Genomic DNA, 121446 nt, shown 5'->3' on the forward strand with positions numbered 1-121446 from the left:
GGGGCCTGAACTCTGGGCCTGGGCGCTATCCCTCAGCTCTTCACCTCAAAGCTAGCGCTCTACCACTTGAGCCATAGTGCCACTTCCAGCTTTTTGTTTTTGCTTATGTGGTGCTGAGGAATTGAACCCAGGGCCTCAGGCATGCAAGGCAAGTGCTTTACCACTGAGCCACCTTCCCAGCCCTCAACTTTTTTTTAAAAAAAGCATATTTTTCTCATATTTTCAGAGGCTTCAGCCTGTGGTTGGTGGGTGCCTTTGCAGTTGGTGCTGTGGAAAAGTGGTGCATCATGGTGGGAACAAACAGAGTAGGAAGTTATTTCCCCCATGTTGGCCAGGAAGCAAGATCCTACACTCCTTTTTGAAGGACTGCCTCCAGAAACCTAACTTCCTCTCGCTAGGCCCAACCCTTCTAAGATCCCATCACTTCAGGAGAGCACCAAACTGAAGACCAAACCTTTATTACACAGTTCTTTGAGGACATTCCAGATCCAAAGTATACTAGAAATTAATCTACAAAGACTACATACTGTATATCTTCAAGCAAATGACTTTCTGGGAAAGAAGAAACTTTGGAGACAGTAAAACAATCCGCAGCTGCCAGGAATGAGGGAGAAGGGAATGATGAACTGATGATACCATAATGCATTCTGAATGATACTATAATGTATTATACTTTTGTATAATGAATGAGCAACAGTTATAGTGTAAACTATGGATTTTAGGTACTGATGTGTCAGTGTAGATTCGTAGACTAGAGCAAACGTGGCAGGGTGATGTTCATAGTAGGGGAGGGGGGGGTGATGGCTGTCAATGGCAGAGGAGACTGTGCAGATGAGGGCAGGAGGCATAAGGGAAATCCCTGCACCTTCTGCTCAAATTTTCAGACCCTAAAACTTCTCTAACAATTAAAGTCTATGTAAACTAACCATTGATTTTCAATATCACTTAGGCATAAAGCTAACAAAAGATGAACAGGGTGGGTGCAAAATTACAAAACACTGATAAAAGGAGTCTGGGTACTGATGCCCATGCTTGTAATCCTAACTACTGTGGAGGCTGAGATTTTGAGGCTAGCAGTTTGAAAGCCAGCACAGACAGGAACAGACAGGAAAGTCTATAAGACTCTTATCATCTCCAATTAAACACACACATAAGTGTGGAGCTGTGGCTCAAGTGATAGAGTGCTAGCCTTGAGCAAAAAAGCTCAAGGACAGCATCTAGGCCTTTATCTGGAACCCCAACACCAGCACACACACACATACACACACACACACAAAGAAGAAAGAATAATAATAATAATAAGAAGAAGAAGCAGCAACAGCAACAGCAGCAGCGAAAAGATTATGAAAGGAGGCCTAAATAAATGGAAAAACATCCTTGTTCATGGATCAGAAGACCCAACATTAAGAAATGCCAGTTATTTCTCAGTTGATCAATAGGATTGAGTTCCAATCAAAATTTCAACAAGCTTTTCTGTCAATACTTACAAACTGATTCTTAAGTTTACATGGAGAAGCAAAATTTATATGGAGAAGTGAAAGGCCTTGAATAACAAACAGTACTGAAAAAGGAGATAAAGTTGGAAGACTCACTACATAATGCTGCATAATGAAAACAGTGTTGCGTTGGTAAAAGGAAGAAGGGAAGCTAGGCTGGAGATATGGTTCAAGTGCCAACTGAGCAGGCAAGCCCTGTAAATGTGAGGCCATGAATTCAAATCCCAGTACTGAATAAAAAGAAAAAAAAGAATAAATATTGCAAATGAGAGCAAAACACAATTGTGAAGCCAGAACAAAATATAATATAGCCATCTTAGGTATAGATTCCATCCTGTTAAGCAACTATAACTGAAATTCCAGGAACTGTATCAGAAACTCCCAAATTCCAGGAACAACCCCTTTTATGATAAATTCCACTAACTACAGCTAAGTTCCTAATGTTCCTGCAAGATAAAGACCACTTTGATCATATGCTTTAGCCAATCATTTCGAAGAGCATCAGTACCATGAACCAGCCAACCCCCAGTCCCTGGTTAAACTAATCATCTTTTAGTATTATTTTGTGAATTTCCCGCGGTGTGATATGATTTGCTAAGTGATGTTATGGTGTATAGAATGCCCCTGAAGCCCTATAAAAACCCTGCTGAAGGAAGGGTCATGGCTCTCAACTCTGATCCGCTGCGTTGGTGATGGTGGTGAGTCCAGGCTCCAGCTTGCAATATACGACTCTCGCGTGCTTACATCGGAATCGGCTCCTTGGTGGAGCCGATTATCATAAAGAAGATATCATAAAGAAGATATGATACTGCAAAAATAAAAATTAACATAATCAAAACATTCAAACTACATAGATGAATATAAAATTGAAAGAAAACCTCCCCCCCTTTCATAGTCCTTTTTTTTTTGGTCAATGATAGAGTTTGAGATTGGAGCCTGGGCGCTCTCCCTGAGCTCTTTTGTCTAAGGCTAGTGCTCTACCACTTTGAGGCATAGCTCTACTTCTGGTTTTCTGGTGGCTAATTGGAGAGAAGAGTCTCAAGCACTTTCCTGCTTGGGATGGCTTTGAGCTGTGATCTTTAGATCTCAGCCTCTATGGAGCTAGGATTATAGGTGTGAGCCACCAGCACCCAGCTCATATTCCTTTCATTTAAAAATATTTTTATCCAGCCGGGTGCTGATGGCTCACACCTGTAATCCTAGCTACTCAGGGGGCTGAGATCTGAGGATCGAGCTTCAAGCCAGCCCGGGCAGGAAAGTCTGTGAGACTCTTATCTCCAATAAACCATTAGAAAACTAAAAGTGGCTCTGTGGCTCAAGCAGGAGAGCGCTTGTCTTGAGCTGAAGAGTGGAGGGACAGTGTCTAGGCCCAGAGTTCAAGCCCCACGACCAATGGGGGGGGGGGAAAATATATATATATATATATATATATATATATATATATATATATATCCAGCATTTCCAGGTGTTTTGTGGCAATGGAGTTTAAAAAATTATCCAATCCTGTTTTCAACCTTTTGTTTTAAAGGCCACTGACTTTATTGATCTAAAAAACTTTACAAGGACAGTGACTTCTCCCATAAAAGGGGCCACATGGCATTCCATAGACCAGAGGGGAGGGGCTGCTTTGTGCTGGCACCACATGTGTCCTTCAGCCATTCCCAGAAGAGGTCTTCATCTTTCTTTAGCACCAGAAATTGGCCAAGGACCACATAGGACTTGTCAAGGCCCCTTTCCTCCAGCCTCTTGCCCAGGACTTCACCAATCCCGGTCAGGCTCCCCACTGGCTTTTCTCCCATGCTTTTCGGAGGTGGTCATCTTCATCGGGCTTAATCCCGCAGCTCTGGCTCCAGTAACGGCTCCTCCCTCAACCTTTTCAATATTGACAAATTTCTTTATCTTATCTTCATCTATTGACTCCTATGATGAATTTGAGACCAAGTGGTCAGCCAATTTTGTTGTATAATAATTACTTTGGACCCTATAATTTCTGATTTCTGATTCTATTTGGTTGGTAAGCTATGTTTGACCTACAAATCACATTTCTGCCTTTATCAGCCAGTGAGGTTTCAAGAAACACATGTATACTTAGTACCTTTCCTTGTGGTAGGCCCTAGTTAGAAAAAAGGGAGATTCTTAGTGTCTTCTTTCTTTAATCAACTAGAACATGTATTAATTGGCCTTTTTTTTTTGGTCATGGGGCTTGAACTCTGGGCCTGGGCGCTGTCCCTCAGCTCTTCAGCTCAAGGCTTGCCCTCTACCACTTAAGCCACAGCTCTACTTCTGGTTTTCTGGTGGTTAATTGGAGATAACAGTCTCACAGACATTCCTGCTGGGCTGGCTTTGAACCATAATCCTCTCAGATCTCAGCCTTCTGAGTAGCTAGGATTAGAGGCAGGAACCAACTGTGCCTGGCTCTCAATTGGCCTATTTGTAACCTGATAATTCTTTATTGATCCTTAATCTTCACCCTTCTACCCACAGGCTCTGATTCACTCCAATGTCTATATATAGATGTTTTGAACCTATGGTACTCCCTTGCAATATTCCCAAGGCCAATCAGCTTCAATTTGCAAATATCCTTCTCCCCAGAGATAGGCTATGTAGATAGGTAGCCCCTACTGAGGCTTTGTGTTCAGCCTCAGAATACCTTAATTTTTTTTTCCCTTGTAGCACCTTGATACCATCCTGCCCAATGCTTTTAGCTATACTAGCAACAGTATTACCCAACTCCTGTAATCCAAGCTACTAAAGAAGCTGAGATATCTGAGGACTGTGGTTCAAAGCCAGTCTGGACAGTCTGTGAGACTCTTATCTCTAATAAACTATCCCCCCTCCAAAAAAAAAGAGGGCTGGGAAGGTGGCTCAGTGGTAGAGCACTTGCCTTGAATGCCTGAGGCCCTGGGTTCGATTCCTCAGCACCACATAAGCTAAAAGAAAAAAGCCGGAAGTGGCACTGTGGCTCAAGTGGGATAGCGCTAGCCTTGAGCTGGAATGCTGAGGGACAGCGCCCTGGCCCAGAATTCAGGCCCCATGACTGGCCCCCCCCCCCCAAAAAAAAAAAGAGGCCTAAAGTGGAGTTAGGAGTTATGGCTCAAGTGGTAGAGCACTTGCCTTGAGCAAAAAAAAAAAAAAGAAAAGAAAAAGACTGAGGCTCTGAGTTCAAGCCCAGGACAACACTGGGAGGAAAAGTTTTTGCACAGACACACACACACAGAGGGATTGCAAAAATCTCTTCCCCAACCTCTCTCTCTGATCTGCTGTCTGTCTCTCTCTGATCTGCTGTCTGTCTCTCTCTGATCTGCTGTCTGTCTCTCTCTGATCTGCTGTCTGTCTCTCTCTGATCTGCTGTCTGTCTCTCTCTGATCTGCTGTCTGTCTCCATGGGTTACACAGGTTGGTCTCAAACTTCTGTGCTCAAGAGATTCTCTTATTTCAGCTTCCCAAGTAGCTGGAATGTAAACTCAAGTTTTAGGTCTTAGAACCAAACTCCAGGATTCTCACTTGTCAGGTCTGACCACTGACTCCTATATGGTAAGTGAAGAGACACAGAAGGCTACTGGTAGCTCACCCCTATTTTGCTAGCTAATTAGGAGACTGAGATCTCAGGATCTCTGTTTGTAGCAATCCCAGGCAGGAAGTTCTGTGAAACTGTTAGCTCCAATGAACCAGCAAAAAGTTTCACTGGAAGATAGGCTCAAATGGCAGGGCACCAGCCATGAGCCCTGAGTTCAAGTCCTGTTATTGGTAGGGGAAAGAAAAAGAGTGACAAGTTATGGTGAAGGGTAGATAAAAGATACTTTTGGGGGCGGGGGAGGGCTCAGTCATAGAGTGCTTGCCTCGCATGCATGAGGCCTGGGTTCCATTCCTCAGCACCACAGAAAAAAGCAACAGAAAAACAACAACAAAAAAGAAAAACTGGAAGTGGCGCTGTGGCTCAAGTGGTAGAGCGCTAGCCTTGAGCTGAAGAGCTGAGGAACAGCGCCCAGGCCCAGAGTTCAGGCCCCACGACTGACCAAAAATAATTTTTAAAAGAGGTTTATTTCTTGGCTTGGGGCACCTGGCACCTGGTCATATTGTGGGAAGAGGCAAAAAGCAAGCACCTCAATAAATTTAAGACTGTTTAACCAAGGAATTGGGGGCAGGTTGAAACAAACGCATAATGATTAAACGCTCCAGGTCAAAGTGTGGCCACACTGGTGTGTGTGTGTGTGTGTGTGTGTGTGTGGGCACATGGGCCCGCCGGTGCCCGTGCCAGGGCTGGGCCTTGAACTCGAGGGCCAGTGCTCTCGCTTGACTTTTTTTGCTCGAGGTTGGCGCTCTTCCACTTGAGCCACAGTTTCACTTGTGGCTTTTTGGTAGTAAATTGGAGGTCAGAGTCTCATGGACTTTTTGGAGCCGGGTTGACTTTGAACTTGGATCATTACAGGTCTGATTCCTGAGTTGCTAGTACTGACTGCCTTGTTTTCTTTCAGTTGAAGTCCCTCAGCCCCTCTAGCTCAGGTACTGACTGGGCTAAAGTTTAACCGAACGGCCCACTGGACACAAGAGTCGCTCACGTCGCTGCCACGCACGCGCAGACATCCAAACGCGCCGGCCCCAGCTTTGGCCCCACCCTGAGACCGCCTACTCCGCACTGGCCACACCCCCAGAATCCGGCCACACCCCCGGAATCCGGCACCGCCCGCGTCACCGCCCTCAGCCCCGCCCCCGCTGCCGAGGCCCTGTTTCTAGTTCTGAGAGCGCCGGGGGCTCAGTCTCCCGGAAGGCCGCGTCCGCTGTGCACGCGTCCTCTGCCTCCTCCGCGTCCCTGCGCAAATCAAGCCATGCCTTCTCTGGAGTACAAGTCCCCGCACCTGCGCCGGGCGTTTGTGGTGGGGGTTGGCATGACCGAGGTAACAGCCGCGGGCGGCGGGAGCCGGCCCCCTAGCCGCACCAGCCCCCGCGCTGGTGCCCTGAGGCGGCGGGAGATGCTGTCTGTCCTTCCTGCCCGGACAGCCGCCCTCCCAGCGCCGGGGCTTTGATCTGTGGGCCGTTAGGGAGGCGACTCGAGTGGGGCGTGACGGTACTGTCTGTGGGGTCATAATGTTCCGAGCTTGTTCTGCAGCCCGTTCTCTCCCAGGAGAACCCCGGGGCCTGCGCTGCGTGGGGGAGTCAGGTCGTGAACGTCATCACGATCCCCAGTGTGGAGGAGGAAAGTCCAGAGGCTCCCACGGCCTCCTCCACACTCCAGCAGGGCCCAGACGGCTGTAGTTTCTTTTCTCTTATTTGTGCGACACTGGCTTTGTGTCTGTCACTACTGGTACTGTGCAGATCCCACGGAGATAAACCATAGGTATTGACCCACAGGAACAATATGGATATAAGAGCAAACCAACAGAGATCTGAGGAAAATCCTGAAAGGGCTGGGAAGGTGGCTCAGTGGTAGAGCGCTTGCCTTGCATGCATGAGGCCCTAGGTTCGATTCCTCAGCACTACATGCGCAGAAAAAGCTGGAAGTGGTATTGTGGCTCAAGTGGTAGAGTGCTAGCCTTGAGCAAAAGAAGCTCAGGAGCAGTGCCCAGGCCCTGAATTCAAGGCCCAGGACTGGCAAAAGCAAACAAACAAACAACCCCCAAAACAAATCAGATCAACTCTTATGAAGAGTTGAAGAGGTATGCCATCATGACCTGAGGAGAATCAGGAGGCATGGTGCAATGATGCCTGACGTGTGTGTGTGTGTGGGGGGGGGGGGGGTTGTGGTGATGATGGTGGTGGTGGGTGGTGGTGGTGGTGGCCAAATAGGGTCTGGTCAGGGTCAAAGTCACAGCTCCAGAGTTTAGAGTCTTGAGTTCCTGGCGTACCTCTGGGCAGGTCAGGGAACTTTTTGTCCAAGTTGCCACCCTTTCGTCTAGGAATTCAGGCGCCTATCACCTGGGGTTGGAGTAGGATTTCACCTCTAAAAGTTTTGGCAAAGTCCCCATCACCCACCAAGATGCCAAGATGGCACCAGTTAGACCCAGTATCCATCTTGCAATTTGTCATTGTTTACTCATTTACCTCTACTGAAGGAGATTTTGGGTGCTTAGAATAAGGATTCTTAGCAACTATGGATAATGCTGTTAAAGAATTTTGTGGAGATTTTTGTATGGACATAACTTTTCTGCTCCTTTGGGTAAACACCAAAGAGTATGATTAAGTGGGGCACTGGTGGCTCATGCCTGTAATCCTAGCTACTCAGGAGGCTGAGATCTGAGGATCACAGTTCAAAGCCAGCCCAGGCAGGAAAGTCCATGAGACTCTTATCTCCAATAAACAACCAGAAAACTGGAAGTGGCGCTGTGGCTCAAGTGGTAGAGTGCTCCCATGCATGCTAGGCAAGCACTCTACCACTAAGCCACATTCCCAGCCCCCCTGATTTGTTAAGATTGTTTTTTCTGCTCTTTCTTTACTAACCTCATGGTTCAGTTTCCTAACAGTATTAAGTACATTGGAGGCAGCAAGTTTTGGAGGGAACATGTGTCCACTTACAGTTGCTAGCTTTCTAATAAAGCCTTCTGATTTAACCTCTCAAAATGTGGCTTCTCTATATCTCATGATCAAATTCCCATATAACAAAATAAAACTATAGAGTAGGGGCAGGCATGGAGATACATGGAGGTCCCTGAAGAGCCCAGGGACAGTGCCCAGGCCCAGAGTTCAAGTCCTAGGACTGACAAAAAAAAAGAAAAAAAAAAAGAGTATGATTATTAGATCTGTCTTCCAAAGTGGCTGTACCAATTCACATTTCTACCAGCAATGAAAGAAAATTCCTATTTTCCCACATTGATGCTACATCTGGTTTGGTCAGGGTTTTGGATTTTTGTTGTTGTTATTGTTTGTGGGGCTTGAACTCAGGGCCTGGGCACTGTCCCTGAGCTGTTTTGGTCAAGTCTAGTGCTCTACCTCTTGGAGCCACAGTGCCATTTACAGTTTTTCTGGTAGTTAATTGAACCATGATCCTCAGATCTCAGCTTCCTGAGTAGCTAGGATTACAGGCGTGAACCACCAGCACCAGGCTGGATTTTTTTTTTTTTTCCAAGCAGGAAAAGAGTTTATTGGGGGGAGAGAAAACTGTGGGCCTGGAACAGATGGAGGCGTGCAGAGACAGAGGGGAAGGAAGAAGAGAAAAAGAGAGAAAGAGAGCCTGGCTGGATTTTTGACATTTTCATAAATCATATTATCTTATTGTTTTATTCCCATCTCTTAAAAAAATCCATTGTCTCAATTTAATTGTTGTGGTACACATCAGTAATCCCAGTCTGAACAAAAGGTTACCAAGACCCCTTCTCAACACTTGTTTGTAATTCCAGCTATGCAAGTAAGAGAATTGTGGTCTAGGCCCTGCCTAGGCAAAAATTCTAGACTGTCCAAAAAAAAAAAAAAAACTAAATTATAAAAGGCCTAGGAACCTGACTCAAGTGGTAGTGATGGAGTGCCTGCCAAGCAAGTGCAAGGCTCTGAGTTCAAACTTAAGTACCACCAACAAAAAAAATCTATTAAGGAAAAAGCCAGACATTGTAGCAGGACATATAAATTCCCTTTGTGAGCTGCCTTTAGATTGGTGCCTATAATAGTTCCACTACTTAGTAGCTATGTGCCTTTGCAGAGCTTGCTTACTCTCTCTTTGTTCTAGTTTTTTTTTTTCTGTAAAGTGAAGATTAGTGAGTTATATATGATATACTTAGTACAAAGAAGTAAGTATATGATAAATAGCAGGTACTATTTTTTTCCCTAGTCCTGGGCCTTGAACTCTGGGTGTAGACACTGTCTCTAATCTCCTTTTGCTCAAGGCTAGCCTCTACTACTTGATCTACAGCACCACTTCTGGCTTTTTCTGTGTTTGGAAATAAGAATCTCACAGACTTTCCTGCTCAGGCTGGGTTCAAACCACTATCCTCAGATTTCAGCCTCCTGAGTAGCTACAAGTATGTAGCCAGTGCCTAGCTCACAGAAACTATTTTCATTTGGTCCTAAGTTACTTTTCTGTCCTTATCACTTTCTACTCTGTACTTGAAACTTTGATTTATCTAATATTGCAGGTTTTCCACTGAGAAAAATGGTGCCACATTGTCTTCTCTTTCAACTGGCTAGTGCCCACTCATCCTTAAAGATTCCGTTTACATGGCAGTTTCTCTGGTTGGAAGCTCCCTGAGGGCAAGAATATATGTGATTTATTTTCAGACGAGATCGGGCGTGTTCAGGGTGGTATGGCCGTAGACATGTGATTTATTTTCAGAGTCAAGTAACATGACAGATTCTCAATAGTATGTTTTGTTTTTTGTTTTCAAATTTGCGGTATTTATTGCACTTTTTTGAGTGTGTGCATTTTGTTTGAATAGTTGAATTTCTGAGCTGTTCTGTTGGAGAAAAGCATCTAATGGTACTTTTTCTATTTTCTTCTGTATTCTAGTTTACGAAGCCTGGCCATAACTCAAGAGATTACCCTGAGTTGGCAGAAGAAGCAGGTATAGAGAAAATTTAAATCTTTGAACATGCCTAGCTTCTATGTGGCCTGACCTTGTTCCCAAGGTATAGCTACCTTATGAGCATAAAGGAAGCACAGAGCTCACCTGGGGCTTTACTCCTAGCATAGTGGAGAAGCCAAGGGGAAGGCATATTGGTGTCTTAGCAACCATAAAGCCAGAACAGGCAGTGCAGGCTGTAGTAAAGATTTTATGTTTTTTTCGGGTGGTAAAGACGTCTGTGGGAGAGAAGGACACTTGATTTCTAGTGTGAATTCTTAGGAGTAGAACAAAGTCACAAAGTCAATGTCTTCCTTTTTTTTTTTTTTTTGTCGGCCATGGGGCTTGAACTCTGGGCCTGGGCGCTGTCCTTCAGCTCTTCAGCTCAAGGCGAGCGCTCTACCACTTGAGCTACAGCGCCACTTCCGGTTTTCTGGTGGTTTATTGGAGATAGTCTCACGGTCTCTCCTGCCCGGGCTGGCTTTGAACCGGGATCCTCAGATCTCAGCCTCCTGAGTAGCTAGGATTACAGGCGTGAGCCACCAGCGCCCGGCTAATGTCTTCCTTTCTTAAAAAGAAAAAGGATAATCATGTTGGATGCTGGTAATTCATACCTGTAGTCCTAGCTATTCAGGAAGCTGAGATCTGAGAATCAAAGTTCAAAGCCAACCTAGACAGGAAAGTCTGAGATTCTTTATTTCCAATTTATTACCCCCCCAAAAAAAAGCAGCCGTAAGAAGAGCTGTGGTTCAAGAGGTAGAGCACTATCCTTGAGCAAAAGAAAAGCAAAAGCTCAGGGACAGCATCCATGCCCTTGACAAATGTTTGCAGGCTAAGATGGTGAATGACAGCAGCAGAATCCTGAAGTTTTGACAGGGCCAGGGCAGCAGTATGAAGCACAGAGTATTGTGCTTTAGAGGTTAAGCCATATATCTAATTTTTTCTTCTTTGGTGCTGGTACTAGGCTCTAACTCTGGCTTGAATTCCCACTCAGCTTGTTTGCTCAAGGCTAGCTCTCTACCATTTAAACCTCAGCACCACTTCCCATTTTCTGCTGGTTAATTGAGATAGAAGTCTTATAGACTTTTCTGCCTGGGCTGGCCATCTTAAAATCTCAGCCTTCTGAGTAGGATTATAGGTGTAATCCACTGGCACATGTTTTCTTCAGCTTGGATAGTATCCTTAAAGCTCTTCTTCTTCTTCGTCTTCGTCTTCTTTTCTTCTTTTTTTTGGTCAGTTGTGGGGCCTGAACTTTGGGCCTGGGCACTGTCCCTGAGCTCTTCAGCTTAAGGGGGCTGAGATCTGAGGATCGTGGTTCAAAGCCAGCCTAGGCAGGAAAGTCTGTGAAACTCTTATCTCCAATAAACCACTAGAAAACCAGAAGTGACACTGCTCAAGTGGTAGAGCGCTAGCCTTGAGCTCAGCACTCAGGCCCAGAGTTCAAGCCCCACGACCAACAAAAATAAAAGGGCTGGGAAGGTGGCTCAGTGGTAGAGCACTTGCCTTGCATGCATGAGGCCCTGGGTTTGATTCCTCAGCACCACATAAGCAAAAAGAAAAAAGCCGGAAGTGGCACTGTGGCTCAAGTGGTAGAGTGCTAGCCTTGAGCTGAAGAGCTGAGGGACAGCACCCAGGCCCAGAGTTCAGGCCCCACGACCGGACCCAAAAAAAAAAGTAGGGGGGCTGGGAAGGTGGCTCAGTGGTAGAGTGCTTGCCTCGCATGCATGAGGCCCTGAGTTCGATTCCTCAGCACCACTTAAACAGAAAAAGCCGTAAGTGGTACTGTGGCTCTAGAGGTAGAGCCCTAGCCTTGAGCTGAATTGCTGAGGGACAGTGCTCAGACCCAGAGTTCAGGCCCCATGACTGACAAAAAAGAAAAAAAAAAAAAAGAACCTAGGATTTGGGGGCTAGAAAGGTTGCTCAGTGGTAGAGTGGGTGCCTCATATGCATGAGGCCCTGGGTTCAATTCCTCAGTACCCCATAAGCAGGAAAAGCAGGAAGTGGCGCTGTGGCTCAAGTGGTAGAGTATTAACCTTGAGCTGAAGAGCTCCAGGGACAGCACCCAGACCTAGAGTTCAGGCCCCACGACCAGCAAAAAAAAAAAAAAAAAAAAAAAAAAATCTAGTTTTGGTGTATTTATACTTCTTAAGTATGCAGTTAGGACAGATAACACAGGTATCAAAAAGGCAAAGTGATGTAGCAACTTGGGAATGATGAATACTTGTAAAGGTCACAGGTTGGATCAATAGAGATAAATTGACTTAAATTCAGAGTTTTTATACACTTAAAGCAAATACTTGAAGTACATTTTGATAAGTCCTTTTTATTTTATTTTTCTTATAGGCAAGAAGGCTTTAGCTGATGCCAAGATCCCCTACTCTGCAGTAGAACAGGCATGTGTGGGCTACGTTTATGGTATGTGGTAAACTGTATGTTCTAAAATTATACACCTAAAGTTAGCAGCAAGTTTTCAAACACCGCAGAGCCATCAAGACCAATCATCACAATGACAGTAGTATATTCACTGACTGGCCCTTGGTTTTGTGCTAGGTGAAAGTATACTACTAAGCCAGGCGCCAGTGGCTCATGCCTGTAATCTTAGCTACAAGAATGCTGAGATCTGAGGATCATGGTTCAAAGCCAGCCCAGGCAGCAAAGTCCTTGAGACTCTTATCTCCAATAAGCCACTCAGAAAAATGGAAGTGGCACTGTGGCTCAAGTGGTAGAGTGCTGGCCTTGAGCTGAAGAGCTGAGGGACAGTGTTCAGGCCCAGAGTTCATGCCCCATGACCAAAAAAAAAAAAAAATCATAATGTGGTATCATGTTGTATCAGAGCTCTGTAATTGCTGTGTTGTAGGTATTACATTTCTTCGTTGTTTTCCTATCTAGGTGAGTCCACTTCTGGGCAGAGAGCTATCTATCACAGTTTGGGACTGACTGGAATTCCTATCATCAATGTCAACAACAACTGCTCTACTGGCTCTACTGCTCTATTTGCAGCTCGGCAGCTGATTCAGGGTGGTAAGGAATGCTTATGTGTCTACTGTTCTTAAACAAATGTGGTGGTGGTGCCCTCTTGCAAGCGCTTCTCTATGCTACATTTGAAAGGATCTGTCCCAGGGACCATGTGGAGGCAGGCAGGCAGGCACAGGAGAAAGGTTATTACAAATTTTATTAGAGGAACCATATTTCCCCCAAAGAGAGAGCACATGGTGGCCCCCAGTATCTAGGTAGCAGCAGGGTCTGAGGGTAGGAAGTGAGGTAGATGGGAGCTCAGATGGGTCTGAGCAGAGAGAGGGAGGGGCCAGCTCTATGGCTGGAACTCCAGATATGGGAGGGGCTCAGGTCTGGGTGGAGCTGAGCACCAAAGGTGGGCATAATGCTTACAACCTTCAGAGAGGTTGCTTTATAATGCACTGCTTAAGCCAAGTGGTTGCCCATGCCTATAATCCTAGCTACTCTGGAGTCTGAGATCTGAGACTCACAGTTCAAAACTAGCCCGAGCAAGAAACTCCGTGAGACTCTTTTCAGTCATGGGGCTTGAACTCTGGGTTTGGGCTCTATCCTTGCACGCTCCAGTTCAAGGCAAGCGCTCTACTGCTTGAGCCACAGATCCACTTCTGGTTTTCTAGTGGTTTATTGGAGATAATAGTCTCAGGGACTTTCCTGCCCCGGCTGGCTTTGAACTGTGATCCTCAGATCTCAGCCTCCTGAATAGCTAGGATTACAGGCGTGAGCCACCAACTTGTGAGCCACCAACTTGAAGCTTCTTGAGACTCTTATCTCCAATAAACCACCAGAAAAGTGGAAGTGGTGTTGTGGCTCAAGTGGTAGAGTGCTGGCCTTGAGCTGGAGAGCTGAGGACAGAGCCCAGGCAAGAAATAGAATGCACTGCTTAGTAAAGCTTTATTTATTTATTTATTTTGATGCTATTGGGGAGCAACTCTACTACTGAGCAACATCCCGAGAATCCAGCAAAGCTTTATTGAGGCACAATTCCTATATCATAAATTTCATCCTTTTTTTTTTTTTTGGTCAGTCGTGGGGCCTGGGCACTGTCCCTCAGCTCTTCAGCTCAAGGCTAGTGCTCTACCACTTGCTACTTCTGGTTGTTTTTTTTTTTTGGCTTGTGTGGATTACAGTTCAAAAATGTTCTGCCTAGGGCTGGGAAGGTGGCTCAGTGATAGAGTGCTTGCCTTGCATGCCTGAGGCTCTGGGTTAGATTCCTCAGCACCACATAAGCAAAAAGAAAAAAGCCAGAAGTGGCGCTGTGGCTCAAGTGGTAGAGCGCTAGCCTTGAGCTGAAGAGCTGAGGGACAGTGCCCAGGACCAGAGTTCAGGCCCCAGGACTGGACCCCCCCCCAAAAAAAAAAGTTCTGCCTGGTGCCGGCTTTTTCTTTTTATGTGGTGCAAAGGAATCAAACCCAGGGCCTCATGTATGTGAGGCAAGCACTTTACCACTGAGCCACCCTCCCAGCCCAAATTCACCCTTTTGAAGTATACAATTCAGTGTTTGTTAAAGACACAGCACAGAATTGTATAACCATCACTGTTACCTAATTTTAGAGCTTTTTTTTTTTTTTTTTTTTTTTTATCTCTAGGCCTGGGTGCTGTCCCTCAGCTCTTCAGCTCAAGGTTAGCACTCTACCACTTGAGCCACAATGCCACTTCCGGTTTTCTGGTGGTTTATTGGAGATAAGAGTCTCAAGGACTTTCCTGCCTGGGCTGGTTTTGAATCATGATCCTCAGATCTCAGCTTCCTGAGTAACTAAGATCACAGGTGTAAGCCACCGGCACCAGGCAGAATATTTTTTTTAATCACTCAGCAAGAAAGCCTGTACTCATTAGCAGTCACTCCACCTTTTATTCTTCCCATGGCATCTTGTCATCACTCATCTGTGTTCTGTCTATGGACTTAGCATGTAATACTTGACCTTCTGTGGCTTATTTTATTTAGTGTAATATTTTAACAGTTCATTCTTACTGGAGCATTATGGTCAGATAATACTCTTTTGTAAAGTTGTACCACATTTTTTTGTCTGCTCAGCACTTGATGCATATTGTTTCTCAGACTTTTGAGGCCCTACTATTCTGTTCTATTCCACTAATTATTGCTCTACTTTCCAATTTTTTAGCACTTTGTAATCTTCCTGTTTGATAATGCTATCCCCCTTTCCTCTTCCTTATTATTTTTCTTTCATTTTTATAGAAAAATGTTAGCAATTTTGTCATGTTTTGCTTCTCAGTTGAACTTTAACACCATCATTAGATGCCCCCTTCAAATTGGGGCTGGGAAGGTGGCTCAGTGGTAGAGTGCTTGCCTTGCATGCCTGAGGCCCTAGGTTCGATTCCTCAGCACCACATAAGCACAAAGAAAAAATCCAGAAGTGGTGCTGTGGCTCAAGTGGTAGAGCACGAGCTGAAGAGCTGAGGGACAGCGCCCAGGCCCTGAGTTCAGGCCCCACGACCGGACTCCAAAAAAAACAAAACAAAAAAAAACTTGCACAATTTTGTAGAGATTTTGACTGGGGAACCTATTTATTAATTTATTTATTTTAATGCTGCTACTTGGGGCTTGGCCTCAGGGCCTCATGCACTCACTTGTTTCTTTTTTTGCTCAAAGCTGGTCTACCACTGAGCCACAACTCTACTTTAGGCTTTTTGCCTGTTGGAGTCTTAGATTTCCTTCCTGGGCTGGCTTTCAGTGATGATCCCAGTAGTACAGGTGTGTGCCACTGGCACCTGACAACATTGGGAGCCTTTATAATTTTTAGTTAAACTTTGAATTCAGTATAAAAAGGTTTTAAAATTTAGAATACTAGGATGCATTGTACACATAAATTGAAATGTTACATTCTACCTCTTGAGCCATCCCTCCAAGCCTGGTATTTTGTTTGTTAGGTGGAGACGGAGTCTCTTTTTTTTTTTTTGTCAGTCATGGGGCTTGAACTCTGGACCTGGGTGCTGTCCCTCAGCTCTTCCGAGATGGAGTCTCATAGACTTTTCCTGCCTGGGTTGACTTCAACCTCTATCTTTCAGATTTTACTGATGCCCAGCTGTTTTTGTATTTTGTGTAAATTGATACACTTTTTTTTTTTTTGTCACCATGGGGCTTGAACTCAGGGTGGGCACTGTATATAAACTCTTTTGGGGGCTGGGAAGGTGGCTCAGTGGTAGAGCGCTTGCCTTGCATGCATGAGGCCCTGGGTTCGATTCCTCAGTACCACATAAGCAAAAAGAAAAAAGCCGGAAGTGGCGCTGTGACTCAAGTGGTAGAGCGCTAGCCTTGAGCTGAAGAGCTGAGGGACAGTGCCCAGGCCCAGAGTTCAGGCCCCACAACCGGACCCAAAAAAATAAAAATAAAAAAGAGTCTTGGGTCTTTCTTGCCCAGGCTGGCTTCAAACTGCAATCTTCAGATCTCAGCCTCCTGAGTAGCTAGGATTACAGGCATGAGCCACTAGCACCAGGCTTAAATAGAAATATTCAATAGCATTTTATTGGGTGTCTGGAAATTAAAAATTTCAAAATAATTACATTTCCTTTAAGGTTTGGCAGACTGTGTCTTGGCTCTTGGGTTTGAGAAGATGACGAAGGGAGCAATTGAAGTAGACGTAAGTCGTTTATTAATTTGGAGTTGCTATTGTTATATGGGAATTGGAACGCAAGATACAGAGAAGCCACATTTTGAGAGACTGAATTGGGAGTCTTTATTAGAAAGCCAGCAACGGCATGTAATCACATGTTCCCCCCAAAACTTGCAGCCTCTAATACATTTAATACTGAGCTGTGAGGGTGGCAGAGTAAAGAAAGAGCAGAAAAACAATCTCAACAAACATGATCTACTCTAATGGAGAGTTAAAGTGAGATGCCATGGTGATTGGAGGAGACAAGAGGCATGGCACAAACTGGCTAAGGTGGTGGAGCCTGCGTAGGGTCATGGGCAGGGGGTAGGGTCACAGGGAGTTCATGGCACACGATTGACACATCCAGTAACCTATTGTCCCAGTCCCTGTCCCTGCCTCTAGAATTCAAGCATGCCCATCACCTGGGTGTGTGACTTCATCTTCACCCAGCACGAAGCCAAGATGGCACCAGTTAGACCCAATTCCCCATCATCTACTCCATTGCGGAGATGGTGCCAGTTTGACCCAGTAGCCTAACTTCACTATGATAAGAGAACTATGCCATCTGACTATCTTGCATTGTCTGTTAATAAGCAACATAAAACATAATTTTCTATAGTAATTTAGTAAGCTGTATAGTAACACCATTTGGTGTAAGAAATATACTCACCTGCCCAAACTCTCAAAGAATGGTCTTGGAGACAGAGTACAACAAAAGCAAGGCTTCAGTGGTTAATTGCCTGCTTGCAAGACCAGGTGTCTGGTGGGCAAACATACAAAGAGAAGTTATACTAAACAATTTATTCCCTAATTTGAAAGTCCCTCCCCTCAATTGGATAATTTGAACACATGTATTTTTTTTTTGGGGGGGGGGGTCCGGTCGTAGGGCCTGAACGCTGGGCCTGGGTATGAACGCTGGGCCTGGGTGCTGTCCCTCAGCTCTTCAGCTCAAGGCTAGCGGTCTACCACTTGAGCCACAGTGCCACTTCCAGCTTTTTTCTTTTTGCTTATGTGGTGCTCAGGAATTGAACCCAGGGATGCAAGGCAAGCATTCTACCACTGAGCCGCCTTCCCAGCCCCCACATGTATCTTTTGAGGTTGGTTGGATTTTAGAAGAGAGTCTTATCTTCATCTCCCCTGCCTCTTGCTTGGTGTTAATTTATGTAGCAACTTTTTACTCAGGATCAGATGTTTTGTCTTGAAAGTAGATCTCCAAGCCGGGTGCTGGTGGCTCATGCCTGTAATCCTACCTACTCAGAAGGCTGAGATCTGAGGATGCGGTCCAGAGCCAGCCTGGGCAGTAAAGTCCATGAGACTCTTATTTCCAATTAACCACCAGAAAATCGAAAGTGTTGCTGAGGGACAGTGCCCGGGCCGAAAGAGAAAGCCCTACAACCCTGCTCTCCACACACACACAAAGAAAATGGACTACCACTAACTTTATTTTCCACACCAGTATTTTAGAATGGTTAAGAATCTTAGAGTTATTTAAACTCTTTACCACCATGGATGAAACTAGAGTTCAAAAACATCAAATGCTTGAATTAAAAGTTTTTTGTCTATTTAAAATAATCAATTCATTCAACAAATTAATTCCACTCAACAAATTGAAGAAGTGGGAGACATCTGATTTTGAATATGGCAAGCTAAGTAATTTGACACGTCTAAGACATTTGGATAGAATATAGAAAATTAAACAGGTCTTACAAAGAGTCAGCTTTTTGATACTGGAAAGTTCCCACTCTGTGTCCCTACCTGTTTACAAAAATCTGTTATGTTTCTATTTCCCTGATGTTGTACTGTTTCCCTGATGTGATGTACAAATTCCTGCCCCAGTTGTAACAGTCTCATTACACTCCTTCTTGGCATGAGATTTCCTCCCCCACCAATTCCTGTAGCCCATGTAATGTGACCCATGACCACCCACCAAATTTTGTTTGAATTTCATTCACACCTGTCTACCTGCTGCCTCCATTCCTTCTTGGAGCAGCCTGGCAGATCAGTCCCCAGTAAAGCCTTGAGCCCATTTTGGTTGCTTGCCTCTCATTCCTTACAAGGACTATTATTAAGACTTCCTCACTTTCATACAAGTGTCATTAGGGATCTTGTGCTGCCCAGAGAGCCACATGAAGGAATTCTCAAATGTCGCCTTGTACTGAAACCAACAGTATAGATATTAGGACATATTATGTAAAAGGTGGGGTTCTTATCTGCTGCAGCTACTCAGGAGGCTGAGATATGAGGATCATAGTTCAAAGGCAGCCCAGGCAAGAAAGTTCATGAGATTCTTATCTCCAATTAACTACCCAAAAGCTGGAAGTGGAGCTGTGGCTCAAGTGATAAAACACTAGTGTTGACCAAAAAAGTTCAAAGATAGTGCATAGACCCTGAGTTCAAGTACCAGGACTGGTACAAGAATTTTAAAAAGATAGAGGTTCATGTTGATCTTAACAGCAAAATCCAAAGCAGAAATAAACAGTTCTTGAGCCGGGCGCTGGTGGCTCACGCCTGTAATCCTAGCTACTCAGGAGGCTGAGATCTGAGGATCGCGGTTCAAAGCCAGCCCGGGCAGGAGAGACCGTGAGACTCCTATCTCCAATAAAACCACCAGAAAACCGGAAGTGGCGCTGTAGCTCAAGTGGTAGAGTGCTCGCCTTGAGCTGAAGAGCTGAGGGACAGCGCCCAGGCCTAGAGTTCAAGTCCCACGGCTGACAAAAAAAAAAAAAAAAAAAGAAATAAACAGTTCTTAAAGTTAAACCTGCATACAGAGCAAGGAAGTTTCTTTGTTTTTTTTTTTTTTTTTTAATCGGTCGTGGGGCTTGAACTCTGGGCCTGAACGCTGTCTCTGAGCTCTTAAGCTCAAGACTAGTGCTCTACCACTTGAGCTATAGCGCTACTTCCAGAATTTTCTGCTTATGTGTGCTGAGGAATTGAGCCCAGTGGCTCATGCATGCAAAGCAAGCATTCTACCACCAAGCCACCTTCCCAGCCACATGGAGGTTTTATAGGGGAGAATTAAAAAATGATTATATGCCAGGGGCTTGGAAGGTGGCTCAATGGTAGAGTGTTTGCCTTGTATGTGTGAGGCACTGGGTTTGATTCCTCAGCACCACATAAGCAGAAAAAGCTGGAAATGGTGCTGTGGTAGAGCACTAGCCTTGAGCTGAAGAGCTGAGGGACAGCGCCCAGGCCCAGAGTTCAGGCCCCACGACTGACAAAAAAAAAAAAAGATTATATACAAACCTGATACATGGATTGAATGCTTATTTCTCCACAAAATTAATATCCCCTGTATTTTGACTGTATTAGAATCTAGAGTGTTGAAATATGGGTACTGGGTTTAAGTAATGCCATCTTGTCTTTACCACCATCTTGGCATCTTAATGAATGATGACCTTTTACCCAGTTCTGGAAACTCTAGAAGTAAAATAGGTCATTCTTTGAATTGCAGATGTGTCCAGAGAATACTTGCCCTTGATTCCCTTTTACCCAACAGATAACTGGCCCTTGACTGCCCTGATTGTTCCCTTAGGTAGTTTGCTTTGCTCATGTGTAACCCTTGTGTTAGATTTAGTTCCCCACCTCAATCATGAGGTTTTTGCCTTTACAAGCTTTGTGCTAGCTACATTTGGTGCTGCAAGTTTTTCAGGGAACATGAGTCTACTTACAGTGACAGGCTTTGTAGTAAAGACTCCCAACTAGACCTCTCAAAATGTGGTTTCTCTGTATCTTGCTGATCAAATTTTTCCATATAACAAGATCATAGAAAAGAACTTCTCAATGAGACTCATATACTTCTGATACCAGAGAGAGTTTGTCTCTTGACTTTTGTTTGCACATACCAAAAAGACTGCACCTTCTGGTGCATTTGTTGTACAGTACCTTGGATGGTGAGATACAGAGAGGCTGCATTTTGAGAGGTTGAATTGGAAGTCTTTATTGGAAAGCTGGCATCTGCAGGTAGACTTCTGTCTCAAAGATCTGTAGCCACTTGAATACATTTAACACTATTAGAAAACTGAACCATGAGTGTAGGAGAGGAAAGAAAGAGTAGAAAAATAATACCATCATACCAGATCTTCTCTAAGGGAAAGCTGAAGGAGATGCCATGTTGACCAGAAGAGAGCCAGGAGACATGACACACGAGAGACAGGATGCGTAGCATGATAGCACCTGAACTGGTCAGGGGGCAGGGGCACAGGAAACGAGTATATGGAGAGTTCAAAGTATAGGACTGACAGGTCCAGTAACCTATTGTCCAAGTCCCTGCCCCTGCCTCTAGGAATTCAGGCACAGCATTCACCTGGGGGTGGAACATCCCTATTTCTACCATGAAGACAAGATGGTGCCAGTTAGACCTGAAGGATCCCACACATCCATCCCAGGAGACCATGCAGAGGCAGGCAGGCACAGGAGAAAGATTATTATAAGGCTTATTAGAAGAGCCATATTTCCCCCAAGAGGAGGGAGCACTTAGCACCTATTCCTATCCAGGTAGCAGCAGGATCTGGGAGATAGGAAGTGAGGTAGATGGGAGCTCAGGAGGGTCTGGGCAGAGAGAAGGAGGGGCCAGCTGTATGGCAGGAACTCCAGGAATGGGAGGAGCTCAGGTGTGGGTGGAGCTGAGGACCAAAGGTGAGCATAATACTAACAAGACACCCCCATACCACTCCCCCATCCTTATTTCACATTGAAAAAAAATTTTTTCTAAATCGGTCCTGGGGCTTGAATTCTGGGCCTGAGTGCTGTCTCTTAGCTCTTTAGCTCAAGGTGAGTGCTCTACCACTTGAGCCACAGTACAACTTCCAGTTTTCTGGTGGTTTATTGGAGATTAAGAGTCTCATGGATGGGGCTGTGCCACTTCTGACTTTTTCTGTATATGTGGTACTGAGGAATTCAACCAAGGCCTCATGCATGCTAGGCAAGCACTCTACACTAAACAACATTCCCAGCAAATCTTTAGGTTTTAAAGGAAGGAAAGTGGAAGGAAGGAAAATAAAAAGGAAGAAAAAAATAAAGTAAAACTGTTCTCTTCTATGAGATTACTTATATTTTAATTTATTCTCGTCCCCATTGTTTCTTGTCCTCATTTTCTACAAAATAGGTGCCAGATGAACTGAATCTTAGCTGAGTTTTTGACTCCTTTATGGCTTACACTTTGAATAGTTATTTCTGTAAGGTAAAGTAGCTGCTGAAGAAGAGAACGCCACCCAGTATTAAGGCAGGAAGAGAAGTTCATTTACAGAACTGCTGCCCTGTTGTGCTTAAAGGAGAGCACGTGGCTGTAGGGCAGACCCATCCCAGGCCGCACTTATCTTGGCCTGAGGTGAGAAGAGGTGTGGCCACACTGGATCTGGGTATGACCTCAGGTCCTGAGACCCTTCCCTGGTCTGCTGAGAGATGTGACCTGGGGCGGCCCAGGATGTGACCTTAGAGGAGGGGAGGCCAAAGCCCACATGGACTGGGGTAGACCTTAGAATTTCCACACATTAGATGTTGAATAAACATTGCTTATTGATTATTGATTGAACATTGGTTATTTGTCTTTCTCCCTGTTTTTAAATTTTTGTGCCAGAGTGGAGACTTGAACTCGGGGTCTGGGTATCATCCCTTAGATTAATGGTCAAGGCTGGTGCTCTACTACTTGAACCAGTTCTACTTCTGGCTTTTTGGTGGATAATTAATTGGAGATAAGAATCTCAAAGACTTTTCTTCCTGGGATAGTTTTGAACTGTGATCCTCAGATCTCAGCATTCTGGATAGCTAGGATTACAGGTGTGGCTTCTGGCTCCTCCGTCTTTTTGTTTTGTTTTGTTTTGTGTTTGTCAGTGTCAGTTATGGGGCTTGAACTCAGAGTCTGAGCTCTGTCCCTGAGCTTTTTCACTCAAGGCTAGTGCGCTATCACTTTAAGCCACAGTGCCACTTCTGGTTTTCTGGTGGTTAATTGGAGATGAGTCTTAAAGACTTTCTTGCCAGAGCTGGCTTTGAACTGCAATCCTCAGATCTCAGCCTCCTGAGTAGGTAACATTAAAGCCATGAGCCACAGGTGCCTGGCTATTTTCTATGCTTTTATGCCAAATATTTCCTATTTATGCTTGTAGAATAAATGAATGTGTTAGTAATGGTGTAGTAGTTGAAAGAGACACTATGCCAGGTATTCATTAAACTTGTTTTTCCCTTCTCTCTTAGTTAGCAAATGATTGTACCCACCCTGTATATAAACATGTTGAAGTCTTGGCCAATAAGTATGGAGTTTCTGCCCATCCTATTACTGCTCAAATGTTTGTGGGTGCTGGAAAAGAGCACATGGAAAAATACGGTATATTAAAAATTTTTTGGGTATTTCATAAATTTATATACATATATGTATATAGATAAAACATTATTCTCTCACTCTGTGGGACAATAGGGGTTAGGGGAGGAGGGAGGGAAAGATGGAGGGTGAATAATTTCAAAATACAATGCAACCGTGTATACTATGGCATAAGGAACCTCAATGAACGTGGTCAGTCAGTAGGGATCTGGACAAGGAAAGAGAAAGCAGGAGGTCGGGTGATTCAGAGACGAATATAACATGCCTGAAATACCATAGTGATACTCTCTGGTACAATTAATACTAAAAAAGGATAGGAAAATAAAACAGGCTCGAATGGAGAACCTGTGGAAGTAGGGCTAACTGGGGTGAATATTCATCAATATGAATAAAACCAAAACTTAACAAAGAAAAACCTTATTTTAAGCCAGGTGCTGGTAGCTCACACCTGTAATCCTAGCTACTCAGGAGGCTGAGATCTGAGGATCTTGGTTCAAAGGTACCCCAGGCAAGAAAGTCCTGGAGACTCTCCAATAAACCACCAGAAAACTAAAAGTGGTGCTGTGGCTCAAGTGGTAGAGTGCTAGCCTTGAGCTAAAGAACTGAGGGACAGCACCCAGGCCCAGAGTTCAAGCCCCACAACCAAAAATAAATAAATAAATAAATAAAAATAAAAAACCAAAAACCTTATTTTGTATCTTCAGCTCTTTACAAAAGGGATTTTCATTTGAATGGCTAGTTGATGTAGCATAAATAGGATGTCTAAAACCTTTAATTCTTTCATTGAACTGGCTGTTTCTCTGATGTTTTCCCCACTCAATAACTGAGCACTCCATTTTTCTATATTTGATCAAGACTCTGATTCTACTTTGTCTTCAGTATACCAGCAAACTTTCACTCAGTCTGACAGTACCATTTGTCATCACTTTCACTGTGATAAACTGGAGATAGGAGTCTCTTGGACTTGTCTGCCTAGGCTGGCAGATCCTCTGGATCTCAGCTTCCTAAGAAGATAGAATTATAGGCATGAGTTGCCAGCACCGGCAAATTTGGAATCTTTTAACTTCCATTTCCTACATGAGTAACAGTAAATATTCATTTCTTCCTATTTCTCTCTATGCTAACCTTGTTGTAATAAAATAAATTCTTGCTAAAAATAAAATACATTCTTAAAAAAACCTCAAATTTAATTATAAAAATTACTAAAATGGAAAAACTGGGAGTGAAGGAAGGTGTGACATTGTCCAAAAAGAAATGTACTCTTTACCTGACTATATTACTGTAATGCCTCTGTATATCACCTTTATAATAACAATAAGCAATAAAAAATATTAAATAGTATATGTGATATCTATGCAAGAGAGTATATAAAAATATTTAGCAGAAGTTTGGGTATCATTACCATTATTCATAAACATCAGAAAAATATTAACAGATATTTATCTTTCCTACAGGAACAAAAATTGAACACTTTGCAAATATTGGATGGAAAAATCATAAACATTCAGTTAATAACCCGTAAGTATTTCTGAGACAAGAAATGAAAATCTGTTTATTCTACTGTGTAATATGCAACTTTATAGTTAAAAAGAAAATGTAAGATCTCAAAAATACTAACTTGCATGTTATTTTTTTTCTTATAAGAGTCTGTGCCCCAGTCAACTTTTGACTATTTTGCAGTTCATTTTTGACTTATTTATATTTAGAATACTATTAAGGCTTGATGGTATTAAATAAGGATGTGTCTCTTTCTCAAAAACAAGATAAAAAATAAAAAAGTCAAGTGGTGAATGTTTGCATAGCAAACTTGAAACCCTAAGTTCAATCCCTAGAAAAACAAAACAAAAAGATAACAAAAAAGAGGGAGTGTGTGTGTGTGTGTGAGAGAGAGAGAGAGAGAGAGAGAGAGAGAGAGAGAGTGTGTGTGTGTGTGTGTGTGTGTGTGTGTGTGTGTGTGTGTGTGTGTGTGTGTGTGTGTGTCCTGAGGCTTGAACTCAAGGCCTGGGTTCACTCTGAGCTTTTTTGCTCAAGGCTGGCACTCTACAGCTTGAGTCACAGTTTTTCTTCAGGCATTTTTTGGTTGTTAATTGGAGATAAGAGTTTGAATGGTTTTCCTTCTCAGGCTAGCTTTGAATCACAATCCTCACATTTCAGCCTTTGATTATAGGCATAAGCCACTGGCGCTGGCTAATTTTTTAAATTACATAGCAGAGGGTATTTCAAAATTTGAATTTTCTCTTTCAATTCAATCCAGGTGTTCATTTCAAGGTTGAAACTATTCATAAATCTGTTGTTTTGGTTGTAAAAAGAATATTCACACATTATTATTCTATCTCTGGACCAAGACATCTTCAACAAAAATTACAATTACTACTGCACATTTTGTAACTATTTATTTTGTATCTAGGTATTCCCAGTTCAAAGTTGAATACAGTTTAGATGAAATAATGAAATCTCGAAGAGTTTTTGATTTTTTGACTATCTTACAATGTTGGTAAGAAAACATATTTTGACATTTACTAGATAGATATAACTCCTTCCTTCCCTCTCCCTGCCCATCCCTCTGTGGTTAAACTTCAGACTGTGTTATCTAAATGTAGCTTTTACAAAAGTACTACCAATGTGATCCTCACTCCAGGTTATTTCATGAGAATATCCTTTTCTTACTCCTATCCTGAGACAGACTATCTGCTATCTTGAAAAATATGTTTTACTTCTTTCTTCTCTTGTAATTTCTACTTGCTTTGTTTTAATCATACATATTCATTTAAAATATACCTTGAGACCAGAGGAATCAAAAGGTTTTTCCTTGAGCATTTTGTTTTTCCCTAAATAGGCTTCTAATATAGGAAACTTTCTGCTATTAAAATAGTCAAGAATAAAAATAAAACAAGGAAAAAAAAGCATAATGCAAATTACCTGACAGTGAGTTCTGTGTAGTGCCTCCATAAGTCATAATATATCCTTGGCAGAACCCTTCAGATACTGGCTTGGGATTCAGGTAAACAAGTCAGGTTGCATTCAGAGGATTTTCCCCTCTAGAGAGTCTTGCTGAACTCACAGAGGGCTTCTGTCATTTGTAGTCTAGCTTCCCAGGGAACCTAGATTACAACCAGTAGATGCTCTAAGTTTGAAAAGGTCTGCTTTGAGGAGATCTCAGGAGTCTTGCTTTTGGACTTTCTGGTATCCCTCTTGTATATTTCCTCAGTTTCCAAAAGGGTTTCAGGAGTGAGCTGTCTGAGCTAAGCAGAGTTGGAGCTATTTAGGTCTATAGTTGAATTTTTATAGTAGTAGGATATGAAATAACCTTTTGGTTATTTCAGAAAGATATCAGAAATTGCATTATGCACCTGCAAGGGCAAATCCAGATTTTGTGTGATGAGAAGTTTTTGGGAGAGACTAGAAATCAAGAAGTGATGGACAACATTTGAAGTCTTGCTAGAGGTCCAGTTTTTAGTGGGAAGCCTATGTGGTTTCTTACCATAGGTATCACAAGAAAACAGTGCACCAACCAGCAAGTATAATTGGGCCTCCTTCTGCCTTCCATTCTGGAATCGTAGGGTTGAGATGGGTCAGGGGTAAGTCATTGTTTTGCTTCCTCTTAGTCCCACTTCAGATGGTGCTGCTGCAGCAGTTTTGGCTAGTGAAGAATTTGTACACAAGTATGGACTGCAATCCAAAGCTGTAGAAATTGTGGCACAAGAGATGATGACTGATTTGCCAAGCTCATTTGAAGAGAAAAGCGTTATTAAAACGGTATGTCTGAGATTATTTTATTAATCAAATTGAGGAAATGATGTTTAATTAATTAAATTAGTTAGTTCCAGAACTGGGGCTTGAACTGAGAGCCTGGGTGCTGTCCCTGAGCTTTTGTGTTCAAGGCTAATGCTCTATCACTTGAGCCACAGCTTCACTTCCAGCTTTTTGGGGTTAATTAGAAATAAGAGTCTCATGGACTTTCCTGTCTGGTCTGACTTTGAGCCTCCATCCTTGGATCTCAGCCTCCTGAGTAACTAGGATTATAGGCGTGAGCCACTGGCACCTGGTAGAAATGCTATTTAAAATATTAAGATGACATACATTGTTTATCAACAACTCTGGAAGTTATTTACTTGAAAAACATTGGTCTAGAAATTTTAGTATTGTAATCTGTCCTTAAGTATCTGATATGGGAAAACTGACAAAGAGATACTTCTTATGGTTTACCTGTCTAGTCATGCTGGCTATTTATTTATCTATTTATTGATTTTTGCTAGTCCTGGGGCTTGAACTCAAGGCCTTGGCAATGTCCCTGAATGCCACTTGAGCATTTGAGCCACAGTGCCACTTCCGGCTTTTTCTATGTATATGGGACTGAGGAATAGAACCCAGGGTTTCTTGCATGCTAGGCAAGTACTCTACCACTAAGCCACATCCCCAGTCCTTGTTTGTTTGTTTGTTTATTTATTTATTTATTGGGTCCGGTCATGGGGCCTGAACTCTGGGCCTGGGTGCTGTCCCTCAGCTCTTCAGCTCAAGGCTAGCACTCTACCACTTGAGCCACAGCGCCACTTCTGGCTTTTTTTTTTTTTTCTGCTTATGTGGTGCTGAGGAATCGAACCCAGGGCCTCATGAATGCAAGGCAAGCACTCTACCACTGAGTCACCTTCCCAGCCCCCATTAGAGAAGTTTCTTAACCCTCAGAACAAACATCCTGATTTTATACAAAGATTTTATAGGTCTTAAAAAAAATTGAGAAAATTAAAGAAAGAGAAAAGAGAATTCAGACCCAGACCAGTGCTGTGATTTGTACTGAAATGCTTCCCTGATGCTTACATATTGAAGACTTGATCCCAGTGCAGCAATGTTCAGGAGTTATTGGCTTATGAGGACACTGACTTATCAATACATTTATCTGACAATGAGTGCATAGCTGAATGGGTTTTGAGGATGGGTCTTTGTCATAAAAGTGAGTGAGGGGCTGGGAAGGTGCTCAGTGGTAGAGCACTTGCCTTGCATGCATGAGGCCCTGGGTTCGATTCCTCAGCACCACATAAGCAAAAAGAAAAAAACCGGAAGTGGCGCTGTGGCTCAAGTGGTAGAGCGCTAGCCTTGAGCTGAAGAGCTGAGGGACAGCGCCCAGGCCTAGAGTTCAGGCCCCATGACTGGACCCAAAAAAAAAAAAAAAGTGAGTGAGCTCTCTGTCTGCTTTCTTGTCTTCAATGAGTAGTGTTGCTGTTCCATGTGCTTCCTGTCAAGATGTTCTGTCTTTCTATAGGCTCAAAGTTATGGTTCCAATTGAAACCTCTGAAACTACCTACCAAAATAAACCATTTCTAGTTTTCTGATTTTAATTGAGACATTGTCTCACTATATAGCTCAGGCTGAACTGAAATTTCCCTGCCTCAGCCTGATTTCACCATAGTCTGGGGTTATACATAGGATTACACCTCAGCCTGGGATTAACCATTTTCATAACTTTAATTTGTTTTCCACTGGTATTTTGTCACAGTGTTGAGAAACTATCAAAATTAACAAAATTATAGCAGAGGTGGTATTATTATTATTATTACTCTTACTACTCTTACTACTATTATTTTATTGGTTGTTGGGCTTGAATGCAGGACCTGGGTGCAGTCACAGAACTATTTTGCTCAAGGCTATGGCTTTACCTCTTTGAGCCACAACTCCACTTCTAGTTTTCTGGTAGCTAATTGGAGATAGGAGTCTTAAGGCTTTTTTGCCTGGTGATTTTTGAATGGTGATCCTCAGATCTCAGCCTCTTGAGTTGCTAGGATTACAGGTGTGAGCCACCAGTGCCACGCTTCAGTGGTGATATTATGTTTATATTTCTTTTTTTTTTTTGGTCGTGTGGCTTGAACTCTGGGCTTGAGTGCTGTCCCTGTACTCTTCAGCTCAAGATGAGTGCTCTACCGCTTGAGCCACAGAGCCACTTCCGGTTTTCTAGTGGTTTATTGTAGATAAGAGTCTCACAGACTTTCCTGCCTGGGCTGGCTTTGAACCACGATTCTCAGATCTCAGCCTTCTGAGTAGCTAGGATTATAGGCGTGAGCCACTGGTGCTCGGCTATAGTTATATTTCTTATTTTATTTATTTATTTATTTATCCATCTATTTATTTATTTATTTATTTTGTTCCTAGGGTTTGAACTCTGGTTAACACTCTACCACTTGAGCCACAGCACCACTTCTGGCTTTTTTTTTGTAGGTTAGTGGAGTCCCAAGGATTTTGCTGCCCAGGCTGACTTTGAACTGTGAGCCTCAGATCTCAGCCTCCTCATTATCTAGGATTATAGGCATGAGCCACCAGTGCCCTTGCTTCTTAGTTTTTTCTCTTTTCTTTTCTATTCTCTTCTTTTCTTTTCTTCTTCCTTCTTTCCTTCCTTCCTTCCTTCCTTCCTTTTTTCCTTTCTCTCTTTCTCTTTCTCTCTCTTTTCTTTCTCCTTCCTTCCTTCCTTCCTTCCTTCCTTCCTTCCTTTTTTCCTTTCTCTCTTTCTCTTTCTCTCTTTCTTTTCTTTCTCATTCCTTCCTTCCTTCCTTCCTTCCTTTCCTTCCTTCCTTCCTTCCTTCCTTCCTTCCTTCCTTCCTTCCTTCCTTCCTTCCTTCCTTCTCTTTCTTTCTTTCTTTCTTTCTTTCTTTCTTTCTTTCTTTCTTTCTTTCTTTCTTTCTTTCTTTCTTTCTCTAGTCCTGAGGCTTGAACTAAGGACCTGGGCACTGTCCCTCAGCTTCTTTTGTTCAAGGCTAGCACTTAAGCCACAATGCTGCTTGTGGCTTTTTCTGTTTATGGGGTACTGAGGAATTGAACCCAGGGCCTCATGCTTGCTAGGCAAGCACTCTACCACTAAGCCACATTCCTAGCCCCTTAGCTTTTTCTTGATAGCACATTTTCTATTATTTTCAATTTATTTCTTGATGGGAAGTTGAGTTTGCATACTATTATATAAAACCAAAGATGGATTAACAGTTTAGATTTGGTTTTTGCTTGAATTCAAGGCCTCTCATTCTCTAGCAAACTGTTCTGCTCATAGCTAGAGCTGTACAACTTGAGCCACATATCCACTTCTGAGTTTCTACTGATTAGCTGGAAATAAGAATCTCTTTGAGAGCTGGGAAGGCGGCTCAGTGGTAGAGCGCTTGCCTTGCATGCTCAAGGCCCTGGGTTCGATTCCTGAGCACCACATAAGCAAAAAGAAAAAAGCCGGAAGTGGCGCTGTGTGGCTCAAGTGGTAGAGCGCTCACCTTGAGCTGAAGAGCGCAGGGACAGCGCCCAAGCCCAGAGTTCAAGCCCCATGACCGATTAAAAAAAAAAAAAAGATATGTGCTTTCATATAGAAATGTTCCTTCTCTTTCAGTGTATCTGACTCATAATGATGTATGGCAAATCTCTTCAACCAATTTATTTTATTTTATTTTTATTTATTTATTCATTTTTGGGTCTAGTCCTGGGGCCTGAACTCCGGGCCTGGGCACTGTCCCTTAGCTCTTCAGCTCAAGGCTAGCGCACTACGACTTGAGCCATAGCACCACTTCCAGCTTTTTTTTTCTGCTTATGTGGTGCTGAGGACTCGAACCCAGGGCCTCATACATGCAAGGCAAGCGCTCTACCACTGAGCCACCTTCCTAGCCCCTCTTCAACCAATTTAATACAGAATATGTTGGGATTTGATAGTTTTCATAATGTAGCATAAAATAAAATGCGAGGAATTGTAATCCCCCTATATATCTTGATTAGAACTTCTGTTATTTATAGTTCAAAATTTGCATATATATTATGAGTGTATAGAATGTGTGTATGTGTATGTATCTTCTTCCTGGGTATTACTTTATTTAGACTTCCTACATAATACGGATTCAACTCATATTCCTTTATGTCATATATATGTACATATACATGTACATGTATATATATATATATATATATATATAAAATCCTGTCTAAAAGGTCCAGTTTTGGTACCCTAAATTTACTTAAATGTGATTTTGGTTTTAGGTTGGCTATGATATGAGTAAAGAAGCTGCTAGAAAATGCTATGAGAAATCTGGCCTTAGACCAAATGATGTTGATGTAATAGAACTTCATGACTGCTTTTCTATCAATGAACTCCTTACTTATGAAGCATTGGGACTCTGTCCAGAAGGTAATGTATTTGAAGAGGGAAGATTCATTGGGTAGATTTCACTATGAAAGGCTCACTTTCATTATCAAATAAAAGAATTCACTAATTGCCTTTCCCTCCATGTCAGGCTGTTCCACACTGTGCAAAGTGAATGCAAGTGGTTTTGTTACTAGTTTTTAGAATAATGGTCTTTGGACCATGTCAACCCTGATAACAAGGTATTCACATAATTTACATTATATGTGTCAGAGCACTTATAACATGAATTCTTGAAAGCATATAATATTACATATATAATTCCAACTATTTGAAGTATGCTTAGAGACTTACAGAAATGAGAATGAAAAATAGTTGATCAGATTAGAAAGATTTCTTTTTCATTTCTTAAGTATACCATTTTCCTTTAGTGTATGAGACTTTTAGTGCTTTACTTCATTGCCAACACTTTGAATTGCCAACACTTTGAATGATTGGTTTTTAAAGCTTTTCAGCCATGCTAAAACATTATGATTGTATGTGTGTGTGTGTGTGTGTGTGTGTGTGTGTGATCCCTTGGGCTTGAAATCAGGGCCTTGGTACCAGTCTTTTGCTTTTGTGCTCAAGGCTCTACCACTTGAACCATAGCAAGCACTATTCAGGCTTTTTTGGTAATTAATTGGAGATCAGGCTCTCACAAACTTTCCTGCCTGAGCTGAATAAGTAGGACAACAGGTGTGATCCACCAGCACACAACTGTATTTTATTTTAGTTTAAATTTCCATGTTTCTGATTAGCCATACTGAGCATCTTTCCCCATGCTTATTGGTCATTTATAGGTGTGTGTGTGTGTGTGTGTGTGTGTGTGTGTGTGTGTATGTGTGTGTGTGTGTGTGTGTGTATGTGTGTGTGTGTGTCTTTCTGCTGTCTGTCTTGGGATTTGAATAACTATCCTTGAGTTCTCCTAAAAATGTTCTTACTTTTTTTTTCTGCTCTCAGCTATGCTTTACCATTTTGTGTTCCACTTCTAGCTTTTTGCTGGTTAATTGGAGATCAGGCTGTCCTGAACCATGATTCTCAGATCTCAGATTCCTGAGTAGCTAGTATTACAGGTGTGAGTTACTGGCGTATCTTTTTTTTTTTTTTTTTTTTGCTGGTCCCAAGGCTCAAACTCTGGGCTTGGGTGCTGTTTCTGAGCTCCCTTTTTGCTCAAGGTTAGTGCTCTACCACTTGAGCCATAGTGGCATTTCCAGTTTTTTTTTTCTATGATTAATTGGAGATAAGCGTCTCACTGACTTTCCTGCCTGGGCTGGCTTTAAACTACAATCCTCAGATCTCAGCCTCCTGAATAGCTAGGATCCCAGGCGTGAGCCACTGGCACCCAACTCTGTTTAGATTTTTGTGCTATTGTTTTATGGCTCTGTCCAGCAGATGTCACGATGACAGATGAAAGATTGCCCATGCAATGATATATATTTTTTTTCCAGAGCTTCTTTTGCTCAAGGTTAGTGCTCTACCATTTGAGCCACAGCACCACTTCTGGCTTTTCCTATGTATGTAGTACTGAGGAATTGAAACCAGGGCTTCCTGCATGCTCGGCAATCACTCTACCCTGAGCCACATTCTCAATATTTTAATACTCCACAATATTTTAATACTCAATAATACCACCACAGGTGGGGCTAGGGTTGAGTTTTACTAACAGACTTGATTGAACAGTCTAGGATCAGATCTCCTAGAGGCTTGCTTGAGGCAATTTAAGTATCAGACTAAAGGGCACATTGCCACGGGCACATAGAAGGATATCAGGAAGAACAGTAAGATCAGTTCATAGAACACTCTCAAGTTTAATAAGATTACTTCAGAAGGTCAAACACTCAGAATCCTGTCTTTATTCAGACCTAGGATGAGCAATCAGATAACCAGATTTTTCTGCTGGCATCAGGCATTCTCCATGCAATCATACTTCCTACGCCGAGTCATAATCCCCACAGGGCTCTAGGGTTCCCACACTGTTTTTTAGTTGTCTTCATTGTGTTGTAAGAGTATTCTCATACAGTTTATTTCTCTGGTACATGTGCATTGTAAATGTAAATATAGTCTGTGAAGATAGTCTCTTGATTTATTGATGGTAGTAAGTTTTATTACCTGTTTTGATGCCTTTGTTCCTCCGTTCTTCTTCTCCTGTCTTCTTTTACATTATTTGAATATTTATGTAAACATGTCGTGTTTTTGGCTCTGTCTCTTTCTTTTCTGGTGGTTGCTGTAGGACCAGGTTTCTTAACCTTGGTGTTGTTTATATTTGTGCTCATTTTTCTTGTGGTGAGGCTTGTAAATTGTAAGATATTCAACAGCATTCTTGCTCTTTTACCACAAAATGTCAGCAACACCTCCACCAACAGGTAGGTGTGATAACCAAGTGGCTCTACACATTGCCAAAGGTCTCTTTAGGGCAAAATTTCTTCCAGTTAAGTTCTGCTGCATGAGTTATTATATGTGAACTCACCTTTCATGGTCTCCTTTTAGACTGTACCACTTCATATCATCATATATGTTATAGTTATCATATGCATTTAGTGATACTGAAAAACAGAACACATAATGATAGAATTTCTGCTTTTAATTTGTCATAAATATTTTAAAGATATTAAGATAAAAAGTCTTCTATTCATCTAAGTATTTATAATTTCTGTTGTTCTTTCTTCATTCTCAAAGACTCTAGTTTTTCCTCTTAATCATTTCCTTTAGTTTGAAGGCCTTCTTTTAGTATGTCTTATAGGGAAGATCTCTTGGAGATGGATCCTTTCATTTTCTTACGACACTATCTTTACCTAAGCTAAATTTCTAAAGGTAACCTTTGTTGGACCTTGAATTTTGGGATGACAAGGTATTTTCTTTCAGCATGGAAAACATGTTGAGTCTTCTGATCTCTGATTCTAAGGAGGAGTCTATGGTCACTGAAATTGTTCCCCGTTTTGTTCCTACTTCTTTCCTCTCTTACTACCTCCCTTCCTTTCTCCTTTTTGAGGCAGGGTTTCAATACATAACCTAGGCTGACTGGAACTTTGAATTGTCTTGTCTTAGTCTTCTGAGTGTTGGGATTACAAACATGCTGTGGTGGTGAGTTTCTAATTACTCTGTGCCAATCTCTTTTTTCTTACTTTATGAGATGACAATGATGCAGATATTTGGTTGATATTATCCCATAGGTACCTGAAACTGTGTGTGAGTGTAGTAGTAGTAATAGTAGTAGAGATCAAACCCAAGGCAATGTACAGCTTTTCTATTTATTTTTAATTTTTTCCTTTTCTCTTTATTTGATTAAATGATTAGATAATTTACATGGTTGTATCTTTATATTTATTTATTTATTTATTTTTATGCCAGTACTGGAGCTTGAACTCTGGACTTGCTCCCTGCCCCCTCCTTAAGGTTGGCATTCTACCACTTAAGCCACACCTCCACTTCTGGCTTTTTGCTAGTTAATTGGAGAAATCTCATAGACTTTTCTGTCTGGGCTGTGATCCTCAGACTTTACCCTTCTGAGTAGTTAGGATTATAAATGTGAGCCACCAACACCCAACTTTGATTTTGATGTATCTTTCAATTGATTGATTCTTATTTATCCTCACTCTGCTCTTGAACCTAGTAAGGGTTTTCTTTTTTCTTTTTCTGTGGTACTGCCTGCTATGCAGGCACTATACTCCTTGAGCCATCCCTCCAGCCCTTGTAGTGAGATTTTTTTTATTTCCAATACTTCAGTTTTAGTTCTAAAATTTCCATTTGCTTCATTTTCTAGTTTCTTTCTTTTTCTTTTTTTTTTTTTGGGTCCGGTCGTGGGGCCTGAACTCTGGGCCTGGGAACTGTCCCTCAGCTCTTCAGCTCAAGGCTAGCGCTCTACCACTTGAGCCACAGCACCATTTCTGGCTTTTTTTTCCTTTTTGCTTATGTGGTGCTGAGGAATCGAACCCAGGACCTCATGCATGCAAGGCAAGCGCTCTACCACCTTCCTAGTCCCTCTAGTTTCTTTTGCTCTGCTGAGAACACACATTTTGTGTCATTTCTAGTGTGGTTTGAAAAGAACTACCTACCTGTAGTTCTGATGCATGTTTTTCTTGTCAATTGTGGGACTTGAACTTTGGACCTGGGCACTGTTCCTGAGCTTCTTTTGCTGAAGGCTAGTGCTCTACCACTTGAGCCACAGCACCACTTCCAGCTTTATCTGTTTATGTGGTACTGAGGAATTGAACCCAGAGCTTCATGCATGCTAGGCAAGCACACTTACCACTAAGCCACATTCCCAGCCCTCATAATCATCTCAAACCAGATTCAGAATTGACTCTCAATATTTTTCATATTTCTTCCTCTCACAGATCTTCTCTATCTTCTAATTGGTCAAACTAGATTTACTCATAAGTCTCTTTCCCTATCAAGTTTAAGGCTCTGAACTCAAACACCAATACTGCCAAAATTAATTCATTAATTAAGCCTTCTCTTTCACAGCCCCAACTGAGCCCACCTATAATTCCTGTCAGATATGGATTTAACCTTTGAAATAAATCTAGCCTGTGATCTTGCCACTTTAGTCATTTATCAGAATTCTTGCTTCAATGGTTGTACTCTCACAGCTGGTCCTCTAGATCTGCCTTATTTCTCTACCATCTCTTTTTTTTTGGGTCTGGTCATGGGGCCTGAACTCGGCCTGGGCACTGTCCCTCAGCTCTTCAGCTCAAGGCTAGCACTCTACCACTTGAGCCACAGCGCCACTGGCTTTTTTCTTACGTGCTCTACCACTTGAGCCACAGTGCTACTTTCAGTTTCTGGTGGTTTACTGGAGATTAGAGTCTCTTGGACTTTCCTGCCCAGGCTGGCTTTGAACTGGGTCCTCAGATCTTAGCCTCCTGAGTAGCTAGGATTACAGGCGTGAGCCACCTGTGCCCGGCAGTGACTAAGACTGATCGAAATGTTGAAGCACAATGCATGTGAATACTTTTTCCATTCCTTTTTTTGGTTATTGTTGTTGGTCGTGGGTCTTGAACTCTGGGCTTGGGCGCTATCCCTGTGCTCTTCAGCTCAAGGCAAATGCTCTACCATTTGAGCCACAGTACCACTTCCTCCATTCCCTTGTTTCTGTGGCACAACAATATCTTTAGCCATTTCTCTTAATTTTATGAAAATATTATTTTTCTTGTGTTTCCTTGTTTATTAAAAATATATAGTATATAGAGGTGCCAGTGGCTCATGCTCGTAATTCTAGAGACTTAGGAGGCTAAGATCTGAGGATTGCTATTCAAAGTGGCCTGGGCAGGAAAGTCTGTGAGACTCTTATCTTTAATTTACCACCAAAAAGATAGAAGTAGAGTTGTAGTAGAGTGCCATCCTTGAGCAAAAATAGCTCAGTGACAGTGCTCAGGCCCTGAGTTTAAGCCCCAGGGCAGCACGTGTGCACACACACTCACACACACAGGTAATAGATGTATACATATATAATGCATGTATTATAATATCTATTAGATATATTAGTATATGGCAATACAATTCAAACATAATTGTTAAAAGTATGAATTTTAAAGTTGCTATAATTATTTTAGTTATGTAGTATTATATCCATTTAGTTCCTTTCTTCTGGCTTTTCGAATCTATTACATATGGAGCAATTTTGGAAGACAGAGAACTCTTAGGAATTAATTAGAGCTTTGTTTCAGGCAGGACATGTTATATAAAGATAAGTCATTATTTTGGGTCCGGTCATGGGGCCTGAACTCTGGGCCTGGGAACTGTCCCTCAGCTCTTCAGCTCAAGGCTAATGCTCTACCACTTGAGCCACAGCACCACTTCTGGCTTTTTTTCTTTTTGCTTATGTGGTGCTGAGGAATCGAACCCAGGGCCTCATGCATGCAAGGCAAGCGCTCTACCACTGAGCTACCTTCCCAGCCCCAAGCCATTATTTTGTTCAATATTTTATACTTGTTGGTGAGCTGTTAAAATATGCTTGCCTGCTGGGCACTTGTGACTCACACCTGTAGTCCTAGCTACTTAGGAGGCTGAAGTCTGAGAATTATGGTTTGAAGCCAGCCTGAGTAGGAAGTCCTTGAGTCTCTTATCTCCAATTAACTAACACCTAGACCCTGAGTTTAAGCTCCACAACTGACTGCCCCCTCCCAAAAAAAAAAGCTTGCCCTTTGTTCTGATTTATTTCTAACATTTGTGAATATTGTATTTCCTTCTGCAGGGCAAGGTGCAACACTGGTTGAAAGAGGAGATAATACTTATGGAGGGAAGTGGGTCATCAATCCTAGTGGTGGATTGATTTCAAAGGGACACCCATTGGGAGCTACAGGTAATAACACACACACACTTTGTAAGCATTGTTTATTTTTGTCATAAGTATGGTTTGGTCCACGATTTGAATATAATTTGTATTTTCTGAACTTGGCAGCTGGTGCTTTAAATGCTTGTTTAGCTGAAGTATTTTTTTTTATTGTCTTATAGTTACAGTGCATTTCAATAATCTCATGTCTGGAATTAGGGCTGACTGTCCACAGTTTAACTTTTATATTTCTGAATAATTACATCATTAGCTTCCTCCAGTTAATGTTTCATTTTATTATCCAAGGGACAGATAGTTATTCTTGTGAATGAACACCTTTTCTTTTGAATAGATCTGGAAAACTACTTAATATTAGGAACTGCTTGGAGGACAATAATAGAAAATTTCCCCTTAACAGCTAGATGCTTTAGAAAAAGTGAACTCTCAAATCCTAGATTTCCAGTGTATACCTTGAAGATGGCAAGATTATTTTTATGACATTTTTCCTAGGCTGGTGAATAATATACAGTGTTTTTTCATTTTCAGCATGCTCCCAAATGACAGGTTAAAAAGAGTTCAGACAACTTGTGAACTTAGTTTGTTTATTTTCTGCTTATGTGGTGCTGAGGAATTGAACCCAGGGCCTTATGGATGCAAGGCAAGCGCTCTGCCACTGAGCCATCTTCCCAGCCCTGAGTTCAGACAGTTTGTAAGCCTGGTATACTGCCCAAATACAGAGACTAAGGAAGGGACTAGAGAGGGTGGATTAGCAGTGGCAAAACCCTTTCTGTCAGAGAAGCGATTGAGGCGAACTTGGGCTCGACTTCTGGTGCTTTGATTAAAGTCACGATTAGCCGCTAGCCTGCGTCTGGCTTGGGAAAGCTGGTGGAGGCTGGCGGCTCTCTTAAGACCAGCCCTCTGCCCGCTCTGTGCTCGATTCGCCAGGCCTGGCCCAGTGCGCCGAGCTCTGCTGGCAGCTGCGCGGCGAGGCCGGAAGAAGGCAAGTTCCGGGGGCGAAGGTGGCCCTGCAGCACAACCTGGGTCTCGGCGGCGCCGTGGTCGTCACCCTCTACAGGATGGGCTTCCCAGAGGCCGCCAGGTACGTGACACTCTGCGTTCTGCCGCTCCGTCTTTCTAACGTTCCACAGTTGAGGATGCTTTCTATGTTAAAAAATAAATTCCCTCGTTTTAATTGTCTTAACTTCCAGGATGAGAATCCCATCACCTTGCCGTGATCCCAGGGCTTTAAAGCTGGCCTCAGGCGTCACCTGTCCACAGCAGGAAGGTTTTGTTCAGGCCTAGTCCAGAGAGGGGCCGCCCCGGAGTTGGGGCAGGTGTCCCCCGCGCTGGCCGCCTCCTGGCTCTAGGCGGTGTAGAGAAAGCCACCGAGTGCATGCATGCAGTGCGCGGATCTTTGCAGACAAGCCCTCATCTTTGTGCCTGTCTGCATGTCTGTGCCCTTCAGGGCTCTGGGTGCCTTCTGCCCAGCCCTCCAGGTCCTGGGTCCCCCATGTGAGAAGCTTCCTCCTTCCCAGAGGGAAAAAAGTCTCCTTTCCTCTCTAAGATCCAATTTTCCTTTTCCTAGGCTTTTATTCCCATTGACACTCCATTCCAAATGTATTACACTTTTTGTTTTGAGTTATCCTGTCTTTTCTCCTTTCATTGGGTCCTTTTCCGCTCTCAGCAAACATCGTCAGATCTTCCCCTGAAGAATCTACTTTCTCCTTGTTTAATTATTCCCCTTTATACTGAGTTTTTGTATCCAACCACCTTTGCCTTTTTTTTTTTTTTCCTTTTCTGGAGTGCCTGGCAGTCTAGTGTCTCAGTGGAGGTTAGGCAGGCAGATGAGAATGAAATTAGATGCCTTTGTCTTTATGTATGTATTTTCCTCCCTATGCTTTTAAAACGTGCCTTAGCTTTTAATACTGTCTCTCCCTCTCTCTCTCCCTCTTCCCCTCTCTTTTCTTTTGCTTTTTCATTTTGTCAGGCTGGGGCTTGAACTTAGGGCCTGGGCGCTGTCCCTTAGCTGCTTTTGCTTAAGGCTAGCAGCCTTTTCTGTTTGTGTGGTACTGTGGAATTAAACCCAGGGCTTCATGCATGATAGGCAAGCACTCTACCACTAAGCCACATTCCCAGCCTCTCTCTTTTCTTGGTAATAATTTATTTTAATAATTTAGTAGTTTATTCGCATCATCTACAGAGGACATGTCACTGCTTTTACATAATTTATTATGTTCTTAATCTCCTACAAGTTCTGTGTCTCTTCTTCTGTTTCAGAATATCTGCACAGAGTATAATTTCTGTTGTAAAAATTAAGATCTATCTTAAAAATCATTTCTCTTTATTCACAGCACATTGTACTTCTTGAACCTTATCCTAGTTTTGATTTCTTGAGGCTTAAGACTATGACATCTTTTACCCCTAGGAATTCTCTTAAATTAGCAAATGTTTCTAATTAAATCAAAAGATCATGACTTGTATTTTCTTGTCTAATTTTTATTGATTCTGTACTGACTCTAGAATTCCATCCAGTTCATATATGGAGTTCAAAACCTCTAGTAAACACCAAATTATAAAGAGCCACCACAATCAGCATGATTGGTATAGCTATCTCATTTTCTTAGAGGAAAAAATTCTGAGTAGCAGGCAAGAGAATCTTTTTGTTGTTGTTGGTCATGGGGCCCGAACTCTGGGCCTGAGTGGGTGCTGTCCCTCAGCTCTTCAGCTCAGGGCTAGCACTCTACCACTTGAGCCACAGCACCACTTCCGGCTTTTTCTGCTTTTGTGGTGCTGAGGAATAGAACCTAGGGCCTCCCCAGGGCCTCATGCATGCAAGGCAAGCACTCTACCACTGAGCCACCTTCCCAGCTCAAGAGAATCTATCTTAAGTGTGAATTTCTCATAGTTCTTTGATTTTTAAGAGACTACATAGTTAGGTAAAAGAATTGTTCACATTATCCAAGATTGATACTTTGGGAAAGGTGGTATATTAATGACTGAAAACAAACAGATCTATTACTGATACTTTTGATAGGTTTAGTGATGGAACACCTATATATATATACATATATATATATATTTTTTTTTTTTTTTTTTTTTGGGTCCGGTCATGGGGCCTGAACTCTGGGCCTGGGTGCTGTCCCTCAGCTTTTCAGCTCAAGGCTAGCACTCTACCACTTGAGCCACAGCACCACTTCCGGCTTTTTTCTTTTTGCTTATGTGGTGCTGAGGAATCGGACCGAGGGCCTCATGCATGCAAGGCAAGCGCTCTACCACTGAGCCACCTTCCCAGCCCCACACCTATATATTTTTATATGTTTGATAGATCAGACTGGTATTACTTTGAGTTAGTTGAAGGAGAGCCAGAGGCCAAGAATTCTTAGGAGGCAGTTTAAAAAGTGTGGAGAAGAGATGGTTAGTGCTACCATAGGACGATGAAATGAAGAGGAAAGGTCATATTTAAGAGCCAGGACCACTGCATTTAGTTTGCAGTTAAACTTAACTAGATCCATTTTTAATTAATTAATTACTTTGTTGGTCAGTCATGTAGCTTGAACTCAGGGCCTGAGTCCTGTCCCTGACCTCTTTGGCTCAAGGCTAGTATTCTACCACTTCGAGCTACAGCACCTCTTCCGTTTTTTTGAGTGGTTAATTGAAGATAAGAGTCTTTTCTGCCTATTCTGAATTGGAACTGAGATCATCAGATCTCAGCCTCCTGAGTAGCTAGGACTACAGGATTGAGCCACCAGTGCCTACCTAATTAGACCAGTTTTAGACATGAATATTGGCTTTATATTGTAACGTCATGTTCTTTAATATAAATAGAAAGCTATTATGATAGAAATGAATGACTTTGCATTCTGTAGTAGATTATAGGGAGCCTATTTTATTTGTGATAGGTTAAATGAAACCTATTTCTAGAACGCACTTTAACTCACTTTATTATTACCTGCTGCTTTTTTCCCTCACCCCCAGGGTTAAAGTACAATTTACATATAGTGTGACTTATCTTTTTTGTGTGTGTATCAGTTTTGGGGCTTAAACTCAGGGCCTAGGTGATGTCCCTGGGCTTTTTCTGCTCAAGGCTAGCACTCTACTACACTTTGAGCGACAGTGCCACTCCCAGTTTTTGGTGTTTAATTAAAGATAAGAGTCTCATGAACTTTCCTGCCTGGGCTGGTTTGGTTTGGAACTGATCCTCAAATCTTAGCCTCTTGAGTAGCTAGGATTAGAGGCTCCTGGGAAAGAATCACCTTTATTAGTTATTTCAAGTTTTGCCATCCATATGCTGGATAGTCATATAACTACCACCGCAATCAAGATTTAGAGCAGTTTCATCATTCATCCCAAATTCCTTTTGTACCTGTCAGCCCTTTCCTACCTTTTGACCCTGGCAACCACAGGTCTGTTTTTCACCTCTGTAGAGTTCCCTTTTCATGAATGACCTGTCTGCCTTCTTTCACTTAGCATAATGTATTTAAGATTCATCCACTTTATCAATGATTTATTCCTTTTCTTTTTTTTTTTTTTTTGAGACAGGATCTTACTATGTAGCTCAGGCTATCATGAACTTGCTCCATGTCTCCCTGGCTAGATGCAAACTCTCAGTTATTCTGCCTCAGCCTCAGAGTGCTGGGGTACCTGTGTTTTCTTTTTTTTTTTTTTTGTCTGTCGTGGGGCTTGAACTCTGGGCCTAGGCGCTGTCCCTCAGCTCTTCAGCTCAAGGCGAGCGCTCTACCACTTGAGCTACAGCGCCACTTCCGGTTTCCTGGTGGTTTATTGGAGATAGGAGTCTCATGGTCTCTCCTGCCCGGGCTGGCTTTGAACCGCGATCCTCAGATCTCAGCCTCCTGAGTAGCTAGGATTACAGGCGTGAGCCACCAGCGCCCGGCAATACCTGTGTTTTCCTTCATGTCCTGCTATGTTTTTTATTTTTATTGATCAATATAACTTAATTGTATGGACTTAACCATAGTTTGTTTATCTAGTCCTTGGTTGAGGCATATACAGTTTTTTTTTTGTGTGTGTTAATATTGGAGTTTGAAATCAGGGCCAGGGTACAGTTCCTGAGCTTTTGTGCTTAAGGCTAGCACTCTACCAATTGAGCCATACACCTCTACTTGTGGCTTTTTTATTGATTAATCGAAGATACAAGGGAATTTGTCTGCCCAGGCTGGCTTTGAATCGAGATCCTTAGATCTCAGCCTCTTTTGTAGCTAGGAATACAGGCATGAACTACTAGCACCTGGCTCTCATCCATTTTTATTTCTGCAGTCTTCATGGATGTGAAGTATCTCATTGTGATTTTGATTTCCATTCCTCAGTGGCCATCTTTTTATGTGTTTATTCCCCATTTGTGTATTATCCTTGGAAGAAATATCTATTTAGATCCTTTGGCCATTTAAAAATTAGGATAGGGCTGGGAAGGTGGCTCAGTGGTAGAGCGCTTGACTTGCATGCCTGAGGCCCTGGGTTCAATTCCTCAGCACTACATAAGCAAAAAGAAAAAAGCCGGAAGTGGCACTGTGGCTCAAATGGTAGAGCTGAGGAACAGTGCCTAGGCCCAGAGTTCAGGCCCACGACTGGACCAAAAAAAAATAAAAAAATAAAATAAAAATAAGGATATTGTTTACTTTAAGGGTGTGTTTTTTTCAGTACTTGGGTTTGAACTCAGAGCCTCAGGCTTGCTTGGCAGACTTTATCACTTGAGCCATATCCCCAGCGTGTGTGTGTGTGTGTGTGTGTGTGTGTGTGTGTGTGTGTGTGTGTGTGTGTGTGTGTGTGTGTGTGTGTGTGTGTGTGTGTGTGTGTGTGTGTGTGTGTGTGTGTGTGTGTGTGTGTGTGTGTGTGTGTGTTTTAGTTACCTTTCTGATAAGGTCTCAAGTTTTTGCCCTGGCTAAACCGGACCATCACTGATCCTCTTACATAAGCCTCCCAGTGGCTAGGATCATTGACTCATGCTACCTCACCTAGCCTCCCTTTTAAATTAGTTAATATTTTGAGTATCTCTTAAGTTGCTCAAGCTAAAAACCCTCCTGCCTCTGCCTTTTTAGTTCTAGGATTATAGGCATATACCTCCACATTAGTTCCAGCTTCACTTTTTTTTGGGTGCTGGTTGAAGGGCTTGAACTCAGGGCCTGGGCACTGCCCCTGAGCTTCTTTTTGCTTAAGGCTAGCACTCTACCACTTGGGTCACAGCTCTTTTCTTCCAGCTCTTTGGTGCTTACTTGGAGATGAGTCTTTCTGGAAATAGTGATGTGGCTCAAAGTGGTAGAGTGCTAGCTTTGAGCAAAAGAGTTCAAGGACAGTGCTCAGGCCCTGGGTTCCAGCCCAATGACCGACAGAAAAAAAAATTACTCAAATGAAACCCAAACTCTCCTCCTTTTGGGCTGGGAATGTAGCTTAGTGGTAGAGTGCTTGCCTAACATGCATAAAGCCCTGGGTTCAATTCCTCAGTACCATATAAACAGAAAAAACTGCAAGTGGCACTGTGGCTCAAGTGGTAGAGTGTTGGCCTTGAGCAAAAAGGAAATTCAGGGACAAGGCCAGGCCCTGAGTTCAAGCCCCAAACTCACAAAAAAAAAAGAGTCTTCCGAAGTTTCTTTCCTGGGCTGGCTTTAAGCTACCATCCTCAGATTTCAGCTTCCTGAGTAGCTAGAATTACAGGTGTGAGTCACCAGCACAGAGCCCAGCACTCACATTTATTTATTTATTTGTTTGTTTATTTATTTATTTGTCATGGGGCCTGAACGCTGGGCCTGGGCGCTGTCCCTGAACTCTTCAGCTCAAGGCTAGCACTCTAGCACTTGAGCCACAGTGCCACTTCCAGTTTTCTGGTGGTTTATTGGTGATAAGAGTCTAGACTTTCCTGCCCCTGGCTGGCTTTGAACTGAGATCCTTAGATCTCAGCCTCTGGAGTAGCTAGGATTACAGGCGTATGCCATCAGCGCCCGCAACACTCACTTTTTTTTTTTTTTTTTTTTGAGTCCGGTCGTGGGGCCTGAACTCTGGGCCTGGGCGCTGTCCCTCAGCTCTTCAGCTCAAGGCTAGAGCTCTACCACTTGAGCCACAGCGCCACTTCCGGCTTTTTGCTTATGTGGTGCTGAGGAATCAAACCCAGGGCCTCAGGCATGCAAGGCAAGCGCTCTACCACTGAGCCACCTTCCCAGCCCAGCAACACTCACTTTTTAAAGGCCTAGTCTATACCAGGATTGTAATAGGTACTTTACTTTTCTTTCTTTCTCTCTCTTTTTTTTTTTTGGCCAGTCGTGGGCCTTGAACTCTAGGCCTAGGCGCTGTCCCTGAACTCTTCAGCTCAAGGCTAGCGCTCTACCACTTGAGCCATAGCGCTACTTCTAGCTTTTTCTCTACCACTGAGCCACCTTCCCAGCCCCTCTCTTTCTGTCTTTTTTCTCCCTTCCTTCTCCCTTCCCTCCCTCCCTCCCTCCCTCCCTTCCTTCCTTTCTTCCTTCCTTCCTTCCTTCCTTCCTTCCTTCCTTCCTTCCTTCCTTCCTTTTTCCCTGTCCCTCCTTTTCTTTCTTTCTTTGCTCTTCTGGAATTGAACCTGAGCCTGACATATGCTAGATCATCCTTTATAATGAAACTACTACCTGGCCCCACTTCTTTATTTAATCCTAACAAACCGCACATGGTATTATTATACCTTGTTCATAGAAGAGATTGATGATCAGTATTAAAAGTTTGTTTCAAGAAAGTCTCAAGTGATAGGAATCAAGGTTCTAACCATTGTTGGTTCCAGTTCCAATTCTTGTTATTCCTATTATAATTCCTCCCAACCCAATGTTTAACATTATTAAAGCAGAGCCTGCGTTGGCCTTCCAGTGAAAAGTTCCAGTGAAAAGGAATTCTACACCAACTAGAATATTCTGCTGGTTCATCTAGCTCTCCAATAGCACTATACATACTAATTTATTCCAGGAAACATATATAAGTCATAATAAAACATGTATAAATCAAATAACATATATAAATAAATAAAAACTATTCAGAACTTAGTGTCTACTAAGGTAACTTTATAGAAATCATGAGTAGCTAGGACTGGAGGCATGGCCCAGTTGATAGAATGTTAATCCCTATACCACAAGAAAGCAAGTAGAGAAGAAAGGGAGGGAAGGAAGAAAAAAAAGGGAAAGAAAAATAAAGTCACAAGTGACCAGGTGAGATGGTGTACTGCATAGTCCCAGCACTCAAGAGGCTGCATTGAGAGTATTGTTGGAGTCCCAGGCATTTGAGACCAGCCTGGACAATTATATTAAAACAAAACAACAATTACAAAAAGAAATGATGACTGGGCACCGATGGCTCACACCTATAATCCTAGCTACTCAAGAGGCTAAGATCTGAGGATCACGGTTCAAAGCCAACCCTGGCTAGAAAGTCTGTGAGACTCTTATCTCCAATTAACCACCAGAAAACTGGATGTGGTGCTGGGAGATAGAGCCCTAGCCTGGAGCTGAATTGCTCAGAGACAGGGCCCAAGCCCGAAGTTCAAGCCCCATAACTGACAAAAAAAAAAAAAAGTCTCACAAAAAGAAATGATGAAGCCAGGCCTTGGTGGCTCACACCTGTAATCCTAGCTACTCAGGAGGCTGAGATCTGAGGATGGAGGTTTGAAGCTAACCTAGGCAGGAAAGTCTGTGAGGCTCTTATCTCCAATTAACAATCAGAAAACTGGAAGTGGTGCTGTGGCTCAAAGTGGTAGAGTGTTAGCCTTGAGCAAAGGAGTTCAGGGACAATGCCCAAGTCCTGACTTCAAGCCCCATTACTGACAGAAGAAAAAAATGAAAAGAAATGATGAGAAATATCTTTTAGTATGTGTAAGTAATCTCTAAATTTTAGGTGACCAGTTTTGAGTGTAGTGGGGGTATTCAAGTATAATTTTTTTTTTTCCAGTCCTGAGGCTTGAACTCAGCACCTGGGCACTATTCCTGAGCTTCTTTTGCTCAAGGCTAGCACTCTACCACTTTAGCCACAGTGCCACTTGAACTCAGGGTCTGGGCTCTGTCCCTGAGCCTCTTTGTGCTCAAGGCTAGTGCTCTACCACCTGAGTCACAGTGCCATTTTGGCTTTTTCTTTTCTGTTTTTTTTTTTTTTTCTTTTTTGTCTGTCCTAGGGCTTGAACTCTGGGCCTGGGCACTGTCCCTGAGCTCTTCTGCTCAAGGTGAGCACTCTACCACTTGAGCCACAGTGCCACTTCCAGTTTTCTGGTAGTTAACTGGAGATAAGAGTCTCATGGAGGGCTGGGAAGGTGGCTCAGTGGTAGAGCACTTGCCTTGCATGCATGAGGCCCTGGGTTTGATTCCTCAGCATCACATAAGCAGAAAAAGCCAGAAGTGGCGCTGTGGCTCAAGTGGTAGAGCGCTAGCCTTGAGCTGAAGAGCTGAGGGACAGCGCCCAGGCCCAGAGCTCAGGCCCCATGACTGGCAAAAAAAAAAAAAGAATCTCATGGACTTTCCTGGCCTGGGCTGGCTTTGAACCTCAATCCTCACATTTTAGCCTCCTGAGAAGCTAGGATTACAGGTGTGAGCCATAGGTGCCCAGCTTACTTCCAGCTTTTTCTATTTATGTGGTACTGAAGAATTGAACCCAGGTATTCATGCATGCTAGGCAAGCAGTCTACTACTAAGCCATATTCCCAGCCCCTCAGCTGTAAATTTTAAGGAATGGTTTCTGGAAATATTGATAGTACTTTACATATTAACCTTTTTTCTAAACTGGGTGGAAAGTTGGTTAATCCATAGCTTGATAAGCTTTTCAAAACAAGATAAAGGGATTGTGACCTTTGGGAACCTGCCTGGACATTGCCACACAACCGAGATACTTTGTACTGTGGAAAGTGCTGCTTCTACCAGTGATTACTTTATCATATACAGTGAAGTGGCAGGCTTGAGAAGGGTGCAGTGGTGTTTAAATGTTAAAAAACTGGACCATCAATAAATTGAAATTCGCTTGTAGAGAATTGGTTGTGGCCACTTGATTTTAGTTTATTCATTCACATTGTGTGCACCAGTACTGGAGCTTAAACTCAGGGCCTGGACATTGCCACTTAGATTTTACACTAACTGGCTTTTTTTGTTGTTGTTGTTAATACACTTTCTGGCGTTTTAGTGGTTAACTGAAGATAAATTGGCTTTTTAGTGGTTAACTGAAGATAAATGTCTTACCAACTTCCTGCTCAGGCTGGCTTTGAACAGTGATCTTCAGATCTCAGCCTGCTGAGATGTTAGTATTAAGGATGTGAGCCACCACTGCCCAGCATTCATTCAGGGTTTTTTTTGTTTTTTGGTTTTTTTTTGCCAGTCATGGAGCTTGAACTCAGGGCCTGGATACTGTCCCTGAGCTTCTTTTGCTTAAGACTAGTACTCTTATCATTTCAGCCACAGCGCCACTTTTTTTTCTGGCTTTTTCTGTTTATGTGGTACTTAGGAATTGAACCCAGGGTTTTATGCATGCTAAGCAAGACTCTACCACGGAGCCACATTCCTAGCCTCATCATTCAGATTTTTTTTTTTTTTTTTTTTGGGAGTCCAGTCATGGGGCCTGAACTCTGGGCTGGGCGCTGTCCCTCAGCTCTTCAGCTCAAGGCTAGCGCTCTACCACTTGAGCCACAGCGCCACTTCTGGCTTTTTTCTTTTTGGTTATGTGGTGCTGAGGAATCGAACCCAGGGCCTCAGGCATGCAAGGCAAGCGCTCTACCACTGAGCCACCTTCCCAGCCCCTCAGATTATTTTTTTAAGCCAAGATGGTAGACTAGATAATTCTTTTCAAATGGAAAAGAATTGAGAAGGGATTTTCTATTCTACTTAGTAACTGTATACCAAATGCCTCTTCTGGGTTGAGAATACAAAGATTTTTTTTTTTTCTTTTTTGTTTGTCATGGGGCTTGAAGTCAGGGCCTGGGTGTTGTTCCTGAGCTTTTTTGCTCAAGGTTAGCCACAGTTTGAGCCACAGTGCCACTCCAGGTTTTCTGGTGGTTCATTGGAAATAAGAATCTCACAGACTTTTCTGTCTGGGCTGGCTTGGAACCAATCCTTAGATTTTAGCCTCCTGAGTAGTTAGGACTACAGGCGTGAGCCACTGGTGCCTGGCTCTTTCGGGCCTCTTATGACATGCTTTTCTGTACTCAGCAGCAGCAGCTGCTTTAGAAGCCTGTCCCAGACTTCTAGACAGACTTCTAAATAGTGGGGTTCCAGAGGACAGGTTCACCATTATAGCATTTGCCTCAAACATGTCTTACCTGACGTATAGCAAACAGACATCAGATGTGTATGAATTGTCAAGAGGAATGAAAGGGAAGGGAAAGAAGAAATGGGTTGAAGCTTGGGTATAACTGGTCTCAGGCAAGAAGCCCAACTCAGGGGATATGGCCACTCACTACATTAAATGCCAGTTAGAGACCAGCACTGGTTAAGGTCAGAGAAGGAAGAGGACAGAAAGCATTTCAATTTATCTTGGAGTATAAATATCTTGGAGGTAGAGGAAGAATTAGGGTTGAAGGGGTTTATAATCTTGGCAAAGTATGTTATGGTTGATCAAGATCTCTGGATTGGTGGGTCAGATTTTATCACATGGAGAAAGTCTTTGTATCCTGGTGACTAGTTTTATCTTAGCCTTGTGGACTTTTATCACTGATAAAGTGTTCTTAGGGCCCGGAGAAAGTGGCTCACGCCTGTAATCCTAGCTACTCTGGAGGCTGAGATCTGAGGATCGAGGTTCAAAGCCAGCCCAGGCAGAAAAGTCCAAGAGACTCTTATCTCCAATAAACCACTCGAAAACTGGATGTGGCTCTGTGGCTCAAGTGGTAGAGTGCTTGCCTTGAGCTGAAGAGTGCAGGGACAGCGCCCAGTCCCAGAGTTCAAGCCCCACGACTGACAAAAAAAAAGTGCTTATGGGGGAGAGAATAGCTCAGAGTGAAGGAGAGAGCTGTGCCTTGGAGGCAAGTACGCTTTTTTATCTTGCTTTTAGTTATCCTTTGGACATTTGCTGGCTCAAGTAGCGCCCATGCTTTTAGCCAAAGCAGTTTCTTTTCTTTTCTTTTTTTTGGCCAGTCCTGGGGCTTGAACTCAGGGCCTAGGCGCTGTCCCTGAGCTTCTTTTGCTCAAGGCTAGCACTCCACTTGAGCCATTTCCCGCTTTGTTTATGTGCTACTGAAGAATCAAACCCAGGGATTCACGCATGCTAGGCAAGCATTCTACCACTAAGTCACATTTCCAGCTGGAGCCAAAGCAGTTTCTAATACTTGTCATAAGAGGAGATGAAAGGAAAGGCGAGCAAGCTGGGAGGAAGGAGAGCTGAAGGAGCAGCTGCTGTGCTTCTTTCTAGCAAACATACCCTTCTTGCTGCTTCCTGGTCTTTTCCCTGCCTTCACTGGCTAATGGAGGTTTGACAGTATTTATCTAGCAGCTTAAAGTGTCCTCCTCTTCCTCAGAATCCATGGAAGTATGGTCCACAGATGAATTAGTTCCATAACCAATGAGCAGACAGTTTTTTTATTTATCTTGCATTGTAGGTGAACAATAAAACTGAAGTGTAATCTTTGCTTGCTTACTCCCCAGTCCCTGAAATTCTGTTGTGATTCCCATCATCTCACTGGACTCTTGCAGTAACTTCAGTTGATCTCTCTACTTCCCACTTGCCCTATTTTCCAGTTGACAGCCAGATTTACTTTTCAAAACATATAAAGTAGATCATATGCTACTATTCTCTTTATTGCACTAAAACTAGACACTTTTTAAAAATGTGATACTGAGAATCCAGGGCCATGTGCATGCACAAACTCTATCCCTGAACTCTAACCTAGCCCTTAGAACCAAAACTCCTAGAACCGAGAGTATAACTCAATGGTAGAACACTTGCTTGTAGTTATGATGCTTTGAGTTTGAGCCCAGTGCTACAAAAACAATAAAAAACACTGAAAGGTCTGACTATGATCTGTAAAGGGACTTGCTATGTGCCCCTTGTGTTTTTCTGACCTTTCTCCTCTGTTCCAGCTGTACTGGTTTTATATTTTCTTTAACTGTCAAGCTACTTTGCACCTTATAGTCTTTATTTTTTTGTGTCTGGTCATGGGGCCTGAACTCTGGGCCTGGGTGCTGTCCCTCAGCTCTTCAGCTCAAGGCTAGCACTTTACCACTTGAGTCACAGTGCCACTTCCAGCTTTTTTCTTTTTGCTTATGTGGTGCTGAGGAATCGCATGCAAGGCAAGTGCTCTACCACTGAGCCTCCTTCCCAGCCCCTTTATAGTCTTTATACCTAAGGTCCTGCAGGCTAGAATTGGCTTCCTTATCTGAATCACCTAGGGCCAGCTTATTTACATAGTTTAAGATCTAATTTAAATGTCACCTCTCCTGAGAGGCCTTACTGGACCACTAGACAGGAATTGCAACATCTCTGTTCCTAGAGTTTTCGAAAACTACTGTGTTATAAATGTTGAGAACTCCTACCTATGTGATTCAGTGAATAAAAACAAATTGCTTCTGTGCTTCCTTTAGAACACATCAGATTAAGGCTGTACCCACCAGCTCTGCAGGCAGCGGGTTCAAGGCAGACCTTATCTTCAAGGAGATCGAAAAGAAGCTTGAAGAGGTAAGAGTTGTGTAAAACATTATGGAGTCTTTTGAAGTCAGGAAGTGACACAGGTGCCTGGTATTGACATGAGGTTCACAAGTTGAAATGGATGTTCTGTTGTGAAGTATTGAACTGTGTCTGTTAGGCTTCCTTATAATTCTGGTAAGGTTGCCATTTCATGAGTGTAAAAGTATCCAGATGTAAGTTAAAAAGTTATAGTAAATATTTTTTCAAAATAGACACTCTTGGCTAGTGGGTCAACCCATAGCTGAATGCAGTGGTTCATGCCTGTAATCCCAACTATTTGGGAGGTGAAAGTTGGTATGAACAAGGCTTCCGGTCAGCCTAAGCAGAAAAGTTCTTGAGAGTCCATCTCAACCAAAAGAAGCTGGGTATAGCTGCTTATGCCTGTCATCCCAGTTAGGATAGGAGGACTAAAATAGCAGATCACAGCCCAAGTGCATGCCTGGATAGGTAGTAAGGCCATATCTCAAAAATAAATAGTACAAAAATTAGGGTAAGGTCATGACTCAGTGGTAGAGCAGCTACCTAGCAAGCTTGAGAACTTGAGTTCTAGTACTGCCCCCTGCCCCCCCCCCAAAAAAAAAGGATTTTACTTGAAATTGTTCCAAAGAATATTTTATTTGAGCCCTTAGTGTAATGATAATGATATAAAAATCTTTTCTAAAAAGGAATCAATTGTAGTTGCCTTTTCAAGTTAGACTTTAATTTATATCTTTTTTTTTTTAATAAGATTATTAGCCAGGTGCCAGTGGCTCACACTTGTGGCCCTAGCTACTCGTGAAGCTGATATCTAAGTATCCTGGTTCAAAGCCAGCTCAGGCAGGAAAGTCCTGAGACTATTCTCTCCAATAAACCCCAAAAAAGCTGAAAGCAGGGCAAAGGCACAAGTGAAGAGCGCCAGCCTTGAGCACAGAAGCTCAGAGACAGCACCCAGGCCCCGAGTTCAAGTCTCAGGACAAGCCAAGAGAGAGAGAGAGAGAGAGAAAGGAAGGAGGGAAGGAGGGAAGGAAGAAGGAAAGAGAATTAATAAAAAATTCACTGAATTTTTATAAAATATAAAAAAAATAACAATTTTAAGCCAAGGACATAGGGTTCAGGCCTATAATTATAGCTACTCAGGAGGCTGAGATCGGAGGATCACAGTTCAGAGCCAGCTGGGGCAGGAAAGTCTGTGAGACTTTTTTTTTTTTGTCGGTTGTGGGGCTTGAACTCTGGGCCTGGGCGCTGTCCCTCAGCTCTTCAGCTCAAGGCGAGCGCTCTACCACTTGAGCTACAGCGCCACTTCCGGTTTTCTGGTGGTTTATTGGAGATAGGAGTCTCACGGTCTTTCCTACCCGGACTGGCTTTGAACCGCGATCCTCAGATCTCAGCCTCCTGAGTAGCTAGGATTACAGGCGTGAGCCACCAGCGCCCAGCTTTCTGTGAGACTTTTATCTCCAATAAACCACTAGAAAACTGGAAGTGGCATTGTTGCTGAAGTGGTAGAGCATTAGCCCTGAGCTGAGGAGCTAAGTGACAGTGCCCAGGCCCAGGTACAAGCTCCCCATGACCACCACCACCAACAAAATAATAATAATATTAAGCCAAACACATAAGATTCAGGCCTATAATCCTAGCTACTCAGGAAGCTGAGATCTGAAGGTCAAGGTTCAAAGCTAACCTGGGCAAACAAACTGGGAGACTCTTTTCCAATTCACCAACAAAATGCTGGAAGTGGAAATGTGGTTCATGGGGTAGGGCACGTGGTATGAACAGAAAAAGCCAGTCTGGAAGAAGCTCTTAGTTCAAATACCAGTACCAGGAAAAACATACAATTAAAAAATTTTTTAAAATGATTTAAAATTTCCTCAGATTCTACCAGAGTTCACTAAACTATTGTTAACACTAGTGAACATTCTTGCAGTAATCTCTCTCTGTGTATGAATTCACAAATTTACAAAACTAGAATCATATAGTACTTACTGGGTTTTTGTTATGCTACTATTTTTTTTGTTCATAGTTCATAGCACATAAACTATGCCTCCATATACCTCCAGTTCTAATATTGTATTACTTTTTGTGTGTTTGTGTGTCAGTTCTGGGGCACTGTCCCTGAGCTTCTTTTGCTCAAGGCTATGGCTCTACCAACTTGAACCATAGTGCCATTTCCATCTTTTTCTGAGTAGCTTATTAGAGATAAGAGTCTCAAGGACTTTTCTGCCCCAGCTGGCTTTGAACTTTGATTTTCAGACCTCAGCCTTCTGAATAGCTAGGAATACAGCTGTGAGTCACTAACACTTGGCTTTACTATTTTTATGTACCATTATTAGTTGTTTTTTTTTAAATATAAGCCTTGTAGCTTGAACTCAGAGCCTGGGCACTGTCCTTGATCTTTTGTGCTTAAGGGTAGTGCCATAGCTCCACTCTCAGCTTTTTGGTGGTTAATTGGATATAAGAGTCTCACAGTCGGGGCTGGGAAGGTGGCTCAGTGGTAGAGCTCTTACCTTGCAGGCCTGAGGCCCGGGGTTCGATTCCTCAGCACCACATAAGAAAAAAGCTAGAAGTGGTGCTGTGGCTCAAGTGGTAGAGTGCTAGCCTTGAGCTGAAGAGCTGAAGGATAGCTCCCAGGCCCAGAGTTCAGGCCCCACGACTGGACCCCCCCCCCCCCAAAAAAAAAAAGGGTCTCACAGTCAGGGCTGGGAAGGTGGCTCAGTGGTAGAGCGCTTGCCTTGCATGCATGAGGCCCTGGGTTCGATTTCTCAGCACCACATAAGCAAAAAGAAAACAGCTGGAAGTGGCACTGTGACTCAAGTGGTAGAGTGCTAGCCTTGAGCTGAAGAGCTGAGGGACAGCGCCCAGGCCCAGAGTTCAGACCCCGTGACCGGACCGGACCCCCCCCAAAAAAAAGAGTCTCACAGTCTTTCCTGCCTAGGTTAGCAGGAAGAGTAATTCTCAGATCTCAGTCTCCTAAATAGTTAGGATTATATACATGAATCACCAGTGCCCATCCATAATTACTTTTGTGTAGGAAACATAGTAAAATAATCTTAACAGTTACTCTAAAGAGAGACTTACTCTTTCCTGGCAAAATATGATACAGATTTTATTTTTTTCAAATGCTGGGGCATTGAGGGGATTTCATTATTGATTTAGCTTTGAGATCATATACAAGGTATCTTCACAGCCAATGATCACAATTCAATTTACATATCTGAGAAGATGAATAGAATAGGCTGAAATAAACCAAAGGATTCATGAAGTTTCAGCTGTGTATTTCACTCCTGTCAGAGTGAAAAGCAAACTCCCTTATTGTAGGTCATAATAGGATTTCTTAACATGTGAGGCAATTGCTCTGTGGGTGCAAGGCAGCTGATGTCACTGATGTCTTATGAAAGAACTGCACATTTCCAGGACTTTCATAATAATTAAACATCTTTCTGAAGTGGGGCAGAGCCAGGCTGGTAGCTGCAGGCCAGGGCACAGGTCCAAGGCTGTCAGGAGATCATCTTTGGGGATGTATCTACACAGGGCTATCTGATGTTTTATAGCCTGCTGTTTTCTGCTGATAAAAAGTTCCATGGCCATCACTACAGATTCTAACCATTCTTTTCCATACATAGTACATGCTTGCACATGTATCACAAGTAATGTAACCTATCATGAATATCAGGTTGTGTTGAAATTTTGTAAGTAGGGCATGTACTGCAGTAATTTATTTTGGCATTTACCTTTAAAAGGAACTCAAAGGGCTGGGAATGTGGCTTAGTGGTAGAGTGCTTGCCTAGCACGCATGAAGGCCTGGATTCGATTCCTCAGCACCACATAAACAAAAGAGCCAGAGGCAGTGCTGTGGTTCAAGTGGTACAGTGTTGACCTTGAGCAAAAGAAGCTCAGGGATAGTGCCAGGCCCTGAGTTCAAGGCCAGGACTGGCAAAAAGAAAAAGAAAAAAAAGGAACTTATACCAGTATCAACTTAGTTTAAATAATGAAGGAAGTTAATTTGATGGATAGTTAGACATACAATTTATATTTAATGCAGTGTGCCAAACTCTCACTAGAGACAGTTTTTGTAATTTACAAAGGTAACAATGTGTGAGAGCAATCTTCTCCTATACTGTAGTGGCTGGCGTGAAAAAAAATCCTTGCAGCCAGGTGCCAGTGGCTCATGCTTGTAATCCTAGCTACTCGGGAGGCTAAGATCTGAGGATCATGGTTCAAAGCCAGTCCTGGCAGGAAACTCCATGAGACTCTTAACTCCAATAAACCACTCAGAAAACCAGAAGTGGTGCAGTGACTCAAAGTGGTAGAGTACTAGCCTTCAGCTGAGGGACAGCATTCAGGCCCAGAGTTCAAGCCCCATGACCACCACCACCACCATCAACAACAACAAAAATCCCTGCCACCTTAGTAGAAAAAAAAAAATCTCAGCCTGGTACCAGTAGCTCACGACTATAATCCTAGCTACTTAGGAGACTGATTTCTGAGGATCCTGGTTCAAAGTCAGCCCAGGCAGAGAAGTCCAGGAGACTCTTATCTTTAAATCAACTACCACACTGGGAGTGGCCCTGTGGCTCAAAAGTGGTAGAGTGTCTTGAACAAAAAAGCTCAGGGTCAGTGCCCAGTCCCTGAGTTAAGCCCTATAACCTCTTTCCCCCTTAAAAAAAAAAAAAAAAAAATCTCATCCTGTATTTTGAACATGAGTCCACTGGAAATGAAGGAGGACTGCACTTTAATTAAAAAAAAATATTCAACTCGAGTCTAAAAGAAAATCAAATGAAAAGATTAGAGATTATCTACTTTCAGGTCTGAAATAGGGCCACAGATGGATCATGTTGAAAATGTCATTATTGGGACTAACAAAGCAGTGCTGTTTTATTTTTCAGTATACTTTTAGCTTCGCAATGGTATGCCTCTTGCTTCCATGTTAATTCTTTTTTATAACCTCAACCCCACCAACCTTATCCCTTGTCTCTTTTCTCTTCCCACGATTGTCGGTTTCCTGTGTTTGCAGCACTAAAAAGTGGAAGTCTTGGAATCTTTTGTCAATTCATGCATTTTCTGCATTAGCAAAGGCAGCCTGGCAAGAGATTTTATTTCCACTTTTGCATGTGTTAGCAATACTCCATTGCCCTTCTTTGAATTCTGTCTTAATTTTTTTGCTCCTATTAAGTTTACAACAGGACCTACTCCTTGACCTTTTGCCCACTCAGAAAGAACTTTTCTTTCCATAAGGAAGCACTTGGAACTTTCTTAATACTTAGAGCTCCAGTTTCACAACTCTGTTTTCTTTTCTTTTAAACTCTCTCCCTCCTCCTCATTCCTTTTCTTACAAACTCTCACTCCTACTACAAATGGATGTGGTTTTATAGGAGAGTTCAGTTGGATCTCAAAAAGCAATAGCAAGTGCAAGTGAATCTACATCTGTTCAAGGTGGCAGGAATTTCTCTTTGAGTACACAAGTAGAGTTTCTAAATGTTTGCTCATGTTTTCCTGCACTGACTTGTTGTTCATAGCTGTCATCCTGAGGTACTTCACAAGAAATGACGCAGTGCATTCTGGAGTTGTTATTTATGGGCCCCTAACCCCAGAGGAAACTGGTCTAGTGCCGCACATCAACATTAACCCCTTTTTCCAGGTTATCTTTGCAGAACCTTGAGAGAAGATTTTAGGGAATGGGAGAAAAAAAAACAAACTTTCTGTAGTAGTAGATCTGACTTACTGTCATACATTCAAGTTTGAAAGTACTGATGTAAGTCACAGTTACAGTATGGAAATAACATTTTTTTTTTTTTTTTTTTGGTCATGGGGCTTGAACTCTGGGCCTGGGCACTGTCCCTCTGCTCTTCAGATCAGGGTAAATGCTCTACCACTTGAGCCACAGTGCCACTTCCTGGAAAGAGCATTGAACTTGGAATTATACCAGTCTAGGATCCTGAGTGTTAGTAGCTCACAGAATCCTAGTTACTTGCCAGGCTGAGATCTGGAAGATCACAGATTGAGACCATAGCTACATGTGGTAGTACATACTTGTTAATTTAACTAGCAGGAAGCTGAGATTAGGAGTGGCACCCTTTCCACGCCACAAAGGTCTCTGGGACTATTATCTCCATGGAGGAAGCTGGGCATGGTAGTGTGTGCTTGTCCTAGCTATGGTAAGAAGTGTAAAATGGAGGATCACAGGCCAGGACAAGAAGTGAGGTACTGTCTCAAAAATAACCAATTCAAAAAGAGGTTGGAGGGATAGTTCGGTGATACTGTACCTGCCTAGTAAGCATGAGGCCCTGAGTTCAAATCCCAATACTGAAAAAAAAAGAAAACATGGCAACAACAAAAAAATAAGCTGGAGTTGAACTTGGGTGTCACTACTTATTAGCTCTCAAGGAAAGGAACATATTGTTTAGTGGGAAGAAACACATGGAAATTTTTTTTCCAGAAAAAAGTGACAGCCCTAATAAGAAACATATGTGCATGTGCGAAGGACCACAAAGTGATGGAAACAGAAGCCTTCCCAAAGGAATTAGTATGTGAGGTATAACTTGCTCCGTGGAGTCAAGGTGGGTCAGGAAACAGGAGAAGGTAGTCTGGGATGGGTATGAGCAAATGGGGACAACTTGATACATATAGGCAAATGATCAGTATTAGAACCAAAGGTGGTAGAGAGAATATTCTTAGATCGTGAAGATTCTTGAGCGTTACATAAAGACAGATTTCACCTGTTAGCTATGGGGACCATGTATGAAATTCAGGCATAAAAGAATTAGTGGGATGTGTTAGATAAAGTCCTTGGCAGCAGTACAGAAAATAATCTGAAGGGTTCATAACCTTTATGAGCTTCAGCTGCTTTTTCCACTTAATGAACTAATGTTAATGCTAGCCCAACTATATGTTTTTATGAACATTAAAGGAATTATGTAGATGAAAGTACTCCCATTGATTAACATTTTTTGTGTTCCTGGGGCTTGAACTCTGGGCCTAGATGCTGCTCCTGAGTGTTTTTTGCTCAAGGCTAGCACTCTTCCACAGTTCCACTTCTATTTTATTGTAGTTAATTGGAAATGTCACTCACCAGCTTTCCTTCCCCAACTGGCTTCAACTCATGATCCTCAGATCTTAGCCTCCCTGAGCAGCTAGGATTACAGGCATGAACCACCAGCAACCAGTGATTAATTTTTTTTTTTTTTTTGGTTGTAGGGCTTGAACTCTGGCCTCTATCATTCTCTGTTAAACTACTCCCCACTAATTGAAACAATTTCAACAGGTTTTGTTGTTCTATTTTCTTTCTTTTTTTTTTGGGGGGGGGGGGGTCCGGTCGTGGGGCCTGAACTCTGGGCCTGGGTGCTGTCCCTCAGTCTTCAGCACATGGCTAGCACTCTACTACCTGAGCCACAGCGCCACTTCTGGCTTTTTTTCTTTGTGCTTATGTGGTGCTGAGGAATCGAACCCAGGACCTCATGTATGCAAGGCAAGCGCTCTACCACTGAGCCACCTTCCCAGCCCCTGTTGTTCTATTTTCATATATGCATATAAACTACTTGAACTATATTCACCTATCTATCTATCTATCTATCTATCTATCTATCTATCTATCTATCTATCTATCTATCTATCTATCTATCTACCTACATACCTACCTACCTACCTACCTAAGTATTGTAATCCTGGGACTTGAACTCAGGGCCTGGGTACTGACCCTGAGCCTTTTCACTCAAGGCTAGCACTCACCACTTTGAGCCACAATGCCACTGCCAGTTTTCTGGTAGTTAATTAGAGATAAGCTCTCACAGACTTTTCTGCCCAGGCTAGCTTTGAAGCTCAGATCTCAGCTTCCTGAGTAGCTAGGATTACAGATGTGAGTCATTGACACCCAGTACCTGGAAGTTATTTTGCTTTTTTTTTTTGGTCGGTCATGGGGCTTGAACTCTGGGCTTGGCCGCTGTCCCTGTGCTCTTCAGCTCAAGGTGCGCACTCTACCGCTTGAGCCACAACGCCACTTCCGGTTTTCTAGTGGTTTATTGGAGATAAGAGTCTCACAGACTTTCTTGCCTGGGCTGGCTTTGAACCATGATCCTTAGATCTCAGCCTCCTGCGTAGCTAGGATTACAGGTGTGAGCCACCGGCACCCAGCTTTTTTTTTAACTAAAAAATATTGGTAGTTAGAGACCAGTCACAAATAAAAGAAAGGTTTGTCCATGACTGTTGAGCTGTAGCCCAAGTGAGCAGGAAAAGCTAAGGGACATGGCCTAGGCCCTGAGTTCAAACTCAAGTACCTGTAGGCACACAACATTAGTGATGTTAATTACCATCTTTTTTTTTTTTTTTTTGCTAGTCCTGGGGTTTGAACATAGGGTCTAGGCACTGTCCTTAAGCTTCTTTTTGCTCAAAGCTAGCACTCTACCCTTTGAGCCACAATGCCACTTCCAGCTTTTTCTGTTTATGTGGTGCTGAGGAATTGAGCTCAGGGCTTCATGCATGCTAGGCAAGTACTCTATCACTAAGCCACATTCCCAGCCCAATTATACATCTTTGAGTATGCTAAAAGATAAACTCAGTATTGATACTATGTTGAAAGTGAACTGTATGATTTGTGGACGGGGATGGGAGGGGGAAACTGGGAGAGATTGAAAAAAGTGGTAAAGTATACTTATGACAGGTATGAAGTTGTTTGAGGTTACAAAACCATGTAGTATTCAGAAGCAGATATTTCTAGGGAGCATCAATAGGCATACTGGGTTCAAGAATCCAGAATTCTTCTTACGAAGCATTGAAACCAGTGAAATGCTGTTATGTTCCCATGGCCAAAGCCTCATTCCCAGTGTGCTTGGAAGAGGTATTTGGCTAACAGCAAACATGCAGTATTTAGAGGCTGATATTTCCAGTCAGCTTCCATAAATATGTCTGGTCAAAGAAACATGAAGTCTTGTTCTCAAATTATGAGCACAGTGCAATAAGCCTAGGGTCAACTTACTCAGCACGATGGATAGATGGACAGATGGATGGATGGACAGATGGACGGACAGACAGACAGACGGACAGACACACGGACACAGACCAATGGATGGACGGACATGGACCAATGGACAGACGGGCAGACGGATGGACAGACAGATGAATAGGAGGACAGATAGATGGACAGACTGAAGGACAGACAGTTGGGCCAATGGACAGACAGACGGACAGGTGGACAGAGGGACAGTCATGGATGGATGGACAGATGGATAGACAGACGGACAGACAGACGGATGGACATACAGAGAGACGGTGGACAGATGGATGTATGGACAGACGGACAGACAGCTGGATGGACAGATGGACAGACATGGATAGACATTTGGACAGATGGGTGGATGGACAGGGAGATGGACAAACAGACCGATGGCAGACGGACAGTCAGATGGGCAGATGGATGGATGGACAGACTGAAGGACAGACAGACGGATGGACAGACAGGCAGATTGAGCCACAGTGCCACTTCTGGTTTTCTGGTAGTTAATTGGAGATAAGAGTCTCATGGACTTTCCTGCCCAGGCTGGCTTTGAACTGTTATCCTAAGATCTCAGCCTCCTGAGTAGCTATATTTAAAGGCATGAGCCCCCAGCACCCGGCTTAGTTCTCCCTCTTGATAATGAGGCAAACACAAAATATTTGCATCTATCCCAGAAAGGTGGGTAGGAGGCATGCTCATTGTGTGTCTCTGTGACCAGTCCATATGCAAAAACCATTGCTATAAGATTTGGCAATGAAAATCATAAAGCTTCAGTGACATGAAAGAGTAATTGAGCTCCACTGAAGAAACCAAGTGAAAACAAAAGAATTAACACCGACACTGGATGGCTCAACAAGTGTCCTGACATTTGCCTACATCTTCTCTGTGCCAGGCCTATATTCTAGATTTAATACATTATAGATTTTAAACATAACCCATAGATCAAGCCTTGTAATCCTAGCTACTCAGGAAACTGAGCTCTGGGATTGTGGTTCAAAACCAGTCTGTGCAGGAAAGTCTGTGACACTCATATCTCTAATTAACCAACAAAAAGCTGGAAATGGAGTTATTGGCTCAAGCTGTAGAGTACTAGCCTTGAGCAAAAAAACTCAGAGGTAGTACCCAGGCCCTGAGCTCAAGCCCCAGGACTAGCATTAAAAAAAGAAAGAAAGAAAAAGAAAAAGAAATGTAGATAGAACAGTATAAATGTAGTTTAGATGATATTCTTGAGGGAAAAGGCTAGAGAAAAGATATATGAGCTAGGTCATCGAGGACCCTTCTTTTTAAGTTTTTTTTTTTGTCAGACGTGGGCCTGAACTCAGCCTGGGTGCTGTTCCTCAGCTCTTTAGCTCAAGGCTAGTACTCTACCACTTGAACCACAGTGCCATGTCCGACTTTTTCTGCTTATGTGGTGCTAAGGAATTGAACCCAGGGCCTCATGTATGCAAGGCAACCACTCTACCACTGAGCCACCTTCCCAGCTCCATCAAGGGCCCTTCTTAAGTGGGTTTCCGTTTAGGTAGGCCTAGAGAGTCTTTGAAGGACCTGTTAACCAAATGTATGGTAGAATGATATTCTTATTTTAGTTTAAGTTTATAAAAATTGCTCTTTCATTGGGAAGAAACAATGACATCCCTTCTTTAGACCAAGATAAAGGGAACAATTTCTGCTCCAGACCTCCAGTACATACAGGCTAGAGAAAAGATGGAATAGTGTAGGGAAATAGAAAAGGACATAAGCATCCTTTGCTGCTTTCTCAGTATTCCTCCTTTCTTAAATGAGAATAACGCGCCTTACATTTGCTATGTTAGCTGTTCTAGAAACCTTTCAAGGACAACTTTTTTTGTTGTTGTTGTTGTTCTGGTTGTGGGCCTGAACTCTGGGCCTGGGCGCTGTCCCTCAGCTCTTCAGCTCAAGGCTAGCACTCTACCACTTGAGCCATAGCGCCACTTCTGGCTTTTCTTTTTGCTTATGTGGTGCTGAGGAATGGAACCCAGGGCCTCATGCATGCAAGGCAAGCGCTCTACCACTGAGCCACCTTCCCAGCCCTCAAGGACAACTTTTTTAACTTTGTTTTGCTTTTGGCTTGTTTTTGTGTTTCAGAATCATAGAACCTAAGCTGTAAAGTTGGAGTAGAGTGGAAAGGAAAGCTGAGGAACTAAAGGAGTCCGGAATACCTTCCAGACTTCTAGCTTAAACTAGTATACGGTGCTGAGCCTCTGATAGCTTTCCTATTACAAACTTGAGTTCAAGTGGCTACTCATGCTTACTGTTAAATATGTATGAGTGTTATGTTCCCCTGTTCTGTACTCTAAAACAAGAATACCTACATTTGCTGTGTTACTATAGAAAACCTTTTAGGAGCCGTGTGTGTGTGTGTGTGTGTGTGTGTGTGTGTGTGTGTGTCTGTGTGTGTGTGTGTGTGTGTGTGTGTGTCTGTGTGTGTGTGTCTGTGTGTCTGTGTGTGTGTGTCTGTGTGTGTCTGTGTGTCTGTGTGTCTGTGTGTGTCTGTGTTGCTGGACCCCCAGGCCCAGAATATTTTTAATTAAAAGATACATTACAGAGCTCAGTGCAAGAAAAAAACATTGTTTTGTGCTGAGAAGAGGAACCACTTGGAATGCATGACTGTTTTTGACAGATTGAGTTTATAATGTGTGGCAGTTGTGTAGATTTGCAACTAATGAAAGAAGTCCTAACCAAAGACAGTGACTTGGGAATCATTACAATAATGGGGTAGCAAAGTGAAACCTTTGGCACAAAATGAAATGGATTAGGCAGAATATATAAAGAAATCTGCTTTTTAGTTTTTCTTAACTAATCTTCCTTATAAGACAGCCATGTACATGGGACAAGATTTTGCTTCCATTTCTCCTTTCCCTCAAATAGGAGTATTGTGAGCTACCCAAGTTAAGGAGAGGGGACCAGGGATGACTAAAGCAACAGCCTTAGGACAAGCGGATCTCAATAGAAGAAGGTCTGTTCTTCCACTGACTCTAATAGATGTCCTCCACCACCACCCCCCCAACCTGGTGCAGAATTCAGTGGGACAACAAAGAGAAGTAGAGTTATGACAACAGATAGAAGATAATACAAAGCCAAAGCTATTTAAAGCAGCACAAGGAAGAGCAGGAACACAAATTTGTGCTGATCCCCAAATGCAGTCTTAATCAGCAATTTTTAATTCTGGCAGTTTACTTTTAAAAGAGATTATGAGTGTGTGAGTTACAACACTGTGATAAGAACTAAGTTAGAGTTAACTTAATAAGCAAAAGCTATTGGTTATATAAAATATACCTGTCTATAATCTTTTCTTTTTTGGCTGTCATGGAGCCTGAGGTCTCAGCCTCCTGAGCAGCTAGATGCCCAGCTTGGTCAGGCTATAGGTGTGATTCAGTGGTATACTACCAATCTAGCAAGTGCCAGGCTCCGAGTTCAAACCCCCAGTACCACACTCCATCCCTCCAAAAAAAGCAACGTGTATGAGTCTGTCGTCATCCTCTCACTGTTTAGCCTACCAGCTGCTCCTAGTCTCTGTGCACAAAGAATTGTCATCACTTAACTGACTCCTGCTTCCATAGCCTTTGTCACCTTTTCAAAAAGTCAAGGTGAAGGTCACCAAGTGAGAATGAAAGGGAGAAAATAGAAAGGAAAGCAGAAAGGAACTAATCTGTAGAAATAGGGGTGTGAAGTTAATGTTTTCTGTATCCAAGTTGATGTCATTCTCCAAGACCCAAAAGTAAGTAGTTGGAGGTGTGGTTCAGGCGGTAAAATGCCATCTTGTGAGTGAAAGTGTCAGATATGGAGTTTGAGTCCTGGTCTTAGACAAAAGAAAAAAAAAGATTGATTTTTTATTTTACACACACACACATACAACTTTGGAAAACCAAAATTAGATGTAAAGGAATTTACATGCAGAAAATGGATCCCCTCATACCTTTAGAGAGGCTGGAGTGAAGGGTATTTTAGCAGAATATATTGCCATGCCTCCCTCATCTTCCCTTTCCTTTGTACATGCAAAGCCATTTTTTACAGGACATTGACTGAGTAGAAGGTGTTGCCTGGTTGCCTTTCTGACTTCTGGATAGTTTACAGGAGCTTATAGACTCTTGCCAGCCTAACTTCTCGGGTCATGTACCTGTTTAAACCTTAATTAACTGGAGAGAAGACTAGAGAGAGAGAGAGAGACTTAATGTAACTCCCAGTGTTATTCTTTGTTTCCAGGAAGGTGAGCAGTTTGTGAAGAAAATTGGTGGTATTTTTGCATTCAAGGTGAAGGATGGCCCTGGGGGTAAAGAAGCCACTTGGGTAGTGGATGTAAAGAACGGCAAAGGATCGGTGCTTCTGAACTCAGGTCAGTACAGTGGTGATTCCACTTATGAAGCAATAACAAGTTCATAAAAGGCCATCAGCTGGGAAAACTGGAATTGTCTTTCGTGTTCTCCAAAAGGACTGCCTTTAGAGCAGTCCTACGACCTTGCTAAAGAACTAGTGACTCATTGGAAATGAGTGGGTCAAAACCCTCCTTCCTAGATGAGGAGGCTCCATCATAGGCTTTAAAATTAGATAAATTTGGGCCTCATTCTTACTAGATAGTAATCTACTATACCATTTGAGCTACACCATCAGCTCTAAGCTTCAGTTTTCTTACCGCAAGTGGGCATGATATGTGGCACCTACTTCGTAGGGTTGATGTAAGGATTAAGAGAATGTCTCACCTGCCTTCCACACCTCAGATATTAAAGACTGGTCTAATCATATAGCCTAGGCTGGCCTGGAATTCATTATGTAGCCAGGATGGCCTCAAAATCACAATCTTCCTACTTCAGCCTTCTAAGCAATTGTGCACTACCACCTGACTGAGAATTCTCTTGGCTAGCTTGTGGAGCACATGGCCCATTGCATAGTTATGTTGCCTTGGAAGACCTATCTGGACTCTGCATCACCATTTCCTCTCACCCAAATCTTGCTTGAACCCATTCCAGTCAGCTTTTGTCCTGATCTCTTGTCTCAAATCTGCTCTTGCCAACATTACAGGGTCACCATCTTGCTAAATACAGTCATGAATTCCCAGCCCTCAAAGTCTTCCTCTTACTTACTGGCTGCTTGCTCCTTCATGGTCTCTTGCTGATTTCTATCTCTTCTTAGCACTGAGGTGACACAAGTCTCTTTTCTAGTTCATTCACTTCTTAGGAATCTCATATAGCTTCATGCTTTGGAAAGTCTATATACTGATGACTGTCAGGTTTAGATGTTGTGTGGACCCAGCCACCAAATTCAAGATTCCCAACCAACTGCTTCATTGACAAGTTTGTGAAGACACCTGTCTTAAGAGTGTTTGCTGCTGCTGTAACAGAATGTCACAGATTGCTTGAATTATGTACATTAGAAGTTCATTGGCTCACAGTTCTGGAATCTGGAAAGTCTCTCCCATATTGAGTGGCTACATCTGGCGAAGACTCTGTCATAATATCTTGCAGAGGCTAGTGAGCATGCACAAGACAGAGGAAGGATGAAGGATAAACTTTTCGTGAGAAAATGATACCCATCCATGCATGAGATCAAAGTCTCTAACCTCCTTTATTTATGTACTTATTTTATACCAGTCCTGGTTTTGTTTTGTTTTGTTTTGTTTTTTTCTCAAGGCTAACACTTGAGTCACAGCTACACTTCCAGCTTTTTTGGTGGTTGATTGGTGATAAGAGTCTCACAGACTCTTCCTGCCTGAGCTGGTTTCAAACTGTGAGTAGTTAGGATTACAAACATGAGCCTTCAGCACCCAGCGAAAGAGCTGTGTTTTACAGAAGAAGCTGATGTCTTAGACCTCTTATTAGTTTCCATTGCTAAGACAGAATACCTGACACAAACAACTTAAAGGAGTAGAGATCTATTTTGGCTAGTAGCTTCAGTGTTCAGTCCATGGTCAGATGTTCTATTGCTTCTGGGCTAGTGTGTGGTGAAAGGTCATGGAAGAAGAAGGCTATTCACTTCATAGCAGCCAGGAAGCAGAAAGCCCAGAAGGGGCCAGGGACAAGATCATCTTTAAAGATAACCCTAGTGACCTCCTTTGTTCACCCAAGTCACACTTCCTACCAGCTCATTCAGCTATAAACTCATTGGTGGCATAATCCGTGGATGATGTTAGCTCCCTCATGAACCAGTCACCTCTTAATAGTACTACCAGCTGGGGAGCAATCCTTCAAAATAGATCCTTTTGTGGGGACACTTCATATCCCAACTATGACAGACCTGCTGAACTAGAAAGGAAGAGATTGGAGGTAGGGAGAGAAGATAGAAGTGTGGCTGTGAGCAAAGCGAGTGTTGTCAGAGGTAGATGCTCTGTCACAGATGGTGACACAGTTGTGACACATTAGTGAGGAAGTTCTGGGGGAGAGGATGCCATTAGAAGTGGTGCATTTGCCTTGGCGAGGAGGGATGGGTGCTTCTTCTGCAAGGGTAGTTAGGTAAGCAATTCACCTCAAGGGAAGAGAAGGGTACAGAGTTCCTGGAGTAGAGATGGAGGGTGGCCTTCAGAGGCAGGGAAGAAGTGTATGCCACAGAATGAGAAATCAGTGCAAACTTCATAAAGCTGAGCATCACAGCAAGGAATTCCACCTGGTATGAGCAGCGTGGACATGGGCAGAAAAAAAAAATTATGTTTGCATCATATGAGCTGCCACTCTAAGGTGGTGGAGGAAAAAAGGTGCAAACTCCACCCAGATTCTAGTTTTTTGAAACAGAAAGAGCTTTGGGAATACAGTACTGTCTTTTTTTTTTTTTTTTTTGAGCATTAAAAGATTAATAGCGGAGTAGAAGATGGCGACGGGGCAGTAGGGAAACGCCACAGCTCTCTCCAACCAAAAAGAGAGTTCGAGTTCCAACCTTTAATCTCCCCAAGAGACCGACAACAACAAAAAGACGAACACTCAGAGAAAAACCAGAGGTGGAAAATAACAAAAAAAGAAAGAGAGGAAAAGAAGAATTTCAGAACAGAGAAGAGCGAAGACCCCTCCCCCAACCTTTACTGGCCGCGCGGCAGTGCGCCAAGCCGCCGGCCAGCCGGCCCGGCAGGGGCTGCCGGAGCCACAGAGACACAGGGGGCTGCTTGCAGATCACCAGGTACGGGATTGCAGAACAGCGGATCGCCAGGAACAGAGAAACCTACCAGCCGGGAGTCTCCAGGAGGATCCCACCCCACCCATCACTCTCCACCGGAGCGGAGAGGCTCCATCCCGCCAAAGCCGCCCGGCACCAGCAGCGCCACAAAGGGACCTGTCGCGATCGCAACGACCCGGCGGGGGACCGCCCAACCCAGCCCGCAACCACCCCAACTGAACTCGGACTGCAACAACAACTGACGGACTGCAACAACAACTGACGACCTACAGGGTGAGTACCCATCAGGGGACAGGGAATCCATCAAGGGAGACCAGAGCTGGAGGGAATCCCCAGACCCTGACCTAGACTCCCTACCCCAACACCCGGACCACAGGACCCACTAAAACTGGGAACTGTTCGAGAGCCCCACCAGCCGGTGGAGCACACTCTGCTGGCCAGGCCAGAGCAAGAGCGCCCCGGGAAGGGAGCTTAAATGCTCAAGCCAGGAACAGTGCCCCTGGGTCAAGACTACCAACAGTAGAAGAAATTTGAACTGTGTCCCCCAGGCTGCATAACCAAGGTGGTATACACATTAGCACAGGCCTAACGAGCGCGCTCCAGGCTGGGGCCGGAACCAGGCCAGGGGACCGGCGCCTGAACAAAGCAAAAAGGGTCAGAAGTGGGGCTGTGGCTCAAATGGTAGGGTGCCAGCCCTGAGCTGAAGAGCTGAGGGACAGCACCCAAACCTAGAGTTCAAGCCCACAACCAGCCCAAAACAAACAAAAACACATCAGGAGCCCATAGCAGACTCCAGTATTTGGGAGAGTGCATCCAGAGCAACTGATCTTCCCAAGAGCACCCGCAGGAGCAAACACAAGCAGTCTAGGCTGCTCAACCCTTCCAAAGGCGGGAATTGCTACAGCAGAGAGCTGAGAATCCTAAGTGAATAGCAGCTGGAAATAGGCTCCCAACAGAATCCAGATCAGGCACAGACTCTCTCTACCAATAGAGAATCAGCAACCAAGCAAAGACAGACACACCAAAACAAGATTGAAGAGCAGTCTCCTGAACCCCCATGCGAAAATCACAGAGAAAAATCACAAGGTTTACCACTACCCAGGACAGCAAGCTCACCTCAAAAGCCAGCAGCCACGCAGGGGAGAGCCCCAGTGGAAGCAAAGCAGGAATGGAAGACAAAAACTACATCCAAGGGTTGCTGGAGGCAATGACTCAAGAAATAAAGCGAGAAATGGATCAGAAATTGAAAGAGCACAAGGATGAACTATCAAAAGATATACAGGATATCAAACAAAAATTGGATGCAAAAATAGAAGCTGCACAAACCTCAGTAAGAAGTGAGATAAACGCCAAATTAGAGATAATGCATACTGATATCACCTCATTGAGAGGTGAGATCAGTACTCTGAGAACCAACATTGAATCCATAAAGGGATCCATTTCCATCATGCAAACCACAATAGAAGCCACGGTCAACAGAGTGAATGAAATGGAAGGTAGAGTGTCAGATACAGAAGACAGAATACACCAACTGGACCAAAAAGTGACAGATATGGAAAAATCACTCAAATTAAACCAAAGGGAAATTCAAGAGCAAGCAGATAATGCTAAAAAATTTAACCTTCGCATAATCGGAGTGGACGAAGGTGAGGAATTCCAGAGCAAGGGAATGCAACACCTATTTAACAAGATAGTCAATGAAAATTTTCCCCACCTCAAAAACGACCATCTTAACTACATCACAAAAGCTTATCGAACACCCAACAAGCAAGATCCCAGGAGAAACACTTCTAGGCACATAATAGTAACAATGATGGATCTGAATAATAAGGAAACAATCCTGCATGCAGCAAAAATGAAGAAGGAGCTATACTACAACGGGAAAAAAATTAGAATCACTGCAGATCTCTCCACACAAACAATGAATGCAAGAAAAGCCTGGGAAAGCACTATACGAGCCCTGAGAGCCAATAACTGCCAACCCAGACTGATATACCCGGCAAAGCTAGCATTCACATTCGATGGAGAACTGAAAACTTTTAATAGCAAAGAAAAACTAAATGAATACATAAACATTAAGCCAGCATTACAAAGAATTCTAAGAGGGGGGACACAACCTGAAGAAAGCAACCAGGAACTGGGACCTGCCCCAAACAGGCATTACTCAAAGTCTAACTGAGCAAGCACAGGAGGAAAGGAAAGAAGAAAAACTTAGGAAAACGGAATGGCAGGGACAACAATGCATCTCTCTATACTTTCTCTTAATATAAATGGGCTGAATTCGCCAATTAAAAGAAAACGAACTGAGGACTGGATCAGAAAACAAGACCCATCCATCTGTTGCCTTCAGGAGACCCACCTCTCAGCCAAACATACAAACAAACTCAGAGTGAAGGGGTGGAAAAGGATCTACCAATCAAATTCCCCCAATAAGAAAGCAGGTGTAGCTATCCTGATATCTGACAAAATAAACTTTTCATTAAAATCAGTACAGAAAGACAAGGACGGACATTACATATTAATAAAGGGAACAATCCAAGAGGAGGATATAACCATCATCAACTTATATGCCCCAAATATCGGTGCACCCAGATATGTTAAACAAATGCTCTCAAACTTACAGAATAAAATAGATCCCAATACGATAATACTAGGAGACTTTAACACGCCACTCTCACCAAAGGACAGGTCTACCAACCAGAGGATTGGCAAAGAAGCTACCGAATTAAGTGAGGCCATACTTCAAGCGGAATTAACTGACATCTACCGAGTATTTCACCCTAAAACAACACAGTACACATTCTTCTCAGCAGCTCATGGAACTTTCTCCAAAATAGACCATATCATAGTTCATTCAAGGAACTTAAGCAAATACAAAGGGATCGACATAATCCCCTGTATCCTATCTGACCACAGTGGAATCAAGCTAGCTCTCAATAACAAAGCATACCGCAGAAATTTCTCTAATACATGGAAATTGAACAGCACACTCCTTAACAAGGCCTGGGTAACAGAAGAGATCAGAGAAGAAATAAAGCATTTCCTAGAACTCAATGAAAATGAAAACACCTCACAAAGAAACTTGTGGGACACAGCAAAAGCAGTCCTGAGGGGCAAATTTATTGCCCTCAGTGCCCACATCAAGAGAATGGAGACAGACCAAGTAAATAATCTCATGTTGCAACTAAAACAGCTAGAAAAACAAGAAAAAATGGGACCTAAAGCTACTAGACGAAGCCAGATAACCAAATTGAGAGCAGAGATTAACCAATTAGAAAATCAGAAAACCATAACCAAAATAAACCAAACAAAAAGCTGGTTCTTTGAAAAAATAAACAAAATTGATGGCCCGTTGGCAAGATTAATTAAAAAAAGAAGAGAGGAAACCCATATTAATAGGATTAGGGATGCCACGGGAAACATCACAACACGTACCCAAGATATCCAAACAATTCTAACAGACTACTTTCAAAAGCTATACTCTCTAAAGGAAGAAAATCTGGCGGAAATGGATGCATTTTTAGAGAAATACAAGTTACCCAAACTGAGCAAAGAAGAAGTTAACCAATTAAATAAGCCAATATCCTATAATGAGATACAGGAAGCTATCAAAAGTCTTCCAACAAAAAAAAGCCCAGGACCAGATGGATTCACAGCAGAATTCTATAAGACCTTTAAAGAAGAACTAATACCCATACTCCTCAAGCTCTTCAGAGAAACAGAGAAGGAGGGAGCTATCCCAAACTCATTCTACGAAGCCAATATCACACTCATCCCCAAACCAGGCAAAGACCCAACCAAAAAGGAGAATTACAGGCCAATCTCCTTGATGAACACAGATGCAAAGATCCTTAACAAGATTCTAGCTAACAGAATCCAGAAACACATAAAAAAAATAATACACTATGATCAGGTAGGCTTCATCCCAGAGACACAGGGATGGTTTAACATACGTAAGTCAATAAATGTAATCCAGCATATCAACAGAGCCAAGGTCAAGAATCACATGATTATCGCCACAGATGCAGAAAAGGCCTTTGATAAAATTCAACATTCATTCATGCTAAAAGCTCTGGAGAAAATAGGAATAGAAGGAACATTTCTAAAAACAATAAAAGCCATTTATGACAGACCAATAGCCAATATTATACTTAATGGGGAAAAGCTACAACCAATCCTCCTAAAAACAGGAACAAGGCAAGGATGTCCACTGTCTCCACTCCTCTTCAACATAGTCCTAGAACCCTTAGCCAGGGCAATAAGGCAAGAAAAAGACATTAAAGGGATCCGCATAGGGAAAGAAGAAGTGAAACTATCCCTTTTTGCAGACGACATGATACTATACCTCCACGATCCCAAAAACTCCATCCCCAAACTTTTAGAAATCATAAGTCACTTCGGCAAAATAGCAGGATACAAAATAAACCCACAAAAATCAGTTGCCTTCCTATACACTGATAACGCACAGGAAGAGAGGGAAATAAAGGGAGCAACCCCATTCACAATAACCTCCCAAAAAATAAAATATTTAGGAATTAACCTAACCAAAGATGTAAAAGAACTATTTAATGAGAACTATAAAAAGTTAAAGAAAGAAATTGCAGAAGACACTAGGAAATGGAAAGACCTCCCATGCTCCTGGATAGGCCGACTTAATATAGTAAAGATGGTGATACTTCCAAAATTAATATACAAATTCAATGCAATTCCTATTAAAATCCCAATGACGTACATCACTGAAATACAGAAAACAGTCCAAAAATTTATATGGAACAACAAAAGACCTAGAATAGCCAAAACAATTCTAGGGGATAAAGACAATATGGGAGGGCTATCCATGCCGAACTTCAAACTCTACTACAGAGCTATAATCACAAAGACAGCATGGTACTGGCACAAAAACAGACCCGAAGACCAATGGAACAGAATAGAAGATCCAGATATAAATCCACAGGCCTACAGCCAGCTGATATTCGACAAAGGAGCCAAAGACATACAATGGAAGAAACACAGCCTCTTCAACCGCTGGTGCTGGGAAAACTGGGCAGCCACATGCAGAAAACTAAAAGTGGACCCCAGCCTATCACCATGCACCAACATCAACTCAAAATGGATTAAAGACCTTAACATTAAACCTGAATCTCTGAAACTACTGCAGGACAGAGTAGGAGAGACACTTGAACTAATAGGCACAGGAAGGAACTTCCTGAACAGAGTCCCAGGGTCACAACAAGTTGGAGAGAGACTCGACAAATGGGACTACCTTAAAATAAAAAGCTTCTGCACAGCTAAATCTATCGCAACTAAGCTAGAAAGACAACCAACTAATTGGGAAAAAATATTTACCAGCAATATATCAGACAAGGGGTTAACATCCTGTATATACAGGGAACTCAAGAAACTAATCCCTCCCAAACCTAACAAACCAATTACTAAATGGGCAAGGGAACTAAAGAGGGACTTCTCAAATGAAGAAATAAAAATGGCAAAGAAACACATGAGGAAATGTTCATCATCCCTGGTGGTGAAGGAAATGCAAATAAAGACAACCCTGAGATACCACCTTACCCCAGTCAGAATGTCCCACATCCACAAATCAGCCAACGACAAATGCTGGAGGGGATGTGGAGAAAGAGGAACCCTATTACACTGCTGGTGGGAATGTACACTTATACAACCACTTTGGAAAGCAGTCTGGAGGGTCCTTAGAAAGCTAAAGATTGACCTCCCTTACGACCCAGTCATACCACTTCTAGGCATCTACCCTGAACAACAGGAACCAATATACAAGGACACGTGCACCTCCATGTTTATTGCAGCACTGTTCGCAATAGCTAGGATATGGAAACAACCTAGGTGCCCCACCACAGATGAATGGATCCAAAAATTGTGGTATCTATACACAATGGAATATTATGCAGCCATTAGAAATGACAAAATAATGGCATTTGCAGGGAAATGGATGGAGCTAGAAGGAATCATGTTGAGCGAGGTAAGCCAAGAACGAAGAGACAAACGGTACATGGTCTCCCTCATAAGTGGATGCTAAATCCAAAAGGTTAGTGATACGACAAAACTAACAGGACTTAAGAAACAAAGAACTCCCGCTCATCTGGTTGAACCACTACTAAATATCCTCATGCTGCTGATCACAAATATGGTATATAACATGTGAACACTGTTATATATTACAGACTGTGGTAGACAATTTGCTCCAGGGAAGTTAGAATGAACTTGTGACTTTGAAATTATGTAATCATTTAATCACAATCAAAAAAAAAAAAAAAAAAAAGAACCTCGGGGAAGGGAGGGAGGGAGGGGATGGTAGGGGGAAAACAATGGAGGGGGTAACAATGTTCAAGAGGAAGTGTACTCATAACCTCACTCATGTAACTGTGACCCTCTGTATAGTAGCTTTACAATAAAAAAAAAAAAAAAAAAAAAAAAAAAAAGATTAATAGCTAGGGGATGTAAATATGGCTTAGAGGTAGAGTGCTTGCCTAGCATGCATGAAGCCCTGGGTTCGATTCCTCAGTACCATATAAACAGAAAAAGCCGCAAGTGTCACTGTGGCTCAAGTGGTAGAGTGCTAGCCTTGAGCAAAAGAAGCTCAGGGACATTGCCCAGGCCCTGAGTTCAAGCCCCAAGACTGGAAAAAAAAAAGGTTAATAATTACTTAGAATTCTATTTTGTTCAGTATGTTCTCAAATAAAATTAAATTAAATTAAAAAAAAAAAGAATTCTATTTTGTTATTCTCAGACAGATGTTAAGATGTTATTGTTGTTGATAGTGGTAGCTTGGGTGGCTAGTTGGTCATGGAAGATAATTTGCTTACAAAAAGCTGTTAAATGATTTCAAAAAGTCTTGTTCTTTGCAGGTGGATTCTTACTATGAGTCCTTCCCCCCACCCCAATTAGGTGCCAACTCAGAACTGAAGGGATCCCACCTTGGCGCAAGGGAATTTCTGCCGAATTCGACACCTGTTGGCAGTTAGGAGTGGCACTGAAATGTGGACTTAACCTGTAAAAGCCACTATTGGAAATTACCAGCTCTTTTTACATATACCAAACAAATGACCATTTGTTTGAGATCAGTTGCATTAAAGCATCAATAACCTGTCCTAGTTTGAACTGGCACCTTAAGGAGAATTGCTAGTTCTTCTGGCCCCTGGCATAGCATTGGGAGGTTTACTTACTGTACAAAGTAAAATTTTCTCAACTCTTTTTTTTTTTTTGGGTCGGGTTGTGGGGCCTGAACTCTGGGCCTGGGCACTGTCCCTCAGCTCTTCAGCTCAAGGCTAGGGCTCTACCACTTGAGCCACAGCGCCACTCCTGGCTTTTTTCTTATGTGGTGCTGAGGAATCGAACCCAGGGCCTCAGGCATACAAGGCATGCCTACTCTACCACTGAGCCCATCTCAACTCTTTTTTATTTGCTTGTTTGCTAGGTACCCAGAATGATTATATCCATGGTTATGTTAAAGACTTACATTTAAAAAAAAAATCTTTCCCTCCTCTCTGGGTTCCTTGTTATTCCTCCATTCCTTTAGTTTGCCCCCAAGCACTGGAGTTCTCAGCCTGGTTCCTTTATGGGCAATAGGATGCAGAACCCTGGTACAAGCCAGGCGCCAGGGGCTTACACCTATAATCCTAGCTACTCAGGAGGCTGAGATCTGAGGATCACGGTTCAAAGCCAGCCTGGGCAGGAAAGTCCGTGACAGTCTTATCTCCAGTGAACCACCAGAAAACTATAAGTGCCCCCCAACCTCCGAAAAAAAAAAAGTATCCTGGAGACACCCAAACTTTGGTTCAGATTTTGGCCAAGCAGAACAAATACCTTCCTTTGAGTCCAAAATTGTCTCTTCTAGAAAGGGTGAGAATAGTTTCTATCCTTAGAGCTGTTGTGGGGATTATATGAGATAACTACATAAAGTACCTAGCACTGGAAGTACTGAGTAAATCATTACTTCCTCTCTGCCCATGTATTAAATGTTAATTTTTCTTGGACCCATGGGCTTGTCTAAGCTCCCAGAAAGGACCTGTGGAGCTGGGAAGGCATCTGTGATTCATCAGATGTTATTGAACTAGTGATGAAGGCCCAGTTAAAACAGAGCTGAGAAATGTCTGCCTCTTTCCTGTAACAAGAAGGAGCAGCAAAGCACAAAGTTGGGGGTATGGCCTTCAGCAACAAGAATCTGCTGTGTGATCTTGGATGTTAGTTGACCTTTCTGGCCTACTAGGATTGGCACACAAACATAGAGGAAACCAGGCTTTCCAGAGTTGCCTTTCAGTGTTTTACAAGTCCATTTTTGGGATGTTAGGATCAGGCCCAACTATTGTTTGTTTGTTTGGCCAGTCCTGGAGTTTGAACTGTCCCTTCTTTTGCTCAAGGCTAGCATTCTACCTCTTGAGCCACAGCACCATTTGTGGCCTTTTCTGTTTATGTGGTACTGAGGAATCAAACACAGGGCTTCATACATGCGAGGCAAGCACTCTACCACTAAGCCACATTCCCAGCCCTGGAAAGCAAGCTTTAACTTGAGCTGGTTCTCAGTGATATGAGGAGCTCACTGTTAGAGCCCTATTGCTTTAGAGATTGGTTGCCTAAAACACAGACTAGTAAAGCATTTACTTTCCTAGTGAATTTTTCCTTTTGCACTAGAAACCTCTGATTGCCTGAGGTAGTCATGGCTAATTTAACAATGAGGTTTTACTTATTGTTGCCCAGGTTTTTTTTCTATTATTATACATTAATGGTACTATAATTACTAATTTAAGAGCATTGTATAAATAAGTACACTTGGTATAAAAAAAAATTAGAAAATAAAATAAAACAAAACAAAAAACTTTCTGCTGGGCACCAGTGGCTCATCCCTATAATCCTAGATACTCAGGAGTTTGAGAGCTGAGGATTGCAGTGTGAAGCCAGCTCAGGCAGGACGGTCTGTAAGACTTGTACCTCCATTTAACTAGAGAACTAAAAGTGGTACTGTGGCTGAGTGAAAGACCTCAGGGACGGTGCCCAGGCCCAGAGTTCAAGCCTTACTACCAACAAAAATAAATTAAAAAAATAAAAAAATAGCTGGGCACCAGTGGCTCATGCCTGTAACCCTAGCTATTCAGGAGGCTGAGATCTGAGGATCACGGTTCAAAGCCAGCCCGGGCAGGAAAAGTCTGTGAGACTCTTACCTCCAATAAACCGCTAGAAAACCAGAAGTGGCATTGTAGCTCAAGTGGTAGAGCATTTGTCTTGAGCTGAAGAGCTGAGGGATAGCGTTCAAGCCCCGCGACCGACCTCCCTTCCCCCCCCCAAAATTCTCTTACAATTTTACCCTCTAGTCTTAGAATTGACAAATTATAATCTGTGGACCAAATCTAGCCCACCATCTTTTTTTTCTGTTTTGTTTTTAGTGACTTTTTTTCCTTTTATTTAGGCCTAAATCTGAAGGGCCTACCTCCCAGACTAGCATGCAGAAATGTACACATTCCAGAAACCCCTTGTGTTCTACCTCCTACCAAGTCCTATCACCACAGATCGATTTTACTTTGGAAATGCGTATAAGTGGAGGTGTGCATGCAGTTTGACTTGGTCTTTGAGGCCTTTGCTTCTTTTGCTCTTACGTTTGCATGTGTGGTTTTCAAAACTGCATTGTTCTCATTTGGGGACCTTTACCATGTCTTTTAGTGGACATGGCTATGTTGTACCCCAGGTAGAAATGCTAGTCATAAGTAGAGCCACACAGGATTTTTTTGGCTGATCATAGGGCTTGAACTGTGGGCCCCAGGCACTATTCCTGAACTCCTTTTGCTCAAGGCTAGCACTCACTGGCTTTTTAAAAAAGTAGTTTATTGGAGATAAGAGTCTCATGGATTTTTCTGCCCTGGCTGGCTTCAAATTGTGATCCTCAGATCTTAGCTTCTGAAGTAGCTAGGATTACAGGCATTAGCCACCAGTGCCTGGCTGGGGGTTGTTTTTAAAATAGTCTTCTGGCCAGGCACCGGTAGCTCAACCTGTAATCCTAGCTACTTAGGAGACTGAGATCTGAGGATCACAATTCAAAGCCAGCCTGGGCAGGAAAGTCCATGAGGCTCCTACCACTCAGAAAAAGCTGGAAGTGTTGCTGTGGCTCAAGTGGTAGAGTACTAGCTTTGAGCAAAAGGAGCTCACACCCAGGTTCTCTGAGTTCAAGCCCTCAGACCAATACACACGCGTGTGCACACACACACGCATACACGCACACACATATACACCTTTCCTTATATTTATTGCCTTGAACTTTTTCATTGGTCAGGAGACTGAGGATCAGTTAGCTGGGTTATTGTGGTTGAGGTGTTGACCTGTGATAGTCCTCATCTAGAGATCTGACTGGGAGGATCTGTGTCCATGCTTATCCAGGTTATTGGCAGAATTCATTTCTTGAATGTGTGAGAATGACAATTTTAGTATTCTACGGATTGTAGGCCAGAGTCATGCTGGCTCTGAGGAAGCATGTCACTCTTTTTGGGAAGCTCCCACACTGCAGCTAGCTGTTCAGAGTCAGCAGGAGAGAGTAAGTGTGAGTCTGCTAGTGAGATGGAGGCTTATGTAACAGAAGGACGTGACAGGAGTCTCTTTCTGTCAGTGGTACCACATTCTTTTGGTTAGAGTAAGTCACAGGTCTGCTTACCTTGGAGGCAAAGATACAGGCAGGGAAAGATAGCAGGAGATTGAGTATAATCTATTGGCCATAATAACTTCAAAATATATTGGTGTCTACATTGACATATTCTTCTTATACTTATATAATTGAACACTATTTTTAAGCAAAAGTGGAATCCTTACAATTTATTTTGTAGCTAGCCTACTTAACTGTCACGAGCAATATAAAGCTAATTTTTTTCCAGGTCTGTAGTCTAGATCCACATCATCCCTTATCCTGCTGTATTGTAGTCTACCATGTAAGTATACTGCATTAAACTTAATTCCCTGTTGAATATGGAGGTTGCCACAGTACCAGGCTGCCATAGATGTGTATGTGGACGTTCTCTACTATGATTCTTGATGCAGTCACTGTCTTGAGTGAAATGTCCATGTGAGCCTGAATATGTTTTTCTCTTCTTCCTTCTGTGTATCCATTTTAGATAAAAAGGCTGACTGCACAATCACTATGGCCGACTCAGACTTGCTGGCTTTGATGACTGGGAAAATGAATCCTCAGTCAGTAAGTATGATGGCGGCGCTCCTCAGTCATGATGTGCTTGTCTTTTCACCATTAGGTGGTATCTTCAAAGATAGACTGCTCTTACTGCTCTTTATGTTCCAGAACTTAGCCTAATGTCTGATATTTTTAAGTGTTTTTTTTTTTTTTTTTGTCATTCATGGGGCTTGAACTCAGGATCTGGGTGCTGTCCCTGAACTTTTTTGCTCTAGGCCAGTGCTCTACCACTCTGAGCCACAGTGCTACTACTTCTGGTTTTTGGGTGGTTAATTGGAGATGAGAGTCTCATGGACTTTTCCTGCCCCAGGCTCCTTTGAACTATGATCCTCAGGCATCAGCCTTCTGAGTAGCTAGGATGACAGGCGTGAGCCACCGGCACCAAGCTGCTTTTAGGTTTTTATGAATAGCTGTTGGGTTAAATTATATTTAAATGTCTTCTGTAGCTCTTGGTCCTCAATTTCTCAAGTGCCTCTGTTTTTGTTTTTGTTTTTAAGAGACTAGACTAGATATACAGTTTTCAGTCAGCTTCATATTCTGAGCTTCCATTTAGCTGAAACTAAGACCTTGCTCTACATTGTAGCTTGTTTTTGTTGCCTCGGCCTAATTAATTTCAGGTTCTATTCCTGACATTCCCTGGTAATTTGTAAGATTGGATAAAACAATCACATGCTCCTTCTCAAATGCTTTTTCTAAGCAGCTGTGAGGCACAGGTCTGTGGTGTGTGAGAGCCCTGGGCCTGTGGCGTTTTGGATGATCACACAACACTGGCATCTACACTTCGTCCCTTGCTGCCTGCTCCAGAAATCTGGGCACAGCAGAGGCCACCAGGACTGGAGCTGGCCCGCTGCACACATGGCCTCACCTTGGCACATTCGCTGCCCTTTACCTCCCAGGGTGTCTGTGGATGGTCTGTTGGAGGAGTGAGTTGTTGGCTTGTTTTCCTTCAGCACTTGTTAACAGCCAGAGGAATTAAGGATTCAAATGACAGATCCCTCTAATAAAGTGCTAATGTCCTTTCCTTATGCTCAGTAGAGGACCTGTCTGGAAATCTTGAGTGAAATTCTCAGTGTTTGGCTAGAACAAAGCAAGGTGCTCTCCAGGAGAAAAGCACACAAGGACCAGACTAAAACTCAGAGCTGGGAAGGTGGCTCAGTAGTAGAGTGCTTGCTTTGTATGAATAAGGCCCTGGGTTTGATTCCTCAGTACCACATAAGAAGAAAAAGTAGGAAGTGGCATTGTGGCTCAAGTAGTAGAGTACTAGCCTTGAGCTGAAGAGCTGAGGGACAGCGCCCAGGCCCAGAAGAGTTCAGAACCCACAACATACACCAAAAAAAAAAAAAAAAAAAAAGGAGAAGAAAGAAATCACTTTTAACTAAAAAAAAGAGATGTAGTGGTTCAGTCTATATGTTTAAATGACATATGTTAAATATATTGTGTTCCAAAAGACACCGGACCTTTAAGTCATCAGACAGAAGGGTTTGTGCCCATACAGAAAGGAAATATTTAGTTTGTCCAGACAGGGGAGGGGGAGGGAAAGGAATTAGTCACCCCTACCAGGAGGTATTTAAAAAACAAAACAAAACAGACCGATGAAGTCCTGAGAGGCTTTTCTTCTTGTATATCTATGAAAAACGGAGGCTACCAGAAACTGCATGTAGCTCTTCCTGATTTCAGGGACTAAGTGAAGACCAGAGTCTTGCTTATGTTCCCATTTTGCTATTTCTCTTAGTTTTCCTGGGATTTTGTTACATGGCAAATTTAGAAAAGATCATGTGGTCTAATCCTAGGCATTGTTAAATGGAACAGATTGTAGCTCTACCCTTCCGAATGGTCCGACACTTTCACTGAGCCAAAGAGTAACCTGAGCACTGAGCACTGTGGAGCTAGTGGCCATCCTGCGGGGATCAGCCCTGCTCTGGGAAAGGAGAATCTTTAGTGGCGTTTCCTCTACCCTCTACCGACTCCTACATGGATTTTTTTTCTTGTGGTATCTTGGGGCTTGAACTCAGGGCCTGGACACTGTCCTGAAGCTCTTTTTTTTGGGGGGGGAGGCCCTGAACTCTGGGCCTGGGCGCCGTCCCTCAGCTCTTCAGCTCAAGGCTAGCACTCTACCACTTGAGCCACAGCGCCACTTCCGGCTTTTTTCTTTTTGTGGTGCTGAGGAATGGAACCCAGGGCCTCATGCATGCAAGGCAAGCGCTCTACCACTGAGCCACCTTCCCAGCCCATCCTGAAGCTCTTTTGATCAAGGTTAGCACTCTGCCACTCTGAACCACAGCACCACTTCTGGTTTTCTGGTGGTTAATTGGAGATAAGAGTCTCACAGACTTTCCTGCTTGGGCTGGCTTTGAAACAGCCCTCAGATCTCAGCTGAGTAGCTAGGATTACAGGCGTGAGTACTGGCATCTGCTGAATCCTGAGTTTCTAAATGAGCAGCCTACTGAAATTTTCAGTTTGTATTTCCAATTCATGTAGAATGTTTTTTAAATGAAATCTATTATGAACCCACTTTGTCTGATATCTAGGAGAGAGACCACTTTTGAGGAAGGCAGGTGAAGACAGATTCAGTTTGGGACTAGTGTTCCTTTCTACTGCTCTACTTAAAGCATGGCCTTTGCAGATTCTTTCATGTTGATAGTGGTTCTAAGTGTGCTCCTGAACAAATGAAGGAGCTATGTAGTTTTGGATAGAATAGTCTAGAAACGTTAGAATCACCAAGTAACGATTTGCTTTTTCTTACAGGCCTTCTTCCAAGGTAAATTGAAAATCACTGGCAACATGGGCCTGGCAATGAAGTTACAGAGTCTTCAACTTCAGCCAGGCAAAGCTAAACTGTGAAGAACACCTCTGACAACTTGGGAAAACCAAGATGAGATATTTAGATATCTCTCCATCTCCTGTATTGTCACAGCTTAGCTTGAAACCATACACAGGCAACTAGCATAAGTTAGATTTGTTGTTAAATCGGGGTGATGGATCATGTTTTTCCTAATCTCTGGGTAAACAGGGTCTTGTGGTGTACTACTGCTTGGCGGAATTCCATACAATTGTACGTGACAAAGTTAGTATGGTAATTATGGTTTGGGGTGAGTTTAAGTTTCAGAATAAAATTAGGAACAGTAAAATCTTAAGGATTATGTAAACGAAAGCTCTTGTTTTTCTTAGAGCTATATATAAGGTTTATTCTGCTGAAGATTCAATTTAAGACTTTTCTTTAAGGGAACTAGGGTAAAAACAGAAATACTAATAGCTGAGCAGTAATTATAGTGTTTTACAGTTGATAACCTTCATGGATTTCTTATTAATAGTTCTTAACATTCTGCATTGGGATTAACCAGGAAAAAAAATCTAAAAGTTTTGCATATGTCATACCATCAGAAACCATTCCCCCCACCAAAAAAGGAATTATGATCAAAGCTTGGGGGAAATTTTGTAGTTGAACACAGGCCTATTTTTAAAGTAAAAATATTTTTAAAATGGGTTTATTTCTTGAAAAATCAGGGTATTATAGTCATATAATGCTGTTGCTAAAAATAATAGAAAAAATACATTTGTTTTTCAGATGCACAATTTTCAAATTGTAATCTCATTAACTTTTACTATAATTTTTCTTTTTCCTATGCTTAAATAATTATCCACATTTGCCTTTTCTTTATAGTCTTTCAAATTCTAATATTATTTCTTATCATTCAGACATGGAATAAAAATAATACTTTTGGAAGAATATTTAATAGATAATAAAGTAGCTCTTCCTGATTTCCTTTGTTTTTATTGTGTGTTCTTGTTGCTCAGAGTTTCCTGGTGATGTTGCATGTAGGAAAACTTGCGGGGGGTAGGGGGGGGTGGTTTACAAACTGTTACTTGGAAAGTATCACCTGGTTGCTTTGACATTATCACTAGTTTTCCATTAAGATGTCATGTATATTGGGAAGAGTACTTGACCAGAAGTCAAGACTTCTTTCAGGTAGGTAAATAACTGCCTGGCTGGATCTCTTTCCAAAGCAGATCATGCAGTGGATTTAATGCCACCATCTCTATGGTCCCTTCTATAGGGATAATCCTGTGAGTATAGTTAGCTCCACAGAATTATTTGGGAGTTTGGGGGAGTGATGCAGGCAGGCCCTAGTGTTATGTTATTACTTTACCCAAAGATGGACAGACAGACACACACACAGACATGTACAGGCACATGCACATGCTCACACACTCACATGCTTAGCCCTGGCTGATATAGTCAGTACTGTGGTTCAGGTCCCCTGAGGCCATTTAGCTTCACAGGTTTTGTGACCGACAGAACAACATTTGGTGGAAAGACCTGAGTATAAACTAATCCAGCCCAAGTCCCCAAATGAGTTCCTGGCTTCTTATTCTGAGAAGAAAAACACTCCCAGAGTAGCATTCCAGTGAAATGTCGGATGTAGCCACAGTTCGGGTTTGCTGCATCATTTGCCCTCCCAGGTCTCAGATATCAAACGATGAGCTAATGAAAGCAGAAATTGGTTTGAGGAGTAAAAATGTATAGTGCTGTGTCTTGAAAGTGAAAGGTCAGGGTTAAACCTTGTTCCTGGCGGGTCATGATTGAGCAGGTCATGTGGTGCTAGCTAAGTGGTTGTGAGCTCCTTTACTGTCCTTACCAACACTGCCACTACATGCTCCTGGGGAATGATCCGTAGGGTTCTATCCTACTTTTGGAGTATTTTTTCATTCATTTATTTATCAGGTACTAACTAGTGCCTGCTGTTTATAGACGGTGCTGTACAGAAAGTATATCGCTAGACACTGGAGATGGATCAAGATCTTTCCTTATGTAGAATGAATAGTTAACAGACTGACATGCTGTGCAGGAAAAGATGGGACAGTGATAATGTGGGTCTTCTAAGTAGTTAAGAAAGATTGTGTGCATGTGCACGCACACGTGTGAATCCCTGCGCATGTGTGCATGGCACTTCTGGGGCTTGAACTCAGGACCTTGTACTCTCACGTGGCTTTTTTTGCCCAAGAATGGTACCTTACTGCTTGAGGCACAGCTCCATTTCCAACTTTTTGCTGGTTAATTGAAGATAAAGAGTCTCAGGGACTTTTTTGTAAATCTCAGCCTCTTGGGTTACTAGGATTACAGGTGTGAGCCACTGGTACTTGGCAAGAAAGTAATTTAGTGCTCGGAACTTTGCATGAAAAGGTGGAAAGTTTAGGGGCTTTGCTTTTTCCAAAAATTACAAGGGGGCCAATGTGAGCCTGGGGGGCCAATGGCTATATAGTAAGCAGGAACCACAGGCCCAAGGTGAAATGGGAAAAGTGCAAAGGGACTTATTTCATGGAAAACTGTTCACTGCTGTAAGGCATTTATATTTCATAGTTAGTGCAGTCAGGAGCAGTTGATGACACAGCTCTATAAGTTCCTTTCTCACTTCTGTGTATCTTCATGGCCTTCATCACAGAGGGAGAGAAAAAGACAGAGTGCTCTTAAAGCTGCTCCCATTTCTTTGAGAAATTCATGTACCCCACATAACTCATGTGTACCAGGAAAGGATGGAGTTGGGGTATGTGTGGGCACAGGACCAAAAGCTGGTTGCTGTAGCAATTTCAGCCTTTGCTGGAGACACAGGGGAGAATGATGTGTTGGGGCAGAGGACCTGAGAATAGTGTTTGCGTGCAAGGCCATAGAAGTCTGCCTAGCGTGTCTGTCAGTAGTGGAGACATATGCAAAAATAGGCAAAAGTGGAGCTGGCAGAACCTGGCAACTGAATATAGGGTAAGAATGGCTGCCAGTATGGCCATTTACAAGGTGGACCTGACTGGAATGAGGATGGGGTGAACAAGTTTCTGAGGGAAAGGTAGAAACAATTTCCTCTCTGTGTGGAGATGGGGTAGGGTCACTGGGTCTTGACTTGGGGCCTCACATAGGCTAGGCAACTATGCCATACCCCAGTCCTTTTTGTATTTTTGTAATTTGTTTTTTTGTCGGACCTAGGGCTTGAACTCTGGGCCTGGGTGCTGTCCCTCAGCTCTTCAGTTCAAAGTGAGTGCTCTGCCACTTGAGCCACAGTGCCACTTCTGGTTTTCTACTAGTTTATTGGAGATAAGAATATCATGGACTTTCCTGCTCAGACTGGCTTTGAACTGTGATTCTCAGATCTCAGCCTCCTGAGCACTAGGATTGCAGATGTGAGCCACCAGTGCTCAGCCTGTATTTTGTTTTAATCTGGGGTCTTGCTAACTTTACCTGGATTGGCCTCAAACTCAAAATCTTTAAAAATCTTTATAAGCACACACCACCATGCCTGATAATTTCCTCTTTTAAACTTTGTTTGGGGATGCCTGAGACTTTCAAATGGAGATATTAAAGAAGCAATTGAATTTACAAGACTGGAGCTCAGGGGTAAGGTCAGCTTGGAACTATTACTTTGGAAGTCATGAACATATAGGTTGTATTTAAAGCTACAGGAATGGATGGTATTTGCTTGAGTGAGAAAAGAAAGGAGTGTTGGGGTAGATTTTTAGCTTCTCAGATTTCAGCTATAGAAGGGAGGGCCAGAGAAAACTCCAGAAGAGAGTAGAGCCAAAATGGGGAAAGGGCAATTTTGTTAGGTCCAATAATTGGATGTTGAAATGCTTATTGAACTAAATTTGGTGACCACTGCAAAATTGGGTTTGTTGGATTGTAAGGGTGAAAGATAGATTGAAATTAATTTTATATAAAGTTCTGTGATACAAAAAAGAGACCAGAAATAATATACTCAGGTTCCAAGAGAGTCATATGGAGCAGATACATTATCCGATACTTTTGAATTCTAACACCATCTTGAACACATTGCTCACTGTGTCTACCTTGAGCAATCAACTCCTCCCCTTGCCACATGGAGAACTGCATTTCATCCTTTAAGACATAGCTTCTGGGAAGCTGTCCCCGCAGGCCACAAAATAGATTTAATTATTTCTTCATAGGAACTTGTTCTTCCCACCAAACAGATCCTTAGCTTCCAAGATTGCATCTTACAGATTCATTTTGATACCCACATCCCCATCTTGGTTGAGTATCATTTTTGTGTATGTGTATGTGCTGGTACTGGGTCTTGAATGCAAGGCTTTGTGTTCTTACTCAACATTCATGTCATTCAGTTTTCTTGCTCATGGCTGATGCTTCACCATTTGAGCCATGCTTCCAATCTAGCATTTTGATGGTTAATTGGAGATAGAATCTTGGGGACTTTTCTGTCCTAGCTGGCTTCAACCCATGATCCTCCTTCTGAGTAATTAGGATTGCTGGTATGAGCCACTGGATCTTCATTGAAAGAAAGGGAGGGGGAGAGGAGAGAAAAGGGAGGGAGGGAGGAAAGGGAGGAAAGGAAGGAAGGAAGGAAAAAGAAAAAGGGAAGGAAGAACTAAATAACTATCATGTTCACAGAGGTGTTTCTGAGGATGGAAATCCTGTCTCAGAATTACATTCTCTGTTACAAAGACCTTCTGTTGCCCTGATGATGAAATAAAACATTACAAATGCTTCCTCATTTGTTCTGACCTTCCTTAGAAAGTATTTGCAGCCTCCCATTATGGTCTTTCAACGTCAGATGGAAGTGGCCTGAAATTGTAAGAAAAATCAGTTCCCTAGTGACTTTTATTATGTTTTGAAGAAGTGGCCTACTGAGTTGTTTGTGCGTTAAAATTATTTATTGTTGTGCCTGTCCAGATGTGTATGAGTTCTCACTTCTACAAGCCTTGTTGAATATATCAAAAAAAAGTAGCCATAGAAAGCAAGTTTAGGAAGGAATGTTCAGAGCAGGTGCTACATATAGTCAAAGGCTTTATCAGGACCTTATGAGGCTCTGTCTCTACCTCCAGCAGGCTAAGTTAGATAGACCGTCCAGTCTCATCAGCTTTTAGTTTCTTCCAGTACAAATAGGGGTTATTACTTTAGGATGGGTCTCTTTAGATATCTCGAACGTGGAAACCATTAGCTCTGTGTCTCTAGGATTGATTCAATGTCCATCTGAGTAAGAGCAAAAGCTACTTCTTGAAGGAATGGAGATGTTTCAATGATATTAGAGTTCTTTATAGACTGTAAAATACCTTGTGAAAGGTTCAGTCACATAGAACTATCCTTCTGTGTTCCCCACGTATGTCATCTTAGGAAGAAAAAAGAAGCTAGAAACTTAACAGTTTTGGAATGTTAGCAGCTTTAGAAAAGAATACACTTAGAGCAACCTAGTTTAGTAGGAAAACTTTGGGGCCTGCCAGATACGGGGTTTGGTGCTTAGTTGTGAGAGATCTTGAGCTAAGGACCCTGTAAGGACTCAGCCTATTTCTCCCTCTGTGAAAAGGGAGTAGCAGTGCTTGCCTTCATTGCTGGGTCTTGAGGGCTAGCAGTGAGATGGGTTCATTGTAAATGGTCAGACACATATTGGGGATTGTGCAGATGAGGCCCAGTGTTAGGACGATATTTTTTTCACTTGCAAAATTACTCCTTGGAACATTCTGGGACAATTCTTTGAGTTCACATAATCAGTTGACATTAGGATTGAGGACAATTTGTTTTGTTGACTGAGTCTTTACATTCTCCTTAAGAGCCATTAAAATGTAATAGTCTCTGTTACTAAATGAATGGAGACAGAATTATTTAGTATGTTTTTCAGAAGATTTGCGTTTTGGCCAAACATTGTCATTCTTTTTTTTTAATTTTTAATAAATTTTATGTAAATTTGCTAGATTAAACTACAAGGTATAAGGCATAAGAATCAAAATTTTCTCCACCTGAGAATAGTGTGATTTTAACATATATAACATACCACATGTAACCTATTTATGCATGATAAAAAGGTTGACATTGAGCAAGATGCATTATAACATTGTCATTCTTGTTACCCAATGCCTTGACTGCTTTTTGAACACAGAGAAATTTGCTTGATATTTTTGACTAGAAAAGAATCAGTCAGATTGTTCCTCTGGGTAATTGATTCCTTGGGACTCAGTTTGTTCAGAGGCCCATTGATACAGATTAGGAATTTGTACTAAAGAGTTGATGGAGGGCCCAAAGATATTTTTTTTTTTTTGTCAGTAGACTCTGGGCCTGAGAGCTTTCCCTCAGTTCTTCAGCTCAAGGCAAAGCACTCTACCACTTGAGCTACAGCGCCACTTCCGGTTTTCTGGTGGTTTATTGGAGATAAGAGTTTCACAGACTTTCTTGCCCGGGCTGGCTTTGAACTGTGATCCTCAGATCTCAGCCTCCTGAGTAGCTAGGATTACAGGCATGAGCCACCAGCGCGCCCAGCTCTGGGCCCAAAGATTTTTATGTGCTATCAGGAACCTCCTCCAAATCTGGCCAAATTTTAGAATTTTTCTCAATAGAGTTACAAAATCTTCTGGAAAGGTCTAGTTTTAGATCTATCTGAAGACTGTCACAAACAAACAGCTCTTTAGTTCTTGGTTAGAACAGAGGATTTGGGGCCAGATTTCTGGCTCTTAAGAAATGTGGAGTCTGATTCCACTTGGCTAGAAGTTTAATCTGGTTTATAATTTTAGCCAGACTTCTTGAAGAAAATATTATATGTGTGTGTGTGTGTGTGTGTGTGTGTAAATACATGTACATATATATATGTGTGTGTATATATATATATATATATATATATATATATATATATATATATATATATATAATCCCAAACTTGCTGCAAAAAAATTACATCCATTTAATGGATTCTATGAATAGTCATTTAAATACTTAGTAAATATTCACAATACTGTTTAGAGTAATAAGAGTAAATGCTCAATATTTTAGTGGTTATATTTGTTGTGTCCGTAAACTTTCATGTAAAATCAGGCAAAATTGATTGTAGTATGCTACTTACTTAAATCACAGGCAGAAGGCTGGGGATACTTGTAGCTCAATGATAGAGTGCTTGTCTAGCATGCACAAGGTTCTACGTGTGATCCTAGCACTGCAAAAAGTGAAAATAAAATGAATAAAGTTGCATAAATTGCAGGCAGAGAAGCAATAAATACTGGTTCTCTAACAATGGTAGGTTTTCTTTTCTTTTGAAAAAGAAAAACACCAAACCTCAGTTCCTGGTGATCTTGCTTGGCTTTTTTGCTTAAGGCTAGTGCTCTACCTCTTGAGTAACTGCTCCATTTCCTGTTTTTTGTTTGTGCTGGTTAATTGGAGATAAGAGTCTCATAGATTGTTCTGCCCAGGCAGGAATTAAACTATGATCCTCAGATCTCAGCCTTTTGAGTAGCTAGGATTATAGGTATGAGCCTATAAAATTTTAAATGTGTCTTTTTAGTATGAAGAACACTCTTTGTTTAAGGTTATACATATCGTTAGGGCAGGAAAAAAAGGGCTGGGATGGTGGCTTAGTAGTGGAGTGCTTGCCTTGCATGCATGAGGCCCTAGGTTCGATTCCTCAGGACCACATAAGCAGAAAAAGCCGGAAGTGGTGCTGTGGCTCAAGTGGTACAGTGCTAGCCTTGAGCTGAAGAGCTAAGAGTCAGTGCCCAGGCTCAGAGTTCAGGCCCCACTACCGACCCCCCTCCCCCCCCCAAAAAAAAAAAAGGGCAAAAGAGTTTTGGATATAAAGAAACAGTAGAGTTACAAAATTGTTGACTTAGACCAGCTAGAAGAAGCCTTAAACTTGGCAAAATGATACGCAGGGCAGGGGTGATATCAGTTCACAAATATGTGAGAGATGGAAAGACCAATGAGGGGGAGGAATTGTTTGCTTAGTTAGCAGAAGGTAAGAAACAAAAGTTCCCACTGAAAGTCAGTTGAACTTGCTGAGAATAAAAATTGGTCCTGAATAAACTAGACTCTCCAACCACAGATTTGTTTTAAAGTTACTATATAACTCGATATTAAGTTACTTTATACTCAGCTAGCAAGATCTGAGGCCAAAACCCATTACAAGAGATGGATGTCAACAGTGACTGAAAGGTCCTCTGACAGGAGAATGTGCCCTGTCATGTCATGTCACTGACATTCTTGAGGCTTTCTATCATTTATCAAAATATGTTCTTCTTATTTACTTGTTTATACCTGAGTTTGTTCATAACTGACTTTGGTAGAAACAGTATTCAAAAGCTGTCAAATTTGAGGCGGGGCACCAGTGGCTCACACCTGTAATCCTAGCTACTCAGGAGGCTGAGATCTGAGGATCATGGCTCAAAGCCAGCATGGACAGGAAAGTCTGTGAGACTCTTATCTCCAGTTAACCACCAGAAACTGGAAGTGGCGCTGTGACTCAGGTGGTAGAGCATTGGTCTTGAGCTAAAGAGCTGAGGGACAGTGCCCAGGCCCATAGCTCAAGCCCCACAACCAACAATAAAACTAAAAAAATAAAAAAGTTTTTTAAGAAGCTGTCAAAGTTTTTTTTTTTTTTTTTTTTTTTTTTTTAGTGTGAAAGCAACCGAAGTTGTTCCTCCCATCCCTTGACTTTTGTCATTTTCATTTTTATTTTTTTGTGTGTGTGTGTGTTGGTCATGGGGCCTAAACTCTGGGCTTGGGCGCTGTCCCTTAGTTCTTAAGCTCAAGGGTAGTGCTCTATCACTTCAACCACAGCACCTCTTCCAGCTTTTTCTGTTTATGTGGTGCAGAGGAATTGAACCCAGGGTCTCATGCATGCAAGGCAAGCACTCTACCACTGAGCCACCTTCCTAGCCCCCATTTTTTCTTTTTGGCTCAAGGTAGAATGGTCAAGCCACAGAATGATAGCATAGGCAACTCTCATTGGAACTGGAACCTGAAAACCTGAATAGGACTAAAGCAAGGGACAGTGACATCTGTATGCTCATGAGCCCCATTGGGTTCAATTGCCTTCTCTAGTCCAAGTATCCTGAGAGCAAGGGATTGCTGCCCAGGACTCTTGCCTGGAGAACTCAAAGGCAGAACTCAGAGTCACGTGGCTCTGGTGCTTATTCAGGATTTGGGAGAAACTCAGGTTCTTGTGCTGTGGACCTGAAGTCCTGGTACCCTTGCTGATGGCCCGAGGGTGGGTCAGCCCACAGAGCAGGCCCCCTTTTTGGGTCATGGCTCCGTCACCTTTGAAGCAAGTTGTGTCCTCATGAATCTAGTCTCTCAGTTTCTCTGAACACCCCTTCTGTTTTGTGTCCTCTGTTTCCAGCCAAAAAAAGGATCTCTGGTTTTTTAATAGCTCACATGGTTAGATTAGGCAAATCTGGAAAATCCAGGAGAAACTCCCTATTTTGAAACCTATAACTTTGAGGGTTGGGGTATTGTCTTAGTAGTAGATCACTTACCCTGGGTTTGATCCCCAACACAACACTGAGAAAAGGGGATCTATAAACTTCATCATATCTGCAAGCCCTTTGTGTCATGTCACATGATCATGGGTTATAGGGGATGAAGGTGTGGGTATCTTGGATGGAGGGAATTTTATCACAATGGTGGTTTTTCTGACTAGAAAGGGGACTTTGCTGAACATGAGGTTCTGCCTCTGGAGAGCTCATAATCTAGTGGAGGGATGAGATTCAAGAGAAGTTCAGTAGTAGTTTGTAGGCAATGTTACAGGAGCCCAGAAAGACTTATTTTTTGCTCAGTTCCACTCAAGACTTTTGGGTACCTCAAATGGCTTGTGGTTTTTCTATCATTCTCTGACTCATCCTTGGTGGACATCTCTCTTGTGAAGATCCTTCAAATGGAATCCATCGACCTCCACATGATAGCCTGTGATTCAATCAAGTTACTGCCATAGCACCGTTATTTGGGACTCTGCTGCTTGCTAAGGCAAGGTCTTGGGCTCTGAGCTCAAGGTAAGAGCAATTATGTTCTTCCCTGATGACAACGTATAATAGCTCACTGTTCCTTTCTCTTTCTCTCCCCATATTCATCACTCTCCCACCATGGCCCAGCCTTCTAATTCTTCAGTCTCAGCTCTCTCTACCATATGTTTTTCTTCTCTCTTCTTTTGCATGTTCTTTGTTTCTTACTGTTTCTAATTAAGAGGCACTCAGCCTGAGCAGCAGAGAGGTTTCTGTTTAATTCTTGCCACTTGTCATTTCCATTTTGTTTGCATGTTAGTCTGTCTTGAAATGGGGTCTTGCTAATGTGGGCTACCCTGGCCTCAAACTCAAAATCCTTCTGTCCTAGTCTCCTGACTGCTGGGATTACAGACACAGATCACTATGGCTGGCTTTTCATTCATATCTTAAAAATTCCTAGATATTTGGTCAGGTGTGGGGGAGTTTGTAATAACAGCTGTCATTTATGGAACTCTCACCACGTGCCAAATGCTGTACAGAGTCCTTGAATTTTCCCACTTAATGGAGGCATTCTGTGAGGTGTAGGTATTTTTTATTTTCATTTGAACCCAGCTCTATATACAAAGCTTATACTTAACACCACACACTATGGAAGTTTGGAATAAGAACTGAAATTGAGGGCAGCACAGATAGCTTCAGGAAGCCCAGATTTCAAAGTCCACTCTCTACAGCCCTCCTGAAAGCGAGAGCACTTTGTTCTAGAGCAGCAAGATCATCTCCAACTTTCCTCCAGAAACACTGAATGATTCCACCCAACACTGCTTCAAACAGATATGGTCGCTCGTGCCTTTCAGCACTGGAGTTCTGGTCCGAATTCAAAGAATGGATGACAATGGAGGGTGACGGTGAAGCATTGGAAGTTGGTTCATTTAGAAAGCAAAGCTCCCACTGCAGAAAGAGGTCCCGAGAGAGGGCTGCTGTTGGCAATTCATTTGTCACAGGGTCTTTATGGAACTCAGGGGAGGAGATTTCCCTGATCTTTCCAATTAGTCATTTCCAATTAGTCAGTTACTGGTGGGACAGCCAAAGTGGGCCCTGACTGCACTGTCCACTACAGGTGTTTGTGCATCTCATTTCTGATCTGGGAGTTGGTCACGTACTCCACACACTTCCTGGGAGCCCTTCACAGTGAGGGGCTTATTAGTGTGCATTTCTTCTGACTCAGAGGACTGCTTGCATGTTGCTCTTGCAATCACTTTCCGTGATAACTAAAGGCTACGTGTTATGTCCTGAGGCTCATGCTGGCTGGCTAGGACCCCGGGGTCCTTATGACACTAACTTACTCCTTGAGACCTCTCCCCTAAGTACTTGACGGCTGATTTTTCCAGACTCAACCCCACCACACAGCCACAAAGCATGCAAGGGAACCAGTTTGGCAAAGCCTATTGCAGTGGGAGTTGGGTGCTAAGGGAATCAAGTATCTGTCCCCTAAAACACATAAGCCTTGCAGGTATTTGGTATGAGTGTGCACAATACCTTCCCCATACAGAAGGATCTTGAACAGGGGCTGGGAAGGTGGTTCAGTGGTAGAGTGCTTGCCTTGCATGCATGAGGCCCTGGGTTCGATTCCTCAGCACCACATAAGCAGAAAAAGCTGGAAGTGGCGCTTTGGCTCAAGTGGTAGGGCGCTAGCCTTGAGCTGAAGAGCTGAGGGGCAGTGCTCAGGCCCAGAGTCCAGGCCCCATGACCGACAAAAAAAAAAAAAAGGATCTTGAACAGTGCCTGGCACTTCACGGGCTTGGGGTGTGCGCTGTTTCTCTCATCCAAGATGGTTCTGGTTTGTGTTTATTCAAGCCCATTGAATCCTATTCCTTCAGTTCCACTTGAAGCCAGTGTTCAGAAGAAGACACGAGATGCCTCTGTGTTGGCCCTTGTCCCGTCCCATGAATCATACAACTCTCAAGTTTGAATTCAAGAGGACTGGAATTTGAGGCCAAAGAAGGCAAAATATTTCCCTTTCCCAGTCTTGCTAAGTTCTTGAGTTACTGGTGTAATGGAAACAGGCAGCTGTGGGTTCAAATTCAGACTACACCAGTATGCTCACGTGCCCTGCTTGTTTCCAACACAGAGAGGGCTATGGATTGGGCAGGATTGGGCTCAGAGCCCCAGCTCAGCCGGTGCAAGGCTGTTTTACTCAGTCCCTCTGTCTGCAGGGAGCTGGGCTTCCTTTGTAGGAGAGTCACGCATGTGCTACCTGCAAACAGGAGGCCTGGCCAGACAGCACAAATGAAACTCTGGTGCTGCTTTACTTCCACGCGATTCGTTTGTTCAGGCCTTGACAATTGAGGTGGGCAGGTTGTGTCTCCACGTGTGAGTTACTTGTTTTCCTTCTCCACAAGCCAGGAGAGGCTACTTTGAGTGAGTGCCCTGCCCACAGGCCGGGGTGCTGTATCCAGGAGAGCTTGTTACTCCCTCGGAGTGCTACTGACCACGGACCCCCAGCCCCACCGCCTTCCACCCGCGAAGCCCCTGGCACCCAACCCGGTCTCCTCCGCGGCTGGTGGTTAATGCTCCTTCACTTGGAAAATGTTTCCCGCACCTGGGAGCAAGATGGTGCCTGGAGGGCTCACGGTCCACAGCCCCTTGTCTTCCCAAGACTGAGATCCGCATGCACCCCGACTCCCCGGGGCTCTCCAGGTTGTGGGCTCAGAGCCAGCCAAGCGGGGTGGGAGGGCAGGAAGCTTTTCCGGGAAGGGGTCCAGGAGGGTCTAGGCTGGAGGAGTCCCAGGGTGGGCGAGGGGAAGGGAAAGGTGCGGGAGCCTGGGTGGGGGGGAGGGGAGGGCGGCTCCAGCGTGGGGCAGAAGTTGAGCTGGGGGGGCCGCGGGGTGCAGGCAGCCGGCCCGCGGCTCTCCGCCCAGGTGAGGAGGCCTCCCGGAGGGTCGGGCTCCACCGCGGCGGGGCTGGAACGAGGAAGCGGTGCGGGCAGGACACCCCGCCTTCGCGATCTTGCGGGGGGTAGGGGGGAGGCGTGGTGCGGGCGGGTCCCGCAGGGGCGGAGTGGGGCCGGTGCGAGACGCGGCCTCCCGGAGAAGCGAGGCCCCCGCCAGGCGCCGCGCCGGAGGGCGCAGGGGCGGAGGGGGCGGAGGGGCCCCGCGCCCGTGTCCCAGGGCGTGCAGCCGATGCTCGCGGGGAGCGGGGGCGGGGAGGGGGCGGGGAGGACGGAACCCCCGCAATAAAACTCGCGCCGCGGACGGCACCGCTCCACTTGAATGGGCGCTCGCGGCCGCGCAGCGCAGCCGAGACCCGGGAGCGCGTTCCGCCGGACAAGCGCCGGAGCAGGTAACCGGGGCGCGGGCGGGCCCGGGGGGCCGGGCGCTGCGCCGGGGCGCGGACTCAGCGGGCTCTCCGGCACCCAGGCCGCCCCGCGCGGGGCCGCCCGCCTCGCCCCTTCCGTGCCACCCCCCCCCCCGGCCCCCGCCCCGAGGGCGCGGTCGGAGATCCCTTCTCTCTCCCCTCCACCCCTCGCCCCGTTCCCCGCGTGCTGGGATCGGGACCCGCGCAGGAGTGTTTTCCCCGTCCGGCTCCGGCGGGTCCCAGCCCCGGGGCCCCTCCCGCGGCGCACATCTGGAAAGAATCTGAGGGCGGATGGGGAGGGGAGGAGGAAGCGCGCCGGCGGGCGACGGGGAATGTGGGGGCAGGTGGAACTGGGGTGGGGCTTGCACCCCGGTAACGGACAGCCTCGGCCCAGAGCATCCGCACTAACTCACTAGAGGCCCCCGGGAGCTCAACCTTTGACCTCTGTATAGATGGGGAAACCGAGACCCCGAGTGGGGACGGAGATCTACCCCCTTGGGCTCCTGGACAGGTGGGGCGGTGCACCCCTGGCCTCTGTAGCTTAGACCAGCGCTGGGGCCTGGCTTCCTCGGCCTCTGGGTTGCGACAGCCCAGCTCTGCACCCTCTCGGAGCCAGCCCAGCTGGTGGCTTAGAGTCTGCCTGTCAGTCTGTCTGGGCAGCTGCTTGCAGCTGGGGCAGCGGGACGGAGGGGAGGGACCGGTGAGAGGGAAGGTTGGCGCCCTCCTGCTACAGTAGCGGAAGCTCTGGAGGGTGTGTGGAACCACCAGCCTGGGCCTTGGGCTGGGGTGGGTTTGTGGCATTTAAATATTTGACACGTGGTCAGGTGGAAGAAGAGGAGACTGGGAGGGGATTGGGAGGAGTGGCCGCTGCAGCCTGAGCTGCGGAGGGGAAGCAGGCTTGGCTCTGGCCAGGGTCTATTCTGCGCTGGTGGGCTGTAGTCTCGGTCTGGGATAGGCACGTGTGTGCAGTCTAAGCTTCTGCCTTTCCACCTTGGGCAGGCTGGGAAAGGAGGAGCCTGAAGGCTGGCCTGGGACAATCCCATGACTAGTCTGGGGATTTTGCCCCTTAATGTACCTTCTTAGGACCCAAAATGCCACATGCAGGTGACTGTTTCCGTAAGTTACATGAGAGGGTACTTTGTCCCTTCTGCCTGAATCTTGGGTAGGGGGTTGCTGCTGGTTAAGTCATACTCAGAAGTGCTGATCCCTACTGGGTACAGTGGCTCATGCCTGCAGTCCAAGCTAGTGGGGCCGGGGTGAGGTCTGAGGACCACCGTTTGAAGTCAGTCCGGATAGCAAAGTCTGGGAGACTCTTAGCTCCAATAAAGCTGGAAGTGGAGCTGTGGCTCAAGTGGTAGAGTGCTACCCTTGAGCACAAAAGCTCCGGGGGACAGCTCCTAGGCCCTGAGTTCAAGTCCAAGGAAACACACACAAAAGAGTGCTGACCACTAGATAATATTGCTGCTGCTGCTGTTCCTGCTCCTCCTCCTCCTCCTCCTCCTCCTTCTTCTTCTTCTTTTTTTCTTTTGGCCATGGAGCTTGAACTCAGAGCCTGGATGCTGTCCCTGAGCTTTTTCACTCAAGGCTAGTGTTCTGTCACTTTGAGCCGTAATGGCACTTCCGGTTTTCTGGTGGTTAATTGGAGGTAAGAGTCTCGTGGACTTTCCTGCCCAGGTTGGCCTTGAACAGTGATTCTCAGGTCTCAGCCTCTTCAGTGGCTAGGATTACAGGCGTGAGCCACTGGTGTCTGGCTATTGCAGATTTTTGTTAAACTCTGTCTTTCACGAATCATTCAGCAAATGTTTCCTGGCGTCCACTTCATGTCTGGGGAGTCGGAAGGCTCAGCTGAGAGGTGAAAGGTAAAACGGTGGGGTGCTGCAGGAGCGCCAAGGAACCTCTGAACTCTTCTGAGCGACGGGAGAGGCCCCCAGAGCAAAGACATTTGAGATTCCCGGGATGGGCAGCAGTGAGAGCCCCCTGCGCTTGAACCTGCAGTCTTGGGAGACAGCTTCAGAGTCCTAGGATTTCCATTGGCATCAGCAAGCTGTAGCTATCCTGGCCCAGGGCAGGTGCTCAGTGAGTTTTCACTGACTTTGGGTGGAGGAAGAAGGTGTGCTGAGGGATGAGGGTCTACTCTCTTTTTTGGGTCTCCCTTGCCATTCCTTCATCCAGCTTTACCTTCCACAAATATATGTTAGCCCTTGAGATTTGGAGAGGGGTGTTCAGTATACCTCAGTTACTTTCTCAGTAACAGTCTCCTCAGGCATATCATACCTACTTGGTGCCAGCACCAGGCTGGGCCTATTCTCTCATTTAATCCTACAAGTAGCTTCCCTGTCTATTTCCTCAACTAGGAAACAGCTCAGAGTGGGGAAGCAACTCCTTCTACCTCACACAGCAGACCTCCTTTCTCCAAAGCTCCCCACCAAGGAAGAGCCCACCGGCAATTTAAGCTTCCCCTCTGTCCCAAGGGATTGCCAATTCAGGTCGAATTGAAGCTTGTGAAAGCCAGGTGTCTGCTTCCCCGTGGCCCTCCCTTCCCTCACTCCCCATGTGGCCAGGCACATGGAGGGCCTGGGGGGCTTTTCATGCTCAGTCTCCCCACTGCCCCCTGTCAGTATTCTTTTTGTGTTTGTGCTGGTCCTGGGGATTGAACTCAGAGCCTTTCTTTCTCACTTGGCTTTTTTGTTCAAGGCCAACCTTGCTCAGCATTTTTTTTGTTTTTGACAGTTGTGGGTCTTGAACTCTGGGCCTGGGTGCTGTCTCTGAACTCTTCAGCTCAAGGTGAGCACTCTACACTTGAGCCACAGAGCCACTTCCAGTTTTCTGGTGGTTAATTAAGAAATGAGTCTCACAGACTTTCCTGCCCGGACTGGGTTTGAACGGTGATCCTCAGATCTTAGCCTCCTGAGTAGCTAGGAGTACAGGCAATTGCTCAGCATTCTTAAAGGACCCTGCAGGGGAAGTGAGGCTCAGATGGTGTGGTGCAGCAGCCAAGGTCAGATCAGTGAGCAGAGCTGGAGCTGTCCTGGCTCATGGTCCTGAGAGTTACTGGGAAGCCAACGGACACAGAGAGCTCTTGGGGCCACCATGCTGTAAGTCTTAACCTGTTTTTCCTATGTCTTCTGGGATCCGCCCCCTGCTCTCCCTCGCTGCAGCCAGCACTTTCCCTTGCCTACAGCAGATTCATCATCCTTCACCTGAGCCCTAGCTTCACAGATGGCTGTCATCCCAGCCTGCCTTCATGCTTATCTTCCACACTGCTCATCTTCCAGAGACAAAGTTCACTTTTGAGCCTAATCTGGTCAGGACTTGTAGCTGTGGTGACTACTTTAGTCTCTGCCTCTCCCAAAACAGTCTAGTGACTTTATTTATTTATTTATTTATTTTGTCCGTAGTGGGGCTTGAACTCTGGGCCTGGGCATTGTCCCTGAGCTGTTCAGTTCAAGGTTAGCATTCTACCACTTGAGCCACAGCTCCGCTTCCAGTCTAGTGACTATAGTCACAGCACAACCTGGACTCTTTCTGCCTAGGTCTTTATACTCTTCTCCTTTTGTGGGATACATATCCCTCCAAGTGCTAGACCAGGCATCCCTTCCTCTGGGAAGCCATTTGTGGCAAGATTAGGCTTCTCTGGACCCCTAACAGATTCCAAGCTTCCTGTGATCAAACTTGTGTTGACACTGGGATTATCAAACTCAGTTTACACATAATTCTCTAGGCCAACACTGGCTAACTGCAATAGCAGGTAAACAACAAATGTGATGTAAACATTTTCTAGATCCCATCTCTAAAAGAGCAAAACCAAACAGGTAAACTTAACTTTGTTTCACCCGATTTGTCTGAAGTACTACCATGTATCTTTATATTGATAAAGATAAATGAGAAGATATATTAATGTTAAAGAGGTAGTTGAGGGGCTGGGAAGGTGGCTCAGTGGTAGAGTGCTTGCCTTGCATGCATGAGGCCCTGGGTTCGATTCCTCAGCACCACATAAGCAGAAAAAAAAAGAGGTAGTTGATATGCTTTGTTTTGGTAGCATGTCTTAAAGTCTATAGGCATTACAGTGTACACTTTCAGCACATCTCAGTTTGGACGAGGCACACCTGAAGTACCTCATAGCCATATGTGGTGCCTGGAGCCCCTAAGCCAGGAGCCTGCCTGAGGCTTTCTCTGGGTGTCCAGCAGCTGGTGTTCTTTGCTCAGGCAAGAGCAGCAGGGGACAATGCTGAAGAGTTGGGTGGACACTCAGCTTGGCCACCTAGCCTAAGTCCCCATGGGGCCTCAGTCCCTGATCTCCAAAGTGCTGACAATATTTTTACTATGGTTCATAATATGAATGTGTGTGTGTGCGTGTGTGTGTCTGTGTGTGTGTGTCTGTTTGTACTGGTCCAGCTCCGTTTCCAACTTTTTGGTGGTTAATTGGAGGTAAGAGTCTCATAGACTTTCCTGCCCAGGCTAGCTTCAAATGGTGATCCTCAGATCTCAGCCTCCTGAGTAGCTAGGAATATAGATGTGAGCCACCAGCACCCATCAGCTTACAGATTTTTCACAGATACCAGTAGAAGGTGAGGGAGAGAGTTTAAGTGCATAGGATTTATAGGGACCAGAGCTCCTTCTCCTGGACCTTTGCCCTCAGCCAAGCTACCAGTCCTGAGTGAATCTTTGGCCTGGGTCCGCACTCCCTCCTAGAACCCCAATCTTGTCAGGCAGGCAAGGATAGGAAGTGTATTGTAGTCTGCTGTGGCAGCTCCAGGACTCCAGGAATGAGCCAGGGGTGAGGCTCTTAAGGTGCTGGGGAAAAGGGATCTGCAGAAGGCATTTGGTGAGGAGGCTGGGCAGTGTGGGTGTGAAAGGGGAACAGAAGGCCACTCTGTCATGTCATGAGTGTCACCTAATGCTGATTCACTGCTCTCTGGATCCTACTAGTGGTGAGTGCTGTACTTGGTTTTCTACGAGGCCAAGAGGCTAGGGGGCTCAAGTCTGAGGCATTTGGAACCGGAGGGTCACAGAGGCCTGGCTGCTGTCCTTGTCCCTCACCTGTGCCTTGCTGGGAACGGACGGGGCCTCACCTTGGAGAGCTGGCTGAACTGAGGAAGGAAAGTGGTGTGAAATAGCGCAGCGGCCACAGGGCAGTGTGGAGTCACAGGCCGCTTGCAGCTGCAGTGACTTCTGGGAGCATGTGGGGCTGGGGAAGCCAAGCAGGGAAAAGAAGAAGCAGGAGATGCTAGAGGAGTTGATGGGGTGGACCAGGCTATGGAGCAGATGAGTAGTGGTTGGAAGAGCTGACATTTATTGAGCACTTACTGTGCTCTGTGCATATCACACTGATGACTCACGGTCTCCTTAGGAAGACAGCGCTGGTATTGTCTCCGAGGACAGATGAGAAACTGAGCTTAGACTGTTTCAGTTTTCCAAACCTGCTCAGGTCCAGCATCTGGTCAGACCCTTCTAGCTGCTTTGTGTTTGGTTCCTGATGTAGTTGGGGGAGAGGCTTGGCTGGGGCCATGTGCTACGCATGACTGGACACCCACACCTGGACACTTGCCAGTGTCCTTCCTGTCCACGCAATGGAGCTACTGGCTGTAGTCACCGCAGTAGCAGTGGTGGCTCCTGTCACCTAACAGGTGCCAGGCGCTCTGTATCTGCCATAAGATGACTTCTCACAGGAGCGTGAGTCAGACTTTGTGCCTGCCTGGCACCGCTAAGGAAGGTGAGAGCCACTTAATGGTGGGACTTGGGTTTAGGGTTCCTGACTACCACATGTCCCAAGTCCTCACATGCCAGACACATTGTCCGAGTGAGTCCCTTACTGAGAGCTCAGGGAACCGCCCCTGAGCCAAGCCCAGGTCTGTAGGACCCTGGGGACAATGACACCCTAGCATCATCTTCAGGCTGACTGGGACCATGGGATGTGTGTGTGGGGGGGGGAGGACGAGTGGTGTCCTGCTCTGGCAGTGGTCACGTGAGCACACTGGGCCCTGTGAGGGAAGCAGAGCATGTTGGCCTCAGGAGTGGGCTTTGGGGCTAGCTCTTGTCAGGCTATGAATGTGGCCTGTGCTCAGACTCACAGAATTGTCCATGGGCCTTTGAGAACTCATACGTCTCACAACACTGCTGTTGCATGAGAGAGGGAAGGGCATTTGGGGCAGAAGGAACATTCCATGAAGAGGCCTGGAGGAAACACCACTCAACAGCCTTCTGTAACTGGGCTGGTTGGGGAGAGGACAGCCGGAGGAGAGGCAGAGCTGAGTGCTGAAGATCTTAGAATAGAAACTAAAGGGCTGCGTACCCCTGCTGGTGCCGAGGGAAGGCCAAGGGCTCCCTGCACCGCCTGTGCCAGGGTGGCAGGATCTTGGTGAAGTCTAGGTCCTGCCTCAGCTTGCCTTCTATGAAAATGAACGCACAAATTCCTCAGGACCCACCAGCCTTGTGAGGGTTGTAGAAGATTTTGTAGCCTGGGCTTTGTGTACGCTTACCCTTTAGAAAGGCAGCCCTGATGGGGTGCAGGGGGGTAGGAAGGAAGAGGTGGCATTAGGAAGATCCTTGTGTCCAGGAAGGGCTCCTCATGAATTGCCAGGGAGCTAGCCATGTGCCCAGTATACAGTCCATTACCACGTGACACGGTGACCCTGACCTGCTCTTCCCACAGATGCCAGCAGACACCATGACCCAGAGCAGGGTGCTGCTGCTTTTGCTGCTCTTGATGCCTCAGCTGCTCCTGGGACTGAACACTGAGGAGGATGAGTTTGTGGAGGAGGAGCCTGTGCTAGTCCTGACCTCTGAGGATCCACGGCCTACCTCAGGCCCCATCGACTGTCCCCGAGATTGTTCCTGCTCCCAGGAGGGGGTTGTGGACTGTGGCGGCATTGACTTGCGGGAGTTCCCAGGAGACCTGCCTGAACACACCTACCGTCTGTCCCTGCAGGTGAGACTCATGAGGCCCTGCCTACGTCATTGCTGTCTCAGAACCCCAGCACACACGCATATACGCACATACAGAATGTGCTTCTAACATGTATGGCTCCAAGCCCTACCTTCCTGCAGGTCAGACTCATGGTGTCCTGTTCTCGACCTGCTCACAGAGCATCGGACATTGTAGCCTGATTGTTTATTGCAAGGAGTCTGAGATGCAGCCCAGCGTGTGGTGGCAGACTCTGTGTCACAATAACACATACAGATGACCTGCTCTCAGGTGGCTATGGCACCGCAGATGCCATCCAGGGTCAGGAAGACCAAAGCCAATGACCCAGCTTGAGAGCTTGGGGTCTCAGAGCACAGAGTGCTCACCTTTGCTGAGATACAGACCACATTGTGAGCCTTGAGAAGTGGGCAGGGCCTTCCTGGTGCATTCAGGATGGTCCCAGGGGGAGAGAGAAAAAGAGGCTGTCACTCCTTTCCAGAGAAGATCAGGTCCAGTGAAGGAAAGTGACCCATGGCCACACAATCCTGGCGAGTGGGACTAGGCTGGCAGCTGCAGGGATCTAGGTCAGGATGCCCAAGAAGAACGGTTGACAGCTTTTGTTGTAGTTTATTTGCTCTTGCTTTCATCCAAACTGTCTCTTGGGTAACTTGCTTGGAGCCTCTGGTTCTGTGTAGGTGCTAGGTACAAAGGGAGAACTCAGATACCCTGCAGGTACCCATTGTCTGCACAAGGCTGAGACCTAAGTAGAGAAGTCAGCTAGAAATCAGCCTGTGATAATGGGGTCTGGAGTCAGCTCCCAATTCTCCCTAACCCAAACCAGAAAGGCTCCTAAAAGAGGTGGGCAAAGATTCCAGGTTTTCAAAGATTCTAATGGGAGGGGTCCACAGGGCCAAGGAAGAGAAGCAAAGTGATTTCTGCTTAGGGATCAACTGCAAACACCCTTCACCAAGCAGGGACACCCAGGGGAGGGGCTTAAGGGGGTCAGATGGCCCACCAAGCCTGAAACTGCTCATTTGTGGTCCCTGCTGAACCCCAGTGTTATATGACCCAACACCCAGTGACTGTCTGTCAAAGAGGAGAAATCTGAAACAGGGGCCCAAGAGAGGGAAGGTCCCAGCCTGGCGCTGGTGGCTCACACCTGTAATCCTAGCTACTCAGGCAGATGAGATTTGAGGATCATGGTTCAAAGCCAGCCCAGGCAAGAAAGTCTGTGAGACTCTTATCTACAATTAACCACCAGAAAACTGGGAATGGTGTTGTGGCTCAAGTGGCAGAGCACTGGCCTTGAGCTGAAGAGCTGAGGGACAGCGCCCAGGCCCAGAATTCAAGCCCCACAACTGACAAAAAAATAAAAAGGGGAAAAAAAGAGGGATGGTCTCTAGATTGAGGCCGAGCATAGGCACAGTAGCACCCTGGCTAAAGCTGTTCCTATCCCCCATCTCCCCCACAGAACAACCAGCTGGAGAAGATCTACCCTGAGGAGCTGACTCGGCTGCAGCAACTAGAGACTCTGAACCTCCAGAATAACCGTCTGACTTCCCAAGGTGAGGGGTCAGTTCTCAGTTCCCAGAGTTAGAGGACTCTGGATGGGGACTTGGGCCTGCTGCTGGGTGCCTACCTACGAAGAGAGCTTGGTCCAGCAGATTGTGGTGTGTAGGGATGAACAGGCCGGGGCTTGCCTGGCTGTGGGGCTGCGTGAAGACGGGCTTTGTGCGTGCAAGGGCTCCCCTGATGGTGAACAAAGCCAGCCCTAAGCATTTCTGAGACTGGGAGCCAGGCTTTCCTGGGACCGTGTCACACTCTTCAATTCACAGGAGCCCATAGATTCACAGGGGCCCATAGAATCAAAGGGTTTCAGGGCCCTCAAAATTTAAGGTGTTCCCCCCTGCCCTCCCCTGACTGATGTACATGATTAAGTTAGAGAATCTTGGAAATGTAACGGGTGAAAAAAAACCCTTCTAAGCCTGCCATTCTGACTAATTACTGTTGGCATTTTGGTATGTTTTCTTTTATTTTTAAAAAGGTAGCTTCGGTCTGGGAATGTGGCCGAATGGTAGAGTGCTTGCTTAGCATGCATGAAGGCCTGGGTTCAATTCCAGAAATGTTGCCGTGGCTCAAGTAGTAGAGTGCTAGCTTTGAGCAAAAGAGGCTCAGGGACAGTGCCCAGGCCCTGAGTTCAAGCCCCAGGACTGGCAAAAAAAGGTAGTTTTACTGATATATAATTTATGTATCATAAAAGGTACTCAATTTCAAGGTACAATTTGATGAGATTTAGGAAGTTGACACAGTTGTATAACCTTTCATATAACCCATCTCAGACATTTCTTTGTAGGTTTAAATTTTTTTCTTTTTTTTTTTTGGTCGGTCGTGGGACTTGAACTCTGGGCCTGGGCGCTGTCCCTCAGCTCTTCAGCTCTAGGCTAGCGCTCTACCATTTGAGCTACAGCGCCACTTCCGGTTTTCTGGTAGTTTATTGGAGATAGGAGTCTCACGGTCTCTCCTGCCCAGGCTGGCTTTGAACCGCGATCCTCAGATCTCAGCCTCCTGAGTAGCTAGGATTACAGGCGTGAGCCACCAGCGCCCGGCTTAGGTTTAAATTTTTTATTTTTTATTTTTTTAAATTTTGGGTCCGGTCGTGGAGCCTGAACTCTGGGCCTGGGCACTGTCCCTCAGCTCTTCAGCTCAAGGCTAGCGCTCTACCACTTGAGCCACAGCGCCACTTCTGGCTTTTTTCTTTTTGCTTATGTGGTGCTGAGGAATCGAACCCAGGGCCTCATGCATGCAAGGCAAGCACTCTACCACTGAGCCATCTTCCCAGCCCTGTAGGTTTAAATTTTTTTAATTAATTATTTTCGTGCTAGTACTGGGGCTTGAACTCAGGGCCGAGCACTCCTTGCTTGCTTGCTTGCTTGCTTGCTTCCCTCCCTTCCTCCCTTCCTCCCTCCCTCCCTCCCTCCCTCCCTGCCTTCCTTCCTTCTTCTTTCCTTTGTCCTGGGGCTTGAACTCAAGGCCTAGGTAATATCTCTGAGCTATTGTTGTTGTTGTTTATAGGCCTTGAACTCTGGGCCTGGGTGCTGTCCCTCAGCTCTTCAGCTCAAGGCCAGCATTCTACCACTTGAAACACAGTGCTACTCCTGGTCTTCTGGTGATTAATTGGAGATAAGAATCTCACAGACTTTCCTGCCCAGTCTGGCTTTAAACTGTGATCCTCAGATCTCAGCCTCCTGAGTAGCTAGGATTACAGGTGTGAGCCACTGGCACCTGGCTACCCTGAGCTTCTTTAGCTCAAGGCTAGGGCTAGCACTCTATCACTTGAGCCACAGCGCCACTTCCAGCCTTTTCTGTTTATGTGGAGCTAGAGAAGGCATGCTAGGCAAGCACTCTGCCACTAAGCCACATTCCCAGCCCTTGCTTAGTTTTCTTTTTGCTTAAGGCTAGCACTCTACCACTTGAGCCATACTTCTTGCTTATTTATTTATTTATTTTTGCTGGCTAATTGGAGATAACAGTCTCATGGACTTTTCTGTCTGGGTTGGCTTTGAACTGTGATCCTCAAATCTCAGCCTCCTGAGTAGCTAGGATTATAGGTAAGAGCCACCAGCACCAGTTTTTCTTTTTCTTTTGGTACTTAGCTTTGAGCTCGGGGCCTCATGCAGGCACTCTGCCGTGTGAGCCACTCCATGAACCCTCACAGTGTTTGCAAGTTCATAGCTAATTCTACTGTAGAGAAGATAACCTGCTTTGTTTCACTTGAATTCGCTCAGCAGCATTTCTCCTGTTGCTAAAGCTTTCACTGGCTGTCATTTCACACCACACAGCAGGGTATTCCACGAGGGCCACTCCACAGTTTATATAACTGTTCCCTCACTAGAAACTTGGGTGCGCCCCAGCATCTGGGGGTCTTGGAGTCCAGGACTGAGTGTCAGAGGCCGACCTCACGGCTGGAGAGAGGCCCAGTTCCCAGCAACATGACATGTATAAGAGGAGGCAAAGGAGATCCAGGTGGTGAAGAGCCCCTATCCTGCCCAGAGGGGCCCCCCACTCACCTGTGGGTGGTACTAAGAATGAAGAAAGGGGCCTGACCCCTGTGGCCACCCACAGGGGATCACTCCTTCCAGTTCAAAGGGTCAGGCCGGGTCACTCAGTCCCTCAGTGATACTTAATGTCTTCCTTCTGTGCTTGGACCACGTGGGTAAGGAACAAGAAGGGCTGGGCAGGCCCACAAGAATTTCTCAGAAAGGGATCCCAGCTTCCCCTTTGTCTCCTTCTTCCCAGCAAGTGGGGAAGGCATGGGGTTGGGATGGCTCCCGCGTTCTCCTGTAGCATGTCCTTCATCCTGGGCTCTGACCTGTCCTTTGAAGGGCTCCCGGAGGAGGCATTTGAACATCTGAACAACCTCAATTACCTGTACCTGGCCAATAACAAGGTGAGGGGCTTGGAGGGGGTGGTGCTGCCCTGTCCTCCTGCTGCTGTCATTCCCTGACTTCTGTGAACCCTTCTCTCAGCGGGCCGCTGGGCCCGGTGCTGCTCAGATGCAGCCCTTGGAAGTAGGGATGTGAGTCAGGATATCAGAGCGTGTTAGATAATGAAGATAGAAGACAAGGCTTCAGGACTGCAGGGGAGGGAGCGCTCCACCCGCCGAGGAAGCACTGGAGTGCTTCTTGGAGGAGGTGGCATCTGAACAAGGTGATGAAGGGCAGTCAGAACACTACAGGAGGAGAGACAGCAGCCAGGTGTAATGGTTTTCTCTGATAGTCTTAGCACTCAAAAGACTGAAACTGGAGAATCACTTGCATACAGGAGTTTAAGACCAACCTGGACAACAAAAGGAGATCTTGTCTCAGTAATAACAAGAACAACAATAAGACTGAAGTACAAGGCACACACGCTCAAAATGTTTGGTGTGCCCCAGGACCCTAGCCCAGCCTCTTCTTGCTCTAAACTCTCCCAAGATGCCCCATCTTCTCCCAGGTGGCCATGTCTGAGGGTCTCAGTTAGTCTCATTCCTCCAGCTTGAGACTCAAAGGTCCACCTGCTTCTAACACCTCCCCTAGGTGTCTAATGGGATGCCTCCTGGATCAGGAGCCTCTTGGCTCCTGAGTTTCTCCCTCCTCAATTCTCTTCATGGGTTTCTCCGCAGGGAAATTAGAATGACCTTTAAAGTCATGCCCTGTTGGCTACCAGTGGCTCAATCCTAGCTACTCAGAAAGCTGAGATGTAGAGGATGGAGGTTCAAAGTCAGTCGGGGCAGAAAAGTCCTCTAGACTCCATCTCCAATTAGCCAACAGAAAGCAAGGCTGGAGGTATTGCTGAAGTGGTAAGCATCAGCTGAAAAAAAACTTTCACCTATCCATCCACCTAGGCTAAGCCTGGAATAGGAGGGTAGGGACAGGCCTAGGAGGCCTTGAATGCCAGGTTCAAGACGTGAGGAAGTCAGAGAGGTTTTGTTTTTTTCCTTTCTCCTGGAGTGGGTTAGATTTCCACAGAAGACAGCCCTGGTGGCAGGGCGGGGACAAGTGAAGGGGCCTACAAGAAAGAGCAGCTGGCAGCAGGGCCCAGAGCTGGCCTTCATCCTTTTTCTACCTGACTGTTCCCTTTCCAGCTGACACTGGCACCAAGATTCCTGCCAAACACCCTGATCAGTGTGGACTTTGCTGCCAACTCCCTCACCAAGATCTATGGGCTCACCTTTGGCCAGAAGCCTAATTTGAGGTCAGAGGTCAGAGGGAGGGTCCTGGGCTCAGAATGGAAGAAGGGAAAAGGTTAAGGTGGAGCTGTTCCTCCTATGTGGGGCCTAGACAGCCTCTGAGGAGGGGCTTGCCATGCAGTTAACAAGGCCTCTGGGGTGGGAGTGCTTGGCGGAGAAACATCCAGGGGCTAAAGATACTCAGGATCCAGACAGTTGAGAACTGAAGAATGAGGAGGGCTCAGTCCAGGAGTCAGGGACAGAGAATTCTGTGTGTGGAGCTGTGGAGCCTGGGTGGAGAGAGTATCTTCCAGTAGACAGAACATTCCTGGAGCTGCTGAGAGGCCCCATCCCTGCCAGCACGGGGTGTGGTATGGAGGTGCCTGGACTGGGGGGGGGGGGGAGGTCAGGAAATCCAATTCCTGCCACCCATTTCCAGTGGGGCATTGACTCTTCCGATCTCCATTTCCTTGGTGGTATAGTCAGCATCTGCAGTATTTAGCTCTGCATTCTTAGCTTCAGATGGGAAGAGAGTGTCAGGGTCTCAGTTCCAACCTGACCAGGAGTTGAGGAGAGTCCAAGTGGGGGTGATCACTGTACCTTAACTCCCCTCCTCAGGTCTGTGTACCTGCACAACAACAAGCTGGCGGATGCCGGGCTCCCAGAGAACATGTTCAATGGCTCCAGTAACGTGGAGGTCCTCATCCTGTCCAGCAACTTCCTGCGCCACGTGCCCAAGCACCTGCCTCCTGCCCTGTATAAGCTGCACCTCAAGGTAGGGAGGGCAGAGGCACGGAGTCCGGAGGGCCTGAGAGGGAGACAATGACCTAATCTTCAGTGTGGGTCTCGTGTGGGGCTATCAGTACACACCTAGGTGCTCTAGGTCTGAATCCCATCTTAGTGGCTTCTTCACAGCTCATCCTGAGGCCTTTGCCTATTTCTCACCCTCCCCTCTCCACTTTTCCATCCTCAGAACAACAAACTGGAGAAGATCCCGTCTGGAGCCTTCAGTGAACTGAGCAACCTACGTGAGCTGTACCTGCAGAATAACTACCTGACTGACCAGGGCCTGGACAATGAGACCTTCTGGTGGGTCTGCGTCATAACACATCCTCAGTATCACTGTGGTGTCTGGCAAGCTCCTCCTGTGGCCTACTCCTAGCCAGACCCTGTTATGTATTCTTTACCCACTTCTCCTAGCTGCTTCTCCTGGAGAAGGATCTTTGAGTCTTATTCCCCTGTTGACTTTTTTTTTTATATGTGTGCCAGTCCTAGGGCTTGAACTCACGGCCTTGGCATTGTCCCTAGCTTTTTTTTTGGCTAGTCCTAGGGCTTGAACTCAGGGCCTGGGCACTGTCCCTGAGCTGCTTTTTCTCAAGGCTAGCACTCTACCACTTGAGCCACAGTGCCACTTCCAGCTTTTTCTGCTTATGGGGTCCTGAGGAATCAAACCCAGGGCTTCATGCATGCTAGGCATGCCCTCTACCATTGAGCCACATTCCCACCATATTTCATCGTGTGTGTGTGTGTGTGTGTGTGTGTGGTTAATTGGAGATAAGAGTTTCATGGACTTTCCTGCCCACATTGGCTGAACTGCGATCTTCAGGTCTCAGCCTCCTAAGTAGCTAGGATTACAGATGTCCACCACAGGCACCAGCTCTTTGACATTTACATCCCCAGGAACAATAATGTATGTAGCTAGGCAAGGGCTGACTAGATGGCAGGAAGTCCAGGGAGTCAAGGGAGTATAGAAGGAGACTGGCTCCTTGACACAAAGTGCAAACTCAAACATTCCTGTTGAAGGCAAATGTATTTTCATTTTTCTGGGCCCAGGAAAGCCACAAAAGGCTAATACAAGACTCAAACCAACTCTTATGTGTCCAAAACTGTCCTAGATCGTTCCTATACAACTACAGAGTATCCTAAAGGGATACTCTGAGTAGACGTCCCCAGTTGGGAGATGCAGCACTGGAGCAGCAGTGCCCTACTTGGGAAGAATGATGGGAACAAATGTGACGTGGACTCTGGCTGAGCATCCTTATTCTGTCCCTTCCCCATCCCTCCCCAGGAAGCTCTCCAGCCTGGAGTACCTGGACCTGTCCAGCAACAACTTGACTCGGGTCCCAACTGGGCTTCCACGCAACTTAGTCCTGCTGCACCTGGAGAAGAATGCCATCCAGAGTGTGGACGCTAATGTGCTGACCCCCATCCGCAACCTTGAGTACCTCCTGCTGCACAACAACCAGCTGCAGGCCGATGGCATCCACCCGCAGGCTTTCCAGGGTCTCAAGAAGCTGCACACGGTGCATCTGTACAACAACTTGCTGGAACGTGTGCCCAGTGGCCTGCCTCGCCGAGTGCGCACGCTCATGATCCTGCACAACCAGATCACCGGCATTGGCCGTGAGGACTTTGCCACCACCTACTTCCTGGAGGAGCTCAACCTCAGCTACAACCGCATCACCAGTCAGCAAATGCACCGGGATGGTTTTCGCAAGCTGCGCCTGCTGCGCTCACTCGACTTGTCTGGTAATCGCCTCAACAAGCTGCAGCCCTGTCTGCCCCGTAATGTGCATGTGCTAAAGGTCAAGAACAATGAGGTGGCCACCCTGGCACGTGGGGCATTGGCAGGCATGAGCCAGCTGCGGGAGCTCTACCTCACCAGCAACCGGCTGCGGAGCCAAGCCTTGAAACCAGAAACTTGGGCAGACCTACAGCATCTGCAGGTACAGAGGGGCTGAGCCACGCATAGAGAGGGGACTACTAGTAGGTCTGCTCTGAGCCCGCTCATCTGATGAGGCTGGGTGAGAACTGAGCCATGAGGGAGCTTCCTTTGGGGTAGCAAAGTGAAGCTATTTCACCATCAGGTAGATGGGCAGTCATGGCTGCAGATAGGACCCATAGATCAGGAGGACCCCTGCAAGTACAGAAGTAGGTGCCTGGAGAAGCTGGGCCCTGGGGAGAGGGGAGAATTAGCCATGCTGACCTCACCATTCTGCCAGGGGCCAAGTAGGTGTGCGTGCATGTGTGTGTGTGTGGGGTGGGGGAGTCCCTGCCCCAGGGGCCAAGATTCCCCAGGCATCTTGGAGCCATCCAGGGGTATGGCTACATGGCAGAGGCTGATAGAGATGCCTTGGTAACTAGTAAACCCATTCAATGAGAAAGGGCTATGGAGAAAACTGATCAGAGGGCCCTGGAGGGGACCAGGCCCTTGACCTTGGCCTTTCAAAGCCTCTCTGATGTCTTCCCAAAACCACTCTCACAAGCCAGGGTACCTGGGCCTCTGCATTGTTGTCCCCTCCCATAAGACATCCTGAGGGCTTGCTCTGCTATTTCTGGGGTTCTGCTCAAATGCCACCTTCTTGGAGACCTCCATTGTTTTTGTTTGTCTGTTTTCCTTTTTTCTCCATAAGCTTTACCCTTCCAGGCCTCAGGCTATCTGTTGTCTGCCCCCGAGGCTAGAATAAGGAGTGGGACTTTCAGTCTTCTGTGCCTCCCTGGATATGGTAGCCTTGGGGGCACTGCTTGTGGGGTGTGAGCTCTTCAAACCTAATGCCAGGACTGGGGTGCCTATGTGGAATGTAGGGAGTGGGTGTCAGCCCTGGGGCAGAGCAGGTGGTGTGGGAAAGGCTGCTGGTCTGCAGCTCAGCTAGGTTTCTCCTTGCCCTGACCTCCTTGCTGAAAGCCAGCTGCCAGGTCCAGCTGCCTATGCTACCCTTTGGGTGATTCCTTGGGAGCTTGTTCTTAAAGGGCTCAACACCTGTCATACGTCTTTCTCTTGTATTTGTGTGTATTGTATGCATCGGTACTGGAGCTTGAAGCAGGGTCTCACTCTCTAATTTGGCTTTTTCTGCTCAAGGCTGGCAATCTACCACTTGAGCTACTTCTGGCTTTTTGTTTTTTTTGGCCAATCTTGGGGCTTGAACTCAGGGCCTGGGCACTGTCTCTGAGCTTTTGCTTAAGGTGCCACTTCTAGCTTTTTCTGTTTCTTTGGTACTGAGGAATCAAACCCAGAGCTTCATGCATGCTAGGGCAAGCACACCATGTTTCTTTCCAGCCTACTTCTGGCTTTTTGCTGATTAATTGGACATGAGGATTATGGATTTTTCTTTCCAGGATGGCTTTGAACTGCTATCCTCAGATCTCAGTCCCTTGATTAGCTAGGACTACAGGCATGAGCCATTGGTGCCAGTTGCTCCTGTATTTTCTTTTTTTTTTCCAGAGCTGAGGACCAAGCCCAGGGCCTTGCACTCACCAGGCTGGCGCTCTTCCGCTGAGCTAATCCCCCAGCCCCGCTCCTGTATTTTCTAATGCCCTAATGGAACGTGATGACATTCACTCAGGATGTTACAACCTCTTAGTCACTGCTGCTGGCCTCCAGCAGCCCACCTGCACCCGACCCAGATGTGCTACTATGGCTCTAGTCTGTCCCCTTCTCTTTACCCTGGCTGCCCATACCCTAGGCCAGGGAACCCTACTTCTTGCTTGAACCCACAGCTTCCTAGGAATTCACTAGTTTGATACTCCCTATTCAATCAAAGGTGTCTTGAAAAGCACCTGCCTTCTCATGCTCGATCCTGGCACACTGGCTCCTCTGCTGGAAGGATCTTCCCCACTTTTTCTCATTGGTAACATCTCCTCATTTATCCACTTATTTACTCACTTGTTCATTCATTCATTCACTCATTCATTTCACAATCTTAGATGAGCTCTCCCATGTACTAGACACAGTTTAGATCTAGGGACCTCCTAGGGACTAAGACAATTAGAGGGCCACTCCCCTTCAGGAGTGTGTACCTAAGTACACACTGCCAGTGAAGGGCAGGCCAAGTACCACCCTGGGCTTGGAGAAGTTCAATGGGGATCTCTGGTGTGTAGAGGTGGAATTCTTCTTACTGGATCTTTCTATAGGCAGCTATTCTGCCCCAGCTGGCCCAGAAATGTTTCTCTGGCCATGGCTGCATCAGGTCCCTCCTCCCTCACCTCCCTCCCTCCTTTGTTCCCTCCCTCCCTCTTTTCCTACCTCCCTTATCAGAGGCAATTCTACCAGCTTGTCCTTGTCAGGTTTTGAGTCCTTCTCTGCAGTCATCTCCTGAGAAAGTTCTGAGATATGGGAAGGGCACCAAGTTCTGTGGGTCACATGGGGAAGCTGTGTGGAGGGAGGGGACAGAGAGACTCCCTAAATTGTGGAAGTTTATGTTCCCCTCAGATCCTCATGCCAGCTCACCTGCTATCAGGATATAGGATTCTCATTTTCCTGACCCTGAGCCTCATCCTCTCAGAGTAAAGAAGGGCCTTAGAGACGGTGGAGTCCCCACCCCTGGCTGCCCTGGGTGTGGATCTGGTGAGATACGTTGACAGTGTGAGAGGCAGAAGCTGCACAGAGCCAGGGCACAGCCACTGTAGGAGAAGCCCATTCCCTATCTCCATGCACTCCTAGCACCTGCATATGTGGCCCAAGATACCCATCAACGAGAAGCCTGCCTGTCCCTGCCCCCATCTAGGGCCATGGGGAAAGGTTCAAAGGTTCACAGGTCTTTATTCTGATAAAATGATAAGATTGCTAGGGAGGACTATGATTCCCAAACATCTTGGCTTTTTTTTTTTTTTTTGTCAGTTGTGGGGCTTGAACTCTGGGTCTGAGTGTTACCCTTCAGCTCTTCAGCTCAAGGCCAGTGCTCTACCACTTGAGCCACAGCACCACTTCTGGTTTTCTGAGTGGTTTATTAGAGATAAGAGTCTCGTGGTCTTTCCTGCCCTGGCTGGCTTTGAACCTGGATCCTCAGGTCTCAGCTTCCTGAGTATTAGGATTACAGGCGTGAGCCACCAGCTCCCAGCAACATCTTGGCTTTGACTGCACGTGAAGAGGTGGAAGGGGACAGGTGGGACCTACTTACGTTAGTGAGAACAAAGCTTTGTAGTCAGGCGCCTTGGACAGTTCACTTATGCTCTCTGAGCATCTCTTTATTTTAAATTTAATTTTGTTTTTATTTTTATTTTTGTTGGTCATGGGGCTTGAACTCTGGGCCTGGGCACTGTCCCTGAACTCTTCAACTCAAGGTGAGTGCTCTGCCACTTGAGCCACAGTACCACTTCCAGTTTTCTGGTGATTAATTGGACATAAGAGTCTCACAGATTTTGCTTTCCCAGCTGGTTTTGAATTGTGATCCTCAGATCTCAGCCTCCTGAGTAGCTAGGATTACAGGAATGAACCACTGGCACCTGGTTTGTTTTAATTTTTTTAATTAACTATTATGTTGATAGGAGAGAATCATTAGTTTTTAAAATTTTTTATTGTGATTAAGTGATTACATACATTTTACAAATTTCATAGTATTGTGAGACAGTGATACTTAGTTAAAGGTACAAACACATTCTAACCTTCATGAGGCAGATTGTCATTATTGTGGTCTAAAAGGTTTGTGAATTCTATGAGCTTTGACAATACAGCTATTTCTTCCACATCAGCTGATAGGTACATTTCTTTCCTTTTGCTTAGTGTTGGCAGTCCCCTCTATCCCTCTTATTACCTGCCCCCATCACTGCCCTTGAGTTGCTTTGTTTTTATCAATGTCCAGTGCAGCTGATGGGTCCCTCTGTTGTATGTTTCCCTCTGTTTCCCTCTGATTCTGTGTCCTTCTCCTAGTTTCCCTCATATGTGTGTATATATATACCATATATTGGTCAGCAGCATGGGGTCATTTAGTAATGATACGACATTGTGGAGGCCTTCTGTTTCTCGAGTCCTGTTTACTTTGTCATATCTCCTTACATTTTGTATTTAACATCCACATATCAGGGAGACCATGTGCCATTTGTCTCTTTGCTCTTGGCTTACTTTACTCAAAATGATTTTTTCTAGTTCCACCCATTTCCCTGTGAATGTCATTAGTTTGTCTTTTCTAATATTCCATTGTATATAGGTACCACAAATTTTGGATCTATTTATCAGTAGTGGGGCATCTGGGTTGTTTCCATATCTTGGCTATTGTGAACAGTGCTGCAATGAACATAGAGGTGCATGTGTCCTTGTATCCTGGTTCCTGTTGCTCAGGGTAGATGCCTAGGAGTGATATGGCTGGGTCGTAAGGGAGGTCTATATTTAGTTTTCTGAGGTATGTCCAGACTGCTTTCCAAAGTGGTTGTATTAGTATACATTCCCACCAGCAGTAGGATTCCTCTTTCTCCGCATCCCCTCCAGCATTTGTCAATGGCTGAATTTAGGATGCAGGCCATTCTGAGAGAGAATCATTAGTTGTTTATTCTTATTACTATTATTATTTGCTAGTCCTGAGACTTGAACTCAGGGCTGCGCACTGTCCTTGAGCTTCTTTTGCTCAACAATAACAGTCTACCACTTGAGCCACAGTGCCACTTCTAATTTTTCTTAGGTGGTGCTGAGGAATCAAACCCAGGGCTTCATGCATGTTAAGCAAGCACTCTATCACTAAGCCACATTCCCAGCCCAAGAGTACATTTCTTTTTTAATAATGTCACTCCTTTCCTTACTCTTCCTCAGTTTTTCCCTCCTATCTCCACCCACAAGTTGTATAGTTCATTTTCAACATAATGTCTAGCATCACTGCTGCTTTTTTTTTTTTTTTTTTGGGTCCAGTTGCGGGGCCTGAACTCTGGGCCTGGGTGCTGTCCCTCAGCTCTTCAGCTCAAGGCTAGCACTCTACCACTTGAGCCACAGCGCCACTTCCGGCTTTTTTTTTCTTTTTGTTTATGTGGTGCTGAGGAATCGAACCCAGGGCCTTATGCATGCAAGGCAAGCGCTCTACCACTGAGCCACCTTCCCAGCCGGTCACTGCTGCTTTTGTTCACCCTTTGTCCCCCTGTTTCTGTGTCCTCCTTACTCCCCGCCCCCACCCAAGACAGATAAACAAGATGAAAAGAAAACAGAAACAATAATGAAGAAGAAACCTTTTGTTTCCATTTCTGGCATTCATTTCAATAAATATTTTATGTGATCAAAGGCACATAGGCATTGCACCTTTGTGTCCTCTCCTAAGAGTATCCTCCTTTGCTCTCTGCGCTTCCATTTCATGTGGAGTATAGACTCTTCTCCTCTATGGAGTTGTCATTAGATTTAGATTTAGGCTGAGGGGCTAGGGGGAGTTTTGCAAATCTGTTAAGTGCGATGTATAGGTAGGGGTCCCTGACTCCCTGTCCCCTCTACAGCTGCTGGACATTGCTGGGAATCAGCTCACAGAGATCCCTGAAGGGCTTCCTGAGTCTCTTGAGTACCTGTACCTGCAGAACAACAAGATTAGCAGTGTGCCTGCCAATGCCTTCCACTCCACACCCAACCTCAAGGGGATCTTCCTCAGGTAGGCCAGCCCCCAGGGCATTGCATGTGCCCCTCGGGGCCACCTAGTTACATCAGGTTGGGCCCCATTCGCCTCTGCTTCCTGCAGGATGGGGACAGAGGACAGCCCTGGTCAGGTTCATGTGGTGATAGTCCAGCACCCTGGACTATCTTCCTGGAGAGCATCTTCCCATATCACAGTTGGGAAAAGTTGGACCCAGAGAGTAACAGTGGTTGCAGAGTGCAAGCTAGCTGGGCTGGGCTTAGGCCTCACACCAGGGATATAGGAATCTTGGTCCTTTTTGGCTTCTGGGGATTTGGATTGGGACTAGGATGAGTCGAAGGACACAGCCCCTGGAAGCCATGAGAACTTCTGCCCAGAGATGAGTGGTTCTTCGTGCCTTCTCTCCCCCTGCCCCTCCAGGAAACAGGAGACAGAACAGAGGAGGGGAGGACAGAAGACCTAAGGCTTGGTGACATGGGTGGTATGACATGCTCAAGCTAAGCTGCAGAGGGTAGAGTAGACTGCCATTAAGCCACAGTCTTTGCCTTCCCACAGGCTGACTATGTCCCTGGGCAGCTCAGCCATGGCCTTGCCTAGGTGCCAGCCTGGCCTTGTGTTAGTGCCAGAGAACAGCATTGTTGGCTCCCATGTCTACTCCCCAAGTGGGACTGAGTATGAGCAAAGGGAGATTGCCTCTCACCTTAGTGATGATACCCCAGCAGTCCTCTATACCCCAGCGATCCCCAGCTCTAACCATATGTACTTTTCGACCACCTACCAGACTTTTTTCCCAAGGGCCCTGCCTTCCCCTTTACCTTCTGAGGTGGGTAGGCATGAGGCCCCTGTGGTTGGGCTTCTGGCATTGACCCCTGTGCGGTGGCTCTGCAGGTTTAACAAGCTGGCCATGGGCTCCGTGGTGGAAAGTGCCTTCCAGAGACTGAAGCATCTGCAAGTCTTAGACATTGAAGGCAACTTTGAATTTGTTGGAGCTCCCAAGGACCCTGGTTGCTTCGACGAGGAAGAAGAAGAGGAGGAAAAAGAGGAAGAAGAGGAAGAAGAAGAAGAAGAAGAAAAGAGATAGTGAAGTGGTGATACCTATCCGACCTTGGTAGGCATCTGTGCGGGGTAGCACTGGCTCTCTTCAGCGCACGTTCCTATCCCTGACTCCGCTTGAGGATCTTTCTGTCCATCCTGTACCCTCTGCCTTCTGTCCTTCCTTCATTTTGCAAAACAGTCTGTTCATTTCACAAGGGAGGTGTGCCAGGCCCTGGGTGAGAGACTAGGGTTTAACTGTGAGGCTGAGGAGGCCAGCACATGTGGAACACGTGTGGGGCACGTGTGGCGTGTGGTGGGAGCCCCACACCAGAGGGTCAAGCTCAGGAGTGAGATCTGGGCTGGAGAAGGCAGTGTACTGTCAGCCTTGAAGCAGGCGCTGGAGCTGCAAGCATGGGGTGCGTGCCCTCAGAGTGAGTGAGGGGGACACCTGAATCAGAACAGACAGGAAAGGAGGTGGGAGAGCCACAGAGCCATGGTCATAGCCAGATCACGCACATACACAACACAGGCACCTACACATGTTTGTTTGTTTTTTTGGGTCCAGTCATGGGGCCTGAATTCTGGGACTGGGCGCTGTCCCTCAGCTCCTCAGCTCAAGGCTAGCGCTCTACCACTTGAGCCACAGCGCCACTTCCAGCTTTTTTCTTTTTGCTTATGTGGTGCTGAGGAAGCGAACCCAGGGCCTCTGGCATGCAAGGCAAGCGCTCTACCACTGAGCCACCTTCCCAGCCCCGAGGCACCTACACATGTGTACAACATTTGGATATACACATACCAGCACACAAGTGCTCATGGGTATACTTATGTACACATTCACAGAGCACACACAGAGTCTACACCATACAGGCACAGAACATGTACATACTTGCACACACACGTGTGGCTGCGTGTGAGTGTCCCCACACCTATGTGTACATAGGCCCTTACACAAAACACACATATGTGTACTTGACTCACACATGCACAGACTTCTCCAGAAGTGAGGCTTGGCTGTGTCAGTACTGGGGAAAGGCAGAGGGAGCTGGGTACCGCTGAGAACCCGCTGGGTTTATCCACACAGAGTCATCATAGGGACAAGATAGGCATGGCAGAGTGATGGGAAAGGCAGGGGAGGAATCTGGCTGAGAGGGGTTGAGACAGGGCAGAAGGGGGGAGACTACAGGAAGCTCAGGAAGGGCTGACTTTACTTGATGCCCCCTTGAGGGCTGGAGCTGGGGTGACCACTGATGGGGGTGGTGTTATGGGCAGGAGGGGGTGCCATGAGAGGAAGAGCAGGTGAAGGCAGCTGTGAGGACTGCAAGCCAGCGCTTCTCCCATTGGGGCAGTCGTAGCAGATCACTGGCTTGGTGACCAGATACGACGCCACATCAGCTTGTTTTCTGCATGTAGTAGGAGGTGCTTAGCAGACCAGGGAGGATAGAGAAGATAGATCCACCTATGGCTGAGATTTTAGAACAAGGAAATCAACTGTAGTAACCAGAGAATGACTGTGGTCCTGGTCCTGACTATAGAGGACTGAGTATGCTTGAGGTCATGGAGCCTGGATGTAGCCATGGAAGCAGGCTGCTAGCTGCTGTTAGGAAGAAGATGCCTGGGGCGGAGAGGAGCCTACACAGCTGTGGGCAGGTGGATGGGGACACCCTGTGATGGGTGACAGAGTCAGGGGAGCGGTTCATGTTGATAACCGAGAGAAGCATCTGCCTGGGTTCTGAGCATGGAGGGGCAGGCCCCAGAGACACTGCTCCAGCAGCTGGTGCCCTCCCTCTCTCCATCTCTCCCTGCCATGCTGTGGAAATGGAGCTCCTTCTTTGCTATTGTCCTCACATAGCAGAAGTGACAGGCCAACTAGTGAGGCCTTCATGGTCCTTGCAGGGAGGGAGCTGTCAGTTCTGGGGTGGAGAAGAATCTTCCCTTTCTGGAGGACATTGCACTGGTCAGGTCAGGTGACCAGGGCCCCAGGAAGAGGCCTCAGGGAATGGCCAGTACACGCAAAAGATTCCCATCCATGACGCCATGGTTACTTCCCTCTGGCTCTAGGCTCTCAGGGGCAACTGTCCCTCCCTGTCTGCTCCCCAGACTACCTCCTTTAGGGCCCCCTTACCTCTAGTTGGCCTCCCCCAGGTTGCTTATGACTGCTTTGTGTGTTTGTGGGTGTGCCCTGTGCTCACTCTGATTCTGTTATGTATTCTGCAGGATGATGGACCACTGGATTCCTTTCTGCAGCACAGGCCTGTGCCCTGCGAGCCCCAGTTCTGCCATGCTCAGCATTGAACCCATGGGGGTACCCTGCATTTCACAGATCGAGCCACCCTCCAAACAGTCCTCTCCAGTCCAGGCCACCACTGCTGCCACACCTGCCCTCTGAGCCATGCAGGCTCCAGAAGGGTCTGGCACACTCAGGCGGTGCCCCCCTCCTCCCCCCCCCCCATTGTCACACGGATGTTCCACAAACACAGTCATGTGCAAACAATCCTCCATGGCCTTTGTCACTGACAGCTCTTGCTCCCAGCCAGAACTGGACAGAACAGCTCACCCCCTGCCTTGCACACTGTCCATCTGTCCGTCTGTCCCCTGGAGAAGACACCATGGACGAGAGCCTCTCCATGACTTGTCCTGGCTGGCCACAAGTGCTTTCTGATGGACAAGCCCACTAGGACAGCAGGAGGCTTTTTAGTGCTCCTGGGGACCTTGGGCAAGAGTGAGGTGAAGACCCTGCAGCCAGGAGGAGCCAGGCAGGAGGGGCCCAGATGCTCCTAGGAGACATTCTGTTCTTTGGGTCTGCAGGGAAATTTTTGGTGCCTTCGATTTTGTTTTATAAGGAATTTTTTTTTGTAAAAATGTTAAAGTCGATTTTTCTTATTACAGAAAACTAATATAAAAGCATGACCCTTGCCCTCGCAGCACACAGTGTCTGTCTGTGTTTCCAGAAAGTGCTGATTTGGCATCTGCTTGGGGGGGTTGGGGTGGGATACAGGTCCTCAGCTGCTGGTGAGACCAGCAGCTCTTGGGGACCCTAAGAGAAGCAGAAGGTGCGGGAGATGGGGGCTTAGTGGCAGAAGAGGAGGTGTGGGAGGTGTATGGCCCTCAGCGGTAAGAATCATCAGGTAGGGCTGGGACCACCACACTCATTAGGCCTGAGAGCTCGCTCTGCATTCCCAGATACTGAGTGTCCAAGTAGAGGACCTCCCTGATTTTGCTTAGGGTTTGCCAAGAGGGCCACCTCTGTACCCCGGAGATATTATGATGGTGTCTATCTGTAGAGGTGGAAAGGGACAGGAGGTAGTTCCTGGGAGCTGGGACAGAGCTGACTTGGGAACAAGGGCTCTGCAGGGGCAGAGTGGGCTGGGATAGGAAGTTGCAGATGTGGCACTAGCTTTGAGTGAGGAAAACTGTGATGGGCAGAGCTTCCCTGCTGTGGACTGAGACATCCAAGAAGTAGTGACCTCTCAACCAGTGGAGGTGTGTAAGTGTACTCTTACCCACTCCACCAAAGAGCAACCCCCTACCTTACAGGGCAGACTTCATTGTTCCATTTGGGGACTCTGTGTGTGTGTGTGTGTGTGTGTGTGTGTGTGTGTGTGTGAGAGAGAGAGAGAGAGAGAGAGAGAGTGTCCTGGGGCTTGAACTCAGGGCCTGGGCACTGTCCTTGAGCCTTTGTGCTCAAGGCTAATGCTCTACCACTTGAGTCACTGCTCCACTTCTGGCTTTTTGGTGGTTAATTGGAGATGAGTCTCACAGACTTTCTTGCCCAGGCTGGCTTTGAACCTTGATCCTTAGCTCTCAGCCTCCTGAGTAGCTAGGATTACAGGCATGAACCATAGGTACCCAGCTCCATTTGGGAACTCAGGGAAGAGGCAAATGAGTTTGTCCACATGAAAGTGGCAGCGATTGATAGCTCGATATTTGACTTCTCCTAGTGTCTAGGCCTCAACAAGTGGTCTTCCAGCCCCCAACCTGCAGTGGGAGGCTGTGTCCTAGGCCTTTCCTGTACTTCTTAGATTCTGACACTTGAAGAAGGATGGATATAGTTCAGGAATTGGGGAGATAAGAGGAACAGGTACCCTCCTGAGCCCCCTCTTCCTCAGGGACCTTATAGAAGCCTGTTTGTTGTCTCCCAGGCCTTGGTGTCCTCATGAATCTCATGGTGTATGACTCTTCCTGACCCCACCAAACACACCCACTCTAGGCTGTGTGTTGAGGCCCCTTTGTGTCCCCTACAGGCCTCCTGGAGATCCCTTGGGACAAGAACTAGGAAGACACTGAAATGTCCTTGGTCATGTCCCCTAAGGCAAAGCATTCACCAAAGGGAGTAGGGCTGAGATTTCCTTTTATGGGGGTTGACCTCAGGACCCTGCCTGCCTGCAGAGCCAGGCTTAAGTCTGGGATGGAGCTCTGTCTATACTGTGACCCCTGGAAAATTCCCAGGCACAGAAAGGTCTGCTGAGACAGGTCCCTAGGCAGGCCGGTTTGGGCTGTCTTCTTCATGTGACAGCTCAGACAGACCTGTTCTGCCTCTGGCCACCAAGAGAGACTCATTTGTACCTCAATAGCCTTCATTGGCCCAGTTAAAGAGGTGCTGCTTAGAGTACAGGCCCTGTACCCACAAGTCTTGAAAAACGAAAGACTTTTATTTAGCACTGAATTTGCAAACACAGAAAGAATTAGGAGCTCAGACTCCACTCTGCCACACTTATCTCTGGAGAGTCATATCCCCTGGCGTGCCATTGGCATCTTGGCCAGAACAACTCAGGCTGAGCCTTGCTCTCTGGAGCCTGGCCTGCTCACTTGTCCCATTGGAGGCTGGCTTTGGATGTGCCCATGGGGCTTTCCAGCCCCAGTGAGGGTAACTGTCTTCACATTAGACAGGCTCTATAGGACAAAACTGATGGACAGGGACAGGCTGACGGTGGCATGTGGAAGGCAGCAGGTCTTGGCCCCCAGATGGGCCTGCCCTTGGGAAGAGCTGTTTGGCTGAGGTCACATGCTGTGGGTGGGGTGTGTGACTGGCCTGGGTCTGGACACAGCTGGGGCAGAAACTAGGCCATTGTTATATCTTCCTAAATTGGAAGCAGTGGTTGTTTGGGGCTATAAGAGGTCCTGCATCCTGTCCTGCCCGCTAGGAGGTAGTGGCCAGGTCTCCAAAAGACTTGAGTTCACATCTTGATCCTGACATTGCTTGCTTGAGACTTTGGACAAGTGTTTT

The 121446-nt window shown here is 45.0% G+C and overlaps 2 protein-coding genes across 2 annotated transcripts; both read left to right on the forward strand.

Moving 5' to 3' along the window:
• The first annotated feature begins 6252 nt into the window (after positions 1-6252).
• Positions 6253-81955, forward strand: Scp2 (sterol carrier protein 2). Its single transcript, XM_042675715.1, has 16 exons — positions 6253-6390; positions 9927-9981; positions 12322-12393; positions 12868-12999; positions 16525-16589; positions 22791-22920; positions 24369-24432; positions 25322-25408; positions 26520-26670; positions 30904-31051; positions 37239-37346; positions 38262-38415; positions 50828-50921; positions 64111-64240; positions 78123-78202; positions 80942-81955. The coding sequence occupies exons 1-16, from the start codon at positions 6322-6324 to the stop codon at positions 81035-81037; spliced, it is 1635 nt and encodes a 544-aa protein (XP_042531649.1). The 5' UTR covers positions 6253-6321; the 3' UTR covers positions 81038-81955.
• Positions 81956-94167: 12212 nt separating this feature from the next.
• Positions 94168-119116, forward strand: Podn (podocan). The gene is made up of 11 exons (XM_042684959.1): positions 94168-94246; positions 100914-101189; positions 102637-102730; positions 105548-105612; positions 106789-106898; positions 107491-107647; positions 107846-107961; positions 108941-109598; positions 115057-115205; positions 116076-116295; positions 118437-119116. The coding sequence occupies exons 2-10, from the start codon at positions 100914-100916 to the stop codon at positions 116266-116268; spliced, it is 1818 nt and encodes a 605-aa protein (XP_042540893.1). The 5' UTR covers positions 94168-94246; the 3' UTR covers positions 116269-116295; positions 118437-119116.
• The last annotated feature ends 2330 nt before the right edge of the window (positions 119117-121446 follow it).

The sequence above is a fragment of the Dipodomys spectabilis genome, unplaced genomic scaffold, assembly GCF_019054845.1.
Source record: "Dipodomys spectabilis isolate Male_0828 unplaced genomic scaffold, ASM1905484v1 ptg000002l, whole genome shotgun sequence".
Classification (NCBI taxonomy): Eukaryota; Metazoa; Chordata; class Mammalia; order Rodentia; family Heteromyidae; genus Dipodomys; species Dipodomys spectabilis.

Coding starts and splice junctions, on each gene's coding strand:
- Scp2 (XM_042675715.1), top strand. CDS start 6,322: ATGCCTTCTCTGGAGTACAAGTCCCCGCACCTGCGCCGGGCGTTTGTG. Junction 6,391..9,926: donor TGGGGGTTGGCATGACCGAG/GTAACAGCCGCG, acceptor TCTGTATTCTAG/TTTACGAAGCCTGGCCATAA. Junction 25,409..26,519: donor TTGACTATCTTACAATGTTG/GTAAGAAAACAT, acceptor GCTTCCTCTTAG/TCCCACTTCAGATGGTGCTG.
- Podn (XM_042684959.1), top strand. CDS start 100,914: ATGCCAGCAGACACCATGACCCAGAGCAGGGTGCTGCTGCTTTTGCTG. Junction 101,190..102,636: donor CCTACCGTCTGTCCCTGCAG/GTGAGACTCATG, acceptor TCTCCCCCACAG/AACAACCAGCTGGAGAAGAT. Junction 109,599..115,056: donor CAGACCTACAGCATCTGCAG/GTACAGAGGGGC, acceptor TCCCCTCTACAG/CTGCTGGACATTGCTGGGAA.